Source organism: Canis aureus, chromosome 15, assembly GCF_053574225.1.
Source record: "Canis aureus isolate CA01 chromosome 15, VMU_Caureus_v.1.0, whole genome shotgun sequence".
Taxonomy (NCBI): domain Eukaryota; kingdom Metazoa; phylum Chordata; class Mammalia; order Carnivora; family Canidae; genus Canis; species Canis aureus.
The window spans coordinates 19,596,548-19,740,726 of NC_135625.1; the positions used below are offsets into that span (position 1 = coordinate 19,596,548).

At 42.5% G+C, this 144,179-nt stretch overlaps 2 protein-coding genes and 1 long non-coding RNA gene across 10 annotated transcripts; 2 read left to right on the top strand and 1 right to left on the bottom strand.

Annotated features, from left to right (window-relative positions):
- Positions 1 to 7,371: 7,371 nt before the first annotated feature.
- LOC144284299 (uncharacterized) lies at positions 7,372 to 84,440 on the bottom strand. 5 transcript variants are annotated; one of them, XR_013352648.1, is made up of 7 exons: positions 84,319 to 84,440; positions 83,059 to 83,225; positions 76,966 to 77,031; positions 66,650 to 66,812; positions 65,421 to 65,589; positions 41,113 to 41,232; positions 7,372 to 12,581 (listed from the first exon to the last, which is right to left on the bottom strand). It is a non-coding gene; the product is annotated as an uncharacterized LOC144284299 (long non-coding RNA). The 5 variants fall into 5 exon arrangements; XR_013352647.1 differs by lacking the exon at positions 84,319 to 84,440 and having other exon boundaries at positions 7,372 to 10,617; positions 11,527 to 12,581; positions 83,059 to 83,464; XR_013352649.1 differs by lacking the exon at positions 83,059 to 83,225.
- Positions 32,711 to 37,058, top strand: CDKN2AIP (CDKN2A interacting protein). Of its 2 annotated transcripts, none has more exons than XM_077848661.1 (3): positions 32,711 to 33,104; positions 33,578 to 33,677; positions 34,170 to 34,307. In XM_077848661.1, the coding sequence occupies exons 1-3, from the start codon at positions 32,845 to 32,847 to the stop codon at positions 34,176 to 34,178; spliced, it is 369 nt and encodes a 122-aa protein (XP_077704787.1). In that variant the 5' UTR covers positions 32,711 to 32,844; the 3' UTR covers positions 34,179 to 34,307. The 2 variants fall into 2 exon arrangements, with proteins under 2 accessions (XP_077704787.1, XP_077704786.1); XM_077848660.1 differs by having other exon boundaries at positions 32,805 to 33,104; positions 33,578 to 33,708; positions 34,170 to 37,058.
- A 599-nt stretch (positions 84,441 to 85,039) lies between the features above and the next one.
- On the top strand, positions 85,040 to 90,886 carry ING2 (inhibitor of growth family member 2). Of its 3 annotated transcripts, none has more exons than XM_077848662.1 (2): positions 85,040 to 85,581; positions 90,065 to 90,886. In XM_077848662.1, the coding sequence occupies exons 1-2, from the start codon at positions 85,410 to 85,412 to the stop codon at positions 90,733 to 90,735; spliced, it is 843 nt and encodes a 280-aa protein (XP_077704788.1). In that variant the 5' UTR covers positions 85,040 to 85,409; the 3' UTR covers positions 90,736 to 90,886. The 3 variants fall into 3 exon arrangements, with proteins under 3 accessions (XP_077704788.1, XP_077704789.1, XP_077704790.1); XM_077848663.1 differs by lacking the exon at positions 85,040 to 85,581 and adding an exon at positions 86,023 to 86,206; XM_077848664.1 differs by lacking the exon at positions 85,040 to 85,581 and adding an exon at positions 86,378 to 86,505.
- Positions 90,887 to 144,179: the final 53,293 nt, after the last annotated feature.

Here is a 144,179-nt window from a genome sequence, read left to right on the forward strand (position 1 = left end):
CCAGGACCCTGGGATCACGATCTGAGGTGAAGGCAGACGCTCAACCCACTGAGCACCCAGGCGCCCGGATCAGACTTTAAATGAGACCAGTGGAATCAGAAACGTGTGTCACAAAAACAGGAGTGCATCCCTTTAGAGAAATGGAGAAGAGAAGGCTGTTTCTAAGCCTGATACAAAACCCAGGAAGCATCTGGGGGAGAGCATTTGACAGGCCCAAATACATAAGATGTTTAAAAGTCTGTTTGGCTATAAAACAACATAGAACTGAAAATCTTGGGAAAATATTCATGTTGCTTGTTAGGAATGAATGGCTACGTTTACAACTATTCCAAAAATTCTTCGTGTCAGAAGATGTCAACAGACACTTCACAGGGAAAAAAGAAACCCTAAAAATGCACGATAAGCAAACAAAAAAGATGTTCAACTTCACTTATCTCTGTTTAAAGGTAAATTTTTCACCTGTGAAGTTTGCAACCATGAGCTCACATCAGTATCTCCATTTTCAAGTCTACACTTCAGGCTTCTGTTCTTGCTTTCAGTAGTTCGTGCTGCTAAGTGCAAAACCAGCCTCTTGGCACCCTGGCTGTATTTACTCGTTTAACCGATTCCCTTTCCTGTATCAAATCTCCCACTGCCCACCCCCCATTCCACCACTGCTTGGTCTCATTCCTTGGGGGCTGGCCATGCCTCCACTGTCCCCTGCAGGGATGTCTCTTTACCCCAGGTGGGTGCTAACACCCTGCCCTCTCCTCCCTCTGCACACACGTGGACACCTTACCTCCCCCAGCTTGGCCTCTGCATTCCTTACCGGGCATAACCCTGTGAGGATGTCCAGCCTCCTTGGCCCCACCTTAACTCAGATATTGTTTGAAAACAAATAGATAAAAATCTACTTGTGTGAAATGATTGGCTCAAAGGCTATAGATCTTTGAATAAAATTGCTTTCCTAAAGGGTAGTGCCAACTTATAACACCGTAAGAATCACATTCGAGTGCTATTTATCCGCACCTTTGCTAGTATCGGGTATTACCCATTTTTCCAGTTTATTTTTTTCTATTTATTTTTCTTAAGATTTTATTTATTTATTAATGAGAGACACGGAGAGAGAAGCAGAGACATAGGCAGAGGGAGAAGCAGGCTCCCTGAAGGGAGCCCGATGTGGGACTCTGATGTGGGACTCGATCCCAGGACCCAGGGATCACGACCTGAGCCGAAGGCAGATGCTTAATCACTGAGTCACCCAGGTGCCCCCCATTTTTCCAGTTTCTTTTCCCTTTGGTTCCCTCCCATAACTAATGTGCCAAAGACAGAACTAGAATCCTGTAACTGTTTATGGAGCCATGTCACCTAGCTGCCTCAGTCAGCTAGGTCTGTGCCTAAACACTCTAAGACAGATGGGGTTGGATCTGATTGGTTGGTGAACTGTGTACTACACCATCAGTATAGATACCACATTTCTTTTCTCTCTTTTTTTTTTTTTTAGAAGTATAGCCATTCTTTTTTAACTTTTTTTTTTTTTTTTTTTTTTTTTTTATTTATTTATGATAGTCACAGAGAGAGAGAGAGAGAGGCAGGGACACAGGCAGAGGGAGAAGCAGGCTCCATGCTGGGAGCCTGACGTGAGACTTGATCCCGGGTCTCCAGGATCACACCCTGGGCCGAAGGCAGCACTAAACCTCTGGGCCACTGGGGCTGCCCGATACCACATTTCTTAAATGAGCTCCTGCTCCCCTCATTCAAGAAAATAGGAAGATGCAGCAGCACAAAATCCTGCTGGATTTTGCAGGAGTTTACAAAGATGTATAAATTAGTCTCTGCCTTCATGAGCTTGTTTTTTTTTTTTTTTAAGTTCTTATTATTTTTCTTAGTGATCTCTACACCCAATTTGGGGTTCGTACTCATGACTTTGAGATCAAGAGTCAGCTGCTCTACCCACTGAACCAGCCCAGTGCCCCAAAGAGCTTCTGTTTTTGAGAAGGCCAATTACTCAGATGGTATCATGAATGCAGCGTTCATGTAACGAGTGACCACCTCTCTGGGGCTCACACTCCTCTGGACGGTGGTATACCCACTCTTCCAGCACCAATATCCTGGGTGACTTCATAATCGCACCCTGTGGTTCACGGTGATCCCTTCCCCCCACCCAACCCCAGCACCAGCCCTGCGCTCCGGGCAGAACGGATCCTGTCCTCCAGGTGCACACATGCAGCCCCTCCGGAGGGTAGGTCTCATCCTCGCTCCCAGGCCTCAGGCAGCCGCCAGACATCTACAATCTCATTTAATCCTCACAATTTACAGTAAGATCATTATTTTAATCTCCACTTTTTAGCTACTGAAATATTTAGAATTCAGATGTTTAGATACCAAGACTTAAAGAGGGTCTTGCCAAAGTCCTAAGTAATGGGAACAAAAGGCGAACCTCAGTCTATGGGACCCTAATGTGTGTACCCTTCGTTGCCATAAGCAACCTCGTCCCACTGCCTCCTTTCTTTTTCTTTCTTTTTTTTTTTAAGATTTTATTTATTTATTCATGGGAGACACACACAGAGAGAGGCAGAGACAAAGGTAGAGGGAGAAGCAGGCTCCATGCAGGGAGCCCGATGTGGGACTCAATCCCAGGACCCCGGGATCACGCCTTGAGCTAAAAGCAGATGCTCAACCACTGAGCCACCCGGGTGCCCCCTGCCTCCTTTCTTATCTATCCCTGCTCGTCTTCCCTTGGCCACCCCCCCTGGCCTTCTTCTTTGACGATCTAAATCCTCTCCCTCCATCAGGGTGCAGCTGAGAGCCCCGTGGAGCCCCCAGTCCACCCAGCCTGAGATGTCTGAGGAAGCAGAACCACAGCCTCGGCTCTGACTTCCAATGACTCTCCTGTCCCTTTGGGTGGAAATTCTTTTACCATAAACGTCCACCTTATTCACGTGCTTTATAAGCCACTCTGAGCTCTTGGTCTGAGGGAGACAGCGGGGGTGCGTGTACATGTGGAAGGGAAATTAATTCAATGCTTGCAAAAGGAAGGAGGCTGCATGAGGGAAATGCGCCTAGTTTGGTGTAAAAAGGCCACGACAGTTGTTGGCACAGGGCCACGGTCACCCTGCCAGCCTCCGAGCCACCATACTTGGTATCCTTATGTCCTTCAACACCTTCATCATCGGAAGGAGCCACTCCACTGACTTGCTATCATCCTCCGCCTTGCAGATGGCCTGTCACACATGTCGCTCAAGCTCACGAGCTCACAGCTGTGTGGGTCTCCAGTGAGACGGCCGTTACTCTTATAGCTCGTGGCAGCGTCCACGAGGTAAATCAGTGGCTTCGGTGGCACAGATGTCTACCTTGGCTGGCACCACATCTCACGTCCTTGTCTCCAACCTCAAAGGAAAATGCCTGGACTGGCTGGGCCTTTAATTTCTACCACTTTTGAAGCTCAATGGAAGACAAGAATAAGAAGCTGAAATTCATTCCACTAATAAAAATCAATGTGCAACATCAGGAATAATAGCAGGATGGGACGCCTGGGTGGCTCAGGGGTTGAGTGTCTGCCTTCGGCCCAGGGTGTGATCCTGGGGTCCCAGGATCGAGTCCCACATCGGGCTCCCTGCATGGAGCCTGCTTCTCCCTCTGCCTGTGTCTCCACCTCTCTCTCTCTCTCTCTCTCTCTCTCTCTCTCTCTGTGTGGTGTGTGTGTGTGTGTGTGTGTGTGTGTGTCTATCATGAATAAATAAGTAAATAAATCTTTAAAAAGAAATAAATAAAAATAAAAATAAGAAATAGCAGGAATTGGGGAGCTTGCGGAGCAGGCCGCAAGCTTGGGGCCTCGCAGAAGCACTGACTCCCTGGCTCCGGCACTCTTCCCCTCACTCAGAGAATCCCTCTTGCGTGCAAATGGAGTGCCAGGAGCTCCACCATCTGGTCTTCCTACCCTCCTCTCCGCCCTCCTGCACGAGGCAGGGCTCCAACTATGGACAGCCTCGCTTTCACCCGCAAGTTTGGCCATGGCTGAAGGCATTAGTTCTGATGTTGGCGTGAAGAAAGAAGGGTGGGTGGGAGGCCCTAGTCAGAACTTTCTGGGTTCAACTCTGCTGACCGTCCCCACTTGGCCCTACCCTAAATGGACGGAGGCAGAGCGTAACAAGGAGGACGTGAGAATACGGATAAAGGCAGTGGCCTAGGTGTGCAATTTAAAAACATGGGCCCCAAGTCTTTGCTACTCCTGTCAACAGGCGGGGACTCTTGAACTGGAGCCCTGCAACTGTGTAACCAGTTGAATACAGTGGATGCAAAATACTGCTCTGCTGGGTTCCTAACTCTGGCCCTAAGAAAACGGCCATAGGCACCTCCTGGCTCTTGGGAACCCCAGCACCGGACTGCGAGAATGCCCAGGCAGATCCCGGAGAGGCCCGTGGGGACAGAGGCCAAGTACTCTGGCCCTCAACGCGGCCTTACAGCCATTCCGATCCCCAGCTGTGCGAGGAAGCCTCTTGTCCCCAGGTCCCCCGGCCACTCCCCATCCCCAGGGAGTTGTCCCAGCTGACCCCCAGATGGAGCAGAAATGTGCCTTCTCCTATCCTGATCTTGTCAAAGCTGCAGACCCCATCGGCCACCTCGTTAAGCCTCGGATGGCCACTGGTCAGGCCATCCCGGTGTGGGCCTGTGAGATTGGGTCCAGACACTGGTCACTGCTAGCAGGGCGCCGACTGGCTTTCCCATGCATCCCAACCTCTCTCCCTCTATCCCCTATGTGTCCTTTGACCCTGGGAACCTGCCCTATGCTCAGGATCCTGGCCAACTTCACTCTAACTCAGTAAAAACCCACGGAGACCAAGGGACCCAGTCACCTTGCTTCCCAGACTCAAGTCCATACCCCCTGCTGCCCTGGGGCCCTTGGCACCTCCATGCACAGTGCTTTATGGAAAATGGATGCCACTGTGGGGCCAAAAGGGGCGTGGGCTCAACGAGGGGCAGGCCCACGAGCTGACTCAAGGGAAGCAAGTCGCAGGAGTAGAGACAGGACCAGGTTCCAGATTGGGATGGTAGGTACCCGATTTAACAGAAAAAAGGTGAAAGCATCTCCTGGATTTGGGATTATGGGCAAAGCCAGTTTTAGTGGAGCTGAAGGGACAGAAATTAACTCAGGGTGGATCCCAGGAAGTAAGGGGGAACAAGTTGATGCAGTATCACAGGCAAGTCCAGTCCCACGTTTGTTGAGAAGAGGAGGGAAAACCTGGGCAACAAGGGGGCACCTGGGGGGCTCAGGCGGTTAGGCGTCTGCAGCTCGGGCCTGACGACGGGTTCTGGGATCGAGTCCTGCATCAGGCCCCCTGCAGGGAGCCTGCTTCTCCCTCTGCCTGTGTCTCTGCCTCTCTCACAAATAAATAAATAAAATCTTTAAATTAAAAAAGAAGAAAAAGATGGAGATTGCAAAGCGAGGTTATTCAGGAGAGCAGGGGAGGGCAGGGGAAGGCCATCCTGGCGCCCCGCACTAGTGCAGAAGCCAGGCCACCCAGGAAGGAAGCGTGGGCCCGAGTCTCGGTGGGAGGCGGGAGGGCCCAGCAGGCAAGGGCGACACCGAGGTGCACACCCTAATGCCTTTGACCCCTGCATTTTATTTTATTTTATTTTATTTTATTTTTTATTTATTTGTTTTTTTACCCCTGCATTAAAGTAGCATTTTCCGGGTGGCTCAGCGGTTTAGCGCCGCCTTTGACTCAGGGTGTGACCCCGGGGTTACAGGATCGAGTCCTGCATGGGAGTCCTCCTTGCATGGGACCTGCTTCTCCCTCTGCCTAGGTCTCTCTTGAATAAGTAAAAAAAATTTTTTTTAAAAAAAGCATCTTCCAAATACAGCCAACCCGTCTGAATACGCTTCCACCCCCTGTTTACATGGGGGGGCTGTGCGCAGCGCAGGTGGCCCCACCGCGCTCCGCTCCGAGGCCGCCGCCGGGAGCTCGGCCGCCAGCGCGGCCCCTGGGCGCCCCCCCGCGGGCGCAGGCGGAACGGCAGGCGGGCGCCCCCGCGGCTCCGGCCGAAAACCCGCTTTGTCTCCGGGAGGCGCTTCTCGGGCCAAAGCAAACCGCCCCGCGGGGCAGCGGCCGCGGGAGCCCGCCTCGAGACAGAGCCCCGACCTCTCCGCGGCCGCGGTGGAGGCCGGGCCCTCGCGCTTCGCTGCGCCGGTGCGGGGGCGCCTCGCAGACCTCACCTGCGCCCCACGCGGGCCGGGCCGGGCCGGGGCTCCCCGGGACTTCCCCGGGCCTCAGGCTCCCAGAGGGGCTCCCTCCTCACGCCTCTCGCGCTCGCTTTCCTTCCTTCTTCTTTCTTTCTTTTTTTCTTTCTTCTTTCTTCCTTCTTTTTCTCTCTTTCTTCCTTCTTTTTCTTTCTTTCTTTCTTTCTTTCCCTCCCTCCCTCCCTCCCTCCCTCCCTCCCTCCCTCCCTTCCTTCCTTCCTTCCTTCCTTCCTTCCTTCCTTCCTTCCTTCCTTCCTTTCCTTCCTTCCTTCCTTTTCTCTCTTCTTTCTTTTCTTTCTTTCTTCTTTTCTTTCTTCTTCCTTCCTTCCTTTTCTCTTTCTCTCTCTTCCTTCCTTCCCTCCCTCCCTCCCTCTTTCTTTCTTTCTTTTTTTCTTTCTTCTTTCTTCCTTCCTTCTTTTTCTCTCTTTCTTCCTTCCTTCTTTTTCTTTCTTTCTTTCTTCTTTCCCTCCCTCCCTCCCTTCCTTCCTTCCTTCTTTCCTTCCTTCCTTCCTTCCTTTTCTTTCTTCTTTCTTTTCTTTCTTTCTTTCTTCTTCCTTCCTTCCTTTTCTCTTTCTCTCTCTTCCTTCCTTCCCTCCCTCTTTCTTTCTTCCTTTCTTTCTTTCTTTCTTTCTTTCATTCTTTCTTTCTCCTTCTTTTTCTTTCTTTCTTCTTTCTCTCTCTGTCTTTTAAGTCTCTCAATACCACTTGAGCCGGAATTTCTCTTCCCCTCCCGGGGGAGAGCAGGTGACCCTGGAGACGTGTGATGGGTGACAGGCCCCCAGTGCCCACCTGTAGGGGAAAAGCTTCCCTGCTCACCAAGCAACTTTGCCATCCTGCCCGGTGACCAAATGGATCTACACAGTGGGTGCTGTTAGATTAACTCAATTTCTCGCAAACCAATTCAAAGTAAAGGTTCAGCCAAATTTAAAAATGAAATAGCCACAGCAATTATGATGCAAAGTAGAGGGGGTTTAGGGGGCGGCGAGCGCTACCCTTCCCCCCCAGTAGGAGTGCTTCCGAGCACCAAGCAACAAGCACCGCCTTAAGAGCTGCTAGGAACTGAGCGACTTACCCCTTGAGGGCTGCACATCCTCTGCAAAACGGTGCCTCCTTTGTAGGATTATTGCGAGTTTTGAACGAGGTAAGAGATATTAAATGTTTTATGAATTTTATTCTGAAACATGAGTATTAAAAAAATGCCACATGCTGAAGTCCATCAACCTGCCTAAGTGGTGAGAAACTCAATCTCAGTCATGTTTGGGGTCTCCTTCTCCTCTCCAGGGTCACCCAGGAATGGCTGGCATAGCTGTGGTGTCCAGAAAACCAGGTTTGGCCTCCCACCTAAGTCCATCACAGTCACTGCCAACGTTCACTGATGCCCAAGCCAGCCTGGTCCCTAAGGACTGTCAGCCCCTGAGTGTGGGCTCTGGCCTGTTCACGGGGCTCCTCTAAAGGGTTAGAAATATGCCCTTTGGCATTAGGATTATTTTTAATTAAAGGTAATTGAGGGACGTCTGAGTGGCTCAGCGGTTGAGCGTCTTCCTTCGGCTCAGGGCGTAAATATCCCCTTCTCTTGTCCCAGGATGACAGCAACCCTTACCACAGCAGGTGAGGCCAACACCAAGATCATCTGCTTAAACAAACCTTATCTTCCATGATTTTCTGCCACAATTTATTAGCCCTCAGAAGCCCAGATCCCCTTCCTCGTCTGGTCGCCTGTCTACAACTTCTGTCCTTGTGCTAACATGGAATGTAAGTCCCCACATCTAACCAGTTCTTTGAGGCTTTTTCCTCTTTCCTGTGAAGCCCTGTGCGTGTAACATTTAAAATATATATTTTTAATTTCACATCTTTTCTCCTGTTAACCGCCCTTCATCCGCTTAATTCACAGGCCTCCGTTGCAAAGTCTAAGAGGGTAGAGAAAAACCTTTTTCTCTCCCCTACCCCTGAGTTCTTTCCTCTTCTGCTGGGGGCCTTGTGCAGGGTGATGGGTCAGTGCCCACCTGTAGGACTCGCAGAAACCAGCCTTGAGGGAACCTCTGCAACCTCTGGTCACACTGGCACCTTCACCTCTTCCTCTGCAAAGACCTCAAACTCTGTCCTATGCCCTCAAAAAATATCACCTACAATCTCCGACAGGAAGCAAATTGACCTTTAGTAAAAACAATTAAAAAAATTTAAAAATTGAAAAAAAATTTTTTTAGAAAGAAAGCAAAAAAGCCAAAATTACAAGATTTCTTCTCCTCCGGGGCCTGGCAGTGTCTGGTTAAGCTACTTGGAAGAGTAAAGAGGTAGACCAGATAGTCGTGGGCAGCTAAGTGAAGTTTATTGAGCGAGAGTCGAGTGATATAGTACAAAGCTCCCGAGGAGAGGGGATCCGAGAGGGTTTCCACCGGACTTTCTTTTATTATTGTTATTATTATTATTAAAAAATTTTTATTTAAATTCAATTAATTAAGATATAGTGTATTGTTAGTTTCAGAGGTAGAGGTCCGTGATTCATCCGATGCATATAACCCCCAGTGCTCATCCCATCACCCAGTGACCCCCCACCCACCCACCCACCTCCCCTCCAACAGCCCTCAGTTTATTTCCTATGATTGAGAGTTTCTAAGTCTAGGGCTTTTTATGGGCTTGTCGGCCAGCTGTTTTAATCTGATTAACCCTCATGCCTGTCATCCAATCAGGTTTTTGCCGTCTCTCTATCACGCGGGAAAGGGTAGAGGGCTCCTTCTGGGGTGGTATAAAATCCCTTTAAGGGTGGTTTCCTCTTAGGCCAGGGTGGGAGGTGGGGGGTGGTGTCCCTTGTCCCTGCCTGCCTTCCTTCCAACTATCCTTCATCGAAACATGGTGGCAAAGGGGAAAAAAATCAAGAACAGCAATGTGAAAAACACAAATTAACCTCTCCGTCCTTCATCCTGTAAGAGCAGCACACGCACAAGGTGAACCTTCAGTGAGTGGCAGTAAGTGTCACTGATGCCAGAGGCTGGCTTTGGGACACCCTCGTCGCTGCCAGGTCTGTGAGTGCTTTGGTGGGGCCCATTCACCTGTCTGTGCCCCCCCTCGGGCCCACCTCTTCCCTGGGGCTTTGAAGGGAGCCATCCTTTGGGTTCTCACCATGACCCAACAGGTTGGGGACGGAGGGGGCAAAAGCGGTGGCAGACATTCAGTGGACACCTTCGGAAAACAGCTCTCCAGAGAGGTCATCTTGTGTGCAAATCCGAAAATGCGGATGTCCCAGGGGGCCTGTGTCACAGAACAGCTCCGTGCCAGCCTGAGGAGGTGGTAGTGGCGGGAACTCAAAGACTGGGACACTTTCTGCCCTCAGACTGGCCATCTGTCCATCTCTTCCGACCTCTAGCCACTGGCTGGATGGGGGGCGGGGAGGTGGAATCAGTCCTCTGGACCTCTCTGCCCCCCTCTCTCTCTGCCACCTGCCCCTCGGCCACCTCCCAGTGGCCCAGCTCCAGCAGGAGGGTAAAGGGGACAGAACAAAGTGACTGGGAAGGAGCTACCACCTAGTGACACGGTGTGTTACGTGTCGCGCTATCCTGCCAGTCCCTGGGCTGGTAGGACCATCCCTTTGTACAGATGGGGAGATTGAGGCCACGTGCTGCGTGCCAGCACTATGCCCAAGTTCACACAGCTAAGAAGGCTCGGAACTTGACTGCGCTCTTCTGTCCCCAGAGCCTGGTCTCTGTGAAGCCTGGTGACTCCTCAGCCCAGACGGTTTGCACCCCACCTCCCCGGAGGCCACAGATCCCCAGCCTGGCAGCAGGGCATGGACAGAACAGGGCTGATCATTTAATTTCCTTTGAAGAGTGTCCCCAGCCCAAAAGGAGAGCAGCGGGCTGCAGAGGCTTGCAGGAGTAGCCGGGGTCTGGGGGGCTCAGGGGGTTGAGCATCTGCCTTCAGCTCAGATCACGATCCTGGAATCCAGGGGATCGAGCCCCACATCTGGCTCCCTGCTCAGCGGGGAACCTGCTTCTCCAGCTTCTTTTGCAGCTTCCCTGGCTTGTGCTCTCTGGCTCTCTCTCTCTCTCTCTCTCTGTTAAATAAATAAATAAAATCTTAAAAAAAAAAAAAAAAAAAAAGAAAGAAAGGAGACAGTAGCCCTAAGAATGTGCTAAGGAGGGGTGAGGGCAGGTCAGCTGGCAGAGAGAATGTATCTGCACCTCCAGGCAGCGGGGCGGCCCAGGAGAGGACAGAGGGCCTCTCAGCCAGGTAGCCAATCTGGCTGCAGTAGGTTGGGCTCAACAGTAGAAATGCAAGCAGCAAAATAACTAACTAACCAAATGCAAACGGCACTAAGATTCTTCGTGGCTTTTTTAAAGGATTTTGTACATTCTCGTTCTTCAGGAGAAAATCCTCTATGAGGACCAGTGCACCCATTGAATCTACCAAAAAAAAAAAAAAGAAGAAGAAGAATGTGCTAAGTATCTTAGGTCACAGTTGAGAGGCCCCAAGATGACAAGGAAAAGATCTGGCATTGACAGGTGGCATCTAGAAATTTCACAAGGCTTCTCAGCCTCCATGAATCTCTCAAATATTAATCTAACCTGCTGAGTAAATGGGTAATAAAATTCTCTTTGTATTAAGGAAGTGGTAAAGTTAATAGGCTGTAAGCCAGAATAATTCTTGGGTGGTTTTATTGCGGAGCGTGCTAGCACCTTTAATTGTGAAGGGCTGAGTTTCTTTGCCACCACTCGGGACTAGAGCAGCATTGTTGCTGACTCATGCGGCATTCCCAGCATTGAGGTACAACTTGGCCCAAAGTAGTTGTTCAATAAATCTTATTGTAAAAAGCCTAAAACTAGGGCATCTGGGTGACTCAGTCAGTAAGCATCTAACTTTGGCTCAGGTCATGACCTCAGGGTCCTGGGATCAAGCCTGCTCCTTCTCCCTCTCTTCACCATTCCTGCTGTCTCTTGCTATCTCTGCCTCTGTCTCTCTCAAATAAATAAATAAAAGCTTTTAAAAAATCTTAAAACTTGGCCAACACAGCACAAAGTGAAAACAAAGAGTCTACATTTAAATCTAATCAAAATCATCTAGACTCTGATGAATATTTCCTTAACATCTTAACATCCATGGGCCTGGAATAGGTCTAGAAATTTCTTCCTTGGTGACCTAAAGCAGACATCCAGGAAAGCCTTCCCAAGATGGTTAAGTGTGAGAGATTTCCTGATCTCTTGGGTGATCCAGCTATTACTTGACCTCAGTGCCCAGAACTATAACAAATTCTGAATTCTGTACATTGGTTATGAAAAAAAAAAAAAGCAAATTTTACCACCAAGAATGCCAACCTCAGTCAAAGGTCTCTCTAGGGATATCTTTCACAAATGTATACTGCTCAGCACCCACACTTCAGGAATCCAAGGTACCAGCTCATCTGGACTCTCGGTTTAGGGTGATGCCTACCATGGCCACCCCCAGACAACCACTCTTGATCATCATCACTACAAAAAGCAGGCTTTCCTCAGGTTTCCATCACTTCCTGCCATAATCAGGCTGAGGAAGACGTCCAGGAGAGACTGATCCCTTTCCTGTGAGACCGCTGGAGAGATCTTTATGTTGTTACCACACCACAAATAAATCCTGATGCCTTCTGCATTGATCCCATTCACCATTTTGTTTCTGTTCTTCTGTCTTAATTCAGGACCCTCTGACCACATCTTGCTTTCATGCGACTCTGATTTAGTAAAATAGAGACAGTTGTGATTTTGGGGTCTGCTCAGTGCACTCAGGGGAGCCTCAGTAGAGCAGCTCCCATGTGTACACACTCACAGGGACAGGGACCAGGGACTCCAGAACATCAGGGGGCATAGGTCATCATGAGGGGCTGTGACAGGTGGATGGGCCAGGGAAGTCCAGTGCCCCATCACTCTGTGACTCAGCCACTTTCTCTAGATGGGTTTCTTCTGTGGGGCTTCTCATTCTCTTGCTCTGGGAGGCCTCTCCACTCTTCCCTCTGCGTGTTCTATTTCCATGCCAAGATTTCTGGCTACTTTGGAACTTCATCCCAACTTGTGGTCCATCATGACCTGCATGTGGTTGACCCCAATGGCCAGTTCTCGGACCTCACTGTCCCTGGCCCACCGTCTGCATTAGATCCAGTTCTTTATCTCTCTTCCTTGAGAAGCATTCTTCCCTTGCCTTCCTGGGTTACCACATTTCCCTGCTTTTTTTTTCTATGCTTCTGCCCTCTTTCTCAGTTTCTTTTGCTATTAGCATCTCTAAGCTTCAGAGGAAGTGGAATCTCAGAGAAGCAGGTCATTCTTCATTAAGATCCAGGGAAGGTGCCTCTGGACAGCTTGCTGACATTGAATTTGTAGGTCTAATCACGAAACTGTGGGACCACCTGTCAAAAAGCAATTATTTCTATGTCAGTTATTATTCCAGCCACGTGATAACCGGATTTTAAATCTTCATCTGGTCATTTAAAACCATGTCAGAATGGCATTTAATTCATAAACCCTGAGGTGAAATTCAGAAGGAAAAAGCTTTATGTCATTTAGTTAAAATGTCCATATATTGAAATGAACATTATCTATTAAGTGAAATGGCACTTCCTCTTTCTCATTTATTTTTCATATTATAAATATATATTGTATATAAACATAAATAGTATGTAAGTATATATTATATAACCATATAATATATATAAATGGGTATTATAAACAAATAGATATTTTATATAAACATATTATATATAGATATTACTTAAGTATGGAATATATAAACATATATATAACAGATGTAAGTTTAATTTGTGTATATTATTGTTAATATGTTTAATTTATATACAATATACACGATACATATGTATTATATATAAATATAGGTTATCTGGAGGGTCCTACGCTTTCTTCCATTCCTTTTCATCATCCCACAGCACATGATATCTAGTCCAGCTGGCAGGTGCAGGTGCACCTCTAAAATAGGAAGAGGTTTTTATGACTTTCCAGGCCTACTCAAAACGGAGCCACAGACTACAGCAGCCTATCACCCTGCTGGTGATAAAACCTTCCAAATGAAACCTCTTCTGGAAAGATAAAGAAAACTAGATCCACAGTCCAATCTCCTTGAGTCTTACAGCCGCCTCTGTCTTCTTCTTCTTTCTTCTTTCTTCTTTCTTCTTTCTTCTTCTTTTTTCTTTAAAGACCAGCTGTGGGGATCCCTGGGTGGCGCAGCGGTTTAGCGCCTGCCTCTGGCTCAGGGCGCGATCCTGGAGACCCGGGATCGAATCCCACGTCGGGCTCCTGGTGCATGGAGCCTGCTTCTCCCTCTGCCTATGTCTCTGCCTCTCTCTCTCTCTCTCTCTCTCTCTCTGTGACTATCATAAATAATAAATAAAAATAAAAATTAAAAAAAAATAAAGACCAGCTGTGCACATCATTTTAAAGCTGATGGTGAGGGATCCCTGGGTGGCGCAGTGGTTTGGCGCCTGCCTTTGGCCCAGGGCGTGATCCTGGAAACCCGGGATCGAATCCCACATCAGGCTCCCGGTGCATGGAACCTGCTTCTCCCTCTGCCTCTCTCTCTCTCTTTCTCTCTCTCTCTGTGTGACTATCATAAATAAATAAAAATTAAAAAAAATTAAAAAAAAAATAAAGCTGATGGTGAAAGCGCACTTGTGCAATACAACCTTCTCTTCCTACACACAGACCCACAGATGCTGCTGCCTCTGACTCATAGGACTGGGGGGCCCGGTCTTCACGGCCCCTCCATGCTCCTCTACGTTCCAGAGCTTAGCACTTGAAAGAGACGGCTCAGGGAGTCGGCCTGGACTTCTCCTGGAGGGTTCTGCAAAATTCTGACAAGTGAGCTGTGAGGTCAGTGGAGGTTACCCTCCAAGCCAGCTGAGGAAGTAGAGACACAATCTGTTCCATTACAGCAAACATCTGGAAACAGGATGATCCATCTGCCAGTCCTGACGACCACCCCCAAGCAGTATTTCTAATTGCTCCTTTTCTGTGCTGTTTTTGCACAAACTCACTAAGGCCAGCTCAAGTGGGTATTGCTAATAAATAATCCATGCTTTATGATTGCTTCAGCTCATAGAAAAAGAAGGAAAGCTTTCCAGTTCATTTCTTGAAGTTAACATAACCCTGGTAGCAACAGCTGACAGATACCTCACCACACACTCACACATGTAAGACCACTATCATTTCCACTACATGCACATTCTAAATAAAATATGAGCAAAAGTATGCTAAGCAATAGTGAAAACTGGTCCAAAAGCACCCTATGCACCTCGATTCTGCAGTGCACCCCACATGCCCTCTCTGGCTAGAGTTCTAAGGGCAGGCAGCAAGTGGGGAGCTTCTTTTGTCCTTGATCTTGAGAGGGAATGGGCCTGATGGGCTCTGGGGAGAAAGAGCCAGGAAGGACAGACAGAGAGCTGAGCTCCAGGGAAGGCTTCCCAAGGAGAAAGAAGATCACGATGGTTCACCCTTTATCCAGGACAAAAGGAGATGCAATGCTGCCTTGAATGGCAGTGACAAGTCAACTCCAACTCCAAGTCACTGGAGTTTGTATTCTCTCCATGCCTTTTCCCACTAGAAGACAAAATTTTGTGATAGAAATTATATCAATTTTATCCCTGGATAAAATGCCTAGAGAAGGTTCTCTTGGCCACCCAGGGACCAAGCCCCACAGAGAAGCCCACACTTCCTTCTGACTCTTCACTAGACTCGCATTTCTCAAAATGTGATAAATGTACCACCTAAAAGCCTGCTTTGAAATTCAAAATCCAGAGCCCACATCCAGATTTTCTGAATCAGAATCTCTCAGAGTAGGGTCCAGGATGGAGTATACGGAGACATTTTCTCATGTGATCTTTTTATGCATACTCAAGTTTGAAAACCACACATTAATGCCTCTGTGACATCCCTTCTTGGCTCTGAAGTGCTTGATCTAGATTATATTCTTGGTTCCATCACTGTCTGTTGACTGAGCCTCCAACTTCCCCTCTAGAAGATAGAGAAAACCCTTATCTGCTGCAAGGTATTTGTCTAACATTCTACGAAGGCCTGAGATCAGAGGGGCCAGATAAACACAGCACTATTACTCATCCACTATTCACCTGCAAAAGGCCCCCTCAGCGTTTTCTTCAGCACCGCACAGAAACAGGTCAAGGTAGAAAGGACCTGGAAGCCATAGAGAGTGTCTCCCTCTCCCTCCTCATAGACGGGCAGGTTAAAATGATCGGTTTCAAAGAGTTTCAGGTACCCTTTCCCCCCTCTTTGCGATATTCTAAATCAAATCTGCAGACTGCCCTCATCTTCCAAGGTAGGTGGAGTCATTCAGATCTCCAAAGGTGGGGATCCCTGGATGGCTCAGCGGTTTAGTGCTTGCCTTGGGCCCAGGACATGGTCCTGGAGTCTCAGGATCAAGTCCCACATCGGGCTCCCTGCATGGAGCCTGCTTCTCCCTCTGCCTCTCTCTCTCTCTCTCTCTCTCTCTCTCAAATAAATAAATAAATAAATAAATAAATAAATAAATAAAATCTATAAAAAAAAATCTCCAAAGGTCTCCGAGCCAGGATGTGAGGCCGGTTTCCATTCCACAGCCACTTGGGCCGCCTGCAAGCGAGCTTCCCCAGTGTGACTGAGTGTTTGCTCTTACAGAGCCTTAGTTTCATGAATACTCAACAACCCCATGAGCTGGGCTTTATTGTTTTTATTCTAGAGGCAAGACTGATGAGACCCAGAGAGCTTAAGGAGCTGGCCGAAGGTGGCACAGCTGGTGAGAGGCAGCTGTCATTTCACAGAATCCAGCCTGTGCTCTGAGCCGCAGTGGGGAGCACTCACCATGGAGGAGCCTGTGGTGCAGCTGTTCCCCACGGGGAGGCCCGGCCTGCTGTGCTCCACAGACACTGGTGAATACCTAATGCCTACCTGGGCGCAGTTGCCTTCCCCTGAACTTGGGCAGACCTCCCTCATTGTCGGCCTGACGCCAGACTGGATCTCCTGAAGCCATCTGCCCTGGACGCCCACTGCTCTGCCTCACGATCTGATGGCATGTTGGCTGTAATGGAAGCCCGTCCCCTTCCCTCCCAACTGCTTGCCTACTGTGCGCTATGGAATGAATGTGTCACCCCAACATTCATCTGTTGAAACCTAATAGCTAGTGGGATGGTATTTGGCGTTGGGGCCTTGGGGCATGATTAGGTCATGAGTGTGGAGCCCTCACGAATGGGATTAGTGCCCTTCATAAAAGAGACCCCAGAGGGACGTATGGCTGGCTCAGTCAGTAGAGCATGCCACCCTTGATCTCAGAGTTGTAAGTTTGAGCCCCACACTGGGGGTAGAGATTACTTACAAATAAAACCTTTAAAAAAGAGAAAGAGAGAGAGAGAGAGAGAGAGAGCCCTCCTGCCTCCACTGTATGAGTCACAGCTGGAAGACAGCCATCCATGAACCAGGAGGAGGGTCCTCACCAGACACTGAATCTGCCAGAGCCTGGCCCTTGGACTTCCCAGCCTTCAGAACTGTGAGAAACAGATGTTTGTCGCTTAAGCCCCCAACAGACTAAGTCACTGTGTGCCATTTGCTAGTCAGACTGGCTCCACATATTCTCTTTGCCCCCAGTCTGCTGGACTGACTTTCCCTGTGGCCCCAGTAAGAGAAGATTCACTGTTTTCCCCGGGGTCTGACCTGCCTCCATCTCCACGGAGGGCGGGACCTAGCCCTCTCCACCCTCCTTGGCTGTGGCTGCCATTGCATATCTAGGCACACTCAGAGATGTGTGACGAGAGACTGGATTCTCAGCACTTACTCAGAGACACCTCCCTCACGGGATCTCCAAGCTTCCATGATGCCTTGTTCTTCTCCGCCTGGTGATCTCATTATTACAAGTCATAAAAAAGCACTAATTTGACAATGTCAAAGGTATAGAGAGGAACCTTCAGCAGACTAGACTTCAACAGATTTACAGAAGGTATAATTATAATTCTAGAGGGTATGACGCAGCGTGGGGGGAGCTGCCATCTGGCGATGTCATGGCCCAGGGGACAGTGGCCCAGGCCTGGCACCACTTGAAGAAGCTCCAGGTGGGGACGCCTGGGTGGCTCTGTGGGTTAAGCATCTGCCTTCAGGTCAGGTCATGAACCCAGGGTCCTAGGATCGAGCCCCACATTGGGCTCCCTGCTCAGTGGGGAGTCTGCTTCTCCCTCTCCCTTGGCCCCTCCCCTCAGCTCGTGCGCTCTCTCTTGTGCTCTCTCTCTCTCAAATAGGTAAGTAAAATCTTAAAAAAAAAAAAAAAGAAGGGGAAGAAGCTCCAGATGTGCAGAGTTCAGGTGTGACAAGAGAAAGAAGGGGGTAGACTAATGAAATGAAAAATATACCCACATATTTTTTTCTTACAAAAAGTAACATATGCTCCTTGTAAAATTTGATTAATATTGAAATGCCTAAAGTAAAATGAACGGTCCTTTGCCTCCCATCCTCCAGGAGCTGGAATGTGTCCTCTTACCTCCTTGATGTGATTACTGTTAACGAGTTTTGTGTATCTTTTCATGAATTTTCCTTTATTTTTTTGAAACATATGCAAACACACATGCCTTTATCGATTTTTAAAGTGAGATCACACTATACATGTGTTTTTAAGTGTAGGTTTTGTCATTGTGCAGGTATGGGGAGGCTAACAGATGAGAAACTCACCATTGAAAAGATAGTTGCAGGGCTCCTGGGTGGTTGAGAGTCTGACTCTTGATTTCGACTCAGGTCATGATCTCGAGGCCTTAGGATCAAGCCCCGCATTGGGCTCAGCTCATGAGTCTGCTCGTCCCTCTGCTCTTCCCCTTGCTCTCTCTCAAATAAATAAATAAAATCTTAAGAAAAAATAAAGAAAGAAAAGAAAAGCTAGTTTGTTTCTCCCAGTTCACACACAGGGGAGGATGCTGCACCACCCAGGGTCACACAAGGAAGGCAGAAGGAGGAAAGGAAAGGAATGGGAAGGAGCCTTTATGGTGGTTTTTGTGGGAAGACATGGGCAGGCAAGATAAGCAGGCTAGGCTAGGCTGGTTTGTTGTGTGTGGGTTTCTTTTTTTTAAGATTTCATTTATTTATTCATGAGAGACACAGAGAGGCAGAGACATAGGCAGAGGGAGAAGCAGGTGCCCTGAGGAGAGCCTGATGCAGGACTTGAACCCGGGGTCCCAGGATCACCACCTGAGCCAAAGGCAGAGGCTCAACCACTGAGCCACCCAGACGTCCTGTAGAATTGGCTAGTTTGAATTAGAGATGTAGGGACTGGCCCTAGATGCCTGGTCCCTGGCCTTGGGGCCAAAAGGACAGGGAGCTAGTGGCTCATTTGTGAGCTCCATCAAGGAGGCAGTGGGCAGTAGAGGCTCTGGACTAGTTGGTTTGCATATGGAAGGTGGAATTGCTAGGAATTAGCTAGCCCTGGGAGGAGCAGTGTCTCCAGGATCACCAAGACCTCAGATGCCAGAACCACAAAAGCAGAACGTTAGAAAATATAGTTAACACAACATACCTCTAATTTTTAAAACCAAATGATATATTGGGAACAGGAACACACATACAATAGCTTTTCATTTTTAATAGCTCCATAGTATCCCATACTTTGCATGTTCCTTCACTAGAACACAAATTATAAAGTGACAGTTTTGTCTCTTTTATCCACTGCTATGAGCCCAGTGACTAGAATTGTGTCAGACATAGGGTAGATGTCAAAGAGTTAAAAATAGACCTGCCCTACGACCCAGCAATTGCACTGCTGGGGATTTACCCCAAAGATACAGATGCAGTGAAACGCCGGAACACCTGCACCCTGATGTTCATAGCAGCTGTGTCCACAATAGCCAAACTGTGGAAGGAGCCTTGGTGTCCATCAAAAGATGAATGGATAAAGAAGATGTGGCATATGTATACAATGGAATATTACTCAGCCATTAGAAATGACAAATACCCACTATTTGCTTCAATGTGGAGGGACCTGGAGGGTATTATGCTGAGTGAAATAAGTCAATCGGAAAAGGACAAACATTATATGGTCTCATTCATTTGGGGAATATAAAAATTAGTGAAAGGGAATAAAGGGGAAGGAGAGAAAATGAGTGTAAATGTCAGTGAGGGTGACAAAACATGAGAGACACCTAACTCTGGGAAATGGACAAGGGGTAGTGGAAGGGGAAGTGGGCGAGGGGTTGGGGTAACTGGGTGATGGGCACTGAGGGGGGCACTTGGTGGGATGAGCACTGGGTGTTATGCTATATGTTGGCAAATTGAACTCCAATAAAAAAATTTATTTTATTTTATTTTATTTTTTATTTTATTTTTTTTATTTATGATAGTCGCACAGAGAGAGAGAGAGGCAGAGACACAGGCAGAGGGAGAAGCAGGCTCCATGCACCGGGAGCCCGACGTGGGATTCGATCCCGGGTCTCCAGGATCGCACCCTGGGCCAAAGGCAGGCGCTAAACCGCTGCGCCACCCAGGGATCCCCCCAAAAAAATTTTTAAAAAGACATAGGGTAGATGTTCAAAAATATCTGGTGAGCGAATGAATAAACAAGTGGACCATAAAATACATTCAACCATTGCCTTATCAACAGATTATTTCTTAGTATTCTAAACAACACTTCAGTAATTACCCTTGTAGATATACCTCTATGCATTTGAATTAGTGAGGATTGAGCTTGGAGAGTAAAATAAAACCTCAAATATTGTGAGTGAACCAAGATGGATATTTAAATTTCTCTCTTATGTTCAAGAAGCCTGGCAGTGGTCCGGTCGAGGCTGGTGTGATCCTCCTGGAGCCCTGGGCCCAGTCTCCTCCTAAACTTGCTGGCTCTGACCTCATTCCCAGGATACCTCAATGTCCATGCTTGTTACCAGAACTCTAGGCAGCAGTCAGCATTCCGGAGAGAAGAAAAAAAGCAGAGCCCCAGAAGTTTTACTCCTGCCTTTGAGCAAACCTCCTAGAAGTTGCTGCTTCTGCATATACACTATCGCCCAGAACTGGAGTGCATGGCCGCAGCTCACGACAAGGACGATGGGAAATGTAGCCATTATTCCTGGGGCCATGTGCCCAGCTCAAGCTCTGAAACTGAGGAAGACAGGATGGTAGGATATTAGGAAACAATTACCTTTTATTTCTGTCAGATACTTTTCCGGAAATAAAATTGTTGTATTGGAAGGTATACGCATTCAAACATTTTTAATAAATACTGACAAATACTTTCTGGAAAGGTTTTGAATTTAATTTCTTCAGTGGTGTATGAGAGAATCCACTTCCCTACTCACTACCATGGATATGGGAAAAACTTTTAAAGAGTGATGACCTGATGAGCAGAAGAACCCACCACTGGTGTGTTCAGTTGTATTTACATGACTACCATCATGCTTTAGCCTCTTTGTATATATTTGCTGGCCATTTTCCATTTCTTTTCCATGAACTGCCTGTCCATATCCATTGCTCATATTACTTCTGGGAAGAATTTTTAAAATATTTTTACAAAAATGGAATCATGCTATGCATTTGATTTTGGAACTTGATTTTTTCCAAAGACATCCTTCCCTACTAATACATAAATAACTATCTCATTCTCTCTTTTTTAAGATTTTACTTATTTATTTGAGAAAGAGAGAGAAAGCGTGAGTAGGAGGAGGGGGAAAAGAGGGGAAGAGGGAGAAGCAGGCTCCTCGCTGAGAAGGGAACCCCATGTGGGGCTGAATCCCAGGACCCGGCTCTAGCCCAGGACCCTGGGATCATGACCTGAGCGGAAGGCAGACATTTAACTGACTGAACCACTAGGGCGCCCCTAACTACCTCATTCTTTTCAATAGTATAGATTAACAAAATTATATGACCATACTCTTACTGCTAACTCTAATTTCCACCAATAGCAAAAAAAGAAAGAGAGAGAGAGAGAGAGGAAGGAAGGAAGGAAGGAATGAACGAACGAACGAACGAAGAAAGGAAATGCTGCCATGACATCATCATACATACATCCTTGCACACATAAGTGTTGACAGATATGTCTGCGAAGCTATACCCCAGAGTTTCTCAGAACCTTATTCATAATTTACTGAGTCTAGATTAAAACCCAGTTTTAAAATCCTGATTATATAGAGTATATATAAATCAGTAAAGTTGGTATATATAATCATTAATCCTTTGGTTGCAAGTGACAGAAATCCAACCCAAACTGGCTCACTGAAACTGAGCCCATAATCCCAAATTTAGGAGATGCTTTCTTTATTCCTTGTATTAGATACTATAGATTCATCCCTTTCCATCAAAGCCTTCCCTTGTGCATACTGTCATGGCAACCCCAAGATGACTGTCTCAAGGAAATCTAAAAGGTAGCCTATGTCTATTGAAGAAGAGGAAGCCAGAGGCAACTGTGGTCAAAGCCTTCTTATCCCTTGTTGGGCTTTGATGGTGAGAGTGAAGGTTCCCCTTGGGTTTCCATGAGGAGCAAAAGAGTTAAGATGCCTCTGTCTTGGAAGACTTTCTGCACCAGCATGCTGGGAGAAGGGACTCTCAGATCCTAAGACAAACGGGAGTTTGCACTAGAAGAAGTAGCTCTCTCAGCCCCCAGAAACAGGCTTGAGGCTTTATTGACTCCTCAGGGGGGCTCAGGACCAGGTCAGTAGACTTGAGAGCCATCCCCTAAGAATATATAGCTCTTCCCCACTGCCTGTCTTCCCAAGCTGCATCTAGAATTGTGAGAAAACCCGGGAGAGCTGGCATGAGCATATGCTTCAGAGGGAGGTTTCCGTTGGTGTGCTTCCCTGTGCACTCCTGCTCTGCGCTCCCCCACCCCACCCCCTTACGCTGTTTGGGTCCTGGCACTCCTGCCAGGCGGGAATTCACACATCTTCAAAGGAGGCACGAAAGTGGAGTGTTAAGCAGATTGAAGCTAATAAAGAACCAAAGCCTGGAGCAATCAGCAACTTCCCTCAGATTCCTGAGAGCCAGGCAAGCACAAAGGAGGGATGAAAGTCTCTTGCTAACCCGGAGGGAAACTGAAACATCCAAGAGTGGATTCTTACAGACAGTAATGTGACAGGGTTCATAGAAAAATTATATTAACATCTGAAGTTATTGAAGCTTGTTCTCAGCTGGGTTGGGAGAGATATCACCGCACCCGGAAGAAAAAAAAAAAATGGCCTAACGTGGTAAAAGCTAAGGTAATATCATACATATTATTCTGAAATAAAATAAATAGAATAATACGCTTTATTTTTCTAGAGTGCTTTCATTGTTTGAAGATCTTAATACCAGAGCACTCGGCCTACATTCTCTTATTGCTCTACCATGTTTCCTTTCTACAAATTTCCCTTAATATCTTCAAAACCTACTTCTCACTGACAGAAACAGTCAAGAATGCCTCGGTAAGAATGAAGTTAGGTTGCTAAATGTAGAAGTCCCCCATAGGGAAGAGACGGAGGACACAACAGACTTCCCAGGTAACACTTCACTCTCCCCACTGCGCTCATAGGGGCTCCATTTCGCAATCTCCAGACAGTGGGGTTCTCGGCGTCAGACTGCTCAGGCAGGCCCAGGAAAAGGAACCAATTACACATCAGGGGACTGTGGTCTCCTCAAAAGGACGCCCTACTCTGGTTACCAAGGCTCCCTGCACTGTGGTGTGCCCGGGTTTGTAATCCATTTTCTCCTTGTCTTTTCCGGCACCATGAATCCCCCCCAACGAGGTTAGCTGTAAATCCACTTGTACCAGGTAGTGGTGGTTTCTCTGCATCTGACTCGGGGAATCCAAGGGGCTAGATGCTAACCTCCTCTCTTCTTGACACCAGGGTGGGTAAAAGGAATGCTGGCCTGGAAATCAAGTGTCAGGCACTGCTCAAGGGCCTCTCTCACCCTCAGTTTCCTAACGGGTCCTAAATTTCTTAAAAATGAGAAAACAGCCTCAATGATGCATCCCTAAGGAGACTGCTCCAGTAATAGAATTCCTTGAATTTCTGATGTCGTAGGAGAATTGAAGTTATTTAGAATGGAAGTAATTCTCTCTCTTATTGTTTCTTTTTTTTTAAAACTAAGCTCTTTGTCCAATGTGGGGCTCAAACTCACAAGCAGTGAAATCAGGAGTCACATGTTCTACCAACTGAGCCAGACAGGTGCCCCTCCAACGTTTTGTCAAATGGGTGTATTACGTCCCCTCTCTTGGAACCAGTGGCTAGAACATTATGCTCTCTGACTTTCAAGACAACCAAAAGTGACACTAGGTCCAGAGTCCAATGACCCAGGCAGTGACAAGGCCCACTTTGGGAAGCAGGGTCCCAGCACTTCAAGCTCCTCTTGTGATTGCAAGCTGAAGCCTTCTACTAGTGTCTGATTCCACTTATGTGTTTAGTGAAAAGTGCAATCAGATTTTACCCCATAACAATGAGCAGATTCTTGGCCACGGGGGTAAAGCAACTCTGTTCTTTTCCCTTCCTATTTACTGGTTTTAGTTTCGTGTGGCAGCGATAAAAGGCGCATTCCGATCCTCTTAAGCTTTAGCTTGGAAAAATAAATAAATGTGAATAAAAATTCTCCCCTCTCCTCACTCTGTCAAAGCCCTGTGGAATCAATTTTACCACACCAAGCCCCACTGAAATCAATGGGGGTAAGCTCCTGAATTCATTTCCATGGGACTTGGCATTGTAAAAATAATTGGATTGCACTGCAGACGAACACTCCTTTCAGGAAATAGAGAAAATGTGCCTCTGCTAGTAGGTGGGGGTGAAAACTCGTCTAAGTGCTGCTAGGTTTCACCCTGTGTTTTCGGCATTGTCTTGTCAAGAGGAGCTATTATCAAGTCCCAAATGAGCCTGGCAGTACTACCCTCAATGAGGTGTTTAAAACTGCCTTCCCTAGTGAGAATGAAAACACTTCTTTTGTTCCCATCTTTAAAATTAACTGCATAGTATTACCACTATCAATGAGGTGTTTAACATCAAAATTGCCTTCCCTGGTGAGAAGAAAAACACTTACTTTGTTTCCTTCCTTAAAATTAATTGAGGTTTTTAAAAACTCATCCTTATTCAACCAACAGTTGCATAGAAAGGGAAGGAGAGAAGATGGGATTTTAAAATGTTGCCTTTGGTAGACCATCAACGGTTTTCAGTGCGTTCTTTCTGTTTAGATCACTGGCAGCAATCCTTTCTGCCCTTCTGCTTTATTATTTCCCAGAAGATTTATAACACCAGTCATCGGTGTGACTGTTGGTAGGGATTAATTGATAGGTACTTGCTAAAATTAATCCACCCAGATATTCCTGATTAGCTTGCAAATTTTCCACAACTCTACTCATCCTTTGGTGTTAAATCGCTTCTGAAAAAATAAAATATCTCTAGTATTAAAATCTGAGCGGGCTTTGGTAGATATGGCTAAAGATGCTCCCTTTCCCCATGTTTCCCTGGAATTCCAGAAGTGGTGCTAACTTTTATAACCCTCTGGCTAGTATTTGAGTTGTGGGGTGTCCTGTGGCCACTGCCTTTTGCAAGATGCAGCAGAATGTTGAAGGCAAAGAGGCAAAGTCCTGACTTTTACAGAAGTCCAGGAAGGGAATAATAGCTATAAGGGAAGAAGAATATTAAAGAACCAGGCTCTGATCCAGATAAGAAATTCTATACGGGAAAGGAGACCTTGAAGGGAAAGGGTTGGAACCAACAGAATGACTACTGGTCTCCACAGCCTGTCCCGCCACTCCCTAGGCTCACCTGCGGAGGAAGGAGCAGAAGGAGCAGATGATGAACAACTCAGTAGGCTTGGGGGGTCCTTGAGCAAAGTGACCCATGTTTCAAGGACCCAGGGATGCTGGAAGACATTCAGAGCACCCCTCCACCCAGCATGCATGGATGAGTGGACTAGAATGTTCCCCCATTGTGTCTGGGCCAGTGGACCTGAGACAGCCTCACAGAGAAAACATGGTACCCTATGCCATGGGATGTTCCCCATGCCTGAGACAGGTGTGAGGAGCATCTCACAGGAGTGAGAAGGATGAAGTAGTGGCCTATATAGACCCACAAGGACAAAAGCTGATAAAAAAGATGAATGTTTTAGAGGGTGCCTGGGAACTCCTCCCTTTGACTCCCTCACCCTGAGCTTCAGTGCCTCCATGCTGTGTAAGCTCCCTGGAATGGACACTCAAAAGCTTGAATGGACTGAAATTTAGTCTCCATTACTTGGTGAAATGGGACCTTAAAATGCAAAATGAATTCAATCATAGAAAAATACATTTGTCACCTTGAGTTTGTGGACTGAGATTTGTACCTGCCTGAATTCGGTTCATTTGCAAATATGTTATTTGTATAAATTTTTAAAAATTATTACAACTGTGTAATGACCAAATAAAACTTGAAACATGTTTCTAAAGAGCATTTATTGAGTGTAAACTCTGTACCAGGTCTGACCTATTTTCTTTCTTTTTTTTTATGGTTTTATTTATTATTCATGAGAGACACACAGAGAGAGGCAGACACACAGAGGGAGAAGCAGGTTCCTTGCAAGGAGCCTGATGTGGGACTTGATCCTGAGACTCCAGGATCACACCCTGGACTGAAGGCAGGCGCTCAACAGCTGAGCCACCCAGGCATCCCTGACCTATTCTCTTTATATACACGATCTCATTTATATTCCTTAGAATTCATAGGTGCAAGTATCTCCTTTTTGTGTTTAGAGAAACAAAGATTTATAGAAGTTAAAAAAATTTTTTTTAAGTAAACCCTACACACAACATGGGGCTTAAACTCACAACTCTAAGATCAAGTAAGTGTCACATGCTCTACCCACTGAGCCAGCCCGGTGCCCCAAGAGAAGTTAAATACTTTGCCCAAGGCCACACGTGATAAATAATGGAGACAGAATTCAAACCCAGGAACACCTGGCTTTTAAATCAATATTCTTTTTTTTAAGATCTTATTTTTAAGTAATCTCTATACCCAATGTGGGGCTTGAACTCACAACACTGTAATCAAGAGTAGCTTGCTTGGGGTGCCTGGGTGGCTCAGTCAGTTCAGCATCTGCTTTGGGCGGGGGTCACGATCCTAGGATCCTGAGATGGAGTCCCCTGTTGGGCTCCTTGCTCAGCAGGGAGACTGCTTCTCCCTCTCCCTCTGCTCCCTGGATCATGTTCTCTCTCTCTCTCTCTCTCTTGCTCTCTCTCTCACTCTCAAATAAAAAAATCTTAAAAAAAAAAAAAAAAAGAGTCGCTTGTCTACAGACTGAGCCAATATTTTTAACCACTAAGTTAAGCTACACACTGGCCCTTTGCTTGGCTTCCTCTATCTCTCCAGGAACGTTCCTTTCTACCCTGCTATTTGTAGCTTCAAGGCAATCACACATTGACGTACTGGATCCCTGGGTACAAAGCAGCACAAAGTTCATATCCTTCCTGCTCCTAGTTACCAAATTGCTCAATAACTATGTGATTTATTGCTGTCATAATCTTAGTGCCCTGATTTAACAAGTTTTAGCTCACTTTTGCAACTACTACACCTTGCGAGTTCACCAAAATTGCTGATTAATTAAATTTCACCAAGGAGCAAAATGTGACAGACCGAAGTCCTAGACCAGAAGTCAATATACTGCCTATGTTCCTTGGTTTCTCATTCTTGCTCTTCCATTAACCAATTGTTTGATGATCTTGAGCAATCACTTAACCATTCTGACTCCCAGTTTCTTCATCTACAAAATAAACACAATCTTAAAGTTCCCTTCCAGCTCTAACCTTCTATGATTCTGAAGAACCAAGATCAAGTTTATTATTTTATGAGAACTTGAACTGTACTTCTCCAAATATGATCTGTTCTCTATCTGTATCTTGGTTCTATATTTAAATTTCCTACATTTTGGCATAAGGCACAGGTAAAGAGTTTCATTTCACAGAGATGGGAAATTACATATAATAATATCTCATCTTGTTAGCATTAAGAGAAAGAAGACGACTAAAGCTGTAGTGATTACTAAAAATAATAATAACAATAATAATAATAAATACAAACATTTTTAAAATAAATAAAATAGCCATCAGTGGCTGCCAGCATTCCAGATGGTTCCAATAATCCCTACCTCCTCGTATTTATACCCTCTTCCCACTTGGTACTAGCATTGGTCTGTGTGACAAATAGAATACAGCAGAATTATGTCACTTCCAAGACTAGATTATACAAGAGTGTAGCTTGAGTCCCAGGATCTCTTGCTCTCTTTAGACCACTTGTTCGAGGAGAAAACTAGCTGCCATGTCAAGCAGCCCTATGAAGAGGAACTAAGGCCTGCCAACAGCCCAGTGTGTGAGCTTGAAAGCTGATCCTCCCACAGCCCAGTCTTCAGATGACCAAAATCCTGGTCAACACCTTGACTGCTACCTCAGAAGAGACCTGAGGTTAGAACACCTGGCTAAGCTGCTCCTAGATGACACTATAGACACCCACATGCTATTTTCAGGTGCTAAATTTTGGAGTAATCTGTTACACAGCAATAGATAATTACTTCACTATCCTGAGAAGGAAATCAGGAGGTTTAACTTTGGTCTCCATCCTACATGCATGTAGAAACAATTTCTCTGTCTATAAGAAAGCCACACATTATTCATTCAGTCACTCAACAATTATTAAATGTCAGATATGCACAGGGTATTTCCAAGCAACATCAGGAAAGTTTGTTTTCAGGAAGACCCTATATAATAACTCTATAAAGGAACATAAGAATTGCTGTAAAAAGATTTTATCACTTAGGCTAAGATGTGGAGGAAAGAAGTCATCCTGATAACAAGAGCTCACACGGGACTATTGTCTTGTGTCCTGTGAGATTGCTTACGACCATCCGTTCTGTAAAATATTTTCTGGTATTTGGTGATCCCTCTTATATGGCTATTATCTCTATTTCCTTGAGTGTAAATTCTTTGACTTCTTTAGTTTATTTTTCCTTGCATGATACCGATCCTACTCAAGTGTTTTATTATTCTCAGGGTGACCACGTGACTCAGACCTACACAATTGGAATATTTCATACCCCTGACTAGAGTGTTTATTTAAGGAATAAATGGATTCCCAAAAGAACCTCCAGACATTGGCAGGAACTATCAAGAAAGAGTTCTCATGTTGCTGAGCTAGAGAGGATGTAGATGCTGTGGGCTACCGGAACCATCTTACCTCTATGCAGGGAGAGCTTGCCCAAGATTGAGGCTGACACAGAGAAAGCGATGAAGAGGAATAGGCTTCCCGATTATGTTATTTGAGTACCTGGATCCCATGGTTTATTCCCTAGTCTGTCAAAAATACAGGCAATAAATCCCCTTTGTGTTTAAGCAGAAGCCATTTTAAATCATAATTTGTTTTGTCACTTGCAATGAAAATTAATCAAACTAGAATTTGCGAGCCTAAAGAGAAAGTCCCTAATTCTCCACTTCTCCACATCAGTAGATGCCCAAGGGGTCTTTCTAAAACTGAGGTAATTGCTTTGTCATTGAAAAAAGTAGTAAAATCATATCATCTCCTTCATTTACATATTGATTTGGGAAGCTAACCCCCATGAAAGATGTAACTTCATAATCTTATTTAATTCTCAAAGAAGCAAACAAATTCATTGACATTTATTAATGTTAGGGATTACTGTGAACACAAATGTCACAAATCATGCAGGGAAATAGGAACACTTCAGAATTTTCCACCTTTTGTGAAATTACCACTAGCGACTGCATTTTCTCTGAAAGCCAGACTTTGTGAATGCCCAATTATCTACCTTATGGTCTCTCTTCCAGAATTTTCTTTTTTAAGATTATTTATTTACTTGAGAGAGAGAGAGAAAGAGCACAGGCATGAGTGAGGAGGAGAGGGAGAAGCAGACTCCCCACCGAGCAGGGAGTCCAATGCGGGGGCTACATCCTGTGATCCCAGGACCCTGTGATCATGACCTGAGCCAAAGGCCAGGTCTCAGCCACCCAGGTGCCCAATTTTTCCAGGATTTTCTTACATGATATGGATATCTACAGCTGATTGTCTAAAATTAGGAGACTAAGAAATTAAAGATTAAGTATAATATTTAAATGTATGACAGGTGGCCAACAGAAGAATAATAAAAATAGAACAACAATTGGGAAAAGGAAGGGATAGTATAAGTGATAGGATTTATCACCTTTCACATTCAGAGGAATAAATACTTCTTAAAGTTGAAAAATCAAGAAATAGAAACATTAGCACATAACCTAGTTACAAAAATAACCGCCCAAAGAAGCAAAGATAAAAGAGGACATAAATTTGTAAATAAATGCTGTTATTTTAACAGTGGGACTAGGGATGAGAAGGGGGAGAGATTTTTACTTTCCTTTTATGCCTTTTATTTCCCTTTAACTCTTTCATTTCTGTGAGCATGCATACTTTCTAATTTTTAAAAAATTGGCCAGAACTTAAAAGGATCTGTTCATCTAGGCAGCTTGCTCCCTATCTAGAATGTCCATTTCCAGCATCTTCCACTACATGGGCTCCATCTCAGCTTCTCACCTCCAAACTTACAAGCCCACTTTTTTCCCTTGAAAACCGGGGAGGTGTCTCTCCTTCTACCTGAGGTTAATCTCTCTACCTGTGTGTAGGATCCCTCTCCCATCCCTTCAGAAATTGTTACCCCTTTTTCCTTCAAACTCTTGCTCTACTGGCTCCTCCCAGTCACAGATGCAGCTGCTCAAGCCTCTCCCACCTTATTCAAACCTGTATGGATGCCATGACCCTGTCCGGCTTCCCCTCTCTTCTCTCCTTCAAACACCAAGTCAAATATCTCCTTTTCCTCCTCCTGAGCTCCAGTGTTGTGTCTCTATCACTCCACCAAAACTACTTGTGTTAAGCTCACCAGTGGTTCCAACCTCAGTCCATTAACAGCAGTATCCTTCTTCCTTGATTTCTCCCCCAGCTACTGATGCAGGGGACCACTGTCTTCTTAAAACATTCTCTTCTTCGGACACCTGGATGGCTCAATGGTTGAGCATCTGCCTTTCGCCCAAGTCGTGATTCCGGGGTCCTGGGATCGAGTCCTGCATCCAGCTCCCCATGGGGAGCCTGCTTCTCCTGCCCATGTCTCTGACTCTCTCTCTGTGTCTCTCATGAATAAACAAAATCTCTATAGAGGCCAGCCCAAGGTGGCTCAGGGCACTAAATGGGCAGTCTTCTCCCAAAGGTCCAGACAGAGCCAACACTTCCCCCTCACCTTCTCCTCCACTCACATTGATTTTTCTAAATTCTCTTCTTGCCTTTTTTCTCAGAATTTCTTCCACAGCCCCCAAAAAAGAATGTGTCTCCATTGGGTGAGAACGATTTTTCCTTTTTTTAATATTTATATTTTTTAAAAGAATTTGAGAGAGAGCTAGAGAGAATGAGTAGGGGGAGGGGCAGAAGGAGGAGCAGGCTCCCCACTGAGCAGGGAGCCTGATGTGGGGGCCCCAGCCCAGGACCCGGGGATCATGACCTGAAGCCAAAGGCAGATGCTTCACCAGCTGAGCCACCCACGTGTCTTTTTTTTTTTTTTAATATATACCATTCTTTTTTTTTTTTTTTAAGATTCTTTTTAAGATTTTTAAAATTTATTCATGAGAGACACAGAGAGAGAGAGAGAGAGACTCAGGCAGAGGAAGACGCAGGCTCCATCCATGCAGGGAGCTGGATCCCAGGACCCCAGGATCAGGACCTGAGCCCAAGGCAGGGGCTCAACCACTGAGCCACCAAGTGTCCCTTTATGCCATTCTTCTTAACTTTGTGGACCATGGTCTATGCCCTGAATCTCTCTATATATGTGAAGTCAACTTTTTTAAGAATGAAAAATACATTTATCTTTTCTTTCTGGCAAGCACCTGGTTCTTGAAAAGTACTCCAGCTTTCAGACCATATTGCTTTTATTGTAATTCTAAAAAATCATTTTGGAATCCGGGCACTATTTGTTCTCAAGGCAATGAAACCTCATAGGTAGAAGGCTACATGGCAAGAAGGAAATGAGAAAATCCTTGGCTTAAAATGCACACATATGATGGAGGTATGTCATCACCGATTCTTTTACTCACCCTTTTCCCCCCACGGCCAAAGACTTCATGAAAGCAAAACCCATAAAATGTCTTGTCTTTTAAATTGTCAGAGTTCCGCAGCCTTTCACCCCTCTTCAAGACTCAGAAATTTTCAATGAAAAGGGGGAAAGAGGGACGCCTGGGCGGCTCAGTGGTTTGGCGCCTGCCTTCGGCCCAGGGTGTGACCCTGGACACCCGGGATCGAGTCCCGCATCGGGATCCCTGCGTGGAGCCTGCTTCTCCCTCTGCCTGTGTCTCTGCCTCTCTCTCTGTGACTATCATAAATAAATAAAAATCTTTAAAAAAAGAAAAGGAGGAAAGAAGAACCAAAGGAGAAGCAACATCCTAAGCTTCAAAACTCCTTTGTGCCCGCCTTTTTACCAAGTTTCACTAGGTGCTAACCGGAGAGTGGGCTGTGTTATTTTCACATGATAGATGGTGATCACTCCTGCATGTATATAAATTACGTTAAAGAAAAAAAAAATCTTAATCGAGTTTAAGTGGCTTTTTTTTTTTTTTTTTGGCTTGATCATCCGGATTCGAGCCATTTTCGAACCAAAGTCCACAAACACTGAACGCAAGGAAAATTTCCTTTGTGCCTCGTAATTTGGGATGATTGCACCGCCCCTTACTAAAAGGGATTCATCCCGAAAGCACGTGTCCCTGAGACTGGACGCGTGGCGCTAAGCAAGCCTCCAGGAAGGTCAAGCGTGGACCTCACGCCGCGGAAACGGACGCAAGGAGGGAGAAGACGCTGCAAAAGCCTCCAGGAATGTTGTTGAGCGTGGACATCATGCAATGCAAACGAACGCAAGAGGGAAGAAAACGCTGCAAAAGCCTCCAGGAAGGTCAAGCGTGGACGTCACGCAGCGGAAACGGACGCAAGGGGGGAGAAGACGGGGCACGCGGAGAGGCTCGGAGCCGCCCGGGCCGCGGGGCCGGCGCGCGGGAGCCCACTTGCCCAGACGCCGCCCCCGCCCCGCCCCCCTCCTGCTATTTACACGCAAACCCTTGCACATTCGTAAAACGCCGCGGCGTCCGGGGCCGCCTCCGAAGGCCTCGCCCGTCTACACCCGGGACGGCGCTCGGACGGGATCGAAGAGACGGGGGGCGGGCTCTCGTGCGTTCGGGCCCCGCTCCGTACGCGCGCCGGGGCCGGCGGGGCGCGGGAGGGAGGGAGGCGGCGGGAGCGCGGCGGCGTCACAAAGCCGAAGCCGGGGCGCCCCGGGCAGAGGCGGGAGCGGGAGGCGGGAACGGGAGGCGCGAGCGCTCGCCTCCCCCTGCGCTCGCCCGCCCCGCCCCCTCCCCTCCCCCGCCCGGCCGGGGCGCCGCAAAGCGTCCTGGGAGAGCCGGCCCGCGCCGGAAGGACGCGCGGGCGCTCGGCGGCGGCGAGGTTATAAAAGGGAAGGAGCCGGCGGCGGGCGGAAGTGGGCGGTTCGGCGGCCGCGGGCGCTGTTGTGTGGCGTTCGGGCGTCGCGAGGGGCGTTCTCCGGAGGGCCGCGGTGCAGGCCGCGCTGACAGGGCCGCTCGCCGCCCGCGCGCACCCGCCTCTCTTCCCCGCGCAGCGTCTGCTCGCGGCCTCCGCGGCCCGCAGGCCCAACATGGCGCAGGAGGTGTCGGAGTACCTGAGCCAGAACCCGCGGGCGGCCGCCTGGGTGGAGGCGCTGCGCTGCGACGGCGAGACTGACAAACACTGGCGCCACCGCCGGGAGTTCCTGCTCCGCAACGCCGGGGGCCTGGCCCCGACCGGGCCTGACGCGGAGGCAGCTGCCGACGCCGAGAGCGGGAGCCGCCATCGGCAGCTGCAGCAGCTCGTCTCCTTCTCCATGGCCTGGGCGAACCACGTCTTTCTCGGGTGCCGGTGAGTGAGGAAGCGCCCCTGCCCGGCCCTCCCGGTTGTGTCAGCCGCCGCCAGGCCTCAGCGGCGAGGGGAAGGCGGGAAGCGCGGGAAGCCGCGGGACGGGCCGCCCTCTGAGGCCGAGCGGGGCGCCTCAGCCAGAAGCCGCGGCGGCAACAGCCGGCCCCGCGCTGGGCGGGGGGTGGGGGGCGGGGGTCGGGGGGCGGGGGGGAGGCCGCTGGGGGCTCGGCCGGCCGCGCGCTCGGGGAGCACCCCGCCCCCCTGCCCCTGGGGCGTGGGTTTCTGGGGTTGCAGGAAACCGAAAGTTCCTGGCGGCTCGTACACTTTTCTTGATCACAACCAGGAAATGCAGTTCCTGTGGCCTGTTTCTGTTTGTTTGTTTGTTTTTGCACACCCAGAGTGGTAGCTTGGGGAAAAACACTTTTTAAAAGTGTCTTTTTGTTTTTTTGTTTTTTGTTTTGTTTTTCCTCCTTCAGGTACCCACAAAAAGTTATGGATAAAATACTTAGTATGGCTGAAGGCATCAAAGTGACAGATGCTCCAATCCATACAACAAGAGACGAACTGGTTGCCAAGGTGAAGAAAAGAGGGATATCGAGTAGCAATGGTTAGCAGATCATAGATGTGAACATACATAGGAGTTTAGAACATAAGTTTGATATAATTAGGAATTGTATAATTAATTTTTTTTAACAAGCTAGAATGTATACGATGTTATTAATCAAGTTGGAATGTTAAAGCCTCAATTGTGTGTGTGTGTGTGTGTGTGTGTGTGTGTTTCAGGCACTGGTTTTGATAGTTAACTTTGACCGCGTTAGATTTCAAGTGTCGAATGTCTATGCCGTTGATTTTGTTTAATATCAGAAATTAAATTCTATTATTCAACACTGTTGTAAGAAATTAATGAAGTTATTCCGCATTTTCTTTCTTAAAGAAATTACTAGTCCTGATTTTTTTTTTTTTTTTTTTTGGACTTCTGTCTTTCTTTTGACAAGTATCTGTCTTGTAAATTTTCAGGTGATGCATACGAGCTAGACTTAGTCACATATCTGTTTTCCTTCTTTTTAGAAGGGGTAGAAGAGCCAGCGAAGAAACGACTCCTAGAAGGAAGAAACAATTCTGCAGTTGAGCAAGAGCATGCAAAACTTTCTGCCAAAACAGAACGTGCATCAGCTCAGCAGGAAAACAGCTCAACATGTACGGGGTCATCTGTGAAGCCAGAAAGTGGGAACGCCACTCGAAGCTCTGGCACCTCGAGTCAGAATAGCTCTACAGGTGATGGAGATCGATCTCTTTCCAGCCAAAATAGTAGCAGCATTTCCTCTCAGGTAACAGCGGCAGGGTCTGGAAAAGCTTTGGAATCAGAAGCTCCAGATAAACATGGTTCAGCCTCCATTGTTTCTTCGTTGTTGAAATCCAGTGTGAATAGTCACATGACCCAATCTACTGATTCCAGACAACAAAGTGGATCACCTAAAAAGAGTGCTTTGGAAGGTTCTTCAGTCTCAGCTTCTCAAAGTATCTCGGAGATTGAGGTGCCCTTGTTGGGCTCCTCTGGAAGCTCAGAAGGAGAGCTGCCACTGTTGTCTTCCAAGCCTAGTTCAGAGACAGCTTCAGGTGGGTTAACTTCCAAAACTAGTTCAGAGGCAAGTGTTTCTTCATCTGTTTCTAAAAATACTTCCTCATCAGGCACATCCCTACTAACTCCCAAGAGCAGCACATCGACAAGTACATCTCTGCTGACTTCCAAAAGCACTTCGCAGGTAGCTGCATCACTGTTAGCTTCCAAGAGCAGCTCCCAGACCAGCGGATCTCTGGTTTCCAAAAGCACTTCCTTAGCAAGTGTGTCCCAGCTGGCTTCTAAGAGTAGTTCTCAGACTAGCACATCACAGTTGCCTTCTAAAAGTACTTCACAGTCAAGTGAGAGTTCTGTCAAATTTTCTTGTTGCAAGTTAACCAATGAAGATGTGAAACAGAAACAGCCGTTTTTCAACAGACTGTATAAGACGGTGGCGTGGAAGTTGGTAGCTGTTGGTGGCTTTAGTCCCAATGTGAATCATGGCGAGCTCCTAAACGCAGCTATTGAAGCTCTGAAGGCAACACTGGATGTGTTTTTTGTTCCGCTAAAAGAACTAGCAGATCTGCCTCAAAATAAAAGCTCTCAAGAAAGTATTGTTTGTGAGTTGAGGTGCAAGTCTGTGTATTTGGGCACTGGCTGTGGAAAAAGCAAAGAAAATGCAAAAGCTGTTGCATCAAGAGAAGCACTGAAGTTATTTCTCAAGAAGAAAGTAGTGGTAAAGATATGTAAAAGGAAATACAGAGGCAGTGAAATAGAAGATCTGGTCCTCCTTGATGAAGAGTCAAGGCCGGTAAACTTACCGCCAGCATTAAAACATCCTCAAGAATTATTATAATTCGTCCAGAATACCACTGCATATAATGTCTGGTATTTGAAGAGAAAAACTGGCTTACTTTTGTATAATATGAAACACAGGCTTTCACAAATTTTGTATTGCTTTTTTCCAGTTTTGCAGAAAATTTACATTCTAGTTCTCTTCACACAGTAGAAGTTGTAAATAATTTATGATTGACAGTACATATTCAAAAGTATGCATTAACAGCATACCATTATGCTGTTTTATTTGCTGAAGAAAATACTGTCTTCTATTTTTAATGATCCATTAGGTACGATGTGTAGTTCTGTAGAATCTTAAAACTTTTGTACTTTGAATTTGGTGAAAATGTATTAAGTTGTCTACCATGCTTTTTTTTTTCCCTAGCTGAATAAACCTTCACATCAAAGAAAAGGGGACCATAGTATTTGAATGTCTGAAAGTCTGTGAAGCTTAAGGTTTTAAGAATGTTGCCCATAATGTTGTCTGTTAAAGAATAAAAGAAAAAATAGTTGCCTCAGACTATTTTTATGAGAAGTTGTAAGCATTTTTTAGATATAAAGCAGTATAAAGTACTTAAGGTAATTTTATTCTGAAGTTGTTTAAAATTCACCATGATTTTGACCGCTGCAGATTCTTTAAGTGGGTTAATTTATGTTTGAGGTAAAATACAATTTACACTTTTTTCTTAAAGACATAAATGTGGGTTTCTATATTAAGCATATTTTGTGACTACTATTAACAGATTGATTTGTTTAGATATTAAATGCTTTAAGCTATTTTACCTTTTCAAGAAGTCGTGTTTTTCTTCTCCCGCTCTAAGTCAGAATGAGTTCCTGCAAATGGGCTTCCCACTACTCGTCAGTAGGAATTACAATCAGGTAATTTTTCAGAGCTGATACACAACTTTGTATGGATAGAGAGGTTATAGTCTGTAAATCTAGAACTAGATGGTTTTTTAATTTACAAGTCTAGAAGAACACTGGGAACGGCCACGCACAGCTCTTAGGAGCTTGTTCAGTTGAATTACGTTTGTTAGTAATGAAATGGAATCTGGTGTCTTTTAGGTGATTCTGTTTATTTTGTATATTCTGTTTAATTTTTCTTCAGACTCGCCCAGAATGTTATCTTTATGGCCTTCTGTCTAGCTGCTGCACCTTGAGCAGTAGTGGCAATAATGTTGAGAGAAAAATCAAAGAAATGCCCTTTTATATGCTAGTTGTATTGGGATAGGAAAATTGAGCATAAGTAACACAATTTTCAGAAGTTACTTCAATTTTACATTCTAGAAATAAACAAGGATGCTTACATACTTGAAATGATCACTTTTCATTTTACCAGATAATCTTCAGTGATTTAGTTTTGAGGATGTGAAATTAGATCCCAAAGTCTACATTCTGTAAGTGGGCTGCCTTTAGATGCGAGAAGCAATAACATGAATGTCATGAAAGCACTTCTGATTACTTGACTTTCCTCAGTCTTGGAATGTGTATTTCGTGGGACAATTGCCAGAAAAGCGAGCCAAATATTACAAAGGACAAATAAATTTCTGTAATGTATCTAATTATGTGGTTTGGCAATTTTCTAAATCGGCTTATTTCAAGTTAGTATAAACATTACTGAAAATATTTTAAATTGTAGTAACTTTTTGATAGGTAGAACTGGAGGAAGTTGCTTAGTATAAAAATGTTTATAAACAATTATTTGCTATATAGCCTTTGAAAAGCTTATAAAATACCGAATAAAAATGTAAAGCCTCCCTGATAGAAATGCGTATTTTACAATAGTTCAAGATAGTATAGTGCAGAAGAAAACAAGGTTTGGTAGCAATCTGTTATTCTTGAGATCGAATCTTGGCTCCTTATGGGAATTAAAACCTTTAAACTTCATCCGTAAAATAGGACTAATAGGACTAACGCCCTATACAAAGAGCTGTGAGGATTAAAGGAGATACGTTTAAACTGTCGGGTACAGTGCAATATACCATAGTTCGTTAATTGCTTATGTATGCTCATTGCCTCACAACTTTAGGAGTAGCTATTATTTGGCCCATTTTTCAATTGAAACAAAGTAATTTGGTGAAGGAATGAATACAAGCCCATATCTGATTGCAGAGCACTAGCTCTTGCTTTGTTGTCTTATCTTTCTCATTTCTCTAAATGCTAAAATTTCTGAAAATCCCCCAGACAGTAGTTTTCTACCAGTTTTATTAAGTGACAAAACATCTTCCCAAAACCTCATTTCCTTGGAGTGAGTCCTATCAGGAGCTCTTCTCCTTAATGAATCCTTCTACTTGGTATTTGCATGTCTTGAATATTCTCACCTAGAGAATTAACCCTTACAGAGTGCAACTGAATTTTTTTTAAAGATTTAATTTATTAGGGAGCCGGGGGAGCGGTGGCCGATTGGGGCGTGGGGAGAGAAGCAGGCTCCCTGCAGACCCTGATGTGGGGCTTAATCTCAGGACCCTGGGATGACCTGAGTTTAACCAACTGAGCCACCCAAGTGCCCCTGAAATTAGTTTTTAAAGAAAGCTCTGTAGGGGTGCCTGGGGCTCAGATGGTTAAGATTTGCCTTCATTTTGCCTTCTGCTCAGGTCCTAATACCCGGGTCCTGGGATTGGGTGCCCTGAGAAAGGAACCTGTTTCTGGAGTCTGCTTCTCCCTCTCCTGACCTCCCTACCACCACCACCACCCCGTTCCTCCCCCACTGCTCATGCTCTTGCTCACTTTGCACAGAGTAAATAATCAAGATAGGAAATAACTGAATTTCATTTTTTAATCATTGAGGTGAGATGATGTCTTAAAACTGATTTTTCTTGGTGGTGCTAAAAATCAGGATTTTCTTTTAATGGTAAACTTAATTGACTTTGAAGCATGGTGTTATGAATTTTTATCCTAAACTTTAGGATTTTGGGGGCCTGACACTGCTCCCATTGGCTAGGGTAATTGTCATAAGGATATCTGTAATTCTAAGGCCTTTTATATGTATTATATACATACACACATGTATACACATGTATATAAAATACATAGAAAAAGCCTCCAATTTATGTGTGAAAGGACCATTGTTTTTCTTACCAAGTGCAGCTTTCTTGGGTACACACTTCTGCTAGCTGCTAGCTGTTAGCTGTTTAGATCCTAGTAACAGCAGTGAGAAGGTAACCAAAGCCAGCTTCAACTGGGAACCAGGTCAGTTCTACAATTGTGTCACTGTAGTTTAAGAGGAATTTGGAGTATTTTTCCTCAAAGATTGTGCTAAAGTCTATATTGACCCACTTCACTGGCAAATCTCTGGGTATCAATTTCGGCCATGACTTTTGAAAAATCCTTAATATAGCTGGTGAATAGAAATGCTCTTTGTAGCTTTTTTACCATTTCAACAAAAATAGAAAGTTGCAGGGGTCGTCAAGCCATTGATTTTCCCACTACTCTACATGAAAGATATTGGTAGAATTTCATGTTTCCCTGGCTTTCTTGGACGCACCTTGTTTGTTAACCAGCTGCAACCATTCCTTTTTACTTTGCTTCCCTTCTTACCAGCTTTAATACCTCTCTACTTTTCTGGTTCTCAAAAGAAAAAAAATTGAATTATTACCTGTAAATGAATATTAATCTTTAAAGTTTTCTTTATCTGTTCCTTTCCTGTTTATACACCAAAAGCAAAAAAACAAAACAAAGTAGTGGACAAAGTCCCAAACTAAATTGGCTAATTTGGAAAGGGAAAAAAATGTAATGCTGAAAAGGAAGGGTTACATACAGGATGTTCTTAAAAAACTAGAGATTTCATATGCCAGAACTGTAACAGGAAGCAATCACATACCTTTTGTGATTTTTGGAATTTTTATGAGTAGAATCTGAATCCACGTTAGCAGTCATTAGGAAGCAACCGAACTAATCACAACATAAGTGGTAAATACACCAAACTGTTACATAGAAGAGGAATGTATAAAACTTGAAAAGGAATGTAAAGTAACATGCCAAAATGCTAAGAACCACCTAGTGTTTTCCTTACAATTTGTCATGTACGTCAGTTTACCACGGCTTAGACATACCGAAATGATAAAACCCTAGTTCTGAACATGTAATCAGTGGTTTTCAAACTTTCCTTTGGCCATATATCCTCAAAGAAAAATAGGAGCCCTGAGTGTATAAAACAGGAGCAGAACTACTTTAGGGACGCCTGGGTCATCGGGCTCCCCATAGGAAGCCTGCTTCTCCCTCTGCCTATGTCTCTGCCTCTTGATGTGTGTGTCTCATAAATAAATAAATTTTTTTAAAAATAACTAGTTCAAGAAGGGTGGCACCCCTGAATTCCTTCAGCACCTCTATGGACCATGAACAGAAGGGGGCTTAACAACTGTAAGGCTCAGTGTAGGTAGCTTACTTCTGCAACAGGTATTAGAAAGTCACCAGTTTACTGCAAAACGGAATTACTCTGTTTTTAAGTAGTATACCATATAGGATTTGTAATTAGTAGGGACTCCAGTAAGCCTTAAAGGACCATCACATAAATTAACATTTTAATAAAACTAAAAATAGCTACCATCTCTTTTTTATTGTGAAATATAATTGTGGAAGTGCACAAAATCCAATAATTATTAGTTGAATGTCCATACCTAGTTTACAAAATAAAACTATCAGTACTGCAAGAACTCCCGTGTGAGTAGCTACCATTTATTTGGGCCTTCGATGTGTTAATTTGCCTGTCTTTTTTCTTTTTTTTTTTTTAAAGTAAGCTTTATGTCCAGCATGGGACTTGAACTCACAACCCTAAGATCAAGAGTCACATGCTCTACTGACTGAGCTAGCCACGTACCCCTACTGAGGCCTTATTTAAGCCTTCCTGAACCCTATGAGGAGGTTGGTATTGTTGATCTTTACAAATGAGACAACTGATGAGCATTTTGAATTGTTTCTCTCAAATCACAGAACTAGTGTTATGTTGAAGCAGGGACTCAAATTCAGGGTTCTCACTGAAGACTAAGCTATGACTTGGTTCTAATCTAGGGCGGTCATTGTGAACGCCAATGAAACATGCGGTACCATGATCTTTGTTTCCTATGTTCCAGAAAGTACTAAGTGTAATCACACTTTGAGGAAAATTTGAGAAACTTTGACTATTTAGGAAGCTTCTAAAGAAGTAAACTTAATTATTTTTTTAAAAGATTTACTTATTCACAAGAGACCGGGAGAGGCAGAGACATAGGCAAAGGAAGAGGGAGAAGCAGGCTCCCCACGGGGATCCCCATGTGGGACTAGATCCCAGGATCCCGGGTTCACAACCACTGAGCCACCCAGGCATCCCTAAAGAAGTAAACTTTAAAGGAAACTGCTCAACTATGTATCTGAAATAATTATTGTAAAATATTTTCTAGCCATTCTATTTGTAGACTTCAAAGGACAATTCACAGAGGCAATGGTATAATCAATGATGTAATCAATGGTTGAAACGAATTATGAATCCTGTCTCATTACCCTTCACCATTTGTATATCATTAAGGGTTTTTTTTGTTGTTTGTTTGTTTTTTTTTGTTTTTGTATACCAGCTAAAGAAAATTGGTTTTCATGAAATAAGAACTAACAGAGGTCCAGGGAGGCATTTCTAGTTTATCTTACCTGTGTGCACTGACAGTGGGCCACGTTCAACGAGGGAGTTCCCAAATAGTAACCTGTAGTTGTGAAACCAATATGGGATGAAGTATGTACACCTTCTGTCCTTGTCTTTCATCTCGAAATCTTCAATGCAATCAAGAGAAATATGATATAGGTAAAATAAGGACACATTTTGAAAATACTTGTCCTCACCCCCCCACACACACCATAATTCACATTCTTTAGCAGTCATTCTACTATTATAACTCCTACAGGGCAGGAAAGGATTATATGACTTTAGGGAAGTCCATACCAGGGGTAGCAAGGTAGATTTTGAGGCAAAGAAGGGTAAAGAAGGGAAACAGGCATGAGACACATGGGTCCTGATCTCTAGTCTATAGCATGACCTTCAGGGGTCAGTAATGCAGCAGTGGGAGTAATGACAGTTTTCATTTACTGAGCCTGCCTTGTTATCCCGACTGTCATCAAAGAACATGTCACTCCTTAGTGAGGTCCAAGAGATCCAAACAAAGAGAAGTACTGAAGGCATCAGGATCTTAAGTCCAGAGCCACAGAGTCATACAACACCAGGGGGCATCATTCACATGGAATGCAGCGGATGTCATTTAATCCAAGGAATGATGTCCCTTGGAGTTGTGGAACAAGGTGGCCCTTTTTGGAATCCCCTGAGATTGCTATATGAGTAAACTTATTTTAAAAATCTTACTTTAGGGTCACCTGGGTGGCTCAGTCACTTAAGCATCCGCCTTTGGCTCAGGTCATGATCCCGGGGTGCTGGGATCGAGCCCCATATTGGGCTCCCTGCTCTGTGGGGAGTCTGCTTCCCCCTCCCTCTGCTCTTGGCATGCAGGTGCTTGCTCTCTCTCTCCCCCACTCTCAAATAAATAAAATCTTTAAAACAAAACAAAACAAAAAAACCAAACTGTTCTTGGGACTAGTGTATGTTAAAGGTATTTGACCATGCCAGGGGCACTATTTATACATACTTGGTCATGAGTTACTTTGCCCAACACATTCTTGTCTAGCAAGAATTATTCTAAGACAACAGTATAAAATCACATCATATCAGGTGATGCAAGGTTACTTGGGTTATTTATTTTTTTTATTGGAGTTCAATTTGCCAACATATAGCATATCACCCAGTGCTCATCCTGTCAAGTGCCCCCTTCAGTGCCCGTCACCCAGTCCCCCAACCCCCAGCCCACCTCCCTTTCCACTACCTACTTGAGTTATTTTAAGGATTTTTTTTCTCCATTCACAAAGCTTGGGGGCAAGTTAGGAACCAGGAAGATGAAGAATTATGTCAGTTCAGATATGGAATAACAGAGAATGTGCTCTGTGTTCTCTCCCACAGACACATAATGTCCCTTAATTATCAGGTTTGCTTCTGCACATTCAATGTAAACCTACCACCCATCTCTGTTTCCCTTCGATCTATTTCTTTGCTCCATTAATTCTCTCCTGATTGTTAACTTGGCTGAGGTGAGCTAACATAAATCAGAGATTTTTAAGAGTTTCACTTTCTAAAATCATGGAAGTTAGTACATCCTTCAGAAGTTGGACATCCCATAAATTTCAGTGATGTTGGGTCTGGGAGAAAAGTGAAAGGGAAAATTGCTGACCCCTTTTGATCTCTGTCGGTATAAAGCAAGAGGGGAAAGAGTGGATCATAGAAAATAAGATCAGCTCAAGCAACTTTGTTCCCATCAAATGGACCTATGAATTTTGTGTAGACTTTGGTGCTTCTTTAGAATTTAAAATTCTATCCCATGTAAGGAAATCCATGCCATCATATATCAAAGCAAAGCTTTTCCACTGAGTCTTGACTTATAACAGGAAAACCAAAATAACATTAACAACATATTGATTTTCTACGCCTGCTATAAAAAATTACCAAAACTGTAGTGGCTTAAACTATACAAATCTATAGATTAGAAGTCCAATGTAGGTCTCCAGGGCTCAAATTAAGTTGTTGGCAGCTCCATGTCCCCTTTTGGGAGCTCGGAGGAAGAGTCGGTTTGCCTTTTTCAGTTTCCAGGGGCCGCTTATATTCCTTGCTCTTTAGCCTCTTCCTCTATCTACAGGCTAGAAATAGTGGGTCAAGTCCTCAAATAGCATCACCTTGACCCTGCTTCTGCTATCACATCCTTTTTCCTACCCCTGACATCTCCATCTACTCTCAGAGGGACCCCTGTGATTACATCAGGTTCACATAGATAAATCACCCTATTTTAAGATCATTTGATTAGTTGATCATCTGATCAACTTTATTGATTCCATTTGCAATCTTCATTCGCCTTTGCCATGTAATGTAACATATTCACAAGCTTCAGAGCTTAAGACATAGTAGGACATGATATCCTGGAGGTCTATCATTCTGCCTACCATATAGAGATTCAAATTCACCACCAGCACCACCACCATTTATCTTATGAATGTTGGCTTTTTAACTTCATAAATGACAAGTGTTTACTGCTTTCCTGCTGAGCAGATGCAGAATGGAAAGTGGTGCAGCTTAAAAATGAGTCCCACAGTGCAGCTCAATAAATTGATGTAGTTAAAATGGATATTTGTATTTTAAACAATGATCACAAGTCGTTTCTCTGCCATTTAATCCTCGAAGTCTAATAAGGGAACCTCTTTCTACTCCCAGTATCCTTAAGAATGACTTCCTCTTAAGTGTCAGATAAAAGGCGTACAATAATAGCTATAATGGCAAACAAATTGTTGGCAGTTTTTCAAGACTTCTTTGGGGGCTAGTAGAATTATATCTTTGACATAATGAGGCTGGTGGGTGTGGTAAGAGCTATAAAATAAGTGCTCCGTGCCTAATTTCATTTACTTAGTGCCTAACTGATCTCACTAATGTTAAATGTCAAGTCATTGCTGAGCAAGATACATCTTAATTTTTTTAAGATTTATTTATTTATTTCAGAGAGGGAGAAAAAGAGCAGGGAGATGGGCAGAGAGAGAGAGAGGAAGATAAGTGGACTCCCCACTAAGTGACGAGTCCAATGTGGGGCTCGATTCCAGGACTCTGGGATCATGACCTGAGCTAAAATCAAGAGTCAGACACTTAACCAACTGAGCCACCCAGGTGCCCTACATTTTTTTTTCTTTTTTAATATTTTATTTCTAAGTAATCTCTACATCCAATGTGAGCCTCGAACTCACAACCCTGAGATCAAGAGTCGCAAACTTCACTGACTCCAGCCAGGTGCCCCAAATACATCTTAAATTTATAACTCTCAAGTAGAGCTGAACAAATAGCCAAATGGCATATATAGATATTAAAACACATGATTGAACATTCTCTATAGTCATAATGGTTAAATACATCCTAGGCATTTGAAAAACCACGTTGGCTAACTTCAAATACCTAATATTTCATTGCGAGTATTCTAAAGAGGTAAAGGAAAAATGTTCATGAGGAACATGGCAGCACATGTTTTGCTCCAGATAATATGTATACTTCTAAAATCAGAGTTATCTGATTTTTTTAGCAGCAAATTTACAAAACAGAAATTTTGTATGCTTCAAAGAAAGAGTGTCTTTATTTGGAAAGAATATCTGTATTTCATTATTTTACCATCTTCAAGGCATTTTTAAGCTGCCTCTTTTGGAATTGCCTTTGGTTCCAGAAGCATATTCTTCAGAATTGCCCCATTTATTTAGTGGTAGGTAATATTTCTATTTTGTGGATTGATTTTATTTTTACTTTTACTTGAGTTTAGGGTACAAAATGCACTTATCAGATGAGGTCTCAAATTAACTCATTAGTTTTGATAATTCACTACTCCCCACTTAAGGGCTCTTGTGTCAACTGGCTTAACCCAAAAGTTGTCCAATCTTACCATTTCTTGCCATTCAGTTAGGGTTCTTTTGTTTCAAGCTACAGAAATTAATTCTAAAATGGCAAAACAAAAATTATTGAAAGATTACTCATTGAAATGAAAGACAAATTAAACTACCAGATCTCAAGAATGTAGGCAGCAGATGCCTATAAGAGACTCATTTTAGACCTAAAGACACCTGTTGATTGAAAGTGAGGGGATGGAGAAATATCTATCATGCAAATGGATGTCAAAAGAAAGCCAGAGTAGTTAATACTTATTTCAGACAAAATACTCTTTTTTTTTTAAGGTTTTATTTATTTATTCATGAGAGACACAGAGAGAGGCAGAGACACAGGTTCCATGCAGGGAACCCGATGTGAGACTCAGTCCCAGGACTCCAGGATCACACCCTGAGCCAAAGGTAGATGCTCAACCACTGAGCCATGCAGGAGTTCCTGGACAAAATAGACTCTAAAACAAAAACTAGCAAGAGACAGAGAAGGACACTACATAATAATAAAGAGGACAATCCAACAAGAAGATATAATGATTGTAAATATTTATCACCCAATATGGGAACACCCAAATACATAATAACAGTTAATAACATAAAATAACTAATCAATAGGGAACTTTCACACCCCACTTATAACAATGTACAAATCATCTTAACAGAACATTAGCCAGGAAACAATGACTTTGAATGACAAACTGGAATAGATGGGTTTATTTATTTATTTATTTAGTTTTAAATATTTTATTTATTTATTCATGAGAGACACAGAGAGAGAGGCAGAGACATAGGCAGAGGGAGAAGCAGGCTCCCTGCAGGAAGCTCAATGTGGGACTTGATCCCAGGACTCCAGGATAACGCCCTGAGCCAAAGGCAGGCGCTTAACTGCTGAGCCACCCAGGTGTCCCCAGATGGGTTTAACATATATTCAGAACATTCCATCCTAAAACAACAGAATACATTCTTTTCAAGTACATATGGAACATTCTCCGGAATAGATCACATATAAGGCCACAAAACAAGTCTCGACAAATTCAAAAACATCAAAGTCATACCACGCATCTTTTTAGATCACAATGCTATGAAACTAGAAGTCAGCCACAAGAAAAAATCTGGAAAGACCACAAACACATGAATATTAAATACCATGCTACTACATAATGAATGGGTCAACCAGGAAGTAAAAGAAAAAATAAAAACGTACACTGAAACAAATGAAAATGAAAACAACAAAACAAAGTCAGTTCTAAGAGGGCAGTATATAGCAATACAAGGCTTCCTCACAAAGCAAGGAAAATCTCAAACAACCTAACCTTACACATAAAGGAGCTAGAAAAAGAACAACAAACAAAACCTAAAACCAGCAAAAGGAAGGAAATAATGAACATTAGAGCAGATATAAATGATATACAAGCTAAAAAAAAACAACAACAATAGAACAAATCAATGAAACCAGGACTTGGTTCTTTGAAAAAAATCACTAAAATTGATAAACCTGTAGCCAGGTTTATCAAGACAAAAGAGGACTCAAATAAAATTTCAAATGAGAGAGGAGAAATAATTACCAACACCACAGAAATACAATCATAAGAGAATATTAGGGAGGCGCTGGCTGGCTCAGTCAGTGGAGTGTGCAACTCTCGACCTCAAGGATGTATGTTTGAGCCCCATGCTGGGTGTACAGATTTCTTAAAAATAAAGTCTTTTTAAAAAGTTATGAAAAACTATATGCCAACAAATGGGACAACCTAGAAGAAATGGATTAAATTCCTAGAGACATAAAAACTACCAAAACTGAAACAGGAAGAAATAGAAAATCTGAACAGACCAATAGCAAGCAAAGAAATTGAGCCAGTAATAAAAAAACTCCCAACAAACAAAAGTCTCGGACCAGATGGCTTCACAGGCGAATTCTACCAAACATTTAAAGAATTAATACTGATTCTTCCGAAACAATTCCAAAAAATAGAAAATGAAGGAAAATTTCCAAATTCATTCTATGAAATCAGCATTACCCGGATACCAAAACCAGATAAACACACCACTAAAAAAGAGAACCATAGGCAAGAATCCCTGATGAATATGGATGCGAAAATTCTCAACAAAATACTAGGAAACTGAATTCAATGATACGTTACAAAAATCAACCACCATAGTTAAACGAAACTTATTCCTGGGATGCAAGTGTGGTTCAACAGTCACAAATCAGTGTGATACATCACATCAAGAGAAAGGATAAGAGTCATATGATCATTTCAATAGATACAGAAAAAATACAACATCCATTCATGATAAAAACCCTCAACAAAGTAGGTTTAGAGGGAACATACCTAAACCTAATAAAGGCCATATTTGAAAAACCCACAGCTAACATCCTTAATGGGGGAAAACTGAAAACTTTTCCCCTAAGATCAGGAACAAGACAAGGATGTCCACTCTTACTACTTCTATTCAACATAGTACTGGAGTCCTAGCCACAACAGTTACAACAAAAGGAAATAAAAGACAAATTGGTAAGGAAGAAATAAAAACTTCCATTGTTTGCAGATGAAATGAAACTATATGTAGAAAACCCGAAAGACTCCAACAAAAAGCTGCTAAAACCGATAAACAAATTTAGTAAAGCCACAGAATACAAAATCAATGTACAGCAATTTGCTGCATTTCTATACACCAATAATGAAAATGAATAATGAAGTAGCAAGAAGAAAAATTAACAATCCCATTTACAATTGTACCCCCCAAAATAAGATATCTCAGAATAAACCTAACCAAGGAGGTAAAAGACCTGTACTCTGAAAACTATAAAATGCCAATGAACAAAAATGAAGATGATTCAGAGAAATGAAAAGACGTTCTATACTCATGGATTGGAAGAACAAATATTGGGGGGGGTTGTTGTTTTAAGATTTTATTTATTTATTCATGAGAGACACAGAGAGAGGAAGAGACATAGGCAGAGGGAAGAAGCAGGCTCCTTGTGAAGAGCCTAATGTGGGACTCCATCCCAGGACTCTGGGATCACATGGAGTGATCATGAGCCAAAGGCAGATGCTCAAGCACTGAGCTACCCAGGTGTCCTGGAAGAACAAATATTTTAAATGTCTATACTATCCAAAGCAATCAGTCTGTACATTTAATGCAATCCTTATCAGGATACCAACAGAATTTTTCACAGAATGAAAATTAACAATCCTAAAATTTTTATGGAACCACAAAAGGGCTCAAATAGCTAAAGCAATCTTGAAAAAGAAAAGCAAAGCTGGAGACATCACAATTCTGGACTTCGAGTTATATTACAAAGCTGTAGTAATCAAAATAGTATGGTACTGGCACAAAAACACATAGGTCAATGGAACACAATAGAAAATCCAGAAATAAACGCACAATTATGTGGTCAATTAATCTCAAAACAGGAAAGAATATGCAACGGGGAAAAAATGGTGTCTTCAACAAATGGTGTTGGGAAAACTGGACAGCTATATGCAAAAGAATGAGACTGGACCACTTTCTTACCATACACAAAAATAAACTCAAAATGGATTAAAGATATAAATGTGAGACCTAAGATCATTAAAATCCTAGAAGAGAACATAGGCAGTAACTTCTTTGACGTCGGCCATAACAACTTCATTCTAGATATGTCTCCCGAGGCAAGGGAAATAAAAGCAAAAATAAACTATTGGGACTTTGTCAACATAAAAAGCTTCTGCACAGTGAAGGAAACAATCAGCAAAACTAAAAAGCAATTTTTGGAATAAGAGAAGATATTTGCAAATGACATATCTGATAAAGGGTTAGAATCTAAAATAAATAATGAATTTATAGAACTTAATACCCCCAAACCCCAAAAATCCAATTAAAAAATGGACAGAAGACATGAACAGACATTTCTCCAAAGAAGGGACACAGATGGCTAACAGACACATGAAACGATGGTCGTCATCACTTATCATCAGGGAAATGCAAATCAAAACTATAATGAGATACCACCTTGCATCTGTCAGAACGGCCAAAATCAATAGCACAAGAAACAACAGGTGTTGGAGTGGATGTGGAGATAAAGGAAGCCTCCTGCACCACTGGTAGGAATGCAAACTGGTGCAGCCACTGTGGAAAATAGCATGAAGCTTCATCAAAAAGCTAAAAATAGGGGATCCCTGGGTGGCTCAGCGGTTAGCGCCTGCCTTCGGCCCAGGGCGTGATCCTGGAGACCTGGGATCAAGTCCCACATCCGGTTCCCTGTGTGGAGCCTGCCTGTCCCTCTGCCTGTGTCTCTGCCTCTCTCTCTATCTCTCTGTGTGTCTCTCATGAATAAATAAATTTTTTTTTTTTAAAAAAGCAAAAAATAGAGGGGTGCCAAGGTGGCTCAGTTGGTTGAAGGTCTGTCTCTTGGTTTTAGCTCAGGCCACGATCTTGGGGTTGTGGGATCAAGCCCTCCATCAGGCTCTGCACTCAGCAGCGAGTCTGCTTGGAGATTCTTTCCCTCTACCCCTCCCCTCACTCATGTGCTCTCTCTCTCTCTCTCTTTCTAGGATAAATAAATGTTTTTTTAAAAAGGGGTGCCTGGGTGGCTTAGTAGTTGAGCATCTGCCTTTGGCTCAGGTCATGATCCTGGAGTCCCAGGATCAAGTCCCACATCAGGCTCCCTGCATGGAGCCTGCTTCTCCCTCTGCCTATGTCTCTGCCTCTCTCTGTGTGTCTCTTGTGAATAAATAAATAAAATCTTTTAAAAAAGTTAATAGAATTATCTTATGATACAGCAATTGCACTACTGGGTTTATCAAAAAAATATAAGAACACTAATTCAAAGGGATACATGCACCCCTATATAGCAGCATTATTTATCATAGCCAAGATTTGGAAGCAGCCAAGTGGTCCATCAGTAGAAGAATGGATAAAGAAGATGTGGTATATATGTATGTGTATATATATATACACACACACAATGGAATATTATTCAGCCATTTGCAATGACATGGATGGAGCTAGAGAGTATTATGCTATGTGAAATAAGTCTGTCAGAGAAAGACAAAATATCATATGATTTCACTAATATGTGGAATTTAAGAAACAAAACAAATAAGCAAAGGGAAGAAAAGGAGAGAGACATATCAAGAAATAGTTTTTTTGGGTGCCTGGCTGTTTCAGTCTGTAAAATAGGTGAATCTTGATCTCAGCGTCATGAGTTTGACTTCCACATTGAGTGTGGAGCCGAGAAGAGAAGAGGAGAGGAGAGGAGAGGAGAGGAGAGGAGAGGAGAAGAGAAGAGAAGAGAAGAGAAGAGAAGAGAAGAGAAGAGAAGAGAAGAGAAGAGAAGAGAAGAGAAGAGGGAAGGTCTCTTAATGAAAGAGAACAAACTGATGGTTAGCAGAGGGGAGGTGGGTTGGGGGATGAGCACTAGCTGGTGTGTGGAAGTGCTGAATCACTATATTGTATACCCCTTAAACTAATATAACACTGTATGTTTACTAACTAGAATTTAAATAAAAACGTTTATTTACTTATTTATTTATTTTTAAATATTTTATTTATTTATTCATGAGAGACACACACACACAAACAGAGAGAGAGAGAAAGAGAGAGGCAGAGACACAGGCAGAGGGAGAAGCAGGCTCCATGCAGGGAGCCTGATGTGGGACTCGATGCCAGATCTCCAGAATCAGGCCCTGGGCTGAAGGTGGCGCTAAACTGCTGAGCCACCTGGGCTGCCCTAAAATAAAAACTTAAAAACCACTATGCCGAAAATAAAAATCTAAGTAGCAGAGACAGACAACTTCTCTCTCTCTTTTTAAAAGTAGACTCTACCCCTGGGGGTGGGGGGAGGGGCTTGAACTCACAACAATGAGATTGAGAGTCACATGCTCTATTAACTGAGCCAGCCAGGTGCCCCAGAGACAATTTCATCAAGGTACTGTCATCAAAACAATCCAGTTCCAACCATTCTATGTTCTGTAATTTAACTCAAGCTTCGGGTTCTCAGGAAAGAAAATCCAAATTGCTAAACTTAGGTTACATGTCTGTCTCATGGGGTGCAGGTGGAGGTGCATGAATAATTTACTGACCAATATTAACAGCAGTTTTGGCTCCATGAAGGTCCAGACCTAGATACCACTTGGATAAATCAGAACTTACTTTTTTAAAGGATATAGAATGAAGTCAGCACAGTCGGGATACTCTGCAGAAAGATCAACAATATTCTCCAAAGACAAAGAGAAGTTGAAACTTCTGGACCCAGACCCTCAAAAGATAATGTGGTGAGTTGGCAAGGGTCACATCAGACCTTCTGAGAGCTCAGTTGCACCCCTCAGGCCCACATTTCAGAGGCTAGAAGTCTGAGAGACAGCCTGTCTAATATGTTGAAGGCTGTTGGATCCACACCAAATGCACCCCATGGTAGAGTTAGGTTCTGTGCACTGTGATTTCTAGGGTTCAATATATAGTGCTTTTAGGTCTGGAAAAACTTCACCTCTTGCTCTTAGCTTTTGCAAGATAGCATGGCTCGAGCCAAGAACATACTCGAATTCAATGCTGTAGGAGCAGAACAAAGTCCGTGATAGCTCCTGGACCAGCTAAAGGGGCGATCCTGAGCCAGGCCCTTGAAAGACATCCCCTTGAGACCACAGGGCTGGGCGTGGGTGCAGGCAGGGGTGGTGCAGTGGTGGTGGCAGGAGATGACAGTTCCTTCAAGTTCTCTCTGCCTCAGGGATCATTCTCCAGAGGGATGTTTTAATTATAAAAAGGGAAAGATGTGCTCGCCAAAACAGAGGTCCTGTAGAGTGACTTATATGAATGATTAGTTGTCGGGATCTCCAACGCGTGCCTCCCGTGCCCCACTCCCTAAGGAGCTAGTCATTAAAACTACCGAGCTACCCAGGTCCTGGAGCACACGCTGTCCCCATTCTCAAAGTCTTTTTTCTCTGAAAGTACCTCAAGCAATCATACCCTCGAAAGAAAAGTAGGCAAGGGATTTGCCTCAGAAACTCCCCCCTAAAACTGATCAGAATGGGGTGGCGCAGGTGCTTTCCCACAATGGATTCACCTCAGTCTGGTTACTGTGGTTTCCTTTCTCCTGGATTTCAAACTACTGTCACATACAGGGGAAGCAGCTCTCTGCTGCTACCCTAATTTTTTGGTTATCACTGGCTCACGAAGAAGCTGTTCTCACCAAGATGATCTCCAATGTTTTATTCCATTCCAACAGCTAAGAGGTGGCAACCACAGACACAGCACATGCTCTTAAATCTGATATAATCTGTAAAAGGAATAAATTATTCAATCTTCTCTGTTTTATCAGTAAAAAGTACTCGTGGTGGATCTCACAACCAAAGGATAGCACACTAATAGCAAGTGCTGCTTCCTCTGGAGAGGACAGAGCCAGCCCCATAGGACTGTACTTTCAGACAAACTCCATGCAGAGAGAGTCTGATACCAGTCTAGTTCTTTAGTGTTTTCCACCTTCCATGAGAAAGTCTTTGTATTGAACACAATGCCCTGTCTTCAGGAACTGTTGAGAATACTTAGCAGGCAATTCTGGAACGTTAACGAGGCACATGACACACTGCACATCCTAACTAAGCACAAAGTGACTGCTGCTTTTTAGCACTATCCTAACATCAGGCATACTTACCCATGTCATCCAAAATACTTAACCTTCCTCAAAGGGGATTTTTTGGTCAATTTTATTATGTTTTTTAATAAACATAGTTGAATTTAAATTCATCTTGGCAACATATAGTACAACACTGAGTGTTCATCACATTACGTGCCCTCCTTAATGCCCATCACCCAGTTACCCCATCCCCCCACCCACCTTCTCTTCTGCAACCCTTTGTTTCCCAGAGTCGAGTCTCTCCTGGTTTGTTTTCCTCTCTAATTTTTCCTCACTCAGCTCCCTGCCCCATTACCCTATTGTCTGCTGTACTACTTCTTATATTCCTCATATGAGTGAAACCATATGATAATTGTCTTTCTCTGATTGACTTATTTCACTCAGCATAGTATCCTTCAGTTTCATACACATTGATATAAATGGTAGATATTCATCCATCTATCCATTCATCTGTCGAAGGCCATCTTGTCTACCTCCACAGTTTGGCTATTGTGGACATTGCTGCCTTGAGCATTGGGGTGCAGATGTCCCATCATTTCACTCTATCTATATCTTTGGGGTAAATACCTTAGCAATTGCTGGGTCATAGGGTAGCTCTATTTTCAACTTCTTGAGGAACCTCTACACTGTTTTTCAGAGTGGCTGCACCAGTTTGCATTCCCAAGAGTGGAAGAGGGTTTCCCTTTTTTCACATCCTTGACAACATTTATTGCTGCCTGACTTGTTAATTTTAGCCATTCTGACTGGTGTGAGGTGGTATCTCATTGTAGTTTTGATCTGTATTTCCAGAGGGGATTTTCATACCTAAAACCTAGCAGCTTGAGGAGCCCTGAGGTAGACAGCAGGCATATTTGACCCTGTGAGTAATATTATGAGCCCACAAATGTCAGTCTAAGACTCTTCTGCAAATAAGTTAAGAAATCTGGTAGCATAAATAATACTGTTTTGTATTTTAAAATGAAAACACTGTAAAGCAATGAAAAAAAGGACTCCACAATTTGTTAATTGGGAAAGAATTCACAAAGAAGAGGCTATAGAAAAGTATGGCCCAATGGTAGCACAGATGGAATGAGAATAAAGCCTTCCAAGGTAAAAATGTAAATGAAATTGGCACTTAAATTAATGTGTATAATTTGGGAATAAATATGAGTTATATATCATGTGTTTATAAGGTTCTGTTATAATCCAGACCAGTTTCCAGAGTCTGAAGTTGGTGGTGTTAAAGTTGGCAAGTTGCTCTTATTTTCCAGGAAATAATCCAAAAGCATAAGAGAAAATGAGCAAAAAATAAAAATGTGTGTGTGGTGTGTGTGTGTGAGAGAGAGAGAGAGAGAGAGAGAAATTAGGAGACAGCAGAAATGCCAGATCACAAAATAGAAGAGGGACTCTGAAAAGCAGTAAGGATCAATGAGCTAAGAGCATGGAAGCATATAGAGAGAAAATGCAATCAAAGGGTCATAAAGCCAGCAAACTATACTATCATCGTGAAGCACAAAACTTAAATCCTTTGTTTGCAACAGTGGGAATAGGATACATGCACTGATGGGGTAAGTTCTCATGGGGGAAGCAGTCTGTCTCTGTAGCAACAGGAGAAAAGATTTGGTATTTGAAAAAAAAACTCTCCCAAACCTACAGACAAAACTGTAGGTTGTAAGAGTGGGGGAGGAACCCAAATCATGTTCCTCCCCAACCCAAATCATGTTCCTGATCTGGGTTCCTCCCCAATATAACGTCCTAAAAATAGCTGGTCCAGGAATACTTTGTTTCAGAGATGAGTAAGCAAAAAAAAAAAGAAACTGTACAGGAACTATGAAAGCATACTTCAAGGAAAGAAAAAAAGTAAATAGGTGTTGAGGAGAAACAAATTAAAAAAAAAACTAGTAGTCAACAACCACAAAAGAAAAATATTTCCATAGAATTGCTGAAAATTGGGACCATTGTATTACTTCATGAATTCAAAACAACAACTTTGAAAAGGCAATTAGTCCTTTGAAGCAGGAGCTCAAAGCAGAGATGCAATAACGCAGGGGAGAAAGAATGAGGAATAGGACTATGTAAGACATAAACTGGCAAAATTCAGGGAACAAGTAAGTAGAAGAAAGAAGTAGAGTCATCATAAGAATGAAAGCAACCATTGCTTTCATGGAAGGAAACGGAAACAGTATTAGAAAGGGTTAGAGAGAGAAAAGGACATATGGGAAGAACAGAGAAAGGAGATTCACTGTAAGCAAACTGCAACGTCTGAAAAGGAAAGTTCAAATGGTTGAACAGGACGAATAATAACATTTCCAGAAAATATTTTTGAAATAAAATAAAGCTGGACTCAACATGTCAAAGAGCACAACATTCCAGGAAAACTAGATCCATAATACTAAGTATTTAGATATATCCTATTATTACTGACTTGAAAGGTTTAAAAAAGAATCCTCTGGGTGTCCAAGTAAAAAGATTAAGTCATTTATAAGCAAAATCTCAGAGTGGCCTCAGACTTCTTGATAGCAACAGTCAGCACTAGAAGATATTAAGAAGGAAATGTGACCTTGGGGTGCCAGGGTGGCCCAGTAAGGTAAGCATCCAATTGTTGATTTTGGCTCAGGTCATGATCTCAGAGAGGTGAGATCAAGCCCTGCATTGGGCTCTGCACTGGGCATGGAGCCTGCTTAAGATGCTTTCTCTTCTTCTGCCTCTCTACCCCATTCTCTCTCCTTCTCTAAAAATTAAAATAAAATAAAATAAAATAAAATAAAATAAAATAAAATAAAATAAAATAAGAAGGAAATAGATTCTGATATAAAAGAAAAATACATTCAAGAACTCAAGGAATGTTGTCTCTATGAGCCCTTCATAAATAATATACGAGCGGAAAATTTAACCAGCAAGAGATAACTGGGAAATCTAGGACATAAATGTTGGCAGTGATTATTGACTTTGTTTAACAGTATAACAGAGATTAAAGCAAACTTGAAGATTAAAGTGACAGAAAAGAAAGTAAATATTATATTTTGTGATAATATAGAAATGATAAAATTAATAAAATTTTGGGCAGAAGCTGAGTAAGAAGGTAGGTAGTAATAAGTAGGCAAATTTCTTCATCCTTAATGGATGGGATCACAGGTCACCATTTAAGGTTGGCGAATCAAATAATAGTGTTCTTTTTTTCAAGTAGTGAGAAAGATACTCACTGAAATTTGGGAATTGTATGCATATTCAATAATCAACTAAATTTGGGAATAGTATATAAAATAGTGTGATGGTTAATTTTATCCAGTCAACTTGCCTGGGCCATGGGGCTCAGATATTTGGTTAAATATTGTTCTGGATGGGCAATCAGGGGGGTCAGTCGGTTGAACATCCAACTCTTGATTTCAGCTCATCAGGTTATGATCTCAAGATTGTGAGATCAAGCCCTGAGTTGGGCTCTGTCCTGCGCATGGAGCCTGCTTAAGATTCTCTCCCTCTCCTTCTACCCCTCCATACTCTGCCTCCCTCTCTAAAACAAAAAACAAGCAACAACAACAACAAAAAAAAAAAAAAAAAAAAAAACACTGTCCTGGTTGTCTCTGTGAGGGTGTTTCTGGATAAGAATAATATCTGCATTGGTATACTGAGAAAACAGATGGTTCTCCCCACTGGGGGTGGGCTTCATCTAATCTATTGAAAGCCTGAATAGAACAAAAAGGTAGAAGAAGATAGAATTTGCTGTTTTTGCCTGACTATATTGGAGCTAGGACATCAATTTTATGCCTTCAGAATCAGACTTTGATTAGAGCTTATACCACTGGCTCTCCTTGCTCTCAGATCTTCAGACTAATGACTAGAATGTACCTCTGGCTCTCCTGGCTCTCCAGCTTGCTGACTGTAGATTTGGGACTCCTCAGCCTCCAAAGCCATATGAGCCAATTCCTTTCAACAAATTTCTTTGTATGTGTGTATATACATACACACACATATTACCTTTTTAAAGAAAACAGTTTTCAGACTGAAATCACAAAGCAAAATATAAGTCTATGTGGCATTTAGGAGACATGACTAAAACAAAATTATGCAGAACGTTTGAAAATAAAGGGATAAGCAAAAATATATCAATAAAAGTAAAAAAAAAAACATTAAATGAGGTACCGTGTAGAAGTGCTTACATTGCTTTGCACATAGAAAGTACTATTAAAATGATGACACAGGATGCCAGGGTAGCTCAGTTAGTTAAGCATCTGTCTTCGGCTCAGGTCATGAGCCAGGTTCCTGAGCAAGGAAGCCGTTGCTCCGCGGGGGTGGGGAGGAAGGGGGAGTCTGCTTCTCTGTCTTCCTTTGCCCCTCCCCCTTGCTTGTGTTCTCTTTCTCTCAAATAAATACGTAAAATCTTTTTAAAAAATGATAACAAAAAATAAACTACCCAAGAAAGCTGGGGTTGAGATGTTATCAGACAAGAATGCAGGTGAGACCAGGAATAGCCTGCTCAAAAGGAAAGATATATTTTAAACCTTATCTGGTGACCTATTCTCAAACTAAAAGACAGGAAAATGAAAAATCTTTCTCTAAGACAGGAATTCAGATAAATATACCATGCATTAATTCAACTTGGAATAGTGTTAGCTGTTGTTTGCCTTGAATAGAAACAACTTGGTTAATGTCACCCATCCATATATCCATGCATGTATACTAACTACTCTGGTATAGAGCTATGGCTTCAGCTACATTCAAAATTTTCTTCTTTTTATCCTAAAAATAACTCTTTCATCAGTAACTCTTTGATGGTTTTTGCCAGAGACAACGAAATATGAACTCTGTCTTAATTTTTTTCTTCTACTGCATACAGGAAGAGTTCCTGGTCTATTAGCAATTCTAGAGCATTCCTATATCTGTATCCAGGCTGATCACAGCCTCTGGCTTCCCTGCTAGATTGCTGTGCTCTAATACAAGTCTGTAAGGCAACGCCAACACCCTCCACACATAAGAAAGCCCCTGCAAAAACCAAGTACAATAACTGCTTCAGTCTTTTTCAAATGTTGGAGCTTTCCTCTGTCTTTGGACAGAAGGCCAACAACAGACAGAAAGGAACACAGTCTTGTATATATCCAAAGTGGTTTTGAATTCATTTCAGTCCACACTTAAATGTCTTCTACTATCACAAAGCAATGCAGGGAATGAATAAAAACAAACTTTGAAAGAAACTGGAGTCTCTAAGATTGATATTGGGGTATTCTGATTGATTCAAGGCCTGTTAGTTCATATCCTATGGGTCTCAATTCATAAGGCACTTCCTGAGAGAGGCCTTCCTTGGCCACCATCATAAAGTAGTTTCCACCAACTGCATTGTCTTTGGATGGTTTCTCAACTGGAATGCCAGGAAGCCCCAGGTTCTATAGGATGTAGCTAGGGGTTCTACAAGACCCTGTGACCAAAACAAAACATTTGTTTGAACTTTGCATGCCATGCAACGTTAGCACTTATAATGCTCAATTGTCCTATTAATTTCATTGGAAGGCAGGGCACAGTGGAACAATTCTCATTTCGTTGAGTCCATTCTCTGTTTTGGACACCAGATAAGGGAGTCTGTTGATAATTTGATAATCAGTAGGCACTACTGCAGCAGGGCAGTAGGGTGAGGGGAAGACGGTAGGCTGCTGACACCAATCAGCTTCTCAGTCTCCCCTTGTATGCCACTAAGTGATGGGAGTAAATAAGCCTACTGGTGAGATGTTTCTTCTAAAGAAGGAATTTTTGATGGCCAACAGACACATGAAAAATGCTCAACATGACTTGGCATCAGGGAAACACAAATCAAAACCACAATGAGATACCACCTCACACAGGTCAGAATGGCTAAAATTAACAAGTCAGGAAACGACAGATGTTGGCAAGGATGCAGAGAAAGGGGAACCCTCATACACTGTTGGTGGGAATGTAAGCTGTTATAGCCACTCTGGAGGTTCCTCAAGAAGTTTAAAAAAGAGCTACCCTATGAACTAGGAATTGCTCTACTAGGTATTTACCCCAAAAGTACAAGTGTAGTGATCCGAAGGGCCACCTGCACCTGAATGTTTATAGCAGCAATGCCCACAATAGCCCAACTATGGAAGGAGCCCAGATGTCCATCAACAGAGGAATGGATAAAGCAGATGTGGTGTATATACAATGGAATATTACTCAGCCATCAAAAAGATGAAATCTTGCCATTTGCAATGTTGCGGATGGAACTGGAGGGTATTATGCTAAGTGAAATAAGTCAATTAGAGAAAGACAATTATCATATGATCTCACTCATATGTGGAATTTGGGAGACAAAACAGGATCATAGGGGAAGGGAGGAAAAAAAAACAGTCTCTTAATCATAGGAAACAAACTGAGGGTCACTGGATGGGAGAGGGGTGGGGGGAGGCAGTAACTGGGTGGTGGGACATTAAGGAGGGCATATGATGTGGTGAGCACTGGATCTGACCTCTACCTCTGAAACTAACAAATATTATTTGTTAATTAATTGAATTTAAATAAAAATACAATTAAAGATAAAGAAGGAATCTTTTGATGCGCAGTGACTCAGCTGCCCAGCCCTGCTGCTTTGGTGATGTAGATTGTGCAGGGTGGAAGTGAATTATTAATTTTTTTTTTGCTTGTGATTATCTAGGTTTTTTTTTATTATGCCCTCTGTTTTGTATCTGTTAACTTTTTTTAAAAGATTTTAATTATTTATTCATGAGAGACACAGAGAGAGAAGTAGAGACAGAGACAGAGGGAGAAGCAGACTCCCTGCAGGGAGCCCAAAGCGGACCTCAATCCCAGGACCCCGGGATCATGCCTTGAGTCAAAGGCAGATGCTCAACCACTGAGCCACCCAGGTACCCTGTATTTGTTTGCTTTTTGTGTTACAGCCCAATGTAGCAATTTTTTTTTAGCAAAATACATGGGACTGAAGAACATTCTAGGTTTACACTGAAGACAGTTCTGAATAAGGCTTATTACAACTTTCTGGGTCATTTCACCACACACTAGTAAAATGGAGAATACACAAAAAAGTAACAGTGAAAGTTACTTATCAGTGGACTTTAGGTAGGCTGGCAACCCAAGTTGGCCTCTCTGTGTGTTGTCAAACAACCTAAAAACCTAGCAGTGGCTCCAAACAAATGGAATAGTACTTAACTACACATCACAGCTCTTTGAAAGGTCCTGGCAATGTCACAACTTGCTTCTTTCTTTACAGACAGGTGCTGAGGTAATAAATGTACGGAGATGAAATGCCAAAGGTTCGGAATGACTTTACAAAAAATCGTAAACTGCATTTAAACAAACCCCAGTTCACTTGAGGATGTTCTCAACACTGAAAACCTGGACAGAGGCACATAAATCTGGTACATAGAGAAATCCGGTGGCTTGACAGAAGGAGAGTTCTCGATCTGGTTGTTTGAGCTAAAAGGTGACTTGCAAGGAATTCCTTTGAGAAAACAGTAAGACAGATTTCTGAGTGCTTTGAAGACAGAGATTGTCAGCACTCTATCACATGAACTAGTTGAACATGTATCTACCAAGGCCTGGAGAAAATGTTTGACTTCAAGCTGTAAGATTCTTGGATTTAAAAAGAAACTGAGTTTTTGGGAAAATCACACTGATCAGGAAAACCTTTAAATGTTTCCATGCTGTTTGGCCTTAAAAAATATTTCTGCTAGGGACGCCTAGGTGGCTCAATGGTTGAGCATCTGCCTTCTGCTCAGGTCATGATCCTGGCGTCCTGGGTTTGAATCCTACCTCGGCGGGGGGGTGTCCCTGCTCAGCAGGGAGCCTGCTTCTCCCTCTGCCTGTGTCTCTGCCCCTCCCTCTGTGTCTCTCATGAATAAATAAAATCTTTAAAAAATATATTCTGAAACTAAAAGTAAGGACTAAAATTTGCTTCTTTAAAGGAATCCTCTGCTTATTTTTGTTTGTACAAATACTTGATGCTGGGGTGAATTTGAAATATGTCCCCATGGATTTCATTTTCATTTGGAATGGGACCATTTCTGTCCTTGTTCTTGATGCTTGTTAAAGTTTTAAAATGGGGAAGGATTACTCTTGCACATAGCCATATTATATAACACATACTATACTTTATTACCCTCTCACATGGTAGAGGTTTTTAATAAGAATTGTAGACCAACTTAGATGAGGTGAAAAAAAAATCGAGTATGAAATTTAAAAGACGAAAAAATGTGTTTATTCTGCTCACAATACTGTTATCCTGTAATATCCTTAACATCTCCTGTGAGGGAGGAAAACCATAAGTCAATCATAGAAGCTCAGGACCAGCCAGTAGCATTGCCTGGGAAGGTTCAGGTTTAGGTGAAATGTCCAAAGACAAGATGCTTGAGCCACCAGGGGGCAGCATGAGGGCACTGATTTCTTAGGAAATAAAAAGAAGGAAAAGGGAAATAAACATCTCATTCAACAAATATGTATTCAACATCCTATGTGCCAAACACCTACGCAGTTTACACTTACTGACAGATGGAATGGTGCTAACAGGTATCAAAAGCAAAGTTACTTACTTCCAATTTTACCTATAGTTTAGGGCAATAACATTCTCTCTGTCAAATGCCCTGTTGGGCCTTTTTAAAATATTGTGTTTTTCTCTTCTCACGTGAGGCCCATCCTTCTGTTATGAGTCTTTTGAGTGGATGATTGTACAGGTAAGGCTATGATCATTTCTAAGTGGAATAAAGAGATTGTCACTTTGGCCACTCCTTTCTTTTCCTTTTTTTTTTTTTTTTTTTTTTTTGGGAGAGAGCACTTGCAGTGATGGGAGGGTGGGGGTCAAGGGGAGGGCAGAGAGAGAAAGAGAGAATCCCATCCTGAGAAGGTTCCACACCTAGTGTGAGCCTGATGTGGGGCTCCATCTCACAACTCTGATATCATGACCTGCACTCAAATCGAGAGTTGGAGCCCAACTGACTGAGCCACCCAGGCACCCCTTGGCCACTCCTTTCTTAAAATTATAGGCATCATTATAGACTTTTCTCCTATCAATGCCACCATAGAAATTTATTTATATATTTTTCCCTCTAGGCCTGCAAAGCCTGCATTATTTATCATAGGGTCCTTCATGGGAAACGTTTGCCAGCCCTTGATCTGACCCATCGTTATCTCTTCCTTGTACAGACTCAAAAGATTCCAGATGATGCACAATCTGGCTTCATTCTACTTCTTCAATGACCATGGCCTCTTTTCTCTTCTTCAAACTCATCAAATTCTTCTCCTCTTCAGAACTTTCATACTTGTTGTAGCCTTTCCCTAAGATGACTTTATAGGTTCATTCTCATCCTTTAGGTCTTATCTCAAATATCACTAATTAGAGTGAGGATTCCTTATCCTCAGTTGTTCTTGATCACAAAATCACTCTCTTTATTTCTTTCATAATTATCTCAATTATTTATCCTTTGCTTAGTCATTGGGTCTTTCCTTCACCAGAATGGAAGCTTTATGAGACCTGTCATCTTACTGTCTTGTTCATCAGTGACTGGCATGTAATAGGCACTCATTTTTTTTTTTTGGCACTCATTTTTTTTATTGTGGTAAATAAAGTACACATAACAGAAAATTTACTGTTTTTTTAAAAATATTTTCCCCTTTTTAAAAAATATTTTATTTATCTATTCACGAGAGACACAAAGAGAGAGAGGAAGAGACATAGGCAGAGAGAGAAGCAGGCTCCATGCAGGGAGTCCGATGTGGGATTCGATCCTGGATCCCGGGATCACGCCCTGAGCCAAAGGCAGACGCTCAACTGCTGAGCCACTCAGGCATCCCATAAATTTACTGTTTTGAAGTGTACAATTCGGTGGCATTAAGTATATTCACATTGTTGCACAACTATCACTACCATTCATCTCCAGAACTTTGTCATCTCCATTGCTTCCACCACCAGCCCCTGGCAACCCCCATTCTACTTTCTGTCTCTATCAATTTGAGTACTCTAGGTAGCACCTATAAGTGGAATCATATGATATGTGTCCTTTTTATTTATTTATTTTTTTTGATATGTGTCCTTTTTATAACTGACTTCTTTCACTTACCATAATGTCTTCAAGGTTTTTCCATATTGTAGCAGGTGTCAGACTTTCCTTCCTTTTTTAAGACCAAATAATATTCCTTTGTATGATATACCATATTTTGTTGATCCATTCATCCATTAATGAACACCTAGGAAATTTTTAATTAAAAAAATAATCTTGAGGTGCCTGGGTAGCTCAGTGGTTGAGCATCTGCCTTCGGCTCAGGTTGTGATCCTGGGGTCCTGGGATTGAGTCCCATGTCGGCCTCCCCAGAGGGGAGGCCTGCTTTTCCCTCTGCCTATGTCTCTGCCTCTCTTTCTGTGTCTCTCATGAATAAATAAATAAAATATTTTAAAAAAAGAATCTTATCAGTAAGAAAGCATTCCCTGGGTCTCTTAAATTAAGTTTAACTGACCTTCACAATTACAGTTAATGTACAGTTTAGTCTATGCTTAGTTTTATATCTAAAACTCCCACTAGCAAAACTAAGAATAATCAGCCACAAACTCCTGATATTTTTTTTATAAGACCAACATTAGAAAGCACTGCAGCAAGCAGCTTTTTTTTTCTTTCCATTTTTTATTATGGAATGTATCACACATACATAAAAGTAAACAAAATAATCTAATAAATTCCCATATAATCATCACTCAGCTTAACAATTACCAGCTCATTGCCAACTGTATTTTGTCATAACTTCATCTACTAATCTATTTCCTATATCATCATGAGGTAAATAATTTTGTCTATAAATATTTCAATTGTTTCCCTAAAAGATAAGTAAAGGATTTTGATTTCTTAACATTTTATTAGAAAGATATTTTTCTGCTTTGTTTATAGTGGTATCAGATACATATCTGTAACTTTGTTATATAATTTGATGGAAAGCACTCCTTAATAAAACACATTTTAAATTGAATATTTTAAAAGGATGTATAAATGTCTGATTATTTCAAGAATGCAAACCCTGAAGGAAAATATTTGCCAACATTTAGCCACAAACAAAAATAAAAAATGTTGGGCTAAAAGGTGACTATACTTCTTCAAGTAACTGGCACCCAGGAAAGGAAACCAGATACTAAGTCAATGGTTCTCTTCTTTAGTGAGTAAAAGAATCATGGGGAGCTTGTTCAAAAAGAAGATTCTAGGGCCCTACTTCTGTAGATTTCTGATTTAGGACTGGGCTGAGATCTAGAAACGTGTATTTCTAACAATTACTGGAGATAATTCTGATGAAGGGCATCCAAGATGGCCTAAGAACCCTATTTCTAACTTTAGGACTCATTTGCCTCCACAGCTTTGCCATTTAACATTGGTGCCTTTTTGTATTCCCTTCAGCGAAGTTTTTCAGGTACTGACCAAATAAATGTACCATAATCTAGCATTTCTCCTCCTTTTAATTCTCTACTTGAATGATATACATTTTCTCCACAGGTTTATACATGATCATATATGGTTCTATTGTCTCACTTGTGAGCATGATTTGTGTTCATGGGCTTTGGAAATTTGATTTCTCTATTGGTTTCCAGAACAACGATCTTGGTAAATCAGGATGACATTGACCTGAGCAACTTACTACATGAATAAGAACATATTATCTGTTTTGGTAATATTCATAAGTTCTTTTAATCAGACTATGTTTATTGTTATAGTAGAAACGCATGCAACTTGGCTCAATTTTCTTAATTTAAAAACTGTACCTAAATCAGCAATGCTTTTTATTACTTAACAGCAATCTTCTTAGAAAATCATTTCATAAATGAGTGGGAAATATCAGAAAGGGAGACAGAACATGAGAGACTCCTAACTCTGGGAAACGAACTAGGGGTGGTGGAAGGGGAGGTGGGCAGGGGGTGGGGGTGACTGGGTGACGGGCACTGAGGGGGGCACTTGATGGGACGAGCACTGGGTGTTATTCTGTATGTTGGCAAATTGAACACCAATAAAAAATAAATTTATAAAAAAAAAGAAAATGATTTCATGCTACCTAATTAAAATTTCAATTTCACAGTGTTGGAGCCAAGGCCAATGGAAAAACTGAAAGAATAAGTGGCCTAAACATGAGAAAAATGTAATAGAGAAAATTAAAGAATAAAGAGAAGCTTAATTTCAGTTATTTACATAATCACTGGCAGTGGTAAATTGAAGAGGATCAGAATGTGCCACCCTAAAATATGCCACTTTGACATAAGGATTATTTTGAACTGATGACAATGGATAAACAGTGGACACAAAACAAACCCTTTACTCTCCCACTTTCTGCCTAAAAGCCCGGCATAAATTTTCCTTTGTGAAGGTGTCTTCTTCTCTTGTACCAGAAAGGGAAAAATCTTTATCACAGGAGAAGGAGATGAGTCCGCATAAACAAAACCATACTAAACAACCCTATCTTCCTGTAGTTTCCCTATAGATTTACCTCCCCACAGTTTACCAAACCTCTTTTACTTTGTTTTGTCACTTCTCTACAATTCATTACGTTGGCTTAAGGTTGTATATAAGCCCCCCTGAGTCTAACTACTTCTTTGGATCCTCATTTTATGTGAAGCCCACAATGCACATTAAAAAAAAATTGAAATATAAAACATTTCTCCTGTGAATGTTTTTAAATCTAATTCGCATGCTCCAGACATGAGCCTAAGAGTGTAGAGGAAAGTTTTTCCTCCCCTACATAATTATTTAAGAACTTAATCCACTAGCATTTGTTCACAGTTTTCCTTTAACTATGAAGGAATAGTGATATAGTAGAAAGAACTCTGAAGTCAGACTAACCTGGATTGAAATCTTGAGTCTACCATTTAATGTATGACCTCGGGCAAGTTATTTAAATACTGTACCTCGGGGCGCCTGGGTGGCTCAGCTCCTTAAGTTTAAGCAACTGCCTTTGGCTCAGATCATGATCCTAGGGTCCTCAGATTGAGCCCTGCATCTGGCCCCCTGCTTGGTGGGGAGACTGCTTCTCCCCCTTCCTCTGCTGCTCGCCCTGCTTGTACTCTCTCTCTCTCTCTGCCAAATAAAAAATAAATAAATAAATAAATAAATAAATAAATAAATAAATAAATAAATCTTTCAATGCTGTACTTCAATTTCTACATCTATAAAACAAAGATAAGGGCCAACCTAATGTAATTGCTGTAAGAGTTAAATAAGATGAAATACACGAAATAATTTGCACAAAGTAGAACTTTGGTAACATTTAGTTCCTCTAAATTTTGATGCATATCTCTGTTGTTAAAGTAAAGATCATTGGGAAGAGATAAGAGTTTAGGAAGCAGGATGGATAGAATATGAATCTTGAGTTTTTCTCTCTTTTTCTAGGTGGGGCTGCCATTAAAATACCTAGATGTCCCACTGTGTTAGCTGGCAGTCTCGGTTCAAAGAACTTTGTAACTGAAAGAGGGATTTGAGAAAAATTCAAGATCCCAAAGCACAGAAGAAAAGCACCTACCACTGTGGGTATTGCTGAATGATTCAGAAGATGGAAGGAAGGAAGGGAAAGAGATTATCGACATGTAGCAAGAGCTTTTATGCAATAGTCCTGCTTAAAGGGGCCTCTATTAAGAAAATAATTTGAAATACATAAAATTAATTAAGCACATAGATGATTATCTCAATCTGATGAGACAGGAAAAGCTTAAAACAACCTGAATGAGCAAAAATTATAAAGTACTTATAGTATTTTCACATGATAAAACATTACTTAGTCAATATAAACCATGCAAAGCAGTATATACATTATCAGCTCAAGTATGTAAAAAAAAAAGTACACAAAAAAAAAAAAGAAAAAAAAAAAGTACACAGATGAAAAAAAACTAGACAGATAAACAAGACCATTTTAAAAGTACTTAACTTTGAGTTAGATTGTAAATCTGGGATTTCAATTTTCTTTTTTTTCTTTCTTTTTTTTTTTTTTTTTTTTTGGATTTCAATTTTCTTTTCAGTGCTGCCTAGTTTTAAAATTTCTACCTTTAACCAATGTCATTTTTATAACTCCACCTCTCTTAAAAAAACAAAAACCCACCACCACCACAAAAATTGTTCAAAACCCTTATGAATGGAAAAATACCTGTAGGGATGGCATTCTTTGATCTTGATTAAAAGGAGGTCTAATCACTTCAGGTTTCAGGTTTGTAGGTGGCAAGATGGAGATTTCTGTATGTCACGTAGAGCCTGAGATCCGTGTTTTATCCAGTGTGAGAGAGCCTCCTCTGACCCCATGTGGAGAAGGCCTGCAAAAGAGAGTCAACGCCCCATCAATAGTAGATTTAGATGAACTGGAGCCAAAAAGCCCTCAACTGAAGACTCCATATTCTGTATCTCAAAGTATGGAAGGGAGAATCCTGGCTTTGACTTTGGGGGTTAGTTACCAATACTCTACATTACTGTAAAAGACCTTGATATGACTATTATAGAACATTTGATTTTGAACACGACTGTGTTCATATGTTTGATCATAAGTGATTTAAGTCTGATAACTACATCAGATGACTTCTCATTCCCTGAACCTGGCAAGAATTTAAAACTGTTTCATTCTATAGCAGGTGATTTTGTCCTTCAGAGATCACTGCTAGGAATATGTGACTGTATTTCCCATGACTCAGGAAATGTATTTTCCTCCTGTTCATATTTCCACCATTCTTAGGGTCTTCCATGGTCCACTCCACAAGGACTTCTTTTCTGGAGTTCCATTGCTTGTCTTGGTCAAGATGTTATTTATTTTATTTTATTTTTTTGGTAATCTCCACATCCAACATGGGGCTTGAACTCACAACCTGGAGATCAAGAGTCAGACTCTTCTGACTGAGCCAGCCAGGTGCCCCGATTAGGATTTTAAATAACTGCAGGCTCTATGGTCCTCCTCTGATCCACAGGAAATATTAAAATACCTGTAGGCCAGACAAACTCAAGAGTGGCAGGCTGATCCCAAAGTATCAACAACTCCTCTTCATTCCTGCCTTCTTAAGGAACTAGCTATCTCTTCTTTGTCTTTTAGATTTTTCTAGGTGAGAATCAGTAAATCCCTCTCTCTTGACCTTAAGTATTCCCTGCCCTCTCTCTCTGAATGACTCCACAGCATAGCCATTTCTAAAGTAATCTTCACAAATCTTTTGACCCCTTTAGATCTTAAACTATGCTGAAATTTTGGCATGGTGGTCTGTTTATAATAAAACATATAAGGAATTCTTCCCTCTGCTGAAATTTTCACAGAAGAGTTCCATTTAAATATTCTATTATGGGGATGTCTGGGTGGCTCAGTCAGTTAAGTGTCTGCCTTTGGCTCAGGTCATGATCTCCAGGTCCTGGGATGGAGCCCACACATTGGGCTTCCTGCTCAGCAGGGAGTCTGCTTCTCTCTCCCTCTCCCTTTGTCAGTCCCCACTACTCATTGTCTTTCTCAAACAAATAAAATATTTTAAAAAAAACATTCCATCCATTATGTATATACCTGTATTGCATAGAAAATTTTGGGGAACCCTGGTGAGAAATTGGCTTTCTCTGGGAAGAGATGCTGGGAGGAAGGGTCAGGAAGCTATAATTCTATTCACTGTATATCCCTTTTTACTATTTCGATTTATTACACACATGTATCTTTTTGTTAATATTCAATTTTTTAAAAATTTAGAAATAAAGAGGAGGCAAGAAATCCTGCATATATGAATATTACTATCATGTTCATGGGGACAACTTATCATTGTAAAATTGTTCAGTCCCCCAAAATTAATCTATAAATTTATTGCAATTCCAAGCAAATAGGTGTCACTTAAAGAAAATGATAATCATAAAAGTCTAAATTGATACAACAAAATAGAAGGAGTATTTGTAGTAAAAGATTCTTTTAATTTATGTCAGGATAATGGGAGGACTTTTATTAGAAACCAGAATACGTATCTCCACTATCGAGTGGTTATTTGACCTCAGACTAGTATCTAGCCTAATATTCAATCTCTTTAAGCCTATTCCATCCCTGTGAAATACTGTCTACTTTAGTGTCGGCGTGAAAAATATGCCTGAAAACACTTTGTGAAATATAGAATGTTATAAACAAATATCTAAGGATTTACTAAAACTATTTTTTGATGTAACATAGCAGCTTCCCTAATAATTTTTTAAATGGGTTTATAATAACTGAATTTATACATAATTAAAAGGGAAATATGTTATACACAGAAAAATCTATTTCTGGGCCAATTACTTTCAGGCAATTACTTTCAGGGGATAGAATAAATATATATTAGAAGATTCTGAAGATTTTAAAAATAGGAATGATAGTTGGCTATGAGCAGCCCCTATCTGCCCTTTAGAATAAATTCATTACTTCTTTCAGAGAGAAATGTTCAGTTTCAAAATAAATGTTATTTATAACAATACAAAGTAGCTCAAATTTAGAAAAATTTTATTTATCTTTAAGAGATTTTATTTATTTATTTGAGAGAGAGAGAGAGAATGGGGGGAGTGACAGAGGCAGAGAATCTCCAGCAGACTCCTTGCTGAGCACAAGCCCTACATAAGGCTTGATCTCAACACCCTGAGATCATGACCTGAGTGGAAACCAAGAGTTGGATGCTTAACCAACTGAGCCACCCAGGTGCCCCCTCAAATTTAGAAAAAGTTTAAATGTAGTCAGCCAAAGAGGAATGGAAATCTAAACTTGTAAATAAAAATATGATTCAACAAAAGGAAGGACATTCAAATTCACCATAAAATTTTTTAACTCCATTCTTGTAGTTTTTGGTCAGTTAGGTGTTAGGCGGTTGATGGGACTGCTCAGATCTTGTCTTTACTGATTCTTTTTTCCTTCCTTCCTTCCTTCCTTCCTTCCTTCCTTCCTTCCTTCCTTCCTTCCTTCCTTCCTTCCTTCCTCCCTTCCTACCTTCTTTCCCTTTCCTTTTCTTTCCTGTTCTATAAGTTCCAGAGGAAGAGATGTTAAAATTACCAACTATGATTATGAAATTGTCTATTTCTCCCCTTAATTTGGTCCATTTTTGCTTCGTGTATTTTGAAGCTCTGTTATTGAGTGCATATACACTTAAAATTCTTTGTGATGTATTGACCATTTTATGATTATCAATTTATCTCTGATGATTCTTTGTCTGGAAATCTACTTTATATGATATATAGGCACTCCAGCCCTCTTATGTTTATGCTTATACTTTGTGTATATCTTTTTCTATCCACTTAATTTTAACCCATCTGTGCTTTTATATTTAAATTGCATCAGTGGCAGGCAGCATATAATTGAGTCTTACTTTTTTTTTTTTTTTTTTAGAGGTGGAGGGAGTGGCAGGAGGAGAGGGAGAAAATCTTTTTTTTATATAAATTTATTTTTTATTGGTGTTCAATTTGCCAACATATAGAACAACACCCAGTGCTCATCCCATCAAGTGCCCCCCTCAGTGCCCATCACCCAGTCACCCCCAGAGAGAGAGAATCTTAAGCAGGCTCCACACGCATTGCGGAGCCCAACCCAGGGCTCAATATCACGACTTTTGAGATCATGACCTGAGTTGACAAGAGTCAGGTGCTTAACTGACTGAGCCACCCAGGCACTGGAGTCTTACTTTTTAATGCATCCTGATCACCCTTGCCCTTGAGTGTTTAGCCCACTTACATTTTTTCTAAGATTTTATTTATTTGGGAGAGGGAAAGAAGGAGAGAGAGGGCACAAGTGTGGGGAGGGGCAGAAGGAGAGGGAGAAGCAGTCTCACCGCTGAGCAGGAAGCCCGAGGTGGGGCTTGATCCCAGGACCTCAAGATCATGACCTGAGTCGAAGGCAGACACTGAACCGACTGAGTCACACAGGTTCCCCTAGCCCATTTACTTTTAATGTAATTATTGATATGGGTGATATGAAGGTCTATGATTTTATTATTATTTTATCTGTTCCATCTGGGTTTTGTTTTTGTTTTTTGCTCCCATGTTATTCCTTTCTTGATTTCTTTGGTATTAATTGAATAATTTTTAGAATTCCATTTTAATTTTAGCAAAACCTCTGAGAGTTTTTTTTAATGGTTGCCCTAGGGATTGAAATACACATCCTTAACTTTTCAGTATTTTTAAAGTTAATATTGAATCTCTTCACCTAAAATACAAGAACTTTGCATCCCACCCATACCTTTACTTGCCCTATGTATAACATCTACATATATTATAAACCCTATTATATAGTTACACTTTTTGTTTTAAACCTATATATTTTGGGCAGCCCGGATGGCTCAGCGGCTTAGCACCACCTTCAGCCCAGGGCGTGATCTGGAGACCTGAGATGGAGTCCCACGTCGGGCTCCCTGCATGGAGCCTGCTTCTCCTTCTGCCTGTGTTTCTGCCTCTCTCTCTCTTTGTGTCTCTCATGAATAAATAAATAAAATCTTAAAAAAAAGAAACCCTATATATTTTAAAGAAATCATGACCAAAAAATCTTTTTATATTTACTTTTCTGGTGCTCTTCATTCCTTCTCTGAACATTCAGGTTTCTGTCTAGTATTACTTCCTTTATGTCTAAAGAACTTTATTTAACATTCTTTATAGTACAGGCCTGCTGGTGACAAATTCTCTTAGTTTTCTTTTAAATAAAAACATCTTTAATTTGCCTTCATTCTTGAAGGATATTTTAATTTCATCTTGAAAAATATTTTGAGAGACAGAATTCTGAGTTGACGTTTTTCTTTTTCTTTTAGCACTTATTTAAAAAAGCCATTTTTCTTGATTCTGATGAGAAGTCAGTAGTAGTTCAAATCTTTGTTTTCATTTAATCTTTTCTCTGGCTACTTTCAAAATTTTCTCTTTGCTTTTGCTTTTTTAGCAGTTTGCTGTGCCTAGATGCGATTTAAATTATGGTCTGCTTGTGCTTCAGTGAGCTGCTTGAATCTGGTGGTAGTTTATGTCTTTCACCAAATTTCGGACAATTTTAGCCACATTCCTTCAAAAAGATTTTATGGCCCATTCTCTCTCTCTTTTCCTTCTGTAACTCTATATATTAGATCTTGAAGGTCCCTGAGGTACTATTCATTATTTATTTTACAGTATTTTTTCCTTTCAGATCTTCAGATTGAATACTTTCTATGGATTTACCTTCAAATTCACAGGTGCTTTATAATTTCACTCTGATCTTAAGGTTATCAAGTGAAAATTTTAGTTCAGATATACCATTTCAGTTATAGAATTACCTTTTGGTTCTTCTTGAATTTTTTTCCTCTTCTGAGATTTCCCATATTTCCATTCATTTTGAGTATATTTTCTCTTAAGTCCTTGAAGCATAGTTCTAACAGCTGCTTTAAAATCCCTACCTCTAATTCCAACATCTGGTTCATCTTGGAGCTGATATCTATGTGTCGACTTTTGGGTCACATTTTCTTATCTCTCCATATGTCTAGTAATCTTAGATATTATCCTGGACATGGTGAATGATGTACTTTAGAGATGCTTGGTTCTGTTATGTTTCTCTAAAGAGCAGTATTTTTTTTTTTTTTTTTGGTTTGTTTGTTTCAGCAGGTAGTTAACCTGGCTAAACTCAAACTCTGATGCAGTGCAGTTCTTTTAGCCTGATCTTGATCTGGGCTGCTTGGAGTCTACCCTGCACATGTGTCGCTTAAGAGTTAGCTAGAGATTTGAGAAGTTTCTGCAGACTTTAAGACTCCCTCTCTCTGGCTCTCTCCTTTCTGGGATGTCTCTCTTCCACTTTCCAATACTTTTTATTTGCCTCTTCATCTCATTGGTTAGGGAGGGAATAATTCCCATCCTATGTGCTATGACACCCAGGACTGGACAGATAAGATCAACAGCAGTTTACTAGTCGCATGTACTCACAGTCTGAGTGGAGGATACCAAACCCTGTGGAGGGCCATGTGGAAGTTATACTCTAGAGTTAAGTAACCAGGCACTGTGGGTGGAAAGTTTTTAATATCAAGGAGATGAAGTAGGCCCTGGTTCCCATGGAAGGATGTGATTGGTTTGTTTGAATAATTCCAAAAGTTTGCAGGGATAAGGAGGAAATATATGTGGTCCCCCAAGACAAGGAGGGTTATTTGGCTATCGGACCTTATCCACAGGAGCAGAGGGGGAAGGGACCTTGGACTTAGGCCATTCAAGACACTCTTGATCTTACCAGATGTCAAGACAGTATATGATATTAATTTTAGGCCTTATACCATATTCTGGTTGTCCTGGACTCCATTCTCTGGTTCATCAGGCCAATCTATCTAAGTTTTAGGCCATCCTACATGACTGGATGCTTCAGGCTAAAAGACATAAAAATAGGAAACTCCTGATGTGCCATTCCATTCTTCCAAGTGTTGACTTCCTTTGGGAGTTTGCCTTCTTTTGCTTGCTCCCCAGTGCCTTTTTTTTCTTTTAATATACGTGATCTGATAGGAGCTGTTTGGCCATTACCAGAAGCAGAGCTCTCAAAGTTAATTTTTTTTTAAGATTTTATTTATTTATTCATGAGAGACACACACAGAGAGAGGCAGAGACATAGGCCAAGGGAGAAGCAGGCTCCCTTCAAGGAGCCAGATACAGGACTCGATCCTGGATCCTGGGATCACGCTCTGGGCCAAAGGGAGACACTCAACCGCTGAGCCACCCAGGTGTCCCTCAAAGTTCATTCTTAATCTTTGGATGTAAGCAGTTTAAGTAAATAGCTGAAGAAACTATGAGATATTGTTTATTGATTAAAATGGGAATTGGTGTGGAGTTCTCAGAATGATATTCATTGCTGAAATAATTGAACTCAATCACTACATAAAATACTTACATTTTAATTTAGTACAAATTTTGATTCCACCCAAATAATTCAAACTTAAGTTTGACTCACTACTTATCAGCTAAAACCCAGAAAAAGTTCTTTCTTTTACATTTTTTATTTACTGCTGACGTATACATGGGGGAAAAAACAAAAGCTACTACTACTTGACAAGATGGTCCCATATTTATTCTTAAATATACACCATATTTAAATCTTGGCTGACTCTTACCAATTTTAATCTTTTAATTTGCCTTGCTTCTATATTTACTTCTAATTTGCTTTTATTTATACTTATGCTTATAAGCATTTTCCCAACACTCTATCTTTGTCCTATATCCCTATAGAGACTATAAATGTCTTCTGGACATGAGCCAAAGACTTGATTTATTTAAATCTACACATGCAGATACATACTTACATCTGTTAATTTTTCCCCCCAGTAAATCCTACTAAGACTTGGATGGACAAATTGGGTTTTAAGTTTCTTCAGCACTTTGTATATCTAGTACTCCCAGAAGGGCTCACAAGACTCAATGAAGAGCATTTTATACAGATGACTAAAATTTATTACAGCAAATGGTAGACAGCAAAGGCAATGGGAAAAAGATCCATTGGTGGAGTCCAGAGAAATTCAGCATAGACTTCCAAAGTCCTTTGTCTGAAGCTCTACAGGAATTCTCTTTCTCTCTCTAGCAGCAAACTATAGGCATCTGTGGAATGCCTCTGCCAATGGAAACCCATTTGAGTTTCAGGGTCTAAGGCTTTTATGGAGGTCTATTAATATACGTATATTCTGCTATGCAATCAGCTATGGCAACTGAAACTTGGGACCCCAACAATGAAACCAAGTGCACACGTTTGTGCAAAGAAATTGCTCCAAGTGTATGTAACAAAATAATCATCATTAACATAAAAACACTCCAAGGGCCAAATTCACAGGGTTGGCCAAGAATCAATCATGGTTCCCTTGGAGACATGCAAGGAATAAGTAAATACCTGCCACATTAACTTTTTCCTCACAAAGGTCTTTTTTTTGATTGTTTTTTAAGGGTCTTTATATATATATATCCTTGCTATCATCTATTTCAATTCCTGGCTTACTAATAGAAATCATACAAAGCTAAGTCCTGGCATGTGGAATCATTTTTAAGACAACTGTATCTCTGGGACACTGGGGTGGCTCAGTGGTTGAGCATCTGCCTTTAGCTCAGGGTGCGATCCTGGGATCCTGGGATAGAGTCCCGCATTGGGCTCCCCGCAGGGAGCCTGCTTCTCCCTCTGCCTGTGTCTCTGCTTCTGTGTTTCTTTCATGAATAAATAAATAAAATCTTCAAAAAAAAAAAAAAAAAAAGACAACATATCTAAATCATTTCCTCTGGTCTCTCTACTCTTCCCAACACATTCCCAGACTCCAATTTCAAGAGCTGGCTGTTCTTTACAAACAAGTAAGCTACTTACAGGAAGCAATAACTTACGTTTTTTGACAGAGGAGGCCTAAGATCGATAGAGCCCAAAGATGTAAAAACTACAGTTATATCCTTGTATGGTTTAAATCTTTCTGCCACAAACCTGCTTTGCCTCCTGGAGGCAAATAGAAATATTTCATATAGCATTGCCTTGATCTGCTTATGGCCCAAGCAAAAATTCTAGATCACTTCTCTCCCATCCCCTAAATACAGTCACTAAAATCAGATGGTATTACCTCCTAGAAGTTTCCTGAATCTGTCTCGTGCTTTCCATATGACTGCATTTCCCTGTTAGTTGCTCCTTTCTTGCTCCCCCTTTCCTCTCCCTATAGGCCATTATTCATTACAGCAGTGCTGTCACTCTGATTCTTTTCTAGAAAGCAACATGTCATATGCTGAAGAATAGCTTTCTATTCTTATTCTATATAAGAGACCATCTCTTATATAAGGTATTGTAACCACTTAGGCCACTATGCTCAATTGTTTCCCTGTGTGTTATATATCTACTAATATCTATTTTATTAGAAAAAAATTAATTTCCATCCCAAATTGAAAGATATATCCAGTGGGATGGACTCAATTTCTTGGGAGTTCTTTGAAGCATGCAACAGAGCAAATAATAGCTGCTTCGTGTACATCATCCTCTCTTTGCTTTATGACATGTGGACTCTTCTCTCAATCTTTTCCCTTTCTCATCTGCTATGTTCAGATTCTTCTTGACTAGATACTTTTGTTAAATTTCAATCCTATAGAGAAGACCACAGCTCAATAAAAGTCCTTCAGGGAAGGACTCCTTTTGGATAGACATATTTCATAGGTCCTGCTTGAGATTGCAGGCAGAAGTAATAGATGGCATTAATATATAATATCGACCTAAATATGAATTTTCAAACATTCAATTCATTAAAATGATTAAAAAATTTAGTCTACCTTAACATAAAGTCCTCAAATGAGATCACACAAAGATTTCAAAAGCTCTTATGAAGTTGAGGGCTACATTGAATGAGAAAAAGGTTACATGGAACTTCTCTTAAACTGCTAAAAAAAAAAAAACCTTCACAAAAAAATGTGTTTCTGATGCAAAAACTGCTAAATTAATTCCTCCAGGGGGAAGTCTTCAAAAGTTTCAAATTTGCCAATTGCTTTTCTTGGTTTTAATTTACATAATAATATATAATGCAATAATAATACTGGTATGCCAAGTGCAGACAATATTAGCAAAAGTAGTAGAAACATTTTCACAAAGGTGAACTAAATCTAAGGGGGCCTGGGTGGCTCAGTCGATTAAGCATCCGACTCTTTTTTTTTGGCTCAGGTCATGATCTCAGGGTCTTGAGACTGAGTCCTTGTGTTGGGCTACACACTGGGCATGGAGCCTACTTAAGATTCTCTCTCTCCCTCTCCCTGTGTCCCTCTGCCCCCAAAAAAGTGAACGTAAATATTTAGATTATATGCTCCTTTCCTAGTAGGTAGTGTACATATGCATTTCGTTATTCCAGAATGTATAGCTTTTTTCTTATATTTAAAATAAAGTTTAGATTTTATTAAAGTAATACCTGTATCAAAAAATTTAAATGCACAGCATAATGCATAAACTTGTCCGAATTATGATGTTGTACACCTAAAACTAATGTAACATTGTGTCAATTATACTCAAATAAAAAATTTTAAATTAAAGTACAAAATAGTGTTTGTGAAAACTAAGTGTCCTTCCAACTCTAGATCCCCAGGCCCTAAGTTAGAGGCAACTAATATCAGTAAATATTGCTGGACTATTCTTCCAGAGATATTTTACCTGAATATAAAAAGGTAGAGATGTTCTAAGATGTTATCATATAAGGAAGTCGCTAGGCTCTTTTGAAGTTATTTTTGAATCAGCATGCCAATTTTCAAAGATAAAGTTAGAGATACTATTAGCCCAACCCTGTATTACAACTGTCTTTTCATTACACATAAAAGTATCACAACTAGTTTCCATAGTTATAATTTATGTATCATGGTCCCTAAATTTTAATTTTAATGTACTACTACCATTAATGGCTTAAATAATCATTCCTTTCTCTGATTCTACTTTCCTATCATAGAAAGCTATTTAGCCTCTATTATATTCTATACAAATTTCCCCCTGCTTTTATGTCTTTGATTTTTTTTCATCCTTCTAATTCTAGTACTTACTTTTGCCAGATACCAGAAGAAAACATTTCTACTGTCACTTTCGGGGATTTCTTCAAAGTCTTCTCCCTGAAGATGACATTTCTGTGACCAAAGGATATCATGCTAAAGTATCTGGAATGTACACCACAGTTAAAACAAGCAAAAGAAACTAAACCTAGGCTGCAATTAGATGGACACACAACATATGTTTTCTCAAGGAGAACAAAACACTTGAGGGCATTCTACTAAATAAAAGAAAAACAGATAAATTATTTGTATTAAATAAATATTTTCAAAACTTGCATCTCTTATTTTATAAATGGCTAGTTTAAAATTACTTACAGCAAGTAAGTAAGATTTAAGCACAGTTTTCCAGAAACACATAGGGTGAGATATATGGGTTTGTATATGGAAGAGTATAGAGTGGGATGATCAGTAAAATAGATAAAGGTGATTAAGAGGTACAAAATTCCAGTTATAAGATAAATAACTCACAGAAATGAAAAGTACAGCATAGAGAATATGGTAAAAAAAAAATGCTGTGATAACGTTGAGTGATAGATGATGACTATTGTGGTGCGCAGTGAGTAATGTATAGGATTGTTGAATCAATGTTGTACATCTGAAACCGGTAATATTGTTTACTAATTATACTTCACTAAAAAATCAAACAAAATGCCTACCCCCAAAAGACACTAAAAAAAAAAGTCAGAGAACCTCAATTTATGGAAGTAAAACTGGATAAGCAATTTTTAAAAATTTGTCACCCTCAGAAGAGAAACCAATATTTACCAAAATGGTGCATTAAATTAATCATGCCAAGAGTGATTAATGGAACAGTAGCTCCAATAAAGCCTCATTAAATAATGAATTAGGAATAGGTCACAGGGATGAGGAGTTCAACATAGGGAACATGGTCAATAATAATTTAATAACTTTATATGGTAACAGATAGTGACTATACTTATCATGGTAAGGATTGCCTAATACTACTGTGGAAGCACTATGTTGTACACCTAAAACTATATAACATTGTATGCATACTTCAATTAAGAAAGAGACACACGAGAAAAAAAAAAGAGACACACGGAAAAAAACAATGAAAAAAATATTTAAATTAATAAAGCTAGAAACCTGTTCAATAAAATATATTCCATCTTCTTAAAAAATCAATGAGAGTTATTTATTTTTTATGAATTTTTTTAAAAAGATTTTATTTGAGAGAGAGAGAAAACAAGCAGAAGGGAGGCACACAGGGAGAGGGAGACGCAGACTCCCAGCTGAGCACAGAGCTCAGACCCAGCTTGATCCCAGGACCCTGAGATTATGACCTGAGCTGAAGGCAGATGCTTAACTGACTGAGCCACCCAGGCGTCCCTATTTTGTTTTTTAAAGATTTATTTATTTATTTATTTACTTATGTATTTGAGAGAGAGCAAAAGAGCACAAAGGGGAGGGTGTGGGGGAGGGAGAGGGAGAAGCATATTCCCCTCTGAGCAGGAAGCCTGATGAGGGGGCGCATCCCAGGACCCAGAGATCATGAACTGAGCGGAAGGCAGATGGTTCACTGATTGAGCCATCCAGGTACCCCGAGTTAGGATAATGTAAAAGGAAAAAAATATTTAGCAAAAGGCTCCTGGCTAGTAGTATTAATATTATTTATAAAAGATCATATTATTTCAGCTAGAACTGAAGGCATAAGGCATCTTTGTTGTCAATAATAGTCTAAAGAAAACATGGTTTCTAGTACTTTTGATTTTGTGATTATATTGAATATTATTGTTCAAGAAATTCTAAGTTCCCTTTAAAGGTAATTTTGTTAAATTTGCTGCAAGACTTTTCAGGAAAAGTAATTTTATAATATCCTAAGTTCTTAATTTTTCACCCAATGGGTACTTTTGTCCTGTGTAATGATCATTGCCAGCCAGATAATAAAACAAAGAAATGTTTGTTTTACTCTTAAATTTCTAGGTGTACCCTTATTTCATAAATTGCAATGTAATCCTGGGCAAATTAATTAACTTCCCTGGGTTTCCAAACCATCATCTGTAAAAAAAAAAAAAATGTTGGTAGAGAGGTGGTCTATTAATAGGGACCCCTGAGCCCTTCCCCATCCCTACAGCCATGATGGTTATGATAAATTACTATCAGTGGTAGAGGTTTACCCAGCTTTTCAGTGAGGCTGCCTGTTACCTATTCTCTCTTCCTTTGGGGGAAATCATTGATCTGAGATTACTTTAAGCTAAAAAAAGTCTTTGAGTCTAGGCTGATCATGAGATTAAAAAATAACTGTCTGCAATACCTGTAATCTTGAAGTGCAATTTTTAATTTTCTGTTCCTGTATCTTTTATTTATTGAGCACTGTGCAGGGCTCCTGAATAAAATCATCATTTTGTGACGTTCTTAGTTTAAATATATATATATAGAAATATATGTGCGTGTATATATATATATAGGATGTACATAGGTACATATATAAAAATACATATTATATGCACACACACATATATTAGTATTCATCTAGGCTACCACAGCTTTCAAGTTTTTTCTTTCTTCTTCTTATTTTTTAAAGTAGGCTCTAAGCCCAACGTGGGGCTTGAGATGAAGAGTTGCTTGTTCTACCGACTGAGCCAACCAGGTGCTCCACTACCACAACTTCAAAACATTCCTGCCCTACTGCTTTTCTTTATCCATTTCATGAAATTAATAAGAAAATCTCTATGACAGATTAAGAGTAGCATCTGACAGGCATTGCGCCAAGCTTTAATCTCAAGATTTCAAAGAAGGTAAGACGTCAAACCTTCAGTTTACACATGATTTAGCTACTCCAAGATTCTCAGCTACTGTTGGGTTTACTGATTACCTGCAAAACCACTGTAAGATAAGATAATCAAAAAAAGATAAGATAACTCACTAAGACAAACTGGTATCATCAAGATATGCATTGGCATCTCTTATCGCACTTATGGATCACAGTATACACTATTACACATTTGTGTAGACTGAACAATTTATACCTATAGATATCAACTATTTAATTTTGGACAAAATTTTAAGTTTCACAGCCAAAATTAGACAAGAATTTCAATTTTGAACATACAGTATAAATCTCTCTTCCCTAAAATTTAAACCCCTTCCCGTTTTTAGGAAACATAATTGCATAATTCAAACTCCTTCAATACTGTGACCTAGTTCCTCCTCTTGATGTTATAAACAGCTCATGTAACTATGGTAACCACCTAGGGAAAACTCAATGTTTTTCTGGTCAGCAATATGCAAAGTATACCATATGTGTTATTTTTTCTGAGATAACCAAAGTAGATAATGTGTGTTTGCTTTTTTTTTTCTTGGCTATGGGAATGATAGTTCATGATACTGAATTTTTTCTTTACTACAGTTCCAGTCATTCACAATCCCTTCATTTTTTTGCTGTGATCATCTTGCTGACAGTAGTCCTTCTAAATGCTGAACAATACTATAACCCATAGTGGGACTGACTGTATGCACTCAATTATAAATCTGTGCTGTCTACCTCATAAGCCAAATGTACAGACCAACCTTGCTCCTGTTTCTAATGTTCCACCTCAAGAATCTGGTATTTTAACTTCATCCTTTATTCCTAGCCAAAGTATTTCCTTAAAGCAAAGAAGCAAACTGTAATTATATCTTGAGGGTATACTTAGACTCTGAGAAAAGCTATCTCCAGTATTTTTTTTAAGATTTTATTTATTTATTCATGAGAGACATAGAGAGAGAAAGAGAAGCAGAGATACAGGCAGAAGGAGAAGCAGGCTCCATGCCAGGAGCCTGATGTGGGATTCGATCCCAGAACTCCAGGATCACACCCTGGGCCAAAGGCAGGCGCTAAACCTCTGAGCCACCTAGGGATCCCTGCTATCTCCAGTTAGTGACTTTTATGTATCCTCCTTCTAGCTCTATTTTCTGTTTTTTAAAATACAATTAGTCTGGACTACTAATGCAATAAAGCAATTAAAAATACTTTAAAACTGACCTCAATGGAAATAAACTGTTTCTTCATTTTAGTTACCTATTGTACTAATGAGCTGATTTGAAATTTTCGGTATTTTCAGTACAACTTAAAATGTTTCACTGGATCTTCCAGAACAAATTATAATCTAATAAAAACTCTTAGATTTGTAATGATTTACTTACGTGCATTAGGTACAATTAGATTTCTACTGTGGGCTATCAATTGGTGATCTTTTAACATAAGAGTTTTTGTTAAAGTGCTTTTCTTGAATTTCCCTAGACATTTTTTTTTTTTTTAAGATTTTATTTATTTATTTGACAGAAAAAGAGCACACAAGTAGGCAGAGCAGTAGGCAGAGGGAGAGGGAGAAGCTACCTCCCTGCTGAGCAGAGCTGAATATGGGACTTAATCCTAGGACCAAATTTCCTTACACTTTTAATAATGCTTTAACTATCCAAATACCCTCCTTAGAAAAACATTGCTATTTGCTTCACTGAATTAAATAGAGAATTAACTGCCTCTTACTGGTTTAGAAAAGATCGAACTAACCAAATGCAAGGTGTGGAATTTGTTTGGAATCTGTTAAATCAAGTGTAAAAAGATACTGATGAGACAACAGAGATATCTGGAAACTTTATTCATCTGGGTATTAAACGATAGATAACCTTTTTGATGGGATAATGGAATTGTGGGTATGTTTCTAAAAAAAAAAAATAATTTCTTATCCCTCTATACTTAACTTATTTTCAGATAAAATACAACAACCCAGCAAGGGAAAGAAAGTGTGGAAGGCCATAAGTGAAATAATGTCGGCCATATACTGATATATATTCAAGCTGGATGAATAGTGTGTTAGCATTATTGTATTATTACCTTTACTCTTGAGCATGTTTGAAAATTTCCATAATTAAAAAGTTTTACAAAACATTAAGAAGTAGAAAGAAGAAAAGCATTTCAAGTTTAATTGGCCTGACATAAGCAAGAACTAAATCTTCTCAGGAGGTATCTTTAGGAATCCTTCAGAACTATCTGCTGGTTTGAAGCTGTTTGGAGCTGTTGCCCTACCCTCTCACAACATAAATAAGGGCTATAAGACAGGTTTAGAAGCATAAACATTTACCACCAGAGGTCTCTTAAAAGAACCTGACTTTGAAATTACAGGTAATCCCAGACACTTCTACTAATTTTGGGCTTACTTATCTTTTTAAGGGCTACTTTATGGTAGAAAATATTTTGAAAAGCATATAAGATTTTTTTGCTTTATCAGAGGATTTACTATAACCAATTAATTCCTACATCGTAGGGAATTGGGGACTTTAAAATTTTACCTTTAGCTCAGCAAGGCAACCCAATGTGAAAAGCTACCAAATGCCCAGTTAAGTGTTCACTGAGAAGAAAAGAACATGATAAATAACCAAAGGTCAAGAGTTGCATTTGGGGTGCACCTGGGGGCTTCAGTGGTTGAGCCTTTAGCTCAGGTCATAATCCCAGGGTCATGGGATCAAGTCCCACATCGGGCTCCCCATAAAGAGCCTACTTCTTTCTCCTGCATGACTGCCTCTCTCCCTCTCTCATGAATAAATAAATCTTTAAAAAAAAAAAAAAGTTGAATTTGGGGGAATATGGTGATTTTTTTTTTCCATAAAGTACTCTTCCCATGCAGTGTGCTTACATAAACATGGCAGGAATACATCTTTCATTAACTTTTATAAATCAGGGAAATCCCTGGGTGGCTCAGTGGTTTAGCGCCTGCCTTTGGCCCAGGGTGCGATCCTGGAGTCCCAGGATGCAGTCTCATGTCAGGCTCCCTGCATGGAGCCTGCTTCTCCTCTGTGTCTCTGCCTCTCTCTTTCCTCTGTGTCTTTCATGAATAAATAAATAAAATCTTTTAAAAAATAAAGGAGGAACATTAAAAAAAAAACTTTTATAAATCAATATCCCAAAACAAAGCACATCCAAAATAATTCTCTCTCACACACACAAATTACAGTGTTCTTTATGGGCACAGACCAACACAAGCTGAAAAAAAAAAATCACTATTTGGATTTTTTTGCTTCCCTTCAGCCTGTTCAACAGAGTTATGAAAGGTGAAAATAATGTATAGAAGATCTTCATGATCATACCCAGCCCCCTTTCCTCTCTTCTTGCTCTGGGTTCCTGGACGAGGTAGTCTTAAGTATTCTGCGTCTCCGCCTCTCTTACTGCTAGGTTCTAACCACGTGTCCTATCTGTCTGCCTGCAGGTTACTTCTCAGGCTGAATAAAATCCATGGGTACATTCAGTGCCTAACCTGAATCAGTAAAAAGAAAAAAAGGGGGGTGGGGGGCATCTTGCATTATTCTGGGCCTCCAATAAAGAGTACCCGAATCAAACCCATGAGTAAACAAACAAAACAAAACAGTAGGGTTCAGGTAAAAAACCAGTAAAATGCAATTTTTAACATGACTGGCTCTTGACATTAACCTGGCTGTTGACTCTGAAAGAGCTCAAGACCGAGCGCAATGAAATCCTAGACGGTTCTCAGAAACACACCGCCAGGCCGTCTCCCAGCCCCGTGCAGGGTTTTCTGTTGTTCCCAAGCGGCCGAGTTTTCTGGAGGGCTGTTTTGCTCTGTTTTGCCTTGAAATGCAAAATTTCCTGCAGGTCGGAGCCTGCACTTCTCTTTGCACGTCGAGGGGCACTCGTACAAACAGGGGTTTTCAAAAGTGCTCTGCAGAGGTCCCCTGCGGACGCACCGGACACGGCGGCGCGGGGCGGGGGGGGGGGGATCCGGGGGGGCAGCCCCCTGACGTCTCCCGTCTGACCCGAAGGCACCTGCCGCTGGAATTCTCCGCGTGCTCGTCCTCCTTAGGGCCGCTTCGTCTCCCCGAGTCCCACGTTATCCCGTCCTGAGAGTCCCTGTGGCACAACCTCGGCCCCTCCGCTTGGCCGCCGCGTCCAACACTGCGCGGAACCTGAGCCCTGAAAGTCGACCGCACGGAGGAGGACCAGGGCTTCTCTGCTCGCCTCCCCGCTTCCCGCCCCCGAGCCCCTGCGGTTCTCGGCCTCGGGGCAAGGACTGATGGAGGCGGGGGGCGGGGCCACGTGAGGCTCCCCGGTTCCGACACCCCGAGGAGGGGGAAATCCTTTTCTAAAGGTTGTGTGTTGGACAAGACAGGTTTCTGGGGGGTGGGGGTGGGGGAGCGGGAGGGGGCAGATGCGGGCGACACGGCGGAGTCCCGGGGGGCCGGGCCGCGGACGCATCCTGCAGAGGAGCCGCGGCAGACCCCCCCCCACCCCCGCCCCGGCCCGGGGGCAGGGCGGCAGCGCGCTGAAGCCAGGAGGGAGATTTAAACGGCGAGGACAGGAAGAAGCGGCTGGGGCCCGCCGGGAGCGCCGCCTACCTCGCCCTCTGCCCCCGCCGCGGCGTCCCTGAGCGCGAAGGCCGCCGCCGTCGCGGGAGGGGAGGAGGAGGAGGAGGACGCCCGGCCCGCGGGCCGCGTCGAGGCGGCGGCCTGGCGGGAACACGGCCGCCGAGCATGCCGGGAGCCGCGCCCGCTGCACGCTGGGTAGCGTAGTTCCCGCCGGCCTTCCTGCAGCTCGTAGCGAGAAGCCGCCGGACGCCCGCTGCTCTTTTAAAGCCCCGCGACTTGCCGCGCCGCGCCAGGGCGCTCCCCCCCACCCCCAGAAGGAAAATGTCGGTAACAGCGGGCCGAGGGACTCGCACCGAGAGTCCCCTTCCCCGTGGGAACGACGGAAGAAGGAGCCAGCCGCCTTCCCTCCCCGGTCCCATTCAGACACGGAGCGAAGAGGCGGGCTTGACAGCGCTGCCCCTTTAAGAGGGGGCGGGGCGCAGCCTGCCGTTTGGCCGTCCTCCGCACCCTCCCCCCGCGGCCGAGAGCCGACAGACCAATCGCCCGGGCGGCGGAGGGAAGGCGGGAGAATGCGAACCCTCCGGTAGGGCGGTAGGGGCGGGCCCCCGGCCTTATTAGGAGCGAGTCCTGCGCAGGCGCAGACGCGGCCGCAGGCGGAGGGGCGGGGGCAGCCCAGTGAGAGACTCTCCGACAGGCACGGAGGGCGACTGCGAGGAGAGGGGGGCGGCGAGGGGCTTGTCATGGGGACCCGGGCCACGGGACGGCATTGCTAGCGCCGGGGGCTCCGCGGGGGGCGGCGGTGTCCACGCCCGGGACCGCGGCGCCAGCTCCGCCGGGGGATCCCCGCTGCTCTAGTCCTGGGGAGGGAGGGGAAAGAGGAGGGAGCCCCGCTCTCGCCCCGCCCCTGGGCTTGTTCCCGCGGGGGCGGGGAGTGAGGCTGCTTTTGGGGGGAGTGGAGATCGGGGGACTCGGCTGTGCCCTCCCGAGCGGCTGCCGGCGTCCCCGCGGCGCCGGGCTGCCGAGCCGAGGAGCCGCGGCGGCCGTGGCTGGTGCATGTGTGGCTGCTGGATGCGGAGGCGGCGGCGGCGGCGGCGGCGAGGAGCAGCAGCGGCGGCGGCAGGATGTTAGGGCAGCAGCAGCAGCAACTCTACTCGTCGGCCGCGCTCCTGACCGGGGAGCGGAGCCGGCTGCTCACCTGCTACGTGCAGGACTACCTCGAGTGCGTGGAGTCGCTGCCCCACGACATGCAGAGGAACGTGTCTGTGCTCCGAGAGCTGGACAACAAATATCAAGGTAGGGGGCCGCGCGGCTGCGAGTGCGGGTCCTCCCGCCGGCCTGCGGGCGCCGTCGCTCCGAGCCTGCCCTGCCCGGGGAAGTGCCACTTTCCATTTCTCCAGTGACAGGCCCCCCCCCCCCCCGCTGCTGACCCCCCCCCGCCCCGAGCGCACGGAGGGGCTCGGCGGAGGGGGACGGAGGAGCGGGTCTGGAGGCTGGGCTCGCGGCCCCCCCTCCCCCCGCCGCGGTCGGCGAGGACTTCTGTGGGGTATCGCGGGTGGGGGTGGGGGCCGCTCGTCAGCCCCCGCTGCAGACCCAGCGGCTGCAGCTGGTGTGCGGAGGAATCAGCCATTTTAAGCAGCATTTGTTCCGGCGCTTGCCTGCCCCGTGCCGCAGACCCTCCGGCCCCGGCGAGGGAGCGTGCAGCGGGCGGGGGGTGGAGGGAGTGAGCGGCCGGCCGCAGCCGGGCTCCCGCTGGTCTCCGGGGCCTGGCTTTCCCCACCCCCGCCCCTCCGGCCCCCACCCCGGGAGCAGATGCATTGGAACGTGCGGGGGGGGGGCGGGGGAGCAGCAAGAGAGGGCCGCGAAGGCGGACTCGGGGAGGTCCCTCCCTCGGCGCTCCGGCTCCGGGCTCGGGCACCGAGTACGTTCCCTTCTCTCGCCCCGGGGAAAGTTCCGGGCCGCGGCCCTTCCCCGGCGCCTACAGCCAAATGGTTAAAAGGGGAGGGGTCCCGGCGGGGGAAGGCAGAGGGGTGTGTGTGTGGCGGGGAGGGCCTCCCGGCCCTGGGGGCGGGGCCTGGGGCGTGACGTAGGGCGTGGGCGGGGCGCGGGCGGGCGCGCTGCCGCCCGCCTCGAAAATGGCAGGTCGCGGGGAAGGCTTGGGCGGAGCTGGCCGGCGGGGCGCTGTCGGAACCTTGCGGACCTTAGCTCCTAACCGGCAGGGTCAGTGCTGAGGTTTGGGACGTGTTTGTCGTGGTTTTTCGACCCTTTCTGAACCAACTCAGGACGAAGAAACGCTCAGCTACCGGGATCATCGCGGACCCTGGTCCCGCGTAGGTTCCGGGGCTTGCGTCACTTCCGGGCCCCAGGCGGAAGTGGGTGGTTGACTGGGCAACCGCCTGGCGTCCCTCAACCCGCGGGTCCCTCCTTCGGCAAGTTTGAGTGATGAGGCAAAAACGACCCTGCGTGGTCAGACCCGGGAACCCAAGGCAGGGAGTCAGGCTTTCCGACAGAGCGCACCATTTGTCATCCAGTATTGGTGGACCCTTCGTCTGCCACTAGGAGGGGAGAAATTTATATGGGGAACTGTTTTGCGTTTAATGACCCTGATGGGGGACTAGACCTTGGACGTGATGTGGAGACAGCCGTACGGACTTGAATAAGATGACTTGGGACCCCGTCCTCTGTTTTCTAGACCGGTCACTAATCTTACAATTTAGTTTCAAAGGAACCCACTTCTGGGGTGACGTTTGCTGGCCTGCAGCGTGTTAGAATATTTAGGTGTCTCTGTGCTTCCGAATCTGTACTTTATTTCTGCCTTCTTAACCCACACGATAGGCTTGCTGATAGGACCGGTCTCCGTGAGGGGGAAGAGAATGAAAGAGTGGTTACTTACCGTGGATCATCGCTGTGCCAGGTCCAGAACATTATCTCACAGTAATCCTATGAAGTAAACATTTGTTTTACAGACAAAATTCACGAGGAATTGAAGTGACTTGTTCACTTAAGTAGGTGGGGAAGTAGGATGCCTACTTCTCGCGCACATCCTTGTTTTTGTACCATTATTAATTTTCTATTAAAACTTACTTGATAAAAGCCCCCCCCCCCCAGGTATTTTCTGCAGACATGGAGCACAGACGTGAATTGTAGCCTAAGATGATACATGTGTGCTTGAGAATCGTCGATTGAACATTTTTTGTTTTTCACATAGTAACTCCGTGAAGTTTGTAAAGACTGCATATTTTTACATTTCCTTAAGGACACCTATTTACAAGAGTTCAGCCATTTTCATTTGAATTGGGAGGGAAAATTGGTTACAGGGAAATCTGCCATCCTGACCATCTAGAATTGTCCTGAGTGGCTTTGGTAACATGAGAAACACTATTAAGCTCTAAAAGATCGAGAGATTATAAATGTTTTTGGCTCCATTAAGATTGGTGACTTTCAAGATTACTATAAAAACAAGGATCTAGTTTTCAGTCTGTGCCCATGCTTACGAAGCTCCACTTGCACAGTTTTATGTTGATTAGCTTTATGTGCTTGTGTGCTCCGGGATCCAACTTCATATGGTTTTTATTTCTTTGCTAGTTCTTATGTATTTTTTGTTTTTGCGTTTGATACTTACCGCAATATTTAGTGATATAAAATATAGGAAGTCAAAAAAGTTTCTCTCCTACCTATTTGAGACAGTTTCAGAAATTACTGAAGAATCTTTAAAAGTAACCTTAAAAACTTAGAAATAGGGAAATGAAGACAACAGTTTCACAATTGAAAAAAAGTATTTGTTATGGGATATGGTTATTAGAGAACTTCAATATTTGTTCCGGTATTCTTGTTTGTAATTTCTTGGGTAAATAACCATTGAACTAAAAATTAATACTTAATTTCAAGTGCCTTCCGTGGAGCTTAGTAGAAAGTGCTTAAACAGCAGAGCCAGGTGTACATACCTGGCAGAGTTCAAAGTCTAGGGTTGTTACCTCTTGACCTTCATTTTCTTCACATACAGAAATTATACATACCTTCCTCATTGAGCTTGCTTTGGAGATTAAATGAGAAAAGCCTTAACACATAAAAGGGGCTTAGTCGGTCTTAGTTTCCTCTCTTCTTTCATTACGTAATTAAGGTGTCCTAGAAATGTGAATTTTTCTCATGTACAGTATCAGTGTGCCTGTATGACATCATTAGCTTCTAACTCCTGATAGTTAGGTACAGAATATTTAAATAAGGCTTAAGGTTTACCTTTATTTTTTAATCCTCAAGTTTTATGTCTGAGGGGAAAATATATAATTATTTTTCCTGGAGAAAAGTGATATTCTTAGGAAAGCCACCTACATACGTAGCTGGGCAAATGGGCTAGATCTGACCTTTGTTTTAAAATATGCTATGCAGGTATGAGTACCCTCAAATGTGTGGTAGCACTTTGTCATGTATCCCATGGATAACTTAAGCAGTTATCCATCAAGTGTGAGTACTTATAATTTCTAGGGAGGAGTTAATTCATAAGAGTTGTATTGACTACTTGCTTTGTGTTAACCATTCTTGCAGACAGCCCTAGTGTATGCACTTGTCTAACATTTCTGTTGTTATCATTGATAATATTGGAAGGTAAAACAATGGTATATCATGTGCTGGTAGTACTATTAGAATATAAAACCGTGATATGCCACGTGGTGTTGTAAATTAATTTTTGTTCCCCCACCTTTAGTAAGACAACCATTCTAGATAGCTTTATATCTCGTAAGGACAAGAAATAGAACAGATTTGAATAAAAAACAATCTTATGTAAATTTTTGGTGACATCTGGAACTATATTTTTAGACTTTTTATACTTTATAGTGACTCAGACATTTTTAATTGATTTAAATTGTGTGCCACACGCTATACAATACCAAAATCAGCAGTTCAAAAAGCTTAAAACCAACTGCTGAGTTATCTACAAAAGCAGAGTGATCCAGTGCTGACTTTACTATAATTTTGTTAGTAGCTTAGTCAGTTGATGCCAGAATCTGAACCTAAACCTACTCTGGAAATAGTTTGGTTTTCAGAATCTCCCATATGATAAAATAAAAGAGCCATTAAAACTAATATGGTGGGAAAAGTTAACTTGTGTCTGCTTTGTTTAAGAGTGTCCAGGGGTATGATATGAAAGTAAAGGTGTAATGTCTCTCTGGAGTCCTGTAAACACAGTTCGACAGTAATCTGTAGCCTAGTTTTAGAACCTCTCTAAGTTTAACAGTTGAAGACTGGCATGTAAATTATTAGTGTCGTTTTGAGGTTCAAATGAAATACAGGTGACTTTACTAGGTAGACTGTAAAGTGGCATACAGTGTTCTTGCCCATGTAAAATAGTTTGAGTACTAATTAGTGCACACATTTCTTCTTATCCTTTTTTTTTTTTTTTAAAGTAAGCTCAGCGCCTATTATGAGGCTTGAACTCATGACCCTGAGATCAAGAGTCCTATACACTCTACCAACTGAGCCAGCCAGGCACTGTTCTTATCCTTTTAAATATAGATTAATGAGTATTAGAAAGCTGTTTAGATAAATAAAATTTAAAAAGAAAGCTTTGTATTCTTACTAGTTTATTTCTAAATATGCTTTCATATTGGATAACATACGGTTTTTCTGTGGGAATTAATGTTTTTTAATGTATACCTGCCAAGAGGAGTGTGGTTTTATGATTTGAGTTCATTCAACTTTACCAATTCTGTGAAAGATAGCTAACTTAAAAATATTATATGTGCTAATGCACAAATGTTCTGATTTTCTCTTACATTTTTAGAAACATTAAAGGAAATTGATGATGTCTATGAAAAATATAAGAAAGAAGATGATTCAAACCAGAAAAAACGCCTACAGCAGCATCTCCAGAGAGCATTAATCAATAGTCAAGAATTGGGAGATGAAAAAATTCAGATTGTCACGCAGATGCTCGAATTGGTGGAAAATCGGGCAAGGCAAATGGAGTTGCATTCACAGTGTTTTCAAGATCCTGCTGAAGGTGAACGGGCCTCGGATAAGGGAAAGATGGATTCCAGCCAACCAGAAAGATCTTCGAGAAGACCCCGCAGACAGCGAACCAGTGAAAGCCGTGATTTATGTCACATGACGAATGGGATTGAAGACTGTGATGATCAGCCACCTAAGGAAAAGAAATCCAAGTCAGCCAAGAAAAAGAAACGCTCCAAGGCCAAGCAGGAAAGGGAAGCATCACCTGTTGAGTTTGCAATAGATCCCAATGAACCTACATACTGTTTGTGTAACCAAGTGTCTTATGGGGAAATGATCGGATGTGACAATGAACAGTGTCCAATTGAATGGTTTCACTTTTCGTGTGTTTCGCTTACCTATAAACCAAAGGGGAAGTGGTATTGCCCAAAGTGCAGGGGAGATAATGAGAAAACAATGGACAAAAGTACTGACAAGGCAAAAAAGGATAGAAGATCGAGGTAGTAAATGCCATCCACGTTTTAAAAGGTTATTTGTCTTTTATATAATTCTTTCAGAATTTACTTTCAGAAAATGTTTTAGGGTAAATGCATAAGACTATGCAATAATTTTTAATCATTAGTATTAATGGTGTATTAAAAGTTGTTGTACTTTGTCTGTGACCTTAATTTTCTGCACTGAATTACCAAATATTTTAAACCAGGTAGTCTTTAGATCACCTGATGAAAGGAGCAGGGAATAGGGAGAGGGTGGTGTGAACATTATAAAACCTTCACAAACCATGCCTATTTCATTTTCATTTAAAACTACAAAGCTGTTTTTTGGGTAAACACCAAAGTTTTGCTAGCATTTTAGTTCTCTGGGCTTTAAAAAATTTAGATACAGTTGGAGTTCTCTGTAAGCATTCAAATTATCTTGGGTAATTTAAAATATGAACACTACATTCGGAGCTTCTTTCTCCCTAGCCCCATTTATACATACACTTGTTCATCTCTAGTCTTCCAAGAATCTCAGGAGCTAGAGATAAGAATAATTTGGGATTCCATGTGGAATAATGTGCTCTTATTAGAGTATTTGCTGCTGTATTTTCCTTAGTAGCATTTTGATACACTGTCAGTAGCCCATTTGTAAATGCCTTGCTGCTGCATCATAGACCCATTTAACCTAGTGCTTAATAAGGGAGTTGTGTTTTGTTTTGTTTTAATTGGGACAGCTAAGCATAGTTAGGATACCAAAAATGGTGCCATTGGCTTATATTGGAAAATTTGGGGTTATGCAGTATCATGGTTCAAGGTTGAGCAATTTTAAAAAATGCATCTTATTTAATAACATTTTCCATGTGACCCACTTCTGCGATGCCTAGCCACAGGCCCGCCAGTGGGAAAAAGGGCGCACACTGGTCTTTAAAATATTGCCTTTACATCAAACAGGAGTTGAAATAGTTTTGCTAGTGGCTATAGTTGATTTCTGTCCCAATCAGTGATTATATATTATTTTAAGTAATAGTGTATTCACTTTAACTTTCTGGTATTGGTGCTGTTTGATGTTTTCACGTTTAATGAACTAATTTCATTATAACAATGCAATTAATAATGTATTTGTAAATTGAATTTTCCGAGATTCTGATATTTTAAGGGTAAGCATATTGATGGATATACGAACATATATTCGGAGAATTTTTTGGTTTGGGGGAGGGGGCAGCAGATTGACTAGTTCTTTAAATCTATGTGTAACATACTTTTTATTCCTCATTTCTTCCTAATCTGATGATCTTGATTCTTTTTGATTAACATGTGAAAAATTCTGTCTGCTTGTTTGGAAAAAAAAAAAAAAAATTTTTTTTTCTCTTCCAGCTCTCCTGTGTGACTTTTAGGCATGTTATTTCACCTCATCTAGGTGTCAGGTTATTCATCTGTAATATGAGGTTGGCTTAACTATGTCCAAGGTTCTTTTGAAATCTATAGTATTTGCACTATAGTGAGGATTTTAATAATCAAATGACTTGTTTTTCTCTTTTGTTAATTTTGTCCGTCATTCTGAGATATGAAGACGGTTTAAAGGTGATATTTGAGACAGGTAAATGCACAACAGTTGATTAACTTCTGTCTTAAGGATATTTTGCTTGATGACTGGAACCAGTTGGTTATATTGCTTCTTGAGCGAGAAATATTAGACAGCATGATGAAGAATTTATTTTATTGTAACATAGTTGAGTTGTAAAAAAAAAAAAATTCTTTTCTCTCTTGAGAATACAGCATTTTGTCTTAGTGATTACATCCTTATTACTAGGATGAGCTCTTTACCTGACACCATTAAAAATATCCATATGTGCAAAGTCTCCAAAAGCTTTCAGATGTGACTGTGTAGAAGTCAACACTTTTTCATACATTAAATTTCTCTCAGCATATGAAGGAAAAAACTCCACTTCATAATAAAAGTACCCAAATTTGGATTAGGCTTGATAGGAAAACAGACATGGAAAATCCTGGAAGATGCGCTCTCCTTAAGACCTAATGTTTGAGATAGTTTTATTTTTATGAATTGTTTGTTTTCGATATCACTTGGGAATGTCTTAAGTTTGCATAACATTTTGACTAGGATTTCTCTTTTTAAGTATTCTAGATTTCATATGCTGGCTCATACCATGGTTATCAACTCATGCTATAAACCAGTAGAATTACCTCAAAAGCTTCAAGAAATACAGATTCGTGTGTCCCACGCCAAGCAATTGTGATCTAATTCATCTGGAATGTGGCTGAAGCATTAGAATTGTTAAATCCCCAGGTGATTCTAATATACAGAGAAGTTTTAGAACTGCCATATTATGAAGATTTGAACCTATTGAAAACTGTAGGTGGCTTCTCTACATCTAGATTTATATGACTCTGAAGCACATATAAGGTCTATACATCTATAAGGTCTATATAAGACCTATATATAAGGTCAGATATAAGCACGTATCTGATAGATACACAGGAGGTTGTCCCTTGCCCCCAATGGTCTGCTAACACTGAAGACTCAACACTTGAGTGCTTCTTCTATGCTGGGCACTGTTTCTAAGCAGTGGTGATTTAAAAAGTCGTTGCTCATAGGCCAGACATTTTGGTGGGAAGCCAGATAGATGTGACGGTAGGTGACTGTAGGAGGGGAGTAAAGCCCCCGTAACACAATAGTTGGGAAGAGAGGTGAGTCTTAATTAATGGTGATTAAAGTTCTGGAGGGAAGTGACTTTTGAGCTGAGACTAGAGGGAAATAAGGAAGTTTAAGGGAGGGAAGAGTAAAACCAGCTTGTCAGTTTGACTAGAGCACTTGACACAGTGTGGAAAGTACTAGAAAACTGGACTCTTGAAAGCCATAGTGGGAAGTTTGGGAAGGGCTTATACTGGAGAGTTCATAAGTGAGTTTATATTGAAGAATTCTTTGAAGATCACTCCGATCATGCTACATGTAATGTGTATCATAGGGAGCCTTGATGAAAATAGGGAGTGTCAAGAGATTCTTTTTCAGAAGTCTTTGCACCAGGGACGCCGGGGTGGGTCAGTGGTTGAGCATCTGGCTTCAGCTCAGGTCGTGATCCCAGAATTCTGGGATCAAGTCCCACATCAGGCTCCCTTCAAGGAGCCTGCTTCTCCCTCTGCCTGTCTCTGCCTCTCTCTGTCTCATGAATAAATAAAATATTAAAAAAAAAAAAAGTCCTTGCACCAGAAATACTGATAGCTTAGACCAGGATGATAGGACTCTGCATCTTCAACAACTGCCAACAGGAGGATTTTGGCCCAGCAATTAGAAAGCAAAGAGAACGACTCAGGTTTTTTTGCTTGAGGGGGAAAATTAAGATTTCTGTTTGCATTTGGGTTTGAATTTCTCCTAAAATCCAGCATGGGATTGCGGGAGGGGCGGGGAGCTAAACATTTGGGAGTTAGCCTATCAATAGAGTTTAAAGCCTTGTGACTGAAATCACTTGTAAACAGATGAGTGCCTCTGAAATTTTAATGTGGCTGAGAGTCCTGGTTTTGTTAAAAGCAGATTCGGAATTAGTAGGTCTGGTGTGGGGCCCGAGAAACTGCATTTCTAACAGGTTCCACAGTGGGGCTGCTGCTGCTGCTGGCCGGGAACCCACAGCTTGAGTAGCAGCCACGTAGGTCCAGAAGAGGGCGGGGTGGGCCGTGGGGCACTAAAACATTTGGAAGGGGAGCCAGCAGAGGAGACTTCAGATCTCTCCGTGACGGAAAGCAGAGAAATGTGACACAGCAGGATGAAAGTGACATGTTTCAAGAGAGGAATGGTCACTCATTCAAGTGCTGCTCAAATAGGATGACCATGAGTCACTAGGTTGGGAGAATTGCGGAGTTAACAGGCTGTGAGTTTGGGGATGAGGAGCTGCTTGGAGTGGGTTGGGAGCAGAAGGGGACAGAAGTAGAATCAGCAGTTGCGGACAAAAGTTTTTTTTTTTTTTTAAAGATTTTATTCATTTCAGAGAGCACAAGCAGAGGAGGGGCGGAGGGAGAGGGAGAAGCAGTCCCCCACAGGGCTCGATCCCAGGACCCTGGGATCATGACCTGAGCCAAAGCAGAAGGCAGACAGACGCTTAACTGACTGACCCCCGCCCCCACCCCAGGTGCCCCAGGGCAACTCAAGTTTTGATGTAAAGGGAAGCAAGGGTGTAGCTGAGGGTGTGGGTGAGCTAAGGGAGGATTTTAACTCAAGGAGACAATATAGCATCGTATGCCAATTGGAATATTCCATTAGAAGGGGACAGACACGTGCTGTCAGGAGATGGGGGTTATTGCAGGAGAGAAATCTGAATAGGCAGGAGGGGATGAGTGAGAACCAGCACCCGTGAGGGGTTCATCTCAGCCACGGGGACGGTTCTAGCTCCTGCGTCAAAAAGGAAGACGGGGTTACAATTCTTTTATATTAAAATATTTCTCATACACCTATTACTTTACAGGGTGCTGCTTTCAGTCCTCGGGAATAAAACAGGAATGAGGACAAAACAAAAATCGTAACGTGGTGGTGCTTAGGTTCTGGAAGCATCCAGGAGTGAATGCAGATAGCTGGCTGGGTTTGGTATGGGGGGAAAATGAGATTATTCCCTTCTAACAGCTGCCACTTTGCCCGCGCGGGGCTGAGCCGGGGAAGGGACAGGGATGCTGGAAATCTGCAGAGCGAGCCAGGCCCCTGGGAGCCCTGGGGAGGATGGGGAGTGGACCGGCAAGGCCAGGCAGAGCTGCAGGTCCCCGGGAGCCTTTTGGCATAACTTCAAATGAACTGGTAACTCATTCTGTTGCCGGGATGCAGGCAGGAAAAAAGAGAACGGCCAAAATAACAAAATTTCTAAATATCCCTATAGCGAGCTAGAAAAATTGCGGCTCCCCTGTCCTTTTTATATGCCCAGTAGGTGGCTTCCTTGGCGGGATCGGTCCTCGGGCCCCCCCCACCCCCAAAAATATAGAGAGAGGAGCCCATCTTCAAGGAGCAGTGAGGGTAGAAATAAGCCTGACCTACCCTCAGCCTTTCCTCCATCAGGTGCTTATAGTTTGATGTCATTGAAAATCTGTTTTAACTAAGGTGTAAGGTACCTGGAAATTACCCTCACTGTGTTGCCTAAACTGTACGTCAATCAGAGAGACCAGAGGCCCTGTATCTCCGTGAATGTGAGGGCAGTGCGTGCCCTGAGGATTCCAGGGATGTGGATTTCTCCGGGTCTCAGCTGGCTCACTTGTCCTCCTCCTGGGCCTGCAGTTCGCTCAGCTGCGAAACCAGTGATTTAAGACACGGTTATGCTATAAACGTGGTTAACATTATTCACATCCCTTAACATCATTAGCAAGGAGTTCTCCTGTTCACAAACTTACTAACTGGGGAGTTTATAAAATAACAGTGTTTAGTTTGCGTATGTGCTAACTGGACTTTAAAACAGACACTAAAAAAAAAAATTAAAAAGAAAATAAAACAGACACTAGGATGATCTTGATGGATCTTCGCCATCTCCACACCCCATTCTAATTTTATATCTAAAAGTATTACTCAAAACGTTTTCTTTACAACGCCTCGCTTTTTGATGTCAATTTATTTTTAAACGGTAACTGGACTTTAACGCAGGGTTTTCGACACTTCAGACACTAAAAGGATCTTGTTGGGTTTTTTGCCAGGTCCACATCCCATTCTAATTTTATATTTAAAAGGATTCCTTACTCAGAACGTTTCTTTACAATGACTCACTTTTTGATGTCAATTTTATTTTTAAAAGGAAGCATGTCACTTCGCTAAGTGGGAAATTATTATCACTTTGACTGGATTACCTTAGAATATAATGAAAACACAGCAATGTTATTAAATTCTAGCTATGGAGTATTGCTGTGACAACAGCCCCCAATCTACTCTCGTTTTTTAAAAAGTGTGATTAATAAATACTATTAGGTAAGGGCAAAAAGACATAAAAACACTAAAACAAGTCTTTCTGCATGAGTGTAACCAAACGGATTTAAAGAGAATTTTGAGGACTACCTTACCATCTGGCCCTGGGACACACTTCAAGCAACAGAAGATTTAACTACTGCAGTTTCTCGACTTTGAATATAAAACAGAAACACTCCCATGTCTAAGGCATCTATCTACCTACATGCGTGCAGATGGACTGTGCCTCGTAATCAAGGTCTCTGTAAACCTTCCCTCAGGTACTGACCAGCATTACCCACATCAGTATTAGATTAACCAACATTATCCTGACTCCACTAAGTTTCTGGACTCGTCAGTTTTTAAATCTCAGGATTTAAAAAAAAATAAATAAATAAAATAACCAAGCCCTGCAGCTCCAGCAACACCACTCAGCGAGCAGAGAGATGTCCCAGGCAGCCTTGTCTATAGTCGCTTTTGGGAGGCCTGGCATTCCAGCCTTGAAAAAAAAACCTTACAATTTTCCAGATAATTTCCTTAGTTGCACTGGCTAATGGATTCTCGATTCGGCGATCTTCATTGTAAAAGAACCCCCCCCCCCCAAATTCCAATTTACTTATGAATTAGGTGACACCAACATGTCCTAACACTGAAAGATGGAGGTTTTGGGTGTTGCAGTGTGTTTTGGGATGGGGGAGGGTAGTCTTGGGCCCAAACACGCTCAAGTCATCTTTCACATTTTTCATGGTATTAGATAAAAATGGTCCTGCCTTCTTAAATATGTCCTTCAATCCTTTTTTGACTTGGTGTATGACATAAACGAAGATTTGATGTCTTCATCCTTTGACTCAGCACCGGGTTTACCTCCGAGGATATCCTTCAATCTTGCCCCAGTGTGGAGGCCTGTTAGCACTGCACTTGCCTCAGCCTAGTTTTAAAAATAAATGTGGCTGCTTTTAATGAGTTTCGTCCTTCCTGGGATCCCTTGGTGGCGCAGCGGTTTAGCGCCTGCCTTTGGCCCAGGGCGCGATCCTGGAGACCCGGGATCGAGTCCCACGTCGGGCTCCCGGTGCATGGAGCCTGCTTCTCCCTCGGCCTATGTCTCTGCCTCTCTCTCTGTGACTATCATAAATAAATCAAAAAAATTTAAAAAAAAAAAAAATGAGTTTCGTCCTTCCTTGCTTCTAAACCCGCCTGCCTAGCACTGGAAAAGCATTTGGTCAAATTTGTGTCTAGCTTAAAAATAAATACATTCTAAGAGAGGATCTAGTGCTTGAGCTTTAATGCATGGTTTTGGTTTTTTAAATATGTGGATTCTGCCCCCTTCATCCCGCCCCTGGTTTTGACTGTGTTCAGATGGCAGTGTTTAGCAAAACACTGCCAAATCTCCTTGCTTTGAACAGCAAAATTGAATTACTTTGACCAGAGTCCTTAATTTATTTATATAGTACATTAATCTTAGAAACTTCCCACATAGAAACAAAGGTGTTAGGCCAACCAGCTCTGGTTTGCTCTCCAAAGATTCAGGTTTTAGACCAGTGATATGGGATCATGCCGGCAATAGGAAGGGAAAGTTTGAATACAGAAAGAAGAATCTGCTGTTACACTTGCCAGGGATGGATAGGACTGCCAAGCCTTTAAGACAGACTTTTACTGCTACTTTTGTGCCTTCCTGAGACATGGTAAATCCCTCAGCTGTCAAAAATATCCCCCTATGGTCTTTAGAGTGTGTTTTGTTTTTTGGCTATAAATTTGCATTTCTCACCAACCTGAAAAAAAAATCAATTAAGAAAAGGGATTATAAACTATAGCAAAATAGCGACAGAGAAGTTACTACAAAAGGTTCATAGTAGCTTTGGCTTTGAATTTATGATGCTTGGGTATTACACTGAAAATTTTCTACATCTACATCAGTTTTGTGTTACTTTGGAATGATTCTGGCTAAATTTGAGGTGTAATTCAGTAAAACTGACAATCTAGAACTTTTCTGATTGCACAGTGGAACATAAACTTTAGTAGAGAAAGGCATAAAAAGGATGTCAATGATTTTTTCTATTAAAATCCATCTGAAATTAGATTTCTCTTTCCATTGTAGATCCAGTGCTTAATTATCTGAGATTGAGAGATTTAAAAACTTTTGTAGATCACTTTCATGTTATTCGAAAATCTGAAAACAAGACTTTGATCCTTGTAAGCTAATAAGAGTGAGTTTAGGATCTTGGTAAAGCATTTTTGTAAAGAAGTACTTTATGTGTCAGAGAGTTTGTAGCACCTACTTAAATAACAAGTGGTTAACTCAGAGTGAGTTACAAAATAGTAGCTAAGGGTACTAATTTATGTAAGGGGTTAAAGTAGACAAATTGCTTTTTTTTTCTTTTTTCTTTTTTTGTTTGTTTGTTTGTTCTGTTTTTAAAAAGATTTTGTTTATCCATGAGAGACACACAGAGGCAGAGGGAAAAGCAGGCTCCCTTCAGGGAGCCCCATGCAGTACTCGATCCCAGGATCGAGTACTGCAGGATCATGACCTGAGCCAAAGGCTGACGCTCAACCACTGAGCCACCCAGGCATCCCTTGTTATTGTTTTTTTTGCCAGATACCTGAATCTTTGTTTCACTTGTTTTGCTGCACTGAAGGCCATCCTTCTGAGGGAGCAAGAATGCAAATATTCTGCTATTAAAGAGAATATACACAATCATTGGTAAATGATTCCCAGACATGAACTGTGTGTCATTTATTTTCTTGCCATATTTTTCCATTTTCCCATTGACCTGCCTTATCTTGACTTTTGATATTAATATAACAATTCAAGGATAATTTAGGTAGGCTGAAAAAATGATTCACAGCAGCCTATACCACATAGAAGTAGAAGAGCATTCCTGGTAACCAGCCAACATCTCTGTTTTGTGGTGACATTATATCCCAAACCAGAGTTTCCTAAATTGTTCTGTGGATCCTGGAATGCTCTTCTCTGCCCCAAAAAGCTGGGGTATTTGGCATGTTATACCTCTACTCTTAGAGATTCAAAAGGTACGTGATGGAAGTTCTGAGAACTCTTGCCACATTTCCCCTGTAATACCTATTCATACCCTGAGGAAGTAGATGTTCTTTCAATCTTTTTGAGACTATTGCCCTAAACTATACCATGAAAAGATCATATTCAAATATTTCTGGTGATCATACTGTATTGTGAGTCACACCCAGCTCCTCTTTCCTGTATCCACAATACTCTTGATACCATTTGTACCACTATTCTAAGGCATCAAAGACAGGGATTTGTTCCTTCTTTCTGTTTGCTAGGCAGTACTAAGCCTTCCTAGGGCAGCCCGGGTGGCTCAGCGGTTTAGCGCTGCCTTCAGCCCAGGGCATGACCCTGGAGACCCAGGATCGAGTCCCACATCGGGTTCCCAGCATGGAGCCTTCTTCTGTCTCTGCCTCTCAATCTCTCTCATGAATAAATAAATAAAAGCCTTTTTATTTTTTATTTTATTTTTTTTAATAAAAGCCTTTTTAAAAAGGCCTTCCTAAATGAATCTGATACAACAAATAACAATATCGTTCAAGTAAGAGTTGTCTGTCAAATATAACGGGGTTATGTAGCCTATTATATTAGCTCAACCTCAACAGTATTGTGTTCAGTTTCTTGATTGGTACACTTGGCCTAGATTTCTTAGGTACAAAGGAGCTGTAGCCTTTATGTTTGATCAGAGAAGTTCTAGAAGAGACCACTGTTAATAATCTTAAACCCATTTCTGGGAAAAGCATGGACTACCAAGAACAAGTAATAATAAAGATCTGAACCCAAACCATGTTTTATTATTACCAGATGAGTCAATGATGTGAGAACTGACCCCTGGGGAACAATTTTGTGCTCCCAGTGGGCTCCGACATTTATTAGGATTTAGCGTCATGATACTCCTTTGTCTCTAGAACCTATGAAGATCAAGTAAACTGTTGTCCTTGGAGATTTTTATTGTTATTTCAAAGTAATATAAATTTGTTTCTGCAAAATGCATTTACTGAAAGGCAGAATTTCTTAACTGTTGTCATGGTCAAAAATTTCTGTGAAAGGGTAGGGAAATACTTTCTGCAGATCGAACTAAAATCTGAATTGTGTATGAGGCACAGGGCCTCTGGAGAAAAGGGGTAGCCAATTGCCCAAGATTTACAACTCCAGGCAGTAACTGGCGGAGTTCCAGATTTATCATCCCTAACACAGTTCAGTTGAAAGAGTAAGAAATCTCTTTATTTGTTTCACCTTGTTATTAGTTGGGGTCTTCGGAAAGATCAATAGTCATAAAGAATAAGATAAGTAAATTATTCCTGGAACCAGAAGATTAAGCTAAACCAGTAATCGATATGCTGACCTCTATATACTGAGAAGCAACAGGCCCCCTGTCAGTCTCTAGAAATGTGTTTGGTAAAGCTATTTTGAGAATTGTTTGTTGATTCAGAAGAGAATAAAGTATCAAGTCCAAGTGAGGGTGATGGCAAAGGAAACATTTCCCTTCTCCCTTTTCACAATCATGCTCATTTTACAAAAACAAAACCAAAAAAGGGGAAAAAAAAAAGGAAAAGAAGGAAAGAAAGAAAAAGAAAGGAAGAAAAAGAAAAGAAAGAAAGAAAGAAAGAAAGAAAGAAAGAAAGAAAGAAAGAAAAAGAAAGAAAGACTCTGTAACTACACCCATCGTGCTGTGAAGCACCACCTCAAATTTTTCCAAACAGCTGGGGTGACTTATAGTCTAAAAACAGTGAAAAAGCACCAACTTTTTATTCCTGTTGTTTTATGATATTCTTGAACACCGTGCTAGGTTAGAGTGCAATTCATTTAGTTGCCTCAAATCTTTAAAATTTCTGGGGCAACATGGGACATTTTTGAAACACTGATATCGGGAAACCTCCTTTTCTCAAAGCACCATAAAAGTCACTCTCAAATCTTTGAAATGTTTTTTTTTTAAAGGTTTTATTTATTTATTTATTTATTTATTTATTTATTTATTTATTTATTTATTTATTCATGAGAGACAGAGAGAGATTGAGAGGCAGAGACATAAGCAGAAGGAGAAGCAGGCTCCATGCAAGGAGCCCGATGCGGGACTCGATCCTGGGACTCCAGGATCACGCCCTGAGCCCAAGGCAGGCGCCAAACCGCTGAGCTCAAATCTTTGACATGTTTAACAGAATTTTACTGTTAGTTATCACTTTTCTAACATTTTAATCCATTATGAACTAGTCATTGTAATACTGACAATTCAAAAAAAAAGTTTTTAACTTAGAGGCATATTTTGGTTGGAGAGAAGTATAATAGGGTAATCAAACCATTCTTAAGAATAAAAAACACATCATTAGGATACTATTTTGTGTGGGAAGTGGAATGGATATATAATTTCAGGGGAAAACCAATGTTAAACCTCTTACTTGTTGGTACCTTCAAGTGTATAGTATTTATATTTATATTCCATTGAATATACTTGAGCAATATAATGGTTTTATTTTAAAATGCTGGTATAGGGGCAACCTGGCTGGCTTTGTCAGTAGACCTGGCAACTCTTTTTTTTTTTTTTTTTTTTTTTTTTTGAGCTGGCGATTCTTGACCTTGAGGTCATGATTTCCAGACCCGCACTGGGTGTAGAGCTTACAGAAAATAATAAATAAATAAATAAAATGCTGGTGTAGATAATATGCCAGAATTTATATTTTTTGCACTCACATAAGCTTACGATGAAACATTTTAGAGGTCAAGTTGTATGTATGAGAGGATACACAGTTTTTCAAAAAAATTTAGTAGATGTGAAAGCAAGGGCAGAAATCATTGACAGAGACAATCTGTCCAGTACATTGGCCTTGACCCTCTCACCTCAAATGATTTATCTCACCTGAGCCTTAGCTTTGCAATTACCAGACTCCTCACCTACTACCAAAAAAGCAGTTCTTGATTTTCAGCATCCCATCTGCTGACAACCCACCTTCTATCGTCTAGCTCATCCCCATCTCTACTCTGACTTGAGCCTCTCTTCAGCACCAGAACCTCCCAAATATCGCCACTAAACCTGGCTTGCTCACCTTTCAGGTTGGCTTTGGCCGCTTTACCTGACTCAGACTCCGTGGCCTAGCATGCTCATCAGCATGATCAGCATGCTCATCACCCCTACTCCACTCTGCTTCTCTACCCTCACTTGGCTTCTGCAGCCTGGTGGCCGGAAGGAGGCTAGATCAGTCCCCAACGCTGCCAACCGCTCTGTCCTTCAATTCGACAAAACCCAGGCAGGCCCCAGAGCCTCTTGACAGGCCTTCTCCTCCATCTCCCAGTTCACTTCTCACTCTCTGGGACCCACGTTCTACTCTTGCTGCTCTGCACACGTGCAGGACCTTCCTCCCTCCCTCCCTCTACACTCACAAGTTGACTAATTCACTTCTTATTTCACTAGAGACAATAAGACTACAAGGTGTTTTTTTTTTTTTTAAGATTTTATTTATTTGAGAGACAGAGACAGAGACAGAGAGCATGAGCAGGGGAGAGGCAGAGGGAGAAGCAGACCCCCCACCTGGGGGCTGGACATGGGGCTCCATCTTGGGACTCTGGGAGGATCATGACCTGAGCAGAAGCAGACACTTAACTGACTGAGCCACCCCGGCACCCCTAGAAACAAGGTTAATCAGTGCCCTCCACCCACTACTTCTACCCAAACTCTTGGCTTGCCCGCCTTCCACCTCCTTCTGAGAGATGTGCGTTGGGGTAGCTCCACCTGTGCACAGTGACTTCGCTCCCATGGTCACTCCTTCTGGCCGTAATGACCCATGTGTCTCCACACCCCCCACCCCTGCACTGGGCTTCCTACTGGCATGTGATATAATATTTCCAATCTTAAAAACAAGAAGGAAAGAAACAGTGACAGTCAACAGCCCCACATCTTCTGCCAACTAATGTCCCATTTTCTTCAGTCACCTTTACCTTCGTGCAGAAACTCCTGGAAGGGGTTGTCTTTCCTTGTCTCTCCTCCCTTCCATTCTCTTCGGAATGGCCTTGACTCCCGCATTCCGAAACTGCCCTCACATTGTCAACTTCAGTTGTTAGTTCTCTGTCCTTCCTTATCTATTCCTTCCAGCGTTTGACACAAATGATCACTCTTTCTTAAAACATTTTGTCTTTTTTTTTTTTTTCACTCGGCCTCCAGGGTACGAAGTGCACTTGCTCTAGAACCTCCTCCATCACAGATTGTTCCTGCTCATTGTGTTTTTGCTGAATAGGCTCCTTCTTCCTGTCTTCAGACGCTGGAGTGTCCCGGGCTGAGGCTTCAGGAGGACACCGATCTTCATTCGTCACCTAATCTCATCCTGTCTGGTGGCTTTAAACTCCTTTCATACGCTGATGGTTCCCAAATGTGTAGCAGCAACCCAACCCAACCCTCATCCGGGCTCACATACCCCACTGCCCTCCCAGCACTAGTAGAGGTAAACTAAACACCATCACTCCTGATCTCCTGATTTCTGTCCTCCCTCCCCATCCACCCACCAGCCACCAACATCTTCTTTCCCTATCTTTCTCTTTGCAGTAAAGGGCAGTTCCATCTTTCAATTGCTCGGGGCCAAAAATCTTGGAGTCATCCTTGATTCCTTTTGTTCTCTCACACTCTCAGCAAATCTGTCTGCAAATTCTGTCGGTTGACCTTCAAAAGATATTAAGTGGTTTGCTGCTCTGCTGATCTTGACCTCATCTAGACCGGCGTCAATCACTTCTGCCAGAAACGTTGTAATGTCTTCCCAACCAGTCTTCCTGTTTCCACCTTTGTCCGGATGTGTATTTTCAACAAAGCAGCTAAAGAGATTCAGCAAATCAGGCTCTCCTCTGCTAAACGTCCTTCAGTGGCTTCCCAACTTAGAGTAAAATCCAGAATCTTCAGAATGGCCTAAAAGGCTGCGTTTAATCGGGCTCTGAGTGTTGACTTCTCCTAGCACTCTCCTTTAGCTCAGTCTACTCCAGCTGCATCAGATTGGCCACCTTGCTGTGCCCTGAACATATCTATCATTTCAGCCACAGGGCCTTTGCATTTACTCTTCCCTCTGCCTGCAGTGGTCTGCTCCCAGATTTCCATTTCATTTGCTTCCTCTATCACTCCACAAATACCTATTTTATGCTGTAGAATGCCCTGTGTTCCTCTACCAAAACCCTATCCAACTCCGTCTAGGTTAGAAAAGAGACTACACTCTATGACATTCTAACTAAACAATAATTATCTATCCCAGCAGTGTCTCCAAAAGAATAAAAACATTTTTAAAAAATAATGAATAAAAAATAGAGAAAGAATGATTACCTGACCTTAATCTTCTCGTCAGAATTTTAATATTATGAATCGTGCTAATGTGATATTAATCCAAACAAACCTTGAATTTGTGGGAATTTGAGATTGCGTATAAAGAGAATTCAAATATAACCAAAAGAACAGCGATAAAAAGAGAAAGTGTTCCAATGACATATTATCTCCCCTTGAACCTTTAATTTTTCTTCAGAGCATGTGGTTATTTGACTGTGTTCTCCCACAAAAATGTAAGCTCCTTGGGAGCAGGAAACATGTTTTGTCCACAGCTATACTTTCAGAGCCTAGAACAGTGCAAACACACTATGCGTCCTCAATACATTTTTGAATGAATGCCATAGACTTTTGTTAATCTAGCCCAGCATCTTTGCTCTTTAAACATATCATCCCTTTTTGGTAGGCCTGTCTCCTCGGAATGAAGATGTGGAGTGGAACCAGTCCTTGTCCATATCACTGAGTAATCAGTGGATCTGGCAAGGATCTACTTGTCAGGGCGTTAAGGGAACGTTTAGCTAGTGTGTCCTTTCTCTAAAATCTAAAACCAATGCATTTAGTTCATGTTTTGGGAGAAAACATGTTTGAGAGGAAAACACAAGCACGCTTTGGGTTCCAAAGCAAGAAGTAAAATATATTGAGTAGGGGAAATGAGAACTTAACTTTAATAATGTTTAATTCTTCAAAGAATAGCACATAGCACAAACCTGTTATAAAGACATTCAATGGACAGTCACCATCACAAAATACCAACTGTCCACTGGGCAGTGTGGTCCGAATGAAGGAAGACAGGGCTCACTGAAGTTTTCCTTGAACCTCAGAAACCTATGCGTTGGTGACCTCAGAAACAAATGTGTCGGATTCTGTAACCATCAAACCGTACACATAGGGCCTGCTGCTTATCCACTGGGAAAGATGAGGGTCAGCTTATTATCCTTGATTTCCTGTGTCAAAATGTAGAAAACCAGACCTCAAAACTGTATCACTTTAATCAGGGAGGACCTTCCCAGGTGCTGTCTCTGTCAGTATACAAATGTTTTCATTTTCAGTGTGATGTTCTCCACTGAAACAAGCTGAAAACAAAAGAGCAAAGGTGCAAGGTCACAGGTAGATTAGAAAAAAATGTTCAAAATGCTACATCCCAGGAAAATACCGATTGGCCACAGTCTTGTACGATCTGGGGAAAGAGAGGTATAGAAACAGCAATTATCTGGCAAGAATGCTTCAGTTAGGAACCCATGTCAGACATAGCTCATTTTTTCCTGGCATTCTTTACTGCTGAGCTTCAGTGACCTCAAAAAGTCTTCTCAATACACACCTTTAAGGAGCTACCATCAGTTGATTGCCCCTAGCACTGCAGATCAAACCTATTTGCCATTGTGGCTCTAATGGAACTTTAGACATTCTTGACGGCCAGCATCCTGCTTTCTGATTGGAATTCTATGCAGATGATTTCGCAGAAGGTAAAAACAAATTAATCCTGACAACTCATCACAGAATGGGTTAAAGGGATCCACAAAGAGGACTTCCCTTTCTGTTTGCTGGATTCCCAAACTGAGTTTTTCCTCTTTCTTAGTTTGTAATAAAGTACGTCGAAATTCATGGGCTACACTGAGTTGGGAAAGCAGAGACCAGTGCTTCTAGATTAGATCCTGTGTTAAATCATATAAACACAGTCTCATCATCAACGAGCTATACAGGGTGAGATGTTCAAGGCTTCCATGAGGTCATTACTCTGTCCTCAGAATTGGGACTCTGAAGGCTTGTTGGTGCTGCTGGTGGTCGTGGTGATGGTGGTGGTGAGGCATTCTAAAGAAGGTGGCACCTTGCCTACTTGCTTTTCAAATACTCCACATTCTCCCTAACATCTGTGGTGCTTGACAGTATTGCCATTTCTCGCTATTGTCTGATTTTGCCTTCAAAATCCTTTTCTTATCCACATTATTCCTTTTTTGACTCCTCAACCGGGAATGTCACCTGATGCTCAGTTGTGGCTTTCCGTTTCCCTCCACTCTCCCTTCTGAGATCTCAGTCTGAACGTTTCCACCCATCACCTTGCAGATCTACATCCCTGGCCCTAAGGCTGATGAGCAAGCCTTCTCAGTCTGATTGCACCAGCTCCATCCTCTCAGATGGCGCACTATCAGCTTGCAGTGATGCATCTCTGCTTTGACTAGCTAGCCCCAGGTCCCTCCTAATTTCCATGTCAGCTATCTTATCCCTGTGTCATTTTATCCACTTACCCTCTACTACAGATGCCTTGCTGCCAATGCCATGGAAGATACAAAAACAAAAACAAAAAAAATTTCTGAGCTTGAAGTTCTAGAAAGCCAATGGATTCTTTGCTCAAAGAAGGGGAGAAGCAATGTACCATGGAGAAGGCAGTCTCTCAACAAGCTCTCAAACAAAGATGCCTGCCTCTGTGTTGGTCACCCTGTCCTAAACAAATATATATATTACACAGTATGTTATGTTATATATTATATATTACAATGCATATATTATATATTATTTTCCTTCTTTTTAAAGTGTTGATTCTACTTTTCTATTTGAATATTCTTATTACATGATCTAATGTTTCAATACATTTGAGAGTCATTTGAAGCAATACCACATGATTAGCATGGCTTAATATTTTAACCTAGATGGATATGGAAAGAAGGGTTTTGATTGGGCCAAAGAAACTTAGGAAGATCTGAGCACACTATACAGATCTTTTGGGATTGCTCTGTAATGGTGGCAAAGCCTTAGAAGAGCTTGGAGGGTAAGATATTGGAAGGCGAGAAAAATAGGTGGGAATTTGGTGCATTCTCTCATCAGTCCCACCTGCCACAGGGAGGGTACATTCCCATGTCCTCTTTGCTGCATGATAGGGGACTGCCCTTGTGGGACAGCTGGAACTGGGTAATGTAATGAGTCCAATCCACTTAGCAAGATCACTTAGCTACAGTTGTAGGCATGTTCTCCATCAGCTTATTAATAATAAAGCTGGCATTTGGTCTGCATTGGCTGGTCTCCTGTTTCTTATTCCTCTATTAGTTCAAGGGTGTGTGGGAAAACAAGGAAAGGTATTATTTATTCACCTCCTAAGCCTTCCACACTTAGTTAATAATTAGTCCTCAATAAATAGTTGTTGAGCAATTATAGAACTTCTCCATTGTACAAATTGTCCTCATCCCACCTCGTTTGGCTTGGTCCAGCATAGGACCCATTTGAATTGGAATCTTAAAAGCCATGTGAGAAGCTATGGCCCTGGGTTAGTATCTTCGGTAGAGAGGAAAAGCCTATTGGTTTGTTTGCCAGATTTCTTGCACCTATCTTGTCCCAGGGTCGGGTGAGGTAACATTAGGATAGCTCTTTCCCTGAGGATCATACCTCTTTGTCCTCATGCACTTAGCATATTTGACCTCATCTAGCTGGAAGTGACCCCAGGATGACTCCCATCCTTCCAGTAAGCACCTTTCAGAATGCAATTTCATTTTGGACAAGCCATTCCTAATCTTCTCATCTCTTCCAAGGAGAAACTAATAAACACTCAGGGACTTTGTATGGAGCAGTTACTGAAATTCTTCCTTTTTCTCTTTCAGCTCATTTTCCAGTTGCCTTTTTCTTTAGTTTTCCTGACTTGGAGTACAAAAAGCTGAAATGATCCAGGAGATAAAGGAGAGTGACATTTTAAAGAGGCCCATCCACTCCCAGGGGCCTGTCCAGACAGCCTGGAGTTTCCAGAACCAGGTGGATAGGAGGCCACAGGTGTTAATATGATCAGCTAACTGACTGTAACCAACTGCCCACCCAGCAATAGGAAGAATGACTCTCCAACACCTTTATCTCAAAAATCCTATGCATAGTTGCCAAGCCCTCACTCGAGGACCCTCAGAATAAAGGATTGACTTGATGGGAGTCCTCAGCTTATATTTCCCATCTCACTCTTACTTTGTTTTCTTCCTAAATTTGGAGTAATCCACTCATTGCCTCCTTCCAGTAACAGATGACAGATCTATTTCTTGGATTCTCTGTTCCCAAGGGACTTAAAATTTGCAAGAATGGAATTTTGGGGTCCCCATGTGGTCTTCACAGAAATAGTGACAGGAAGGCTCACTGCTCAGGGGTCATTAAATATGTCAGTTTGAAACGGTTTAGAATGCCTACCCACCTGATAAAGAGGATCACCATAAGAACAGTATATTTATTTACGTGGTGCCCAAGTATCACCCCGCACATTGTTAACTGCCTTCAAAGGGAGACATACCAGGTCGTTGGAAAGGTCTGGCTGTCAGCACCTTAACCAAACTGACATCGCTAATAGTGATACCGTTCACTGTTACGTGCCCTATAGCATGATGTAGTCTGAAATAACATCAACCACAAATATTTTTGTCAAAATGTTAAACCTAAATCAAATCAAATGTCTCTAGAGCTGACATCTAGAGGGGATAGAACAAGTTAAATTACAACATAAGGAAACAATCAGAAAAATCCAGAATATGAGATAATGGGCATAGACATCCAGAAAGTTAGAGTTTTAGGGGGAAAAAGAAGCAGGGGGCAGTAATTCTGGGAAAAAAGACACATACTCTTGATTTTCTTTTAAGATTTTATTTATTCATGAGAGATGCAGAGAGAGACAGAGACAGAGGCAGGGGGAGAAACAGGTTCCCCATGGGGACCTTATGTGGGACTCAATTCCAGCACCCCAGGATCATGACCTGAGCCAAAGGCAAACACTCAACCACTGAGCCACCCAGGAGCCCCTGAACCTTGATTGGATCTTGGCTTGAACAAAAACAACTATGAAAGACATTCTTGGAATGGGGAAATTTGACCATAATTAATATGAGATGATATTATAAAATTATCATTTATTTCTTTAGATGTGATAGTGACATTTTGATGACATAGAAAATGTCAGATAATCCCCTTCAGCCAGGTCAAAGCCTTATTCTTTCCATTTAGGGTAAGGAATCTGCTCTTGGGCACCTGGCATCCTCGTTGACTGAAAACTCATCTACTGAGATCCTGTATGGGTTGCCCAGATGCTGACCCTGAGCCTGTCTAGAAACTGGGAATCCTTTGCAGTAGCACAAGGCTGATAAAAACCCTGTGCTAACAGAACCTATCCAATGAGGAAACCTAGCAATTACTGAGCTGAGGAACACTGGATGTCCTAATCCACAGAGGAGCTGTCAGGAACAGGGTGGAAGTGCCCTTCCTGCAGGCAGGTGTGCTTCTGCTCTGGTGCCAGGGACACCCCACATCAGAGGAGGAGGGTGGTAAGGAGAACTTTGCAGAAAGCTTGTGATTTGTGTTTCCCTCCTTGGGTTCTGCTCCAAATAGGCCACAACCACTGGAGACGGACTATAACCCTGGGGAAAGCAGGTTATCAGTAACGGGACAGAGCTAATTAGTCTGCTGTGTTCTGCTTACGGCATAATTCTGGTACCCACACTGCCCTCCTAAGATGCTTCCTTGGGTGGAAATTTTTTTTTCTTTTTTTTTTCTTGGGTGGAAATTGATACAGTATTGGCACAGCACATAATGCAGCAAAGAGACGAGCGATTGCAGCAAGCAGCCCGCCCGGAGCAGGTGCACGGAGTCGTGCTCCCAAACCCTTTGTAGCCACTGCTTGCTTTGCTCACATCCCACTTCGCGTGTTGCTGCTGCTATTTTAGCTCTCTCAGCCCAATTCCACTTAAAAAATGGTTGGCCATTCTGAGTGCAGCTCCAGGCGAGTGACATTTACAGCTTGTGGTTTCTTCCCTCCACCCTGGGTTCCCTCCCATCCACCCCCCCCACCCCAACCCACCCCAGATTTTTTGGTGTGTGAACTGGACTGGTTTCTGGACAGGATTGCCAGGTGGCACGCTGCTAGAAGAAAGTGGTGCCCGGGGAGGGGAGGGGGGACAACAAACCTTATACATCCCCTCTCTCAGGGTCTCCAGCTGAGCCTGAGGATTAAATCAAGGTAAGACGGAGTGACAGAGAAAAGTGTGCAGATTTCACATGGGCGTGGGAACCCCCGAGGAACCCCAAGGCCCAAGGGAGTAGTTGGGACCAAATGCCTCTCTGTTACATTGGACAAAGAGTAGCAAATGGTGGCACATTTGGGGACAGTACAATCTGCCACCCTTCAGTTGTGCATCAGTTGGTTCAGTTAAATCAGCCCTCACCAGGTGAGTCTTCTGTGTGGGCATCAGGTCTATACCGTGGGGAGCAGCCTAACAGGTCAGATGGACACACGCCTCCGTGGAGGAGTAATCAGGCCCGCCCTCTCTTCCGTCCCCCAACCCACCCACCTAGCCGTGCCCTCAGCCACACTGTCCTGCGTCCCGGGGCCTGAAGCCAACCTCTCCCGTCGGGCCCAGCCCCATCTCTTGCCTTGCTAACGACTTGCTTCAAGCGCCCCTCTCTCACGCCTGGCCCACCACTCTCTCTCTGCCCTACCATTCTTCTCTAAGAGCAGAATTCTTCAGAAATAACTGCACCCCCAGCCCCGATGCGTCAGACCCCTCTTTTCGACAACCCCCCACCCCAGCTCGTGTCCCATTGCTGGGCTGCTCATCTAGCCGTGCACCTCGGAAGACATGGTTGTGGCCACCTCCACGTCCTCTCTGCTCCTTTATCATCTCACTGGGGACCAGCTTCCAACCTTTGGACCCCACAGGGGCCACTTTTGTCACTGTTTGGGGTGACCTCCAGGTTCCCAACTGCAGTGGTAGCAACTTTGCATTTATCTCATTTGGTTTCCCAGCAGGATTCAGTTCAGTTCACCACCGTCCCCCTTCCTGAAACAAATTCTCATATTTCTTGGCACAAGGCCCTTCTGGTTTTCCCTCCACCTTAGAGGATGCTACTTTTCATTCTTTTTGTTTGTTCTCTATTCTCCATTTGACCTTTTGATACCCTGGGCCCCCTTCTTGTGCTTAGCTATATATTCTTCTAGGTAACCCCTTCCAATCCTATGGCTTTCGACATCTCTACATGTTGATGGCTTCCAGATCTGCATCTCTAGCCCTGATGTCTCGTCAGAATTCCAAATTTGTATAACCCACTACCTAATGGGTGCATTGATTGATAGATTTATCATTTCTACTAAGGTCTCTTGATCATCTATATATGCCAGCTACTCTTCTAGGTGCAGAGACAATTAGCAACACACATATGTAAATTAGGTGGTATCTCAGAAGCTGGGAAGCACTTGGAGAAAAATAAAGTAGGGGAGATGGATAGTGAGTGTGAAGATAAAGGAGGGGACGTTGCAGTTTTAAGGAGGGTGGTTAGGGATGTCGCACTGAGGAGGTAATATCTGAGCAAAGACTTGATGCAGTGGAGGAGGGAGCCATGTGGGTATCTGGGGGAAATAACAATGGAGGCAGAAAGTACAGTAAGTATAAGCAACTGGGGTAGAAGTGTGCCTTTGTGTAGTCGAGAAACATCAAGGAGGTTAGTCCAGCCAAAGTAAAGTGAAGGGGGAGAGGGTAGTAGGAGAGAAAGTCAGAGAAGAAGTGGAGGGGATAGAGTGGGAACAGATCCCAGACCCAATAGCTTGGTTAGCTCTAGTAAGGACCTTGGGGTTTATACTGGACTGAGATGAAAATCAAGTGGCAGTTTTGAGCAGAAGACTAACATAATCTGATTTACTTGTTTGAAGATCCCTTTGTTTGCTTTGTTGAGAAGAAATGCTAAGGGACTAAGGGAGAAGAACTGGAAGGCTATGTTAGCTCTTTTAATGGTGAATGGTGTCTTGGACCAGAGTGGCTGTGGTGAAGGTGCTAGAAAGCTTCAGATGATGGATATATTTTGAAGGTAGAGCCATAGGATTTGCTGACAGGTTGGATATGGAATGAGAAAGAAAGAGAGGAGTGAAGGATGATGCCAATATCTTTGGCCTGAGCTATGGGAAGGATGAAGTTGTTATTAATTAGGGTGGAGAGACAGTGGGTTGAACGCGTTTTCAGATACAGTCGCCAGATTTAACAAATGAAAATGCAAGATGTCTAGTTAAATTTGATGTCAGCTAAACAACAGATTCTTCTTTAGTTTAAGCATGTCCCATGCAATACTGCTTATACACTAAAAACTTCCTTGCTGTTCTTCTAACTTAACTGGGCGTCCCTTATTTTATCTGATGAATCTAGATTGGTGGGAATTTTGTGCTGTTGGTGAGAGATGTTGAGTAGGCGGCTGGACACATGGGCCTGGATTTCAGGGGCAGGTTCTGGCCTGGAGATTAAAATTTGGGAGGCATCAGCATATAGTAGCTGGAGGAATTCACTAAGGAAGTAAGCTTGGAGAGAGACAGGTCCAAAGATGGAACTTGCAATGAGAAGAGGTAGGGAAGAACCAGAGTCAAGGAGCAGGATGGAAATTAGCACAACTAGAAGGTGTCTAAAGGTGTAGGATGGCCCAAGCACGACTCTTGGCTTCTCCATACGCCCCTCCCAAATTGCCTCCTTCCATATTCTATCCCAGTTCTGCCCTGAATCTGTGGCAGAGGCCAAATATCTAGGAATTGTCTTTAATTTCTCTTTCCTTCATCCTGTCTATGTTCAGTCCAGCAGCAAGTTCTACCTCCTTTGCTTCCAGGACGTGCCCTGAATCCATCCAGGTCTCTCCATCTCCCAGCCTCCATCACCGCCCAGCTCCGTCCTGCAAGACTCTTGCTCCCTGCCATCATTCTTCACATGACAGCCTGAATGGCTTCATATGTGTTATGCATGTGTGCATGTGTGCGTGTGTGTGTGTGTGTGTGTGTGTGTGTGTAAACCCAGGGCTTCGAACCTGGCATCTTGTCATCAGTGTCACCACAACAAAATCTAACTCATGATGACGTGTGGGCCCTGCTCGCCCACCAGGATTCAGCTCCAGTGACTGGATGATGCAGGGCTAACAGGAGGAAGCCAATTTTAATAGTTCCAGCAAAGAAAGCAGGAGTGGCCTGGAGCAGGGGGTTGGGGTGGGTTCGCGTGCGCACAGACATTAGAGCATTCAGAAAGAGAAGCAACACAGCTCTTTCTTGATTGCAGCCTTAGTTTAATTCTTTATGGATCTTGATTTTAGATCACAGATAATTAAGAATTATCCGAAGGATGCTGAATTGTCTGAAAGGCAGCATTGTGAACTTTCATCTCTCAGAAATGATAAACTGGCTTTCTCTTAGTTATTCTGAAGCTGGGGATTGGGTCATTGTTGCGAGCTGCTTATTTTGTGTCTTCATGTGTTTGTGGACACAGAAACTTCAGGGAAAGATATAGATGTTAAAGACAAAATACCGAGAGAATGCTGTAAGCAGGCAGCGATTGACTTTCCCCCTAAAACCATGAGAAATCACCGCGGCAACTATGCCTTATTCTGATCCCTAGGAAAAGGTGACAAAAGTGCATTTTAAATACGTAGAAAAGATTGCTGTGTTTGTCTAAAAGCATAGGTGGGAAGCTAGCATCGCTGCTTGGCTCTAGGGAAGGGGCCCAAAGGTCTGGCGGTCGAGAGTGGGAGGAGATGTATTTTTACTGTATACTCTTTTATACATTTTGAATCTTGTACGGTGTTTCTGTACTAATCTACTCCTGCAGAACTAATTTTTCTGAAATGACAGCTTAAAAGGGTCAGAAAAATTAAATCTGACTCGTTTATGATTACTGTTATTTCATATGCAAATTTTAAACATTCCCCAAAGGGCAAATATTTTGCAAACTGTTGAATGCATGCTTGGTTCTGGACGTAGCACTGGGAGCCCGGGCACCTCGTGCTTCAATGCACGGACACCCTGGGAGCCCCCCAAACTTGGGCATAAATCCTGGTGCTATTGTGAGTTCCACTTCCTCGTCTGTCAAATGTAGGGCCACACAGGAGGACCTCTGTACCCCCTGTCAGCGTGGACAGCCATGAATGTCTGTGTGCACTCATTCCCCAGAGCAAGAAAGTCTCTTCTGACCTTTCTATCGGAGGTGTTTCAATCAGTGTAGCCTGTATAATTGCATCTCAAAGATAAGCTGAGTGTGGGGTCAGAGCTCTGCCCATGGATCCCCACCAGCATCTCACACCGTGAAGTTGGTGGGTTTGCTGAATGGCTAAGACTCACAGGCCTGCAGCTTGCTGGTGATCTACAGGCCTGCACTTGCCAATCCATGTGGGCTGAATCTGAATTTGAATACTAATTCCACCCTCAGGAGCCAACACATATGGAAAATATTAATGCTTCCTTCAAATGGAAATCTTTTTTTCCCTTTCTGGAAAAAAAAAAAAAAAAAGATGTTTAAAGAAGATCCTAGTTACAGTGCCTCAAGGAAAAAAAAGGTCATGTTTCCAAATGCCCATAGAGTCATCGTACTATGAGACATAAAGAGAAAAAAGGTTTATTTAAGGGAAGAATAAAAATCAAGTCAGTTTTTTTTTTTCCTTTCACAGCTACAGGTCATTGGCCCTAAAAATTGGAGCGTTCTATCTCCTTGAAAGAAACCCAAGAACATCTATGTCAGCTGTATTCCTGGGAGGTTTAATATCTGCTGGACTGGACTTAACCTTGAGGTCTTATCTCTGACCCTTGCAGAACCTTTCAGTACATGAGTTGTGAGTGTTGAACCCGGGCCTGAGTTACCATGAGAACCTGCCCTTCTTGGTCTCAGAGATTTTGTGTTTACATTTTTGACTCGATACGGCTTCTCGTAAGTTCTTAATTGCCATGGTTTACAGCAATGTGGAATGGACGTGAGGGAGAGTTCTTGATAAGAGAAGGTCTTTCCAGTGGCCTTTTAAGGCATTTAAACATAAAATCTTTATGCGTATACAATCACATCGAACTTTCCTGTTTCTTGTGGCCTGAAGTCTAATCACCTCACAAAAGTGTTGCCATATTTAGGTAGCTGGTCCCTGCGTTCTCTTGTGCTGCGTGAGGTCAGATTGTGCTGAATTCAACTCCCCAGTGGGAGGTTTGGTGTGAAGGGAAGGATTTACTCCAGTACAGATTGAGCTCCTTAGGATAAACCCCTGGATGTCCCAAACAAGAGGATTTAGGCTGGATTAGTTGCAAAACAACTGCAGGAATTGCAATGCAGTCTTCTGTACGCCCTACCACCCCCCCCACCCCGCCCCAGGGTGGAAGGGTGGGCATGGAGAGAGTAACTCAGAGGGCTGTGCTGGCTACTGTCAAAGCCACAGACTAGGTTTGCTGGCTTATAAGGCAATAGGGGCAGAGAGATTCAGGGTGTCTGGGAAAAGAATGTTCAAAGGGGAAAATATATTTATATGAGACACGAATACTGAAACTATGGCTGGTGCTTTCTTACTGCTCTTGACATCCTGTGGGCAGTAGGGCTGTGGGGCCCTGGACAACCACCCTAACAGTCCTCTAATTCCTCTCCTTGAAATATAAATAAATAAATAGCATTCCAATTTTTTCCACTCCTGGAGACTCCATGCTCTGCAGAAAGATCTCCAGGAATCTGGGTTTGGGTGTAATTTTTTCCTATTTCTCTCTACACACCGTCATGAGAGAGACCCCTTACACTTTCTGAGCAGACGAACAGGTCACTTTTCCCACAGATCTGATTCCTCTACCAGGATAGGGAGCAAAGCCTTGTTCTCTGTATCAAAAAGTATTTTGCTGCCGTGCTGAAGTCCCTGATGGGGGCACAGCATGTGCTATAAATTATGCACTGATTATATGGCTGACTTCATTACCTCTCTTCTGAAGATCGGCCATCTGTCCCAAATGATTACCACTTAATTATGTTTCTGTATTGTTTCTTAATTGTTCTGTGTGATAAGTTTACTCCTCAACCAGACGACACGCCTCTGGATGGCACAGACATCAGAACTGAAGCTCCTTTGAACCCTCAACACAGCAGTACTTATTTGTCCTGATTCACATTGTCACTGGCAGGGTTGGTGTTTTAAGAAAAGGATGGTAGCACAAGTATCAAGCAGTTCATTTATTTGGGAAAAGGTTGGGCAAAGCCAAAAGTAGGTTTTAAAGAAAAGAGAAGTTCAAAGGACACTTTGAAATCATTTATCATTTATCATTCAAGTTCCCAGACAGGAGGGATCTTATGTTTTCATCGCTGCTGCATTCCCAGAGCCTACCTAGCCCCTGGTTTGGCAAGGAGCAGACACTAAATGACTAGTTTTATGTTTCTTATTTCTTAAAGATTTTATTTTTAAGTAATCTCTACACCTAACCCGCATGCTCTACCCACCCTGTCGGCCAGGTGCCCCTAAGTGACTATTTTTGAATGACTTAACAAATGAATTTCTTGAGCTCCTGTAATGTCCAGGTCCTGTGCTAAGAGGTGAAGATATAAAGACGAATGGCAGTCTTCTTCCTTCAGAAGCTCACGGTCTGGGGAAGAAGAGGAAGAAGAGGAATGGCAGGATCGAAAATGATTCACGATTTATGAAAGAAGCTATTAGAACTCCATGCAATGTGCTTTGGAATCACAGAGGGGAGCTGCCAACTGTCCAGGGTGGTCAGAGAAATTTAACATTAAAAAAAAAAAAACCCACAAAAACATTTGATGTATTTTGAAGGGAGACAAAGAATTTACCAGGTGGAAAATGTGAAGACATTCTGGGCAGATGCAACAATTGGAACAAGTTCAGAGAGCGGGGAAAGTCTGTGTTTTCTGGAAAACCTATGGTTCTTCTAAAGGATAACAGATAAGATCTTTTGAAGGTGATGGAAGAAATAAGACAAGAAGGTTGAGACTTGCTTCTGAGAGTCTCAGGATCGATCTGTAGGCAATGGGGACCAGTGAAAGTGTTTGAACCGGGAACTGGCGCAAGTAGATTTGGATTTGGGGAAAATCCTTGTGGACAGGGTGGACAGGCAGGTAGCTTGCGTCAGACTTTCTTTCCTTTTTAAGACTGAATAATATTCATTTGTACATACCTTCCCCAGAATGGGGGAAGTTGGAGTCAGAAGTACCACAACCATGATCGTATTCTCTGGTATTAAGAATGATAAAGGCAGGAAATGAGGTAGTAGAATTGGGGATGCAGAGAAATCGACTCCTTTGAGAGCTCTTCAGGAAGTAGAGTTCACCGGAGAGCTGAATGACTAACTGGCTGTGGGAAGGTGGGGAGCAGAGAGACAGGGGTCCAGAATGATTTTTAGTTTCAAGTTTAAGAAAATAGAGAATCCCAGAAACAGTTGTAGGATTGGTGTGGTGAGGAAAAGCAGTTTTCCCTTCAGACTGTAATGAAACAACCTCTTCAGGCAGCCCAAGTGGCTCAGCGGTTTAGCACACCTTTAGCCCAGGGTGTGATCCTGGAGACCCAGGATCGAGTCCCGTGTCGGGCTCCCTGCATGGAGCCTGCTACTCCCTCCCTCTGTCTGTGTCTCTGCCTCTCTCTCTCTTTCTCTCTGGGTCTCTCATGAATAAATAAAATCTTTAAAAAATAAAAAAAAGAAAACAACCTCTTCTCTGACTGTGTTGACTTCAGAATGCTTTCCTGTTGAGGCTAACGGGAAGCCTCCCCTTTGACGGGAGGGAGAAGAGTTTCCTTGAATTGGTGCAGATGTGGGTCCCAGAGTCAGCCCAGAGAGGAAGACATCCTTCAACCAAGATGCCATAATTCAAAATGTGGTCTTGAGCTCTCTCGGGTAGATTTCAAGAAGGCCTCACCCCAGAGCTGGGCATGCAGCCTACAAGACTCAGAGAAGGACATGTTTTAGAAGTCAGAGAATTGAGTTACATGTTGTCATGTGCCTTTTTCTCATTTTTCTTATCCTTGAGCATTATCTTATTTTTTTTTAAGATTTTATTTATTTATTCACGAGAGACAGACAAAGAGAGAGACAGAGAGAGGCAGAGACACAGGCAGAGGGAGAAGCAGGCTCCATGCAGGGAGCCCAACGTGGGACTCGATCCCGGGTCTCCAGGATCACGCCCTGGGCTGAAGGCGGCACTAATCCTCTGAGCCACTCAGGCTGCCCTGAGCATAATCTTATAAAAAGAATCTAGTCTTTTGGTAACTGTCCTGTAATGGCTTCAAGAACATAAAGGGACTAGGAGAGCCCTTCCCTCCCTCAGGCCAGCGAGGAATAGCAGCAGGCCCCTGAGGGGATGAGCGACACCTGCAAGGTTCAGTGACCTATCCTTGTCTATTCTCCCTCGGCTGCCAACACGAAAAAGTGATGCTTTCTTTTGTGAAGGTGGACAGATGTTTTCCTTAATGGCTTTGTCATTTGTGAAGACTCGCCTATGTCACTCCGAACACCTTCTAGAAAATACCACCTTCTCTTCTCCCCACTTCCACCAAGAAGAAATAAACATCCACATTCTTATATGGATCCTGCCCCAGCTCCAAACACCGACAAGCTTGTGGTAAATGAGTGTCCGACAGGGCTCCATCCATTTGGGTAAGGGTGTTTGTAGCCTGTTGAGTGAACCCTTACCTAAACACTCGTACCTAAAACTCCACCCTAATATTGTCTATCCTTTCCTAAAGTATTCCTTGCAATTGTGATAGAATAAACTGGCCACATGGACCATTTTCAAGTGTACGGTTGAGTGCTATCAAGCACTTTCACGATGTTGTGCAACTATCACCACCATCCGTCTTCCCAAACTGAAACTCTGCTCTTATCAAACAAGTCTATGTCTCCTTCCCCTCAGCCACTGGCAACCACCATTCTGTTTTCCTTCTCTATGAATTTGACTGCCCTGGGGACCTTACTAATGTCAGTGGAATCATGCAAGATGTGTTCTTTTGTAACTGTCTTGTTTTCCTGAGCATAATGTCCTTGAGGTTATTCATACCATAGCTTGTGTCAGACTTTCTTTCCTTTTTAAGACTGAATAATATTCTTTTGTCCATACCTACCACATTTTGTTTATCCCTTCATCCCTTGTTGGACTCTTGGGTTACTTCCATCTTTGGCTGTTGTGAATAACGCTGCTGTGAGCAGTGTGTGCTCAGACTGGGTATGCAGGTCTCTCTTTTCTTTTTTGTATAGCAGTTGTCACCAGCTGCCATATTTATTGTTTATTACCTTTCCTTCCCAACTAGAATGACAACTGGGTCAGAAACTTTGTCTTATTCACAGCTGTATCCCCAAAACTCCAAAGACAGTTTCACATATGGTAGGTGCTCAGTAAATATTTGCTGAATGGATAGATAAATAAACTAACAGTCTTGACTCAACCAAAATTTCCATATTGAGTTCTCTTTGATTCTGTTGCTGAACTTTAGTGCCCGGTAAAGGGGAATTTCGCACGAAGTTTTCTGTTAGACCGTGCCTCACACTCCTTACCTATAAAATGGGCATCAGTCTTGCTTTTAGTCTTGCATTATTTGTGATCTTCCCAGTGTGACAGGGAGCAAGGCAATGGTCATCATATTATCTGACAGATCTCTGGCCGGACCACTAGAGTGATAAGCAAACTCCCTGAGTGTGGCTTCTGAGGATTTTATCTCTGGTTTTCTTCTGCTGGAAGAGTGACAGCTTCGTTCTGTGAGTTACATTAATTTTAAATGAAAAAAACAAATTTGGCCTGAACTATCCATTCAGCAACATAGACACATTTTCTCAAAGTGTTACGCTAAGCCATAATTAAATGAAGTTAGAATTATACCCAACTTGAGCTACATCAGTTACTGCATTTAAGCAATATTTTATGTATAAACTTCCAATAAAAAAGTTCATACACATTTTTTCTCAAAGTGATAAATCATTTTATTCAATTTGAATGTTATTTTTACAAGTTGATTTTAACAGGTCACTTTCAAAAGGCTTTAAGATGGGCTCAAAAGTAGTATGACTTGTTGGATTTGCTTATTTTCATTATTTCATGTTTGCTTCCCACAGTTTGGTTTATGAGAACCCAAACTCCAGAAGTGGAGACACTTATCAAGGCTGATAAGCAGGGAGAAGTGAGAAGGGATTCCCCGGAAGGAAATTTAGTTTTCTTAACCTTCTTGATTAGAGGATTAAGGGCTAAAATATCTTTCCTACTTTCTGGCAGACAAGCTTCCACTAAGTACTTTATATTTGTGCTCTGGGTGGGCACATCATAAAGGCCATTTTTTCCCTTACGGATTTCTTTTCACAGGGCTTAAAGCTGGTAGTTTCTGAAAATTATAAAAGAGAAGAACCTGTATGTTACTATAGATATCAAGATTGAAATATAGTGTTCATGATTTGGTGATGGCTGGATTGGAAGAAAACGTACTGCCACTGAGCGGTTCCCCCACCCCCAACCCCCCGGTCCTCTTCATCCTCTGCCCCAGGTCACAGTTCTGCTCCAAGTGGCTCCACATGACACCCTTCTTTCTATTCTTGCAAATGCTCTTCCCCTCAACCAGTCAGCTCAGAAGGGTGCTGCAGTAGTCCTAGTGCTTCCCTACATCTCAGTCATGTTTTTGTAAATAGCCTCTTTGTTACACCCTCATCAGCTGGCAGTAATTTGAATGCACCTTCTTTTCTCTTGTTGGGTCTATTTGATCCATAGGTTTAAGTAACCAAAAGGAAATGTCTTCCGTCAATAAGACAAGATTCAATTAAAAAGTGCAAAAAAGGGGCTTCTCGGCTCAGTCGGTTAAACATCTGACTCTTGATTTCAGCTTGGGTCATGTTCTCAGGGTCCTGAGATCAAGCCTCACAGTAGCCTCTTTGCTGGGCATGAAACCTGCTTAAGATTCTCTCTGCTTCCTCTGTCCCTCTCCCTACTCATATTCTCTCTCTCCCTCTCTCAAAAAAAGCGCAGAATGTGCAGACTTGCTCTAACATACAGGAAATACAATAACAGCTGGAAAGTGTGAGAAAGTGGAGTCAGGAAAGAGGGGGAAAGAGAGGGGGATAGGAACATGAATACTACAAGTCTTGGCTTTCACAGAATTGGAGGGATTCTGAAGTCCTAACCCAACCAATGAAGGTCAAGGCTGGAGTACCCAGTAGAAATTAAAATGACAGCTATCACTTATTGAATGTCAACTCTCTGTGCTAGATGCCCACCGGTATTAGTCTGCTTGGGCTGCCACAGCGATATGCCACAGGCCGAGTGACTTAAACAGTAGATATTTATTTCTCACAATTCTGAAGGCTAGAAGTTCAAGATCCAGGTGCCAGCAAAGCAGGTTTCATTCTGAGGCTTCTTGTCTTGGCTAATAGGCGGCCACCATCTTGCTGTGTCTCATGGACCTTTCCTTGGGGCCATGGGCTCTGCAGAGAGGGAGAAAGCAAGCTCTCTTGTGTCCCTTTTTATAAGGACACTCATCCTGTAGGATCAGAGCCCCACCTTTATGGCCTCATTTAGCCTTGCTTACTTCCTTATGGGGCCCATCTCCAAACACATCTGCACTGGGGGTTAGGGCTTCAGTGTATGAATCTGGGGAGCACACAAACATCCAGCCTAGAACACCTCGGCTTATGCGCTACTACTTTCTGAGAAGTACACCCAGGGGACAGGGAAGAGGCTAAGGTATCAGGCACAGAAGGGGGTTGGCCATTTTGAGGGCCAGTTTCCAAGAGACACCAGAGAGCTTGCTTTCTCCCTCTCTGCAGAGCCCACGCCCCGAGGAAAGGTCTGTGAGACACAGCAAGATGGTGGCTGCCTATTGACCAAGAGAAGAAGCCTCAGAATGAAACCTGCGGTGCTGACACCTGGATCTCAGTCTCCTAGCTGGCCAGTACTTGATATCCGACTTGATCCCAGGGACCGTCTTCTGAGCTGCTGAACAATGACTTTCTGGGAAGCCCTCAGGGAAGGAAGAGGGAAGAAGGTGTCTACTACGTTTGTGCCTGTGTGGAGTTGGCAGGAGCCCACCCACAACTGAAGGCTGTAGTCTTTGCTGGGCCTGGGACCCTGGAGACAAGACGTCAGAGATCAGAAAGGGCAGGTGGGGGGCACCTGGATGGCTCAGTGGTTGAGTGTCTGCCTTTGGCTCAGGTCGTGATCCTGGGATCCTGGGATCGAGTCCTGCATCAGGTTCCCCTCAGGGAGCCTGCTTCTCCCTCTGCCTGTGTCTCTGCCTCTCTCTGTGTGTCTCTCATGAATAAAAAAATAAAATCTTAAAAAAAAAAAAAGAAAAGAAAGAAAGAAAGGGCAAGTGGAGGAATTCGATGCACTTCCATGTGAAATACTTTATGCACATTAACTCTACATCCCCTAATAACCCACTGAGCAGACACAGTACGCCATGCCCCTTCGGGTGACACGTGTAAGCTGACCCCAACCAGGGGTGTGAACAACACCGAGACCCTCTGTGCCTCTCCTCTCCTAATTCTCTCAGAATGGTTTCCCCTGGTTTCAGCATCACGATCACCAGCAGCTCCCGCCCCATCCCTTTACAGCGCTGCCACTTGAAACTAGAGAGGAAAGGGTTTCTCTTTCTCCTAAGGGGTGAAAACATCCCAGGGAAGGGCTCTTTGGGAGCTTTCTGTCAGGTGGCTACTCCTTGGACCAATCCCTGGAGCTGCAGCTGGAGGCCCTTGGCCAGTTGGACGGCGTCAGGGCCTGTTCTCAGAGCAAGGGAGCAGCCCAGGAAAGACACACTCAGCACCCACTGCAGGGGCCCGAAGTGTTCAGCATCACCGAGGAAGCGAGGACCTGAGGTGGGTCTTCCCATCAAACCTCATTCCTACAAACAAGGGGTTAGCCACACACGGAGAACACCAGGTGCCTTTGCCTGTGCGCCCAAGGTCAACCCTGTCTAGCTTGGCCAGAAGGATATTACAGGGGAAATGTTTGATACTATAGGGGAAATGTTTGGCCCTATTTCGCCTTCATCCCCCACATTCAAGGGACTGTGAAGTTTTGTCCTTTCTGCCTCTTGGGTATCTTAAACACTCCCTTTCTTTCTGCTCTCATTGTGACACCCTCCCTTGTCGCTTGGCCACTTGCAATCACCGGCTGTCTTTTCTGCCTCTCTCATCTTGTCCACCCTATGCTATCACCCGAGTTAGGGTTTATCTTTGTAAAGCAAATCTGGATGAATACACTCTTCTTCTGCTTGGGGACCTTTGATGACCTCCTCTTTATTCTGTAGTCAGTGTCAACTCTGGGTAACTTTCCCAGGGGAGAAAAAAATGGAAGAATGTGACTTTTCTTCTTGAATGCCTCCCCTAGCTCTCTGTAGTATAAATACTCTTCTATGTGTGTACATATTAGTTTCCTCCACCAGATAGAAGCTTATTCAGATGGGTAGAGTGTTTCTTATTTTTTATCATATCCACAGTAGTTGTCATGTAATAGGTGCTCAGTAACTGTCGGCTGAATAAGTACTTAACGTTTAGTCTTTGGTCTTGTTCTCTAGTTCCTGGAAAGGGTAAAGAACACCAGAGAAAGGAATGGAAAGGAAAGAAAAACAATCTAAAATTCTAGATATTATTAAAATTGAGGCTGCGGATGAACCGATGTCGGGAAAGGTGCTTGAGGATTAATCCAAGAAGGCAATGACAGAAATGCTAGATGAAGTCATGTGGCAACAGTCCTTCAAATTCCTGACAAAGCTCCTTGGAAAACCCCCAAAAGATTTTGTGGTTGATTGTTTCATTGTTTGCAATCATTCACTCCTCCTTTCTATAACAGAGGCTTAGACATTCTTCTTCGTTGCATGTGACTTCACGGTAGCTCCCCAGAAGCAGGGGCAGGGTGTCCTCCACTCCCTGTTGTGTCGGGTGGGGCCGGTGACATGTGAGCAGATGTCACACACAACAGCAGGAGCTTTAGATGTGATTGGCTGCGTCATCACAGACTCCGGTTTCTGCTCTCTGCCACAGGATAGCATGTTCCAGATCAGGGTTGTTCCTTTAGCTTAGATCTCAGGTTTGAGAAAACACCGGGAGCAGACTTGCCACCGACCCACCATCCAGGGACAGAGCCACAGCCTGGAGCTGACTGTACAAACCCACACGGAATATGAATAAACACATAAAAATGATTTTTATTGTAAGAAACTGAGATTTTTTTGTAGTTGTTTGTTATTGCAACAAAGCTGACTATATACAGAACTCCATCGAAATTCTTAAATTGAAACATACTCTTGCATATGAGCCATTAAATCAAATACTAGTGGAAGTAACAGGGAGTTCACTGAAGAGGAAAAATTTCTCTTTAATTATTGGTAGGAATAGAATCTCCAATTACACAAATAAATGAACAAATATTCACACCCATGTGGTAAGGGATAGTATCACTCCCTTTCCTGTATAGGATTATACTTCTACACACCACTGACATCAGGTGTGGTCATGGGACTGCTTTGACCAGCACGATGTGATTGGACCTGACATATGACCCTTCCAAGCAGAAGCTTTAATGAGGATAATTTGAAAAGAGATGGTTACTGGGAAGTGACACACAGCAAGAGATCTAAACTGCCAAGTTCTATGGACTCCCCTCTGTTCGACTTCTAAAGGAGAGGTGTCACCGGAAGTAAATCTGGCTGGTCATCCAGCAGCCTCACTGGCAGTATTTCTTTTACGCGTTCTTGTCTTAGCTCTACGTGCGCAGAGGCCCTCCTAGTGTGACAGACTGATTAGCTACATGGAGACGATGGCTAATGCTCACACAGTCCACAAGGGGCCAGGGATAAATAAGACCATCGGTGTCTTCATCTATGAAGTACAGCACCCTTTCGGTAGCCCAATATCTTCCTTTCCATGCCCTCTCCGGCACAAAGAGTATGCACACACTTGTCTCTGACAAGGTATCTGGAAATCCAATGATGCAATCCCTGGGTAATTGTGGAAAGATGAGGGAAAAGCACTGAGCATGTTTAAAGGAAACCACTTGGTGGTGCGTGTCAGCCAGAGTCATAGATGTGCCTGCTATATACAGCTAAAGGCACTCCCAGTTCTTTTTTTTTTTTTTTTTTAATATTTTTTCTTTCAATTTTTATTTATTTATGATAGTCACAGAGAAAGAGAGAGAGGCAGAGACACAGGCCGAGGGAGAAGCAGGCTCCATGCACCGGGAGCCCGACGTGGGATTCGATCCCGGGTCTCCAGGATCGCGCCCTGGGCCAAAGGCAGGCGCCAAACCGCTGCACCACCCAGGGATCCCGGCACTCCCAGTTCTGCTTCTGAGACTCCCTTCCTTCCTTCCTTCCTTCCTTCCTTCCTTCCTTCCTTCCTTCCTTCCTTCCTTCCTTCCTTTTTTTTTTAAAGGTTTTTATTTATTTATTTGAGAGAGAGCACAAAAGAGCACCAACGGTGGAGAAGGACAAGCAGGCTGCCCATCAAGCTGGGAGCCTGATGCAGGGCTCGATCCCAGGACCCCGGGATCATGACCCGAGCTGAAAGCAGACACGTAACCTACTGAGCCACCCAGGCGCCCCCGAGACTCCCTTTCTGTGCTATAGTGATGAACATTCTCTCATCTCACTGACACTTTTCTTGACGTATGTTTAAAGCATTAATGGTGTCTTGATTTTACATTTGCTCTTCTAGCTCCTGGCAGGTCTTTCATTTCCCACTTGAGAGACAGAGTAGAAAAGGCATGGATGTTGGAGCCAGGTAGACATGGGTTCCAATCTAGCCTCTACCATTTATTAGCTGTGTGTTTCTTAGCCATTCTGAGCCTGTATCTTCAACCATAAAAAAATTGGGATGTTAATACCTTCATCTCAAGGTTACTGGAGAGATAAAACGAAATAGGATTCTCACCTAGTGGGTAACACAAATGTGAGATTTCCTCACTTTCTGTTGCTATTAAAATGTCATATAAAATCATCTTCCAGTGATGACCACAGTAACAGTACCAACCCTTCCCAAGCCCTACTATGTCACTCCTGCCATGCTAGACATTTTAGTCTTCTGTCAACTGTGCTCTGTTGAACTCAAAATTATCATTTAATCCTCTTTGTCTTTTCTCCTCCATTCTACTGTTCTAAGCCTCCATTTTCTACAGAAGTTAGTGGGTTTTTTTTTTTTTTTTTGCTCAAATAGCTCTTCATGCTGATGAAAACCTTCATACCCTGTTCCTATCTTGTAATTACAAAACCTCTTATGTCCACACCAGGATTCTTTCCAGAGCATCCTTTCTAGGGTCTTGGTTCTGATCAAGAGTTTACAATGGCTCCTGAGTGTATATCGGATGGAGAGATGAACACCAGACTCCCCAGCCCCACTGTCACTCCCTGGACTTTTCTAACACTCCACCTGAGGGCTCCAGCATGACCACTTCCCAGAATAAACACACCCCCATCTCACTCTTGGTTTCCCCATGTAAACTTTCTTTATCCTCTTCCTCTGCCTACAACAAGGATTCTTTCCTTATTTTCCCTTCTTTGAAATCTTACACTTTTCTTTAGAGTCAAATTTGAAGTCCACAGAAATTTCCAAAGCTAACCAAACTTCAACCTACATAATTAGTATTTGTTTTGCTTTTAAAATCTTCAGGGCAGCCCGGGTGGCTCAGTGGTTTAGTGCTGCCTTCAACCCAGGGTGGGATCCTGGAGACCCGGGATCGAGTCCCACATCGGGCTCCCTACATGGAGTCTGCTTCTCCCTCTGCCTGTGTCTCTGCCTCTCTCTGTCTCTCTCTTTGTCTGTCTCTCATGAATAAATAAATAAAATCTTAAAAAAAAAAGTTCCCTGCCCCCCACATCAGGTAAATATGTTACAGATCCCCAGTCATTGCAGATTATAATCCCTCAAGGAGAAAAAAATTATATTCTATTACTTTATTTTTTTCTATCCCCAAGCCTAATCAGAACTAGAAGAAACAGTAGGTATTTAATAAGTGCAGAAATATATCACTAGTGTAATAATCAGGAAGTCATGGAGCTGTCTACCGCAAAAACTTCCTGAATCCCAAAAGATTGCAATTCAAATCTGTGAATAAACTTTTGCAAAATATCCTATGTGTAGGGTTAATTTTGTTTTAAAATTCATACATTTTGAAAAGCCAGCCTATGTAAAAAAGATTCCAAGGATTTGCAATTGAGCCACATAAAGAACAATTAAAAGGTAGATAGCTTAAAATCCTGTAGTGAAGGAGGGAGATAATTGTCATTTTAGTCTCCAGCCTCTTGAAATTAGTTACCTTCCTTTTTTTTTTTTTTTTTTTTTAATTAGTCACCTTCCTGAATGTGATCTTTTTGTCTTTTGGAACCTAACAAAGTTATGTATATGAATATATACTTTGCACAAGATAAGAGATTGACATCCAACCAAGAAGTTTTTCACCCACTATCATTGTTCTTCATATCTTTCAAATGCATGTATAATAATAAGGGTAAATAAGTTGTATACCTAATTTTTTTTTCTTTTGTTTTTATTGAAGTTCGATTTGCCAAAATATAGTATAACACCCAGTGCTCATCCTATCAAGTGCCCTCCTCAGTGACCGTCACCCAATCACCCCAACCCCCCGCCCACCTCCCCTTCCACAACTCTTGGTTAATTTCCCAAAGTTAGGAGTCTCTCATGGCTTGTCTCCCTCTCTAATTTCCCCCCCTCAGTTCCCCTCCTTTCCCCTATAATCCCTTCCACTATTTCTTATATTCCCCACATGTAGAAACCATATGATTGTCCTTCTCTGATTGACTCACTTCACTCAGCATAATACCCTCCAGTTCCATCCACATCGAAGCAAATGGTGGATATTTGTCCTTTCTGATGGCTGAGGAATATTCCATTGTGCAAATGTACCACATCTTCTTTATCCATTCATCTGTCGAAGAACATCATGGCTCCTTCCACAGTTTGGCTATTGCAGACATTGCTGCTAAGAACACTAGGGTGCAGGTGTCCCGGTGTTTCACTGCATCTGTATTTTGGGGGTCAAATCCCCAGCAGTGCAATTGCTGGGTCGTAGAGCAGGTCTATTTTTAACTCTTTGAGGAACCTCCACACAGTTTTCCCGAGTGGCTACACCAGTTCACATTCCCACCAATGGTGCAAGAGGGTTCCCCTTTCTCCACAAACAACATTTGTTGTTTCCTGTCTTGTTAACTTTCACCATTCATACTGGTGTGAGGTGGTATCTCATTGTGGTTTTGATTTGTATTTCCCTGATGGCCAGTGATGTGGGGCATTTTCTCATGTGCTTCTTGGCCATGTGTATGTCTTCTTTGGTGAAATTTCTGTTCATGTGTTCTGCCCAGTTCATGATTCAATTTTTTGTTTCTTGGGTGTTGAGTTTAATAAGTTTTTTATAGATCTTGGATACTAGCCCTTTATCTGATATGTCATTTGCAAATATCCTCTCCCATTCTGTAGGTTGTCTTCTAGTTTTGTTGACTATTTCTTTTGCTGTGCAGCAGCTTTTTTATCCTGATTAAGTCCCAGTAGTTCATTTTTGCTTTTGTCTCCTTTGTCATCATAGATGTATCTTGCAAGAAGTTACTGTGGCCAAGTTCATAAAGGGTGTTTCCTGTATTCTTCTCTAGGATTTTCATGGATTTTTGTTTCACATTTAGATCTTTCAACCATTTTGAGTGTATCTTTGTGTCTGGTGTAAGAGAATGGTCTGGTTTCATTTTTCTGCATGTGGCTGTCCAATTTCCCCAGCATCATTTATTGAAGAGACCGTCCTTTTGCCAGTGGATAGTCTTCCCTGCTGTGTCGCATTTTAGTTGACCATAGAGTTAAGGGCCCATTTCTGGGTTCTGTATTCTGTTCCATTGATCTATGTGTCTGTTTTTGTGCCAGCACCATACTGTCTTGATGATCACAGCTTTGTAGTACAGCTTGAAATCTGGCATTGTGACACCCCCGGCATTGGTTTTCTTTTTCAATATTCCTGTGGCTATTCGGGGTCTTTTCTGATTCCATATAAATCTTAAGATTATTTGTTCCAACTCTGTGGAAGAAGTCCATGGTATATAGCTTGTTTTAAAGTGTAATTATAAGGCACACTATCCCATATGTACCTTCTTCTGTGTGCTGACTTGTATAAGTAGAAGGGATGGTTGTTGCTAATGGTCTTTCCTAAGAGACTACAGAAAATAAAACATCTGTGGATTGGAACCATCCTGGCACTTACTGGGACAAAAGCAATGACATGAATAAAATATTCATCACTCACACACTTCTGTGATTTTAGTATAGGGGTTAGGGACATACAGACATGTGGTCTGACTACTTCTAACTTGGAGATGCCTCAGCCAGGGTCTAGGCTAAAGACAATGTAAATCAAGCCCAACTCTGGCCCTGAGCTTCACAGCAGCCAAGGAAGGATGAAGATTTGTATACCTTTTGCTATTTGACATTGAAAAAATTCCCCAGTTCTTTAGGAGATGAGCTTCTTTTCTGTATCGAACTGTGAGTAAAGCTGGTTCTGGGACCCTAAACAACTAATGCAGGGTCTTCGATGAAAATTTCAAAAACAGATGGTCTTTCTCGTCAAGAGACAAGAGCCTACTGTGCCAAGATAATTCTGAGAAATATTTTGACAGGAGTTCAAGTGATTTAATCAGTGTAGCCTTCTGATACAGCCATATGAAGGGGAAGTCATTAAGAAGGATTTAGTGGGTTATTTGGTTTGTTTTTTTTAAAGCTGAAAATGAGGTGAAAGGGTGGTTGAAATGGAGTTTCAGGAAGTCAAGTTAGCAAAACCATGACCTATCTTACCACTTCTGCCAATTTTCTTTCCCTTTGTTCCATTTTGATTTATTTGTGGATTAAAAAGTAAATTGTTTATGCCATTTTGTTACTATAAATAAACTAAAATTTTTTGAATACTGAACGCTTCTGTGGTAATTGCTGCCCAGTATGGTGTAGGTGCCTATTCGTAGGTATTTGGCTTCAGGGGTACTTGTAAGGGAGCCCATCTCAAGTTAAGACAAAACACAGGCTTCAGCCCAGCAGGGCACTGGAAGATGAGCGCTGGTCTGGGCCAAGTTGTTTCTGTAACTTGTCTTCTCTTTCGTTCTGGAGCTTCACTTTTCCAATGGACTCTTGCCATCTCATTGCCTCTGTGTTTCCCAATCTGGATCATAGGGATGTGCCATTCCACTTTTGAACTCTACCCCAAACTTAGCCAAAATAATCTTTCTTTGGCTCCCCAGAGTTTTCATTCATTCATTTGATGATAATGATTTCCGCATGTTTGCTGTGCTGGATCCTCTCCTAGGTCCTGAGCAGCAGAGATGAATGAAGCACAGTCTCTCCCCAGTAGAGCCGTCGTTTTCTTGGAAGAATATACAATAAGCATAGAAATAGGAAAGATAGCTCTTGTTAGTCATTATAGTACCATTAAGAGACTGCTCAGTGTTTACCAGAAGAACGTGCATATGTAAAGGAAGAATAAGAAGCAAAAATGATAGAAAACACAAACGACAAGGTATTTATGTATGAAGTTTATAAAACAACTTTTTTATTTTAAAATGACCATCCTGGGGCACCTGGATGGCTCAGTCAGTTAAGGGTCTGCTTTCGGCTCAGGTCATAATCTCAGGGTCCTGGGATTGAGCCCCGTGTTGGGCTCCTGGCTCAGTAGAGTCTGCTTATCCCTCTCCCCCACTCATGCTCTCTCTTTCTCTCTCTCAAATAAATAAATAAAATCTTTTTAAAAAATGACCATCCTTTAGATTCAAAGAGCTGGCATATTGCCACCAACCTGTCTTTCTGGTATTTGGTCTCAACCACCTTGTTGGTTTTGCCCTCAAAAGCTGTTCTAATGCCTTTTTTTTTTTTTTTTTTGTCTCCTAGACTCACCATTTTTCTTTTTTCAAACATCACTGCCAAGAAACCCTCAATTTCAAATAAGTCAATGACCCAGTAAATTACCTAATGCCGTCTAAAGCTCCACCAATCACTGGTACAGTTTCAGAATGCCCAAGTGGAAAATGTTACTTGGGGCATGTCACCACCAAGGACTTGGAAATGAGGGGAATAGCAAATGAGGGAAAAATTAAAACTTCCAAGGGACTGGAATAGAGATATGCAAATCTCTCTGATGACTCTCAGGCTGGTTAAAGATTCAAATAACACAATCGAAGATGTATTCGTTTGCTTATCTAAACAATGTGTCACTGTAACAAGGAGGTTCGTAGGAAGAGAGACTCAAAACAGCGGCAGTGCTGTCCATGGACAGGATGCAGAGTCTCGACCTGGCCAGTGTACAATCAATTATAAAAGTGAAGGAACCAGGAATTAAACCCTTACATTATTAAACACTGGAATCATAATTTCCCTTCCTCTGAATCTATGCTTGTTAAAAAATATTCTACGATTTGTTTTTCCAGATCCACAGAGGAAATAAAAGCTACGTGAACTCTGGGCCCATTTGTCAGTTATATTTCTTATTGAAATGAATAAATTGGAATTTTGGTTAATATAATTTAGTACCTTGTCAGTTTTCCCCCTCAAGTCTGATCCAATTTAGAACACTGACCAAATCTAGTCTCTAAGTTCTAGAGAGTGCTGGGCTACTTTGGAAATTCATTTGATCATTCCTTCGTTCCATTGAGTATTTTTGAAAGCTTCTTATAGCCCAAGCACTGTGTTTAGGAATATCGTGGTAGGCAAAATAGATGTGATCCTGAGGGTCAGAGAGCTTTTAAGCCAATAGGGACAATAAAATATGACAAGAGTTTCTTTTTCTTTCTTTCTTTTTTTTTTTTTTTACAAAGATTTTATTTATTTATTTGTGAGAGACACATAGAGAGAGGCAGAGATATAGGCAGAGGGAGAAGCAGGTTCCTCACAGGGAGCCCAATGTGGGACTTGATCCCAGGACCCCAGGATCATGACCTGAGCCAAAGGCAGACACTCAACCACTGAGCCACCCAAGCGTCCCATGACAAGGGTTTCTTGGCCAACAGTATTTAGAAAAAAGAAAACTTCTGAGTCTAGAAGAAATGATTAGGTTCAAGGGGGCTTTCTGGAGCACACAATATCTAAACAGAGACTGGAACGAGGAGTTTGTGCAGGGCACAGGGAAGGAAGGGGAAGAAGACAGCCAAAGAAGTGCAGGGCAGGAGGAGAGGCAGGTCAAGGTAGAGGCAACAGAGAGAAACTCAGTTGGGTTGCCATTTTTAAAAAGATATTATTTATTCATTTGTCACAGAGAGGGAGAGAGCACAAACAGGGGAGCAGCAGAGGGAGCAGAAGAAACAGACTTCCTGCTGAGCAGGGAGCCTGACGTAGGGCTGTATCCCAGGACCCGGAGATCATGACCTGAGCAGAAGGCAGACGCTCAACCGACTAAGCCACCCAGGCACCCCTGGGCTGGTATTTTAAATGCTAGAAGGCTAAGGGGGCAAGGTGGGGGATGGGGAGACAAAGGGCCTTGTGACCAAGGTTTAAGGAGTTTGGGCTTTATCCTTAGGACAATAGGGAGCCACTGTGTAACTTAGCAGTGAACTAGCACAATCAGACTCACACTTTGGAAAAATCTCTGGCCGTGCAACAACTGAATTAGGGGAGGATGAAGGGTAAGAGTAGACAAACCAAGACAGGGAAGCCAATCTGAAGTCAACTGTTGTCATTTGTGTGTGAGAAAGGATGGCGGGCCAGGGTTGGAGACAGTGGCACGGAGAGAGAGGCACATGGGCATGAAAGACATTTCAGAGGTAGAGCTGAGCCGGCTGGCGGATGGACTGGCTGGCTGGGTGGGTAGGGAGGGGGGTCACGGGGCTGAGTCTGGGCTGGCTGCTGGCCTGGACAACTAAGGGCATCCCCCCACCCCCACCCCACCGACCCCGACCTGGATGCTGGTCTTCTCTTTAGACTTTCCTTGAACAAACACACAAGGATGAAGATGCAGACATATGGAAGGGTCATCTCCCAGTAGAGAACACAGAGGGAGGAGATCAAAGCTCAAGAAGGACCTGACCAGCCCACTTTAAGACTGGCCTAAGCACAAGTAGGAAAGCCGCTGATACCCCGCTGCTCAGAATGGAAAGATGTGCAAAAAGAGCCCTTGCTGCTTCTCTCCCTGGGGTTTCCAGGAGGCAGAAACTTCCTAAAAGTGAGGGGCCAGATGATAAAACCAATGTTGGCACGCTTAATATTATTTCATGTCTTAAACTTACTATTTTAAGGTTTTCATTTGCATTTTAAGATCTTCATTAATTTTTTTTAAAGATTGTATTTATTTATTCATGAGAGACCCAGAGAGAGACAGAGAGAGGCAGAGACACAGGCAGAGGGAGAAGCAGGCTCCAGGCAGAGAGCCCAACGTGGGACTCGATCCCGGGTCTCCAGGATCACACCCCGGGTTGAAGGCGGCGCTAAACCGTTGAGCCACCTGGGCTGTCCAAGATCTTCATTAATTTAAGAGATTGGTAAATGTAAAACATTTAATAAATTAAAGATCTTCCATGTACCTTTGTTCCTTTATATTCTTATTCCTCCCAGAATGTTCGTCTTCAACATTCACGTCTTCTCCCCTTGAGCATTTGGTTGCCTTTCTTACCATGTCAGTCTTTGGTTGGCTTCCTCCTGCCTTTTACCTCCTGCCTCATACAATCCTTTTCAAGGTGACAAAGCTCCTTGGCTTTGAACACTCAAACTCCTGGATTTATTTAGTTTTCTGAGCTTGGTTTTGTATTCTGTCTCCTTAATTGGATCTTAATAGCTTCCTTTACTCCCATGACTTTATTGGATCCTGCACATCTTTCGCTTCCTCATCCCACCCCCCAACCAGCCCACCTTACAAGGACACTGTTTTCAGGCTATGACTTTATCTGTGTCCCCTCACCAGCATTCCAAATACTAATTCTGAGATTAGTATCTCTGCAAGCTTCAAGGATTAGTTTTTCAGCCACTCCGGTATATGTAGTTGGAGATGTCAAGAAACAAACAAAAAAAATTAATTAGATTCCATTACTTTAGCTCTTCCTCCTGGATTTGAACTCGATGTTCAAGAGCGATGAAAGAGAAATACAGACAATAAAATGTGGCTAGACGAAAACAATTGATACGGCGCTGTTGTTAAAAGCAATTGTCAAGAAGATGCTAACGTTATTTAATAAACTTTTGGCAGGCTTTCCATTACGGCAGTGAAAAAGGACATTTCTAAATTAACGTGGCCAGCTTCACATAGATTCTCGGCACTGCCTGGAGGTCTTAATGTCTCCCCATTTACTCCCTTTCCCTCCCCACTCAGCGAAGGCTTGGAAATTTCCTGCTTTGCTCAAACCTCTCATCCCTGCACCTTCCACCCTCAACTCAGCTTCTTCCAGTAAATTGAAGTCATCCGCCAAGACCTTTCTCAACTTGCTGTAAGTTAATTACCTGGCACCCAAATGTAGCCTCTCGTACTTTCTGTTACACAGGAGATTTTCCTCCTGACCCGTGGACCTCCACTCCTCCCAGTTTTGCAATGATTCCTTCCCTTTGCTCGTCTGTGGCTTCAACCTGCCCCCTTTCAATTGGGTTCTTTCCATGACATGCTCCCATCTTAAACAAGATATAATCAGACAAAAAAACAATGCCTGGATCTGCGCTCCCTCCAACAACCACCGTATTTCTCTTCTCTCCTTTATAACCAGATTTAGATAGCCCGCTCCCATCACATCCGGGAAGGTCTCCAGTGCCTCTGGCACCATTCCACGCTTGTTTTACCCAATCACTGGGTGTGGTAGCAAGTTATCCTCCTTCTTGAAACATTCATCTTTTGGCCTCTAGATACTGGGATCCTTTAGTGCTTTGCCCTAAACTCTGTTCATCTTCTATCCCTTCCTTGGCAAGCCTCAGCGCTGCCCATATTCATAGCCATATTCATAGCTCCGGTCATTATCTGTGCACTAATGACTCCCAGGTTGACACCTCCAAACTTTTCTTCTCCATTCTAGATCATTCCTACTTTATTCCTCCACCTGAATGTCTCAGAAATTTCACAAGCTCAACATGTCCAAGACTGGATTTATGGTCTTCTTGGTCAAAGCTGGCTGGGTTTCATTGTTCCTTAACTCAATGACTGGAGCCATCACGCCAGTGCACGAGTGGGAATCTAGGTGTCAACCCCAATCTATTGCTTGTCTTTATCTTCCAAATTTAATACAACACAATTCTGCTGACTTAACCTCCTAACCAGATCTTGATTTTTTTCCCCTACCATCACATGCTAGTCTAAACAAATTCTAAGGAACTTTGATGAAACCAGGATAGTATGCAGGTTTTCGGAGGTCCTCCTCTCTGGAAACTATCCTATTACCCTCATATTTAGCTAGTACGGGTACCAACGGTCATGGGTTTCCATAGCATCCAATAATGAGCCACGGGATGACAGTAAAGTAAGTGCCTAATGACTTTACATTTATTAGCAAAATGAGTATTTATAAAACTACAATACCTAATTTTTGCATTATTTATTGGTTACGTTTTATTTAAATTGAATTCTGAATTAAGGCTGACATTTAAAAAATTCATTGTGTAGTTGACAATTAATTATGTAGTGGCAAGAGATGAGGGCTGCAAAAGATTAAAAGGCGCTGAAAATCGTACATAGAGCAGATTTTTAAAAAGGGAATGCGCCAATAAACAAAGCATGAATGCAAAATCCTATTTTACATGTTCTTAATTTAAAGCTAAGAGGAAGGTAAACAGTAAAGAAAAATCTAATACAAAGCAGTCCTCAAATGAGGAAATATGTGTTATCAAAGGGATCTCATCCGGCAATGCAGTCACAATATACAAGTAACACATACAATTGAATAGTCTTTTCATATCTTAAAGTGCTCTCTTGGAGAGAGGTCATCAAGTGAGTAGGAGTGGTTTTAACATGAAAAAACTCTCTCTCCCAGCAGTACAGCCTGGGCAGCCAAAAGCTCTTCATTATCACAGCGAATGCCCAACCATGAGTAACCATGACAACAGCCTGAACAATGGTTAGCAGTATGCCTATTAGAAAAAGATAGAGTTCAAGGTCAAACTCTACGTTTGTGAAGAAGCCTTACCCTATTTCTCCGCACAAACTTTTCATTGTACAGCAGCCACAGTTTGAGGCTCCCTCAACCTTGAGGGTGTTGGTCAAATAGCCCTGCTGACTTCCCTCCTGTGGGTCCTACAGGACTTCCCGTTTCTGTCCTTGCTATCCTGGACCATAGGGGTGCCTCCATTTCCTGGAAAGTACCCTGTTGGGGCCAGAGTTGGGATGGCAGCCATGAAATCCATTCACTTAGTCTCTACATCACTGAGCCCACTGTGCCTGGTGGCTCCCCGTGTAGGCCTCAGCCGGGAACAAGGTCTCGGTTGGATCCCCTCTTCCCAGAGCTGTGATCATGCCTACCAGGTCCTCCTCAGGACCTTCCAGTTCATCTTCTGGAGTGAGATCCTTCCAGTTCATTTTCTATGCCAGTGGGTCCCTAACTGTGTTTGGGCATCCCTATCGGTAAACATTTGTGCGCATGTACCCCCAAAATAAAGGTGAAGTCCAAATTTCTTGACATGAGTTTTAAAGTCAGACTGGCTCTGACCTCCCATAATTTAGGATCATAGTCCTTGCATTCTTGCTATGCCATACACTTCCCTTCTAGGACTCTGCATACACTTTCTTTCTCTCTTGAAATCCTTTCTTCCCATTCGGTCTTCTCCACTGCTATTTCCAGAAAATTTCCCAGGATCTGTTCCTTTATGTAACTCCCAACTCATCAGGATTTGGAACTGTCCCTGCTTCTTCAATACAACAGGGTTTATTGGACCTATATCGTAGCCTATTGCATTTATAACCTTACTAACGTTACTTGCTAAAAAAGATTGAGATAGGTTTTTAACTAAAAGGCATGGAATTAGCCAGGTTAAAAAGATAGAAAATCTCTTCGTTTGAGATGGTGCGTCACACATGCCCAGGGCTGGTTTTGAAAGATGGCTCCATCCTTATTCCTTACCAAACAGGTACTGGCCCCAAAACTGAGGGGAAAGAAGGATATTCCTCTTCCTCTTCTCTCTGCCTTTTTCCTTCCCATTATGTCTGGGCCACACTGTGGCTAGCGGCAGTGTTTTTTAGATTTCATGATTCATGGTTAGAAATTTTCTAGTAGACTCGGTGCACATGTGCACACACACACATGCATATGTATGCCTTTAATATATGCACACATATTGTTTATTTGCCACTTTTTCAAGGATGCCTATTTACCTTATTTACAATTGCAACTAACCCTCCACCTTGAGCCCCCTTATATGCTGCTCCGCTTTTTCCTTTTTCCATCAAACGTTGGGACATACTAAATAATTGCTTTTATTATGTTTGTTTTTTTAAAGATTATTTATTTATTTATTCATGAGAGACACACACACACACACAGAGGCAGAGACATAGACAGAGAGAGAAGCAGGCTCCATGCAAGGAGCCCTATTTGGGGCTCGATCCTGGGACTCCAGGATCATGCCCTGGGCTGAAGGCAGACAGACGCTCAACCGCTGAACCACCCAGGCATCCCACATTGTTTATTTTTGAAAGAGTCTGAATCTTTCTGCTAGACTTTCTGTAAGCTCCTGGAGCATAGGATCTTTCTCTTGTTCGCTTATGAATCCCAAATGCCCATAATGGAGCCTGGCACACTGTAGGTCTTCAATACATGTTTAAGTGAATGAAGAAAGAATTGAAAGAAATGCTTCCTGAAACTTATCCTTACTATGTGGGATACATGTATATATTTTCTGGGTTTTTTTTTTTTTTTTTTTTTTGGCAGTGGCTGTTAATATTTATTGAGTATCTGCTATATGCCAGATTTAATGCAGAATGTTCTACATACATAATTTCATTTTAATTCTTTTTTTTTAATTTATTTTTATTGGTGTTCAATTTACTAACATACAGAATAACCCCCAGTGCCCGTCACCCATTCACTCCCACCCCCCACCCTCCTCCCCTTCTACCACCCCTAGTTCGTTTCCCAGAGTTAGCAGTCTTTACGTTCTGTCTCCCTTTCTGATATTTCCCACACATTTCTTCTCCCTTCCCTTATATTCCCTTTCACTATTATTTATATTCCCCAAATGAATGAGAACATATAATGTTTGTCCTTCTCCGACTGACTTACTTCACTCAGCATAATACCCTCCAGTTCCATCCACGTTGAAGCAAATGGTGGGTATTTGTCATTTCTAATAGTTGAGTAATATTCCATTGTATACATAAACCACATCTTCTTTATCCATTCATCTTTCGTTGGACACCGAGGCTCCTTCCACAGTTTGGCTATCGTGGCCATTGCTGCTATAAACATCGGGGTGCAGGTGTCCCGGCGTTTCATTGCATCTGTATCTTTGGGGTAAATCCCCAACAGTGCAATTGCTGGGTCGTAGGGCAGCTCTATTTTTAACTGTTTGAGGAACCTCCACACAGTTTTCCAGAGTGGCTGCACCAGTTCACATTCCCACCAACAGTGTAAGAGGGTTCCCTTTTCTCCGCATCCTCTCCAACATTTGTGGTTTCCTGCCTTGTTAATCTTCCCCATTCTCACTGGTGTGAGGTGGTATCTCATTGTGGTTTTGATTTGTATTTCCCTGATGGCAAGTGATGCAGAGCATTTTCTCATGTGCGTGTTGGCCATGTCTATGTCTTCCTCTGTGAGATTTCTGTTCATGTCTTTTGCCCATTTCATGATTGGATTGTTTGTTTCTTTGGTGTTGAGTTTAATAAGTTCTTTATAGATCTTGGAAACTAGCCCTTTATCTGATATGTCATTTGCAAATATCTTCTCCCATTCTGTAGGTTGTCTTTTAGTTTTGTTGACTGTATCCTTTGCTGTGCAAAAGCATCTTATCTTGATGAAGTCCCAATAGTTCATATTTTCTTATCTCATCTATTTTTTAAAAAATTGCCCAAGACCCACTAATGGGTCAAAACCTGAAGTTTCAAAAACAATGGCTTAGACTGTTCTAAGGGTCTGGGCGAGGAGACCCTGATATAGCCAGAGGGAAAATACCTTATGAGGCAGGAACCTCTTGGAGGTGATCCTGCAGAACTTCTCAATAGAAGATGGGTGTGAGAGTCAGGAGCAGCCCCTGAAGGGGAGTGTATCCAACAAATGTTGTAGTCGTTTTCGAATATATCCTTTAATTCTTTGACACATCTTCCTTCAAGACGTGGAGTCTGTTTCCTCTCCTTGAGTGTGGAGTGTGGTCAGACTTAGTGACTCACTTCTAACGAATAGAGAGTGGTGAAACCAGGTTTCAAGACTAGGTTAGAAAGGTACTGTGGTTTTCCCCTCGCTGTCTTTTGGATCACTGCATATAAGGGAAACCCGCTGCCGTGTCATAGGGACACTCAAGCCACCCAAAGGAAAGTGGCATTATTACCTAGTCTTCACAGCTTGGTAGGCTGAGGTCGTCAGTGTTACTGTTTGCAGCTTGGGTAGGTTGAATTTAATTGGCACACATACTTTCCTGGCCTCAGGTCGGGATTGCAGGGTCTTTCCATATTCTCAGGCAATGGTCTGACTTGGTGCCCCACTCTTCCTGCAAGAGGGGTGAATGTCTTTTCCTCAGTCTCAGTGAACAGGAATCCAGGCACGCAGTGCAGCCTGTGAAACACACTTGTTAGAGACCAATGATGTACACACAGGTGGCACAGACGTGATGGACGGGGCAGCAGGAGGAGCGAGTGGTTGTGAATTTAATGTAACTAAAAGAAAAAAAAAATAATGTAACTAAAAGAGATGAACTGACCTCTATGAGGATATATCTGCGCATTGCAACTTTCCAAGTAGAGCTTGGTTCTTACCCAGAGTGGGCTCTATAATGTTGTTGTTGTTGTTGTTATTTTAAAGATTTTATTTATTTATTCATGAGAGACACAGAGAGGCAGGGACACAGGCAGAAGGAGAGGCTCCTCAGGGAGCCTGATGAGGGACTTGATCCCAGGACCCCAGGATTACGCCCTGAGCCAAAGACAGACGTTCAACCACTGAGCCACTCAGGCATCCCTACTATTTATTATTATTATTATTATTATTATTATTATTATTATTATTTAAATAGGCTCCATACCCAGCATGGAGCCCAACGCAGGGCTTGATTTGAACACATGACCCTGAGGTCAAGACCTGAGATGAGATCAAGAGTCCCACACTAAGGATCCCTGGGTGGCGCAGCGGTTTGGCGCCTGCCTTTGGCCCAGGGCGCGATCCTGGAGACCCGGGATCAAATCCCACATCAGGCTCCCGGTGCATGGAGCCTGCTTCTCCCTCTGCCTATGTCTCTGTCTCTCTCTCTCTCTCTCTGTGACTATCATAAATAAATAAAAATTAAAAAAAAAAACTTAAAAAAAAAAAAGAGTCCCACACTAAATCAACTAAGCCACCCAGGCATTGTTCATAATGTTATTAAATTGTGCAACTTGGTTCTCTTTTAAAAATGAGTTAGCTGGGGCCTGGGAGCCCACAGGAGAAGCTGCACAGATGACGGTGGGAGTGGCACGGGGAGTGAGGCAGGAGCACCAGGTAGCCAGGGCTGCTCACACGGCTCCACCTCCAGAAGCAGGTGTGCAGTGTCCATGTCGACATGGCCCTGTCCGAGGAGAAGCGACAGCCCTGGAAGCGGAAGCACCCCCAAAGCCAGCCAGGACTAGTGAGCCACAGCCCAAATGGCCAAAGAGGACAAAAGCCTCCTGAGGGTGTCAACATGAGGACCTTGAAGATGAAAGCGAAGTCTCTCACCCTTCCCACCAGACACTTCTCAGCTGGAACCAGGAGGACCCACTGGTGGCTTCAGGGTCTTTGGAAAAAGCACTGCCTCTTTTCAATCTCCCCAGACTCCTCTCTCAGGATGGCCTAGTGAACGGCCTCAGAGGCATGTGTTGAGAGGCAGAGGTGGAGGAGCAAGAGAAGGGGCTCCTTAGCAGGCAGCTTCGTTTGTGACAGAGCCCCAGAGGTCTCACTGAGATGCGTGTGATGAACGTAAGGAATGGGGACAGGCCGTGGGAAGGGGTCTGTGAGCGTGGAAACAGGACAGTTTGGAGACGGGACCCATGGAGCCTACTCGAGCGGAGACAACAAGGAGCCAGCCTCTGTGATGGTCCCGTCCCCGAGTGCCACTCCCAACTTTCCATTTCTGACAATAATACAGATTACAGCTGGCAGAGGAGGCAAGGGTTCTGATGCCAGCCTTGCCACTGCCTCTGTGACCAGGTGGTCAGTCACTTTCTGTCATGTTTGGGTCTGCTTCCTCCGCTGGACTACATTCTTAATAAAGTGATGGGTGTTAAAAAAATCCTTAAAAAATAATACTTGTCTAGCTATTACTAGTTCTTTTTCCTCGCACACATCATATATTTGTCATGACTCACATTTCCAAGCCTGCATGAACAAGTTTCATTATTCCTGAGGTTATTTAGACCCACAGTCCTCCGACCTAGGAGAAGGAGGCTTAGCTCGCTTCTAGAGGCTCCCAGCTCATCTCACTGTCCACAAGACAAAAATGAGTATGTGAGAATTTAATATTATTTTTCATTCCTAATAAAAATATTTAATTTGTACTCATGTATCACTGAAGGCTTTCGAGTGGATATCCATACAGTTCCACCACCAATCTTTTAGAACTGTGCTCTCCAATATGGTAGCCAGTAGCTTCCTGCGGCTGATGAACAGTGGTAATGAGACTGGTCCAAACTGTGAGATGTGCGGAAAGTATAAATATACATCAGATTTTGAAGACTTAGTGTTAAAAAAAAAAAGAACGTAAAATACGTTTCTTATATTGATTAGGTTTCTTATATTGATTACATGAAGCAGTGATAATATTTTGGATATGTTGGATTAAATAAAATCTATTATTAAAATTAATTTTACCGATTTCTTTTTTACTTCTTCAAATGTGGCTGCTAGAAAACTTAAAATAACCTTTGTGGCTCCCATATATCTATTAGACAGCACTGATCTAGAGGCTGGCTTAGAGTCACTTAGCAGTAATTCTGTGCCCAGTTACTTCCATTAGCACACTTGATCTCGTCCACACTTGTGTGAGTTCTTCCACGTGGCTTAACCACCTCCCTTAAGCAGCGTCCAAGCAAGCAATTGGGTGTTAGTAGAGATTAGTAGGGCAGGTTTCCGATTACAGCCTACCCTGGCATGGAAAGCCAGCTGCAAAGAGGTTATTGGACATGCTGCAAGTTATTTGCTCCCTACCAGGGGAACAGAATTAAATTCCAAGGCTTGTACATGTAGGAGGTCAAGGCCATAGACTCTACTCAACTGAAATTCTAATGCCAGCCTTGAGCAGAAAATGTCCTTGTCTGAAGTAGCAGGATGAGGGGCTCGGCAGTAAAAAAAATCAATGAAAAACATTCTAATTTTATCATTCCAGCGTTAAAATTTTATCTCCCTTGTCTCCATTTGGTTATGCAGTTGGCATTTCTTGGGCTCTCGGGTGTGACTTCATTTTCTTGGCTTGATCAGTGGGAGTTTCTCTCTACTATGCCTTCCATTTAATAGGGAATTTTGTTTTACTTTGGTCTTTTGGTGACTTGTAGAGTCATGAGTTCCTATCATATTTAAATCAGTTTGTTAGTATCAAATTATCTCCCAAAGCAATGCAAAAGAATAATGCATAGGGAAATTTATGCTTATTCCCCACCATTTGCTTTTTTCCCCTAATAAACCATGTACTTTTAAGTTTTAATCTACCTTTATTTCCAAGAAGGAAAATTTATTATTGGCTTATTTATTATGGAAACCTTCAAACTTATGCAACAGTAAGGAGAATAGTACAATGAGTCCAATTGTATCCATCACACAGTTTTAACAATTGTCAAAATAATCCTAATCTTATGTAACTTATTTCCCCAATATATTTCCTTCCTTCTTTCTTCTTGAGCATTTTGATGCCAATCTCAGATAAAATGTCTCTTATAAACACTTCAGTGTGATGTCTAAGTGATAATTAATAAGGGCTTTTTAAAAACATAACCACTCTGACCTTTATTGCTTAAGAAGATTAATAACCACTTCTTAGAAAAAAATTCCATAACTATGTGTGAAGACAGATGTTAACTAGAATTACTGTGGTGATCACCTCACAATATATACAAGTATTGAATTAATATGTTGCACACCTGAAACTATATAATGTATGTTGTTTATATCTCAATTAAAAAACCATTTCTTAACATAATCTAATATTCAGAACATATTTGATATATCTCACTTTATCTTAAAAATGCCTTTTTTGCAGGTTATTTCTTTGAATCAGGATCCAAACAAGTATCACAACTTACACTGCGTTGCCGTGTCTCTTAAATATCCTTTATTCTATAACAATCCCTTTACTACATGCTACCGTATATAACAGAAAATGAGTCAGTTGTCTGTTGACTCTCCCACATGCTGATTTTTCCTTTTTTTTTTTTTTTAAGATTTCATTTATTCATTCATGAGAGACAGAGAGAGGCAGAGACACAGGCA

Excerpts from the sequence above, each read along its gene's own strand:
- CDKN2AIP (XM_077848660.1), top strand. The coding sequence starts at position 32,845 with ATGGCGCAGGAGGTGTCGGAGTACCTGAGCCAGAACCCGCGGGCGGCC. Across the intron at positions 33,105-33,577 it reads CACGTCTTTCTCGGGTGCCG|GTACCCACAAAAAGTTATGG; the intron begins GTGAGTGAGGAA and ends TTCCTCCTTCAG. Across the intron at positions 33,709-34,169 it reads AGGGATATCGAGTAGCAATG|AAGGGGTAGAAGAGCCAGCG; the intron begins GTTAGCAGATCA and ends CCTTCTTTTTAG.
- ING2 (XM_077848662.1), top strand. The coding sequence starts at position 85,410 with ATGTTAGGGCAGCAGCAGCAGCAACTCTACTCGTCGGCCGCGCTCCTG. Across the intron at positions 85,582-90,064 it reads GCTGGACAACAAATATCAAG|AAACATTAAAGGAAATTGAT; the intron begins GTAGGGGGCCGC and ends TTACATTTTTAG.